Below are 102,927 nucleotides of genomic sequence, written 5' to 3'. Positions count from 1 at the left end.
ACTTTGCCGAACCCTCAGTCTTATCCAACTCTTTTTCAGAATCGAGGCTAATTTATTTAATGTCCCTTGACCTCCCAAAAAGGCCAAAACAAGAATTGACCCAGGAGGAGTGACCAGCTCCAGAGAGTCAGGGAAATGGGGAGAAGGAGCTGGAACAGCTGGAGGATGTGGAGGAGGAGCTGAATGGGTCATGGGATTATTAAGCAGGATTATGAATAGATAGGCCCATTCATTCAGGCCGTTCTCGCTCTGGCCACTCATTGTTTTTATGTTTCGGGAAACTTTTGCCAATTCCAAATGGAGAAACGGAAACGGAATATGTCCAGCCACCTGAACTAGTCCAGTTCAGTCGAGTCCAACTCGGTTTGGGTCATAAACAAATCCCTTAAACATTTTAAATGCCGGAGACCAGCTGCATGTGACCACGCCCCCTTCCGAGCCACCACAAACGCAACGGAAATGGAACAAAAAAAACACCAAATAGACAATAAAAAAAAAATCATTGGTTCTTTGGCCACTACTATGCAAAGTTTTTATACACTGCCTTCAAAATCAAAATTCAAAATTTTGTAAAATTATTTTAGAAATAATAAATGTTATTTTTGGATTACCTACACTGCCAAAGATGAAATAATATAAATAAATATGTGACTATTTAGTTTAAAATCTTCTATTTAATATTAAATATTAAATCATAGTATTATTGCAGGATTAAATGTTAAAATATTTTAATTAATGTGGAAAATATTATTATTTAAATGCCTTTTACTTAAGTAAAATATGGCTTAAATTTAAAAATAATAACTTGTAAAATGAAAAATTTGTTTAACTTTAAGAATGTAAACCTTTTGTAAACTTGCACTTAAATGAAGTAAATTATTGGAAAAATAATAAGCACCAAGTCGAAGGCCTTCACTTGAGAGGCAAACTCTGTCCGCAAGGAAGCGTATGTGAATGGGTAAAAGTGGACATTGGACGCACTTGGAGCATGTGTCCGCACCATTTCATGCTCGAAAATAGTTTTTGGCCAACGATTGGGCAAGGCGACGGCGCTGGCTGCCAAGAGGAGTCCGAGCTAATCGGACAGGATATGAGACAGAGCCGAGACCCCGGAACCAACCAAGCATCGCCCTCTGGTGCATCGTAAAAAATAAGCAGCAGCAAATTGTATTTTTATGAGCTGAAACTGTTTTGGGGCCACATTTCAATGTCGATAAAAACAACGACGGTCCTCCAGTCGGAGCTGCAAAGGGGTCAGAGGGCAGAGTGCAGGGGGTTCAAGAAAGGCCAAGGGGTCCAAGGAGTCTAAGGGGTCTAAGGAGTGTGGACAGCATGTGTGCCAACTGGCAAACCGACTACGACAATAACAGGACAGAACGGTTGAGTCCGATGTTCGGAATAGGAAATACCCGCTACTCACTGTTCTATTGGAAAAACACTGCAGCTTAGCTACCAATATGCACTGAGAGAAAAAATATGGAACATCTAAAAAAGTTGTATTTAGTTGTTGAATGTTCCTCATAAACAAAATCGTTTTCAAGTATAGCAGCAAAAAAAGTAAAATTTAATTTTTTTTTTTCTAATTTTATTTAGTAGCATGTTTTTTTTAAATCATTGATTAAATGTTCTTATAAAAACAAATATTTTCGATTTAGTCGGCCTGCTTACAGTTTAACTGCCTAATTTTCAAGAAACTTTCACTCGAGAATCACAATTAAACAACGAAATATTGTATTGCTTTGACTTGAATATTTTACAAAACCATATTAAATTCAGCTTAAACTTTCTTCAAAAGCAAAGCAATAGCGTATATCAAGTTTTTAAACACTGATCTATTGCAAATTAAATAATAATTTTAAAATTTTACATTTAATAAATATCAATACAGATTTATAGATTAACCATGTACTTATTTTAAATTGTTTTAAATATTAATTCATGTGAATTTCACTATGTGTTTTACAAATATCAGGCGGAGGATATAATGCATGTTAACGAAATTATTTATTTATTTTTTAGAAAAATACCATATTTATTATCGATCTTAATGGTTCATTACATTATTTAAGGTACAGCCCGACATCTCGGGATAGTGACAGATTATACTGGTATAGGTACATGGTATATTTTCCCCATTACATAGCTTTGCACGGATACAACATGCCCTCTCACTCCCCGGGTAGCGAGTATAAAAACTGAAACAAAAACTTACAACAAATTACAAATAACGAGCCAAAACCCCAGTCTAGCGCCGGACAGGCGGCAAACCGGAATACTCTAGATTGTGGGGCACTGGGGTGTCGGGCGGTTTGTACTAATAGAAAATCGTGTGGGAAATTCCACCGCCAGCCGGCCGTCGAAAAACTAACTCAGGAAACGGGAGACGTGCCCTGTCAGCCGGCCATTCATTAGAGCTAATTAAACGTGATCAGAACCCAAACCCAAGCCCAAGCTTAAGCCCGAACCCGAACCAGAACCAGAACCAGAACCAGAACCGGACCGTCGGGCATTATCCATATCCGTGTATGGTCAGTTACAGCAAAACGAAATCGGTGCTCACATAATGAATAGAAAAGTATCAGCTTATATTGATGAAAACAAAGCCAATAGATAGATACGCCCTTAAGCTTGGGACTGGCCATTATAGTAATGTTCTTTTTTACTCGAGGTGTTTTTGGCTTTTGATTGAGAATCAACAGTTTTTAATTAATGCCATTCGACTGTGGATTAACGTTTCCCCAACCATCATAAAAATATTAGCACTGCAACACAATGCAAGATAAAGTTATTCGCACACCTTAAAGTATTTTATTTTGCGCAAATTAAAGTTAAAATAGAAGGCTAGTTAGGTTAGTTATTTGTATAAAATCAGTTTTAAGTCTCATGTAACAATTAAATATTTGCAACTCTTTGTGACTATCGCATTAACTTATAAGTTCCAAACTTGTAGCGTTAGGATGACATTTTATAATAAAACACACCTTAATTTGTAAGCCAACTATTTTCTACTTAGCACCAGGAAAATCTTAGGGTTTTTTTCCCTTTTTTTAAATTATATGTTTATATCTACCCTGCAAAATTATTACGAAAACGTGTGACGATCAATTATAAATAATAATAAGAATATAAGCTACAATGCCAATATTATTAATATCAAACTGACATTTTTTAATGTATTTATAACAGCTACTCGTGTATATATTTTATTTATAATTAAATAAAAAATAAAACTAAGCAATTGGTTTTGATTTCCTGCATTTAGAGACATATTCTACAAGTTAAAGCCCGCTCGTTCTCTATTATTCTCTGTAATATGACAATTTTATTTGAATGAGTTTTGGAGTTCATCTTCATTGTTGCCAATATCATATCAAATATGTTCATCATGCGCCTCCGTTTGATTGCTACTAGAATTCAGATAATAATTAAAGCCCCCTTTTCTCTCCACCACTCCTTATCTGGCACGCCTAGTAAATAAATATAATTAGCTGGGGACTGGGTGACTGGGAGACTCCATTCGCATGTGTTCTGTGCGGCACGCAAAATGAGATGACACTAAATCAAAGTTATTCAACTCACGTCGTTAAGTCATTAATCGAACAATGCACGGTAGGAACATGTCGGGCCACATACGCACACTGCTGCCGAACACACTCGTAACATATGCTGATATCGTCGCCTTAATTTAACTCGACCTCTCGGCCTCTCGGCCTTTGTCTTGGCCAGCGACATCATATTGACGACCATCTTGGCACATAATAACGGGCTGGGCCCCAAAGACCATGATGATGATGGTGATGTGGCCTTTGAGGTGAGCAATGTCAACGCGGGAGCCATCACAGAGCACGGCTCCCAGAAACTCCTACTCCGAATCCTGCTTCCTGCCTTCGACTGTACAATGCATTATTAAACGCATAAATTTCGAGTTAAGTGGCAGGGTAGCCCCCAAAACAGACGGTCCTTGGCCTTTCGGTGACAGAACAAAGGGGGGAATTCCCTTTCGAATGACGACGATGGTCGGTGAGTGGTCGCGCATTTCAAGTGCATTTGACAAGACGCCCGATGGATGTAGATGGCGGTGGATGGCGTTGGATGGCGGTGGATGGTCCGGAGGTGGACAGGACAGACAACCGCAGATCTCTTTAGAATGCCCCCTGCCCAACTATCATGCCCCATTGGCCACGAGAGTACTTGTAACTTAAAGCGATTTGCGCTTTTTGAGACATAAGTAAGCGGAAGCATCTCAGTTCAATTGAAACGAATTGACGAAAAACTAGCTATTTACAACAAGTGGCTACTTGCCTCGTCATAGCATCATCGGATAAACAATGATTTTCTTGAAAAAAAAAAACAATATTTAGTAGCCACAAAAAATTAACGCAAATTTTTCAGCAAGAAAACGTATTGTGTATAATAATTTCTTTGACATCTGGTTAAGAGACCGACAGAGAACGCGTGTTCTTGTTCAATAAATGAGTTCTCACTTTCATGTTAAGTGTCACATATTTATAAACAACGTTTTATAACCATTAACTTGGTCGATCAACGTTAAATAAAATATACTTATTTATTCTCAAAATAAAACTCTTTAGCCAAAAATTAATGTAAATATATTTGTTAAAAACTGTACTGCTGTTTCAATAGTTTAAATTTAACAATCATTTTAAGCATTGTCAAAATAAATTTTGTTTTTCGAGCTGTTCATTTGCTTACCATTGTCAACCATCGTTAAATCAAATTCAGTAATTAAATGCTATCAGCTAAATTTCGCATACATTATTATAAACGTTTTGGACAGTGACAGTATTTGGTTTCTTTTATATCACCCCTGAAAGTATCGACTTAAATCACTAATTGTAACTTATAATTTTTTCAAGGTAAACTAAAAGCTAAGCGATAAATCAAATATTAATTCAGAATATAAACACACCATCAAATCACAGCAGGCTGATAACTAAAAGTTTTTATATTTTTGTGACGGACTAACAGTTTCACCTTAAGCGTTGGACTAAATCAAAATACAAACCCATCGCACGCCCATAACATCGGCAATTATGGAAATGAGTACAAGCCTCGTTAATTTTCGCAAAATCGTAGCCAACTTTAACAAAGTTTAACTAAATTGGGCATCAAATTATTGAGAGCCCGCCTAAGCTTACCCGAGGCGGAGCCCGTCCAGCTGCTTTGGCTTTGCCATATTTATGCACAAAAGTAAGCCACCATCGACCATTCACCATCGACCATTCACCATTTACCAGCCATTGACCATATAGCAGTCACCGCATTCAGGAGTTACATCCATGGCAGATGGGGTTCCTCCCACTGGGGGGAAGTGAGAAATGAGACTGAAAATGAAAATGGAAATGGAAATGGAAATGGGAGTCGTCATCAGGCCACGGCCACTGTCGAATGGAGAAGTGGCAACTGGCGAATCGCCCGGTAATAGGATTATGCCTGGGCTCCATCAAAGCCAAAACAACCGCAACCACGCATAATTGTTAAATTTATTTATTTAAGCACGAAATGCGTGGCCATAGACCGACGCAATGCTCGCACTGAAAAACGCGGGGCGGTGCCATCCATCCTTTTGGCCATCCATCCAGCCATCCATCCAGCCATCCATTCAGCCATCCATCCAGCCATCCATTCAGCCATCCAGCCATCCCGTTGAAAAAGCCCCGAAAAGCCCGCTATTGCTGTCGGCAGTACGGCAAACGTTTTTCGGTTTTTGTGGTCAATGAAAAATCGCTTTAAATAATGCATTTTATTTAAATAAATATTTAAAAGGCTGTCAGCGAACTTTTATGGGCTCCGAATGGGCTCGCTTGGGTGGAGTAACCATTGCATTGGGTGACTATATCAGGATCAGCACCTGGCTGCGATTGATTGGTGTCGGTTAACGGCCCTTTGTGTTCGACAATGGCCAAGTGTTGAGTGAAAGAAATCTTCTGTTCGATTGTTGTGCATTTTTAATATTTTTATATATAACATTAAGACAATAATACAACCATATATGGAATTTATACACATTTCTCAAACACTTCTCACTTTATTCACCCGAGGTTAGGAAAAATATATTGTAATATATTTAAATAAATGCACAACTTTGTATGCCCTTAGCTAAATAATGCCATAAACTTATTAAATCATAAAGTCAAAAAGCTTTTATCATAGTTTGGACGGGGCAATCATTATTTAATTACACCTATAATCTTAAACAAAACTTCAATGTGTAGTGCTCCAGAAATGTGGTTCCTAATGAGTCCAAAGCAGCCAGGTAATTTTTGCCAACGCAGTGACTTCTTCATTTGGTTTCAATCCGCTTCCACTGCCTCGAATCATATTTCATTTTCATTTTCATTCCCGTTTTATTGCCAAACAATCAATGAGGAGGCAATGTCCAGGGGACTGGGCAATCGGCAGACACGAGAAATTATAATTACAATTTGGCACCGTATACCCGCCACGACCAGCACTAATTAGTCTCCTGAGCGTGTTCTCCGATTCCCGATCTCTGATTATTGTAAATCTCTGGTCACGCACAAACGAAACAATTCATAAATTTAATTTTTCTGCGAGAGTTGTGGTGCAAATGGGGCAAATGGGGCAGGACGGATGGATGGATGGATGGGGATGGGTTTGGTGATGGGTTTGCAGATGGGGATGGACGCGGTTTGGAACTGGGACTTGGACGGGAGCAGCCGATGCTAGAATCGCCACTTGACACGTCGCAGCCAGCGAATTCCCACAATAAACATTTGCACCGGCGTGGATGATGATGATAATGTTGATGACGATGTATTTGCTGCCACCCCACCAACTGCTCATTATGATGATGATGATGATTACGATGATGATAATGATGATGACAACAACGATGTGGGTAATGACGCTGATGACGACACACCGCTGGGAATTATTTGTATATGCAGTCATGTAGCATCGATTAATCATTTTATTATTATTGCCATTCGTTGGCGTTCCCATAGCTCGTGATCCTCATACATACGAGTTTTGAAAAGTCCGGAATCCGGACTCCGGTATCCGAATGGCTAGGTACGAGTGGCATCAGGAAAGCTGCGCTCAATTGATGGTTTCACAAATCAAGCCAGCAAGATTCGTTGGTTCGAGGATGTTCATTAATTCGACAGACGTTCTTTCCATGGTTTTCCAAAATGAGTGCGCCAAATTGACGTACAATGGTCCATTCATAAAGTGGCAACCACTGGTTCGATGATTGATATTTATAAGCTGATTGATATACAAAACAGAAGACATTACAGTCATAATCAATTTGTATTTTCAAATTCAAATGTGGCTTTGATTCTTAATATAAAAACCAGATATAAATGTTTTTCTGTGATTTTGTACAAAAATCAGGAATAACAGTTGTTCAAGTTTGTTTTTTTTATAAAAACCAAAATAAAAATAATAATTAATTATCTGTCAAACTACGCAGAGTATTAAAAAAAAGAACTGAAGGAACAGATATTTAATTAACACATTACCTTATAAAACATTGCAATTTAAGTTTAAGCTTTAACGCGTTCTTTTAATATTAATGTGTGTGTATTAAATGATGTTTTAGATGATTCATCGATGTAAAGGTGATGAACGGTACTGCAGCGTACGTGTACAACGAAACTAATGGTTATTATGTATTGAAAAGTATAACGGCCTTGGCAATTTCTCAATCGAAGGCCTGGCAACCCTGAGTCATGACGTACAGTGAGAACATAGCTGTCACACAAAAGTCCGGACAGCTAACAAAAATCGCAGCAAAGCCAGCTAGCGCTTCACGTAGACGAACCGAACCAAATTGAATACTCTGGGACTGAGCGATGTACGCAGCCGTGAAGCCCCTGTCCAGCTACTTGCGCCTTAAGACGGTGCGCATATACGACCCGATCTTCACGCTGCACTCGAAGTGCACCATCGTTATCCTGCTGACGTGCACTTTCCTGCTGTCCGCGAAGCAGTACTTCGGGGAGCCGATCCTGTGCATCAGCTCCGAGAAGAACACGGAGTACGTGCAGTCCTACTGCTGGACCATGGGCACCTACATCCTGGCCGCCGAGGGCGGCACGAAGAGCACCAGCAGCTGGAACTTCGCCTTCCACTCGTCCTCCGCCGTCGAGCCCTTCAACCAGAGCAGCCTGCGCGCCCTGGTGGCCCACAACGAGCAGTACGCCCGGCTCATCTCGATTGCCGAGGGCGTCGGACCGGAGACGCGCGGCGTCACCAAGCGTCTGTATCTGCGCTACTACCAGTGGGTCTTCATGATCCTGCTCTTCCAGTCCCTGCTCTTCTACTTCCCCTCGTTCCTGTGGAAGGTGTGGGAGGGGCAGCGCATGGAGCAGCTGTGCTGCGAGGTCGGCGACGCCCTCATCCTGGAGGCCACCTACCGCACCCGCCTCCAGATGCTCACCAAGTACTTTCGCGCCCACTTCGCCCCCATACACTGCTGCTACTCGATCAAGTACGCCTTCTGCGAGCTGCTCAATCTTCTCATCAGCGTAAGTTACACCATTTTTAAATCCAATTCACACAAGAATCGCCAGAACACCAGGGACCAAGTATAGCTAACATTATTTTGTTTTTGTCAAAGAAAAACATCATTGATTGAATTTTATAGCGTTATTAGGCATTTTAAAATATTTATATTATCTTATTTATGGTATATGAATGTATAAGGTTATCATAATTCTGTTGTGGTCAAAACTTATTCTCAGTGTTATATTTTTACTTCAATATTAAGAGTTATTCTTCGGGCTTTATTTAAAAATCAAAAGGTTAAATTAAAAGATAACCATCACAATACCATAAACAGGTCGCTAAGAATTTTAAAATAAAACTTATTCCTTGAGTTTTGTTATTTCTCTTAAAAGCAAGAAAGACAACCTATGTATATACCCTTACCTTACAGACTTTAAACTGAAATTGTAATACCTGCTGCTGGGGCATAATAAAACATAAGCTCAAATTACTTGCAAACCATTACAATTCATTTTCAATTCAATTTTGGTTCAAGCTAACATTTAAGACAATATACAATGCACATGATGGAATTTTAATAACGTTACTTGCTAAATAGAAAGGCAGAAAAGTTTCCAATTTTAATTTTTACATATTTCGCCCCTGTGCAGCTTCTGAACTACTGGCTGATGGACGTGGTGTTCAATGGGTTCTGGCACAAGTACATTCACGCCCTGGCCGCCATACCGGTTTACGACTGGAACCTGTGGAACCTGATGACGTCGCGCGTGTTTCCCAAGGTGGCCAAGTGTGAGATGTTTGTTTACGGGCCGAGCGGTACTCCGAATGTCCTGGATATCCTGTGCGTGTTGCCGCTGAACATTCTGAACGAGAAGATCTTCGCGGTGCTGTACGTGTGGTTCCTCTTCATCGCAATGCTGGCGGCCATCAATATCTGCTACCGCCTGGTGCTCTTCTGCTGCGCGGAATTGCGCCTCCAGCTGTTGCGCACGCATCTGCGCGGCATGCCAAAGGCGCATGTGCGCGATGTCCTTGCCAATGCTGGATACGGCGACTGGTTCGTGCTCATGGGCGTGAGCATCAACGTGAATCCCTCGCTCTTCCGGGAACTGCTCGAGCAGCTCTACGTCAAGCAGATGCAGGCGCGCTCCATGGACGCGTCCTTGGAGGTCAAGCATTCTTCGCAGCAACTGTCGCAAAATCAATCGCACCACCAGGCCAAGCCTGAAAAAAGTTGCAGCCGTAATTGCAGCATTGGCCTCGATCCAATGGCCGACCGTCACTCGATTGCCACGGTGAGCACGGTGGAGGCGATGCCCACGGCTCCGACTCTAAATTTAATGGCGCCCAACGAAGAGATCATCAGCATGGATCGCTTCTACCACGAGAGCCAGGCCTAGGATATGGACCTATTCCATTTCCTTGACACCAATCCAGGACATTCCGATTCCTTTATATGATTGTCATGTTCTATAAAGGCAAAATAAATCAAATGAGGATAACTAAAAGTCGAGATCATCAGAATGGATCGTATTTACCTTAAAAAACTATCAAAACAGTCCGACTACCGTCTGCGATATATGTATGTATTCCCAATTAAAATACATACATACATATATGAGAATCGGGGTGGAACAGACATTCTAAACTAAACTAAAACTATTTTTTAGTCTTGCATTTAATTCAAACGGAATATAAGTAAATAAATATAGGACTTGTAAAGCCATAAAGCAAGGTGTTAACATCATTCTTACCAGTAATCCCCCACCTCCATTTGCCATGTTTTCCCGTTTCTTAAGCTTTATCAGTTTTGCAAATAAGTGAATTACATCAGAATGCAAATAAAATGCACTAATCAAAATGACAGCGGGGTGGCCAGCGGGGTAAATACCAAATACCAGCAGGCATAACAAAAACTTTAACAAACTTACAAAAGTTAAACAAGCCGAGAAAGATAAAGATAGGGGAGAGGGGGAAAAGTGTACCGTTCGCTCTCGCTGAGAGATGATGACGATGATTGCAAAACTCTTCTCTTCCGCTGGTTAAGCTTTTGTCTGTCTGCCAACAGGTAAAACTAACAACAACAAATTGCGAAAGGGGAGAGAGCACAAGTCGGCGCTGCTAACTGTCGCTTGTAAAATGCAGCTCAAGCCTAAGGCACCTGTATAAAAAATAGCTAAAAAAAATAAATTGAAAAAAAAACTGATTAAAGCGATTTTATTCCTATTTAATCTATAAAATAATACAAAATTCTTAGAATTTGAATTTTAATCTTGGCCAAATACCCCCACCATTTCATTAAATAAATAGTACACGAACAAGTGTCCTTACTCTAAGTCTCCCAAAATGTAGGTGATGTAAATTATTCTATATCTGGAAATCTCCAGTAAAAGCTCGACTTGTAGATAAATCAGCCCAAAAAAAGCCAAAAGTCGAATGGCAGCACTGGCGAGAGCAGGAAGAGGAGCATTGGGAGAGGATGAAGAGGCGACGACAACGCAAATGGCGGCAATTACATGGAGCTCCAGCATCAACAATAACACAACAACAGCAAAGAGAGAGACAGAGAGAGCAAAAGAAAGACGCGGGCAAAGTCAACATCACTTTGTCTGAGGAGGCCAAAAAGAGAGAGCGAGCGAAGGAGAGAGGTGGCGTGGGTAAAAGCGAAAAATAAACAAAGTTAATTTTAATTAAAAACCGCAGGAAACCGAAAAAACAACAAAATGCTAAATAAAATGGGCATGAACGAAGTGACTCAGCGAAGCCGATGACGATAACGATGACGATGACGCCAAAGGAGTGAGCAGGCAGTCTTACATATGCAACTGCGATAAAGAGGAGGGAAAGAGAACGAGAAAGATTGGGATCAGTGATGACAGCAGGCAATTTAAAAAGCAGGACAAATCTAAAAAAAAAGGCTGAATTTAAAGACGAATATCAAGAAAGATATAGCACTTTTATGAAAAAAATATTGACAATAATCCTTATACATACGTATACGTAATTATATACATGCCTCATAAATGTATCACTCATACGTACTGTTGTCATGATTTCTTGATCACGTTTATCAAAATAGCCAATTTTATGAGATACAAACGAATTTATGAAGTAATGACAGAACAACAATGATATAAAACAAGTACAATTGAAAAAAAACCTTACGTTTACAGAAGTAACAAGTGCGCATCAGTTTGTGATGTCGTTGAGTGTAGGCATACCCTTTTGGTGGTTTTGTTGAAGACAAATGGAATTTTTAGTTCAATAAAATATACTTTTCTTATAGATTTCGATGTTCAAATTCCTCGTCTGGGCACGAAAATTTTCACATTTTAAGGAAAGCGGAAAAATTTAGAATTGTTTCGTTTTTAAAGCCTAATAACAAGCAAACGGATCTTTACATTTCAACTATTTAACTTCTGAAAATTTCTTTCCAAACAATTGAAATATATTTTAAAGATGTTGTTAGATAAATAACTGGTTGTGGCTCAGTTACTTTTCGATATTGTGCAACTTTTCTTTAAAAAGAATAATTGTTCTGAAAAAGGACAAAATGGCAGCACTAACGGGGATAGGCAGAATGGCAGAGAAAGCATGCCTCAAGCTGAAACCGAACAGCTGAATTGTAGGCTGAAACACAACATATTCCCTTGTTCCTCACACCTCCTCAAAGCGCCACTCACTAACCACCGCCCACCGCCCATGCACTCCACAGCCACCAATGGATAACCGTAACTGTAACAAAGACACATGTAAACAATTCCGTTTGTCTTCGGCGCTGTTTCTGCCTAGTTTTAATTATACCAAGCAAAAACTTTGCCCGCACTTTGCCTACACCACCATCGCGCCACCACCCACCACCCCCTTCGCTCGTCGGCCTGAAAGTTTAAAGTGAGCAACGGTAAACGATTTTTAGCTAACCACAATCCCCAATCCACATGGAAATTACTCAGCCACCGAAATCCTTTTGCGTTTCAAAAGAAACACCTCGGCAATATTCTGGAGGAGTAGCTTAATAAAACAGCGATTGAGATGACAACGATATTAAAGTCGATAAGTACACCGTACAAAATATTGGTTAGAAACGTTTTGACAAATTTACGTATTAATTTAGTATTATTTGGGGCGGATCACGTTAATATGATCGAAAATGTAAAAACTATGTTTCGAGAATGTTTTCTTTATAAAATCGGAAAAATTAATTGGACAAACAAGAGAAAAGTTTAAAAACAAGGATGTTTTAATTATTTTTTCATTTAGTTTTCCGATTCCTCCTACGGCAGCTATACGATATAGTAGTCCAATCCGGCCCTTTCCGAACAATCTGCCTGCTTTTTACACTTCTGCATAAATCTAAACTTCCTTTTCCTTTAAAAGTTTTGACAAATTGTGCAATAACAATTTCGAATGGATTAAATTATACTTAAAGTAAGTGCTGAAAATGAATATAAATGTGTTCAATTAGATGACACACAGAAAACTTTGAAAATAAATTTTTCTATTAAGCAAAAAATCCCGAACAAGAAAATTATTCGCTGGGCGCAGCTCAAGAAGCTAATAGATACAAAGAACATGAACTTGGTTACTAATTTAGAATTAAGGTTTTAATTTTATAAAAATCAGATGCCATAGGAAAATAATCGGAAAATTGGCATAGCTTCATTGTTTTAAACATATACGAATAAAAATCTGAAAATATATGTATTTCACAATTTCACGTACTACATTAAAAGCTGCCATCGAAATAATTAATTAACGAGTATTTTTTTTTTGTAATAGTAGCATGGGTGTTTAAACTTTGGCTTGCCGAAGATTGCAATATATCTTGTTCGATATGAGCCAAACCAGAAATCACTCAAAGCTTCAACTTTGGTTTCATAAATTTCGCAATACATCACTACAATTTGCTGTGCTTCTCCATGTCTAGTACCTCCACCAATCTTTCGTCAAAATAGATTATAAAGTTAACGGGGGCTGAACAGCTAACCGCCGACATCCATCCGAACCGTCACCTTGGTAACCCCAGAGTGGTTTTCAATGGCGAAGGACGAACAAAGAAAATTTCAAATAAATTAACAAGTTAATTGAGTTTCGTGTTTAGGCAGCGAACGAAAGCGATCCCAACCAGACGCGGCCCGAAACCTCAGAGCAAACCTTATGGCCAATAATCGAGGCAAGTTGGCAGGTGGGTGTCACGCCTCTCAAATTTGCGGTCAATATATGGTAATAACACTGCAAACAAAAAGTATACATTATTATTTTCATAAATGTTAAAAAATCATAAATAATGTAATTTAATCGGGAAACAAATTATCACACTTAAGTAATTGTAAAGCAACATTTTATGTTTGGGGTATCCTTATATTGTTAAATATATACTTATATGTATTAAATATATATGCTTTACCTTTTTTTAGTAAATGCAGGCAAACAAAAAAAAAATAGATTCCTTAAATAGAATAGATTCCTTGAATGTTAAATATATAATGTAATTTAATCGGGAAACAACTTTAATAAACAAAACCAATAATTATCATACTTAAAGAACAGCAGAGCAACATTGTGAGTTTGGGGCTTGCAAATAAAAAAATATGTAATGTAAAAAAATATAAACGACTTACCTAATTTCGATTTGGAAAGTTTTCCATGGTGATGGTGTACAGTGCATACCTTTTTTATTCCATTCAGCCATCAAAAAGATTCAATATAACACTTGTATTCGAGTGCAGATATTGGGCACCGCAATCGATGAACAAGTTAGTAAATTGAGTGATTTTAGTAGTTTATGTTCCCAGCTCTGGATGCCTTCCATCCCAGCGCCAGCTGTGTCCTTTTTAGCCCTTTCCCTGCCGCCGGCGGTGAATGTCCTTGTTGATGGTGTCGACTGCGTTGCGGTTTGTCAGGTGCGTTAAACTGTGCGGTCCCCGCTGCGGTCGCCTGCCGGTTATTAACAATTAACAATTAAAGCTAAATCAATAAGCAAACACAACATATTTGAGAGGACGCCCCAGCCTGGAGCTCCGCGCAGATCGACAATGTCATTTATATGCTAATTAGGTCCAGCTCAAGGAGGTCCTGTTCCGCTGCAACATTTCCAAGTTGATTCCGGCCGCCCGACGAATTAATTAAACTTTTTCGCCCGGCCAAAAGGACGAAAGCCGAGCGCAGAAAATGCAATCCCAATTCGAGTGGCCTGGTTTGGTCCTGGCCTATGTGGGACATGTGCAACAAAATCATTTTTCAATTACATTTTCGAGTTTTTGCGTTTTCGCGTTTTCGGTTGTGGTCCGGCATGGTTGGTCCTTTAAAAAGCGACCATGACCACATGCGCCAGGACTATGGGCGGTGGCAGAAGGACAAGTGCTAAGTGCCGAGTGGGCACTGGCCTCCATGCCACTCGATTGTTGCATATTGAAATGTATTTGCTGCAAAATTGATTCCACGGCATTTTTGCGGATGCGGACACAGGGCATTTTCAATGGCCATTGATCAGAAAACAGAGGTGAGTGCAAATATCTATACATATATCGAAACAAAAAAAAATCAGCAGAATTTGTCAAGCCGAACTTTATACACCCTTGCAGCTATATCAAAAATCTATTGATTTTTAAATCAACAATATTACGACAAACGAATGCATGTGTCGATTCGTTCGTTTGAACTCCTAATATATAACTTTAGGCCGAACAATATTTGTATGTGTTGAAAAACAACGAAGATATGTTAATTTTATATTTTTTTTTATATTTTTTAATTGGGTCTTAAAGGACGTCAATGGTTTCGCAAAAAAAGCAATTTGTTTGTTTTATAAAAAAAAGTTTATATCTCCTTAAGTTTCAATCCGATTGTATCCCTTTTTTAAAAATATAGGCTTGGAAAGTAACTATTCTATAAATCCCTTCTAGGCATATTAAACTAATTAAAAAACAATTAAACAAAGGCACATATGTGACATTTCCTGTAACTATTTTTTAGATATGTGAAACTGAAATTAAATTGCAATATAGTAAAGACATTAAATTTATTGTTAGGGCTCAATATAACATATATGGTTTATGGTAAAATTATTGGCATTACACAAGTTTTATAGGCATTACATATTTGGAATCCTACTCAAACTAGACTTTTGTGATAGGTGTATTGATTGTGGTTTTAATACTGAAAATAATTAAATTTTGCAGCTGTGCAAGGCTGTTAATCTTTGATAAAAATTTAAAAAAAATGTCTATGTCGACTTCAAACACATTTTTCCGTTGTATGCGAAAAACGAGTAAAAATTACAAACCACCGGACCGCATCAAATAGGGCCCCCAAAAGCTGGAAATGCGATCGGATTGCTCCGCTCCGTCCGTTGGCTAAACGCTCGACCAGAAACAGCAGCAACAATAACAACAACCGTAAACAGAGCTGATGCAATTGCATTTTCGCAATCCACTCCGGAGGCTTCGTCGCCATCACCGGATTTGCCAGCCCACCACACCCATCATCGTGGTCATCATCCGTGCCGTTTTAATCAATTATAATTGCTAGCATTTTTGATTAGTTGGCACCTGCCTCAATCATCAGCAACGTCCGAATGGTCGGAATCGTTTTGGTCAACCGTACACAGCACAGGATGTAGGCAGTGGGCAGTAGGCACTGGACTGGTTTGGTAAATCCAAAATCTGGGGGGGGGTCGTTGCAGATATTCCAAAAGTACTCGAAATGGGCGAACGGAGGGATTGGCAAACATTTTACGTAATTGCGCACATATTTAAATTACGTTCCATATTGCACAATACATCAAATTATGGCCCAGAGTAAAGTAAATCTGGCTGACGGACAGGGACAGACGGGGCGGAGACCTAAGGCCAGTTAATAAGTAAGCCGGACCATTTATCCGGCCGTCCATGACCATGTCCATGTCCATGTCCATGTCCGGGGATGGACTTTGGGCTTGGGCTTGTCCTTGGGCTTTGTCTCTCGCAAATGCATTTTGCATGAGATTTTTCGGGGCGAAATATTCCGCACAGACTGCACTGTAATTTATTTAGATTGTCTTGGCAAATATTTATGCACGTCGTTTCATTGGTTTATAAATCAATTGCAGCCATTGGGGAATCCCCAGACCCGGCGTCGACCGTAATTAATAAAGACAAATTACCTGAAAGCGATTTCGGATCCGAAATGTCGAAAACTTTGTGGCCCTGCTGACCCCAGATGGGATGGATCATAGGGCGGGACACTTTCGGAGTTCAAAGCTAATCCCCAGCCTTGGCTGCCGATCTGGATTAGTTTTGAATTGCCGCTCCTCGCATTACGGCCAATTGTCCTTGAGCTGGGCTATAGCCCCCATCACCCGTCACCCATCGCCCTATATCCTTGGCCATGGCTGGTTAAGTTTGCAACTGATTTGATTTCATCTCGGACCATTTTCTTGCTGGGCGTCCTGCCACGCCCACAGCTAAGCGCTCCATAACAAAGAGAACGACTTAAAAACGCTCCTTCTATCAAGCACATCCCGCAAAATGGACTTATCGGCACAAATGAGGTCACAAAAATAGCAATGAAAATAATCAGCATTGAGTAGTGCAACTTGTCTTCGAAATAGTTTTCCATATTTGGCAGTGGACTTAAGTAGGATTATGCATTTTGCGTTTAATAAAACAATGTACCATTAATGATAGTCATCACTTCAACTTAAGTCTAATCTAACACTGAAAAAAATTGGAAAAGTAACAAAATAATATCATCCACATTTTTATTTTCATAATATTAAATACAATTAAATTGCATTATTTAATATTTAAACATTTAAATTGCTTGCAAAATATTAGATTTTAAATAAGTCCTATTTGATTTAAATTTCGGTTTAAATTTTATATTAAACACATTTCCAGAAAAAGTCAAATCAAATAATTTAAACATAATTTGAATACCTTAAAATACAATTATTACAAAATATTTGAATTTACTACGGTTTTTCTTAACGTTTTTTTCATATGCTTCTTAAACCGGATTGTACACTTTTTTTTGTCCAGTCCACTAATCCAATTTCCGCAGTTGTGGATGACAGTACTGCCCCGATGTGTGTGTATACAAGAAATATTTCACAGGCAATTTCGCATCCCCACATTCCGCATCGGCCACGCGCGACGTCTTCGCCTTGGTCCTGGCATTGGTCTGGTCCTGTGGCTCCTGGCCGGGGACATCCACTATTGTGCATACACAAACTCTAATAAAAAATTCAGTTCACGTCTCGAGCACTTATTGATACGTGAGCATAGATGACACACGCCCACACGTCCATACGCCCACACACATCGGATAAGTAGCGCATACATATGCATAAGGTCCTTATAAGGACGGCACACTGGGGCACTGGGAAACTGGGAAACTGGGCAACTGGGGGACAAGGATATCGACAAGGGACAATAACTGGCCATGAAAAATGGCCAGGAGTCAAGACACCGATTGAGAAAAGGACTCGACCAAAGTCAAGGAGACGAATCAATTTTGGCGTTAAGTCACAATCACAGCGGGTCCAATTAAGAACCAAAACCCGATAAGGGTATTATAGAAATATCACAATCATGTCAATTTTCCGCCAAAATGATATGCTTCATCTTATCACCAGTAGAATTATCTCTCATATATTGTTTTTTCGGCGGCTCTATTGATTTTTCAGCCTTCCAACTATCATTATACATATCTTAAATCGGCAATACCATAATGTACGGAATTCAAGGTTTTCTTGTTTTTCAATATCACATCCAGTTACATTGTAATATAAAGTTTGAATATTGTTGCCATATAGTATAAGTGTCACCATACTCAAGTGCAGGGAAATATATTTAGGGAGAATAAGGATCGTCAGTTAGTAATGGTCTAATATTATTTAAGTTTGAATGTGCATCATTTATACCTTTACTCGTATAAACATCTTGATATGGAGTAAACATATTTTGAAGACAGTAAGACTTCTGAGACAGCTTTCGACTTATAAATGCCAGTAGATGGTATTATTCCAGCTCTTTTTTACGGTTTTAAGATTATCACAACCCTCAATTTAATAAGGCAAAGAAATAAAATCTTAAGGAACGCAATCCGCCTATGGAATAAATAACCTCATGCTGCTTTTAATTTGTTCATAAATTTAAAAAGAAATTGCCTTAGTTTTTGGCAGGCTAAATAAGGTGGTTAATTTGTAAAAATTCGCTCGCTTTGTGTTTTTAGCAAACTTGAAAACCTTTGTCTTCGGCAAACCGAAGTTTATATACCCCTGCAGCTAAAAACATCTAAATTTCGAATTATATGAGTCTCGATCGCTCCTATGGCAGCTTTATGAAATCGTTTTCCGATTTGAATAAAATTAAAAGCGTAATTCTTATTTAATAAACCATGTATATGTTTAATAGAATTACAAAAAAAAAACGCAAAATAAGAGAAGTTAAAATTTTTTGTTCATTTTTTTTTTTTAAATAATAAATAATAATAATAATAAATAATAATAAACCATCACAAAATATCGAAGAATTATACAAACAAAAAAATAAAAAACAGCAAGGTTAAAATTTGCAGCTTGATATACCCGAGGCTATAACTTTTAGCCCATGGAATATTATGCCTTAAAAATGTTATTAATTTTCTTTAAAAACAAGTGTATTAATATTTTGCGACCACTTCACAGTTATTTTTTTAACTTGGCAGGCAAAACCAATTCACAACCATATCCACAAAATCTAAAAATTTGCTAATTTTCTAAGGTTAGGCAAAATATCTTTGTTATTATCATCAAATAAGATTTAAGACACAAAATCAACTTAATTCTGTTGGTGCTATTAGATTTATATGAATTTTATTTACTAAAAATAAATTGAGTGGAAACATGTTAAACAATTTGTTTTTAAATATTTGTTTTCTGTTTATTTTAAGCCAAAAATGTATTTAATTTGTTAGCAAACAGCAATGAAGTGGACTTATTAATTGGTGATTTTCAGCAATTCAGGTACACATACAGATTTGTGCTAAGGAAAATTTAACGACATAAATATGGTAGATAGCATATGATTATGTATATACAAATACACATGAAAAGTACATATGTATATATACTGTCATTTGCGACACAAATCAATTAACATTATTCATCCAAAAACAATAAATTGTCATAATTAAGCTTATATGCTGTTACCTCTTTGACGTGACACAAAAACAATAAAGGCAAACACAATGGTTTTGCTGCAGATATTAAAGGATAAAGTACAAGAGTTGACCAATTTGAAATTTTGTGTGTCTTGTATTACCAATTTACGAAAAACTAGAAAGCAATTTGCTTAAATGGTTTCTTAGCCTTTTGCTTGTAGAAAACTTTATCTTTGCTAGTCACTGCTTAGAGTTTTTTTTGTTTGTGTTTTTCTGTCGTTTTAGCAACTTATCTGAATTAACTCTATAATTCTCTTTATATTCTTCAAAAACAATATAGAGCACTGTCATCTAGATGGAGAGTATTTTTGTACTCTTTGTTTCCTTTTCCGTTTACACACTTATTTACTGACTTTGCTTTAACAATATACCCTTCTATCTCATCGAGTAAGGGGTATAAAATCTTATAAATTTGATATCAATTAAAATGTTGTGAAAAAGCGTACAATTTTATTCCGCAAATGCCATGTAAAATGTGATATTTGTACATTGAAAGTCGAAGTAGAATGTTTAAAGCATACTTTTGTACACATTTTCAAGTGATTTCAAATCACTAGAGATGTCTTTGGCCATAAAAGGGAAACATGGGGCGAGCACACAAAGAGTGCAACATTTTGGTAAGGCCACTTTGCGACATTTTAATTTAAATGCTAATCAGTTGCCAATGGACAAAAAAGAACGAACCCATCCCACCTCGAGTGCAGTTCATGTTCCTGGGTGTACGTACGTGTGTGCCTGGGTGTGTGTGCAGAAATTGCAGCTCATTTGGAGGTGGGAAGCTGTTCTGGGTGGGCTGAATAGACTGAATGGACTGAATGGACTATGGACTATGGACTGGATGGGCGCAACAGCAACAGCGCTGCAATTTGTATTTAAAATGTCGGCCATTGTGGATTAGCTGAGACAGAGGAGCAGCCAGGAGCATGTCAAAAACACGACACTGGAAAAAAAAGCCCACTGATGCTCAAGGAAACCACACTCAGAACAATGTTGTTCCCTTTAGTATTGTAAGGTCATCGTAAATCACATATCTATTCTAAAATGAATCTGCCAAAATCTACCCAGCATATCTAAACTCGACAAATATTATTTTTTTTTAATAAAATTGTCCTTAACTTATGAACAAATTTTTTAATATATTAGACAATTTTTCTAAACGAATTTCAATGCATTAAGGGGATTCCTTTTCAACTTACGAACAATTTTCTAAGTTTGAGCGAATTCACACTGAAATTTCCAAAGGTTTTTCCTTGGTTTCTGGTCAATTTACCTAACGAAAAAAGGAAAACCGCAACTTATTAGAAAGTTTGTCATACTAGCTTGCCTTAAGAAACATTTGGAGTGCAATTTTTTTGAGTGCACATAAAACGCCCCAAACACCTTCAAAAATAAATTATAGTTCAATGCAGTCCCAGCCCCATTGTTCTTTTGCTCCTGTATTTATGTAATTGCTATCGATTCGCGATTGAAAACATGATTGTGCATCTAACTTTCAAACAACCTGAAGCTGTTTTGCAAAAATGAACAATATTTTGTGTAAAGTAAATTCCACACAACAGAAGTACTACTTCTACACATGGGATTGAGTTTTCTATTAGTTTCGCTGTGGTTTCTAGTAGCTTTAATTCTAAACTTTGCAAATTATTTTTAAACAAAATTACTTATTAAGAATTTATTGCTGCTATTCAGAAACTTCTTGTAGAAATGTAGCAAGTTATTAAACAAAAGTCTATCATTATTATTATATACTTATAAATACTAAGCAAACAGATAACGAGAAAATTAACGTAACGTAAGATATAACTTTAAAAAAATTATTAGTTCCAACAATTTTAAAAAGTACACATAAAGAACATATTTAATATCAACTTTTAAAAATGTTTTAAAAAATGTAATATACATTTTTCATGGGAAACTTTTAAAATAGTATGCCAACCGTCGTATTCATTACCTACATAAAAAAAAAAGAATTGTTTCGTAATATATATTTGAAGTCTTTTATATTTTGAACCAACCTATTTTCTAAGAGATTATAAAAATGAAATTAAACAAAATCTGCATAATTCAGGCAAATAAAATATTCAAAATTATTAGTGACTTTTATTTCACGAATAACTTATTGAAATAAAACGTATATTTTTTGCTAGTGAACGTTGTCACCTAAAGCTTTTTGTGTTGCTATTTGGGTGCCGTGTCGTCATTATCATTTGCATTTGCATTTTCGGCCTGCTCACTGTCGGCTTGTTGGGTAAATATTGCCATTTTATGCAGCGTCCACGAGATGCCATCGAAGCTGGTGACAAGGTGTGTAGAAAGTGGCGTAACGAGGGGGCAAGTGTCCCCCGTGCACACATTGGCTATAAAAACAAATTGGCTGGGGTCGTGGACACAAGGCCGCGACATATTGTTAACCAAGGTCTTGTTTTTGCACCTACTATTCTGTTAATTCCGTTTATATAAATTTGAATCTAATCGATAACGATTGCCGGCAATCGAATGCATCCGTATTGAAGCTGCCTGCTGCGACACAGTGTTTCCACTTCGCTTCGGAAAAAAAAGCCACCAAAAATGTGTATTGTATTCTCAGCATATATTCTTCGACCTATTTTGCGAATGTATGTGGATCTAATTAATTAATTAAATTACTTTCCGATTCAATCTATTACAGAATTCTGAATTTTTAAGACTTGTATAACTCAAAATTATAAAAACCCGGTGAACTAGGAAAACCTTATTTTCAAATAAAGGCACTAATTTTTGAAAATTTCTACTTTTTTTTGCGAATGTATGTATGTGAAGTAACCTTTTTAATTTCTTAACGATTTCTTTCCGAATCAATCTATTATCGGGTACTGAATTTTAAAGACCTGTATAACTAAAATGAATATTATTTAGAGCATATAAATTATGAAAACTATTTTTTTCATAGTTGTCCTTATAGTGGGCCTTTAGTTTGGAAGCTTTATTTTAATCCAATTTATCAAGCTAAATTTACAGCTTTAAGAACATAACTTGGGTATTCATCAAACGACAGAATCTCTGAAATGTTGAAGAAACGACCCAACATAATTCCTGCTGAAATTTTCAAATAGCTGTTCCAGCCGTTTTGTCCTAGCATTGTTTGCCTTAACTTTTGCCTCATTATTGGATCTTTATTTGCATATATGTATTTGGTAATAATTTTCATGTTGGGACCAGTCGTGCCTTCTCAATTTGAATAGAAAAGAGCAACTACCCTGGTTTTGCAGCAATTCAACAAACATTTTCAGAGATTCTGTCAATTTTCTTCATTCATTGCTCATTGGAATCGTTTGTCCTGCTCGCACTTACATACAATTGTTTAATTAAAAAAATAAATGAGCATTGAATGAGATCAACAATGCAGTGTCATAAGCCCATTAGCAAATACCCACAAAGCTAAAAATGGCCAGATGTAGCCAAGTAAATTACAAATAGCCAAATCTGGCCGAAAAATAGCTGAATTGTCACACACTACAGCTGATCAGGTTCGTTTTTGTTTTTGCGGTTTTCATTTAGTTTACATTTTACTTGTTCATTTGCGGGCTATCGCTCATTCCGCCCAGATCGCCAGCCCCGCCCCCTGCCTACCGCCTACCGCCTCCCACCCGCAATGGACGCCCGGATGACGTGCAGCTGCCAGGAGAGCAGCCAGGAGAAGAGTCACCGCCTGCTGCAGTTCACCAACTGCCGGCTGGTTCGTGGCCACCGGCTCATCCACGACGACTTGTGGGTGCGCGACGGGCGGATTGTGAATCCGGAGCCCGTCTTCTTTGACGAGCAGGCCAAGGCCCACTGCCGGATGGACTGCGGAGGCGCAATCATCGCCCCCGGCTACATCGACCTCCAGATCAACGGTGAGCTCAGTGCCGACTTCGTCATCACCGCTACACTGAAAAAAAAAACCAATCAGGGGAATCCAAATTTAAGGTCTTTCATTATTGCTAGTCATGTATTTAAAACCAGCAAAAGAATAGGGTTTTGTTAAATTTGTTCAGATGAATGGTGAATTCAGCTCCCATCACTTCCCCGTTACACTGAAAAAAATATATAATCAGGGCTTAAAATCTATGGAAATTAACTCCTTAGGCACACTAAAAACACTAAACGGAGAAAAAAATTATAAGAAATAATACTCGGTATAATGAAATTGCAATTCAATTTGGTCTTGACTTTTTTGTGTTCGAATAGAAAGAGAAAGCGAAAAATTACCTTTATTTCATAACAATTTTACATTAATGGTTAATCAATGGTTTGGATTTTCGGTTGGATTTAAAATAATGAATACCATTGAAATTTTTGTGTGTGATAGGAGTATGGTGATTAATTTAAAGACTATCCAAATTAAAATATCTAATTGATATTTAAAGAAGTCAAATCTACATTTTTTTAAAATTAAACTTTAATATTAAAATATCACAAAGCTATAAAGATATAGATATCAAGATAGACAAATAAAGGCAAATAAAGGCAATTACTTCTCTAGCAATAGAAGTAAAATGTTTTTTCTCCGCCTGCGATCCCAATAATTGACTCTTTCGCCGCAGTTCAATTAGTCGCCAAGGTCGTAGGCACCGCAGATCTGTTTACCCGTTGGCGAACCGCAATATGGAGCACTCGTAATCGGAGCGAGTTAATCTTATCGTGACTTCACAGGCCCCAAGCGACGGCTTAACCGCAAGTGGACTACAGTGGGCATTTTAAGTAGGACCACTGGGACTGAGCTAAGCTGTGGCTTTCAGGTCGCGATAAGCTGGTTCTTTGTCTTGAAGAGACAATGGAGACTCTTTCGGTACAGATTATCCGTTGATTTCCGTTATCATTATATTTCAAATTTATAGTTCATCAGACATTTTTTGTTCAACAAATATTATTTCTTTAAATGCTTAACAAAATATTGCATTTAAAATTAATCTGAAGATCGTTATCTCTATTTTAGAGATTTTATCTAGAAAATTATTCTCTTTGAATTTTATAAACCATATTATGAACTTAAGATAACGTTACTCAACTCACCAGCTTCAATATAAATATGACTCTAGAAAATAATCGGGTGCAGTGACGTCATAATTAAAACCTTCCTAATAACTTCTAAAATAATGGTTCGATTTATAAAATTTTTGGTGTGTCATCCGTTATATTTCGAATAAATTCGTAAACTGGTTAAAAACAATCTTTGTAAACCCAAGTATTTTGAGCTCAATTTAAATGTTTTTAGCTTTCATTTTCATCCATTGCGATTTTGAATTATTTTAAATATATTTAAATGTCTTCAAAATTGATTTCAATGCATTCAAATCAAATAGAAGAATTTTAATCTAATGTTTTCCAAATTATTAATTTAATAAAAATATTAAATATAACATTTTGAATTCAAAAGTCTGATATTTAGTTTTACTATTTCATTTCCTTCAGTAATGTGAAACTTGTGATATAGTGATAAATAGGATATAGTCCCTCTACAAAATAGTTAGCCAGTGACAAACTATGCTTAACTTTGGTTAGGTTTTATTTTGATTCAATTGAATATGAAATATGTGATTAAGTTCTTAAAATTGATTTGCCCTTTCTACAGGTGGCTATGGCGTGGACTTCTCCTACGACACCGACACCATCGAGGAGGGTGTGACCACGGTGGCTCGCGGTCTGGTCAAAAACGGGGTCACCTCCTTCTGTCCCACGCTGGTGACCTCGCCCAGCGACAGCTACCATACAATACTGCCACGCATTCCCGCACAGGTTCCAAAAGGTGCTGGAATCCTGGGCATCCATGCGGAGGGTCCCTTCATCAATCCCCAGAAGAAGGGTGCCCATCCGGAGAACTGCATACAGACAATTGATAAGGTAGGAAATTATTCTGGATTTAAGGTCCGAATCTATCAACCTATTTTCATTTTCGAATTGATCTTTAAACGATTGGAAAACATCAGTTTTTTTAGTAAAGCAATTACCGATCTATAAAAAGAAAGGAAGGACCTTAATTAATAATTATTAATTTGATTGAATAAAAATAATCACAATTTCATGACAATTTTTTGAGTATTATTTAATCGCTTACAAAATAATTATTATTCTTTATGTTTATTTTTTGAGCAATATATTTTTTGATCAAAAACTTCGTTCCAAGTCGGATAACTTTTGTTGTTTAGCATTCTGAAAAGGAGATTTTTGTGTAAGCTTATTAAGCAAATTAAGTTGAATTAAACAAATTTTATTTTGAATTTAATTTTCTTATATATTTTTTTTAATAATTAAAAAGAAATGTATTTTGAAATTGGGTTTGTTTCGTTATTCTTGATTTACTCAACAACCTAAGCTAAATGTATTTCAAGAATTAAATTAAAAATTTTTAATCGAATTTTTTAATTTAAATTTTTTGATCGAAAATAGGTCGCTAAATAATCAGTATTTTTGGAGCAATTGTTTTTCGCTAAAAAAAAATAATTATTATATTGTAATGTGTATTGTATTACTTATAATACTTGAATATAAAGCATGAAAAAAATTGTTTTCTTTTTAAAATACAAGTTAAGAGTCCAATGCAAGTGCTTGAGAACTTTCACTTTATTCCATGAATCGAACTACTTTTCCCTTGTCCCGCCGTAGGGCCTTAGCACGCTGGAGGGCACGTACGGCTCGCTGGATCGCATCAAGATCATCACGCTGGCGCCGGAGAAGGTCACTGACCCGGAGGTGATTGGCCAGCTGGTGGACCGGGGGATCACCGTGGCACTGGGCCACTCGATGGCCTCGCTGAGCGATGGTGAGCGGGCCGTGCAGCAGGGTGCCACGCTGATCACGCACCTGTTCAACGCCATGCTGCCGTTCCACCATCGCGATCCCGGCCTGGTGGGCCTGCTCGCCTCGGATGCAGTGCCGCACGGCCGGACCGTGTACTTCGGTCTCATCTCGGACGGTGTGCACACGCATCCGGCTGCATTGAGGATCGCCTACCGGACGCATCCACGGGGCCTCATCCTGGTCACGGACGCCATCTCGGCCTTGGGCCTCGAAGAGGGTGTGCACCACATCGGGCAGCTGCCGCTGCAGGTCAAGCAGGGCAAGGCATTTATCGCCGGCACGGAGACCCTGTGCGGCAGCATCGCACCCATGGACGAGTGTGTCCGGATCTTCCAGAAGGCCACGGGTAAGTGATCATTGCTGGCGTTCTTATTTAGTGCCGCACAACTCACATCCTGTCTTGATTTTCGCATCAGAATGCTCCATAGTTTATGCCATTGAAGCGGCCACTTTGCATCCCGCCCAGTGCCTGAAGATCGAAAGGCAAAAGGGGACACTGGACTTCGGTTCCGATGCGGACTTCATTCTCCTGGACGACCAACTCCGAGTGCTATCCACCTGGATAGCGGGGACATGTGTACATCGGACTGCCAATTAGTGCATCAAATGTACATTTTATAATTTACCTGATGTCGGATATATTTTATACCCAAGATTCTCCAAATAAATTGTTAAATTTTGTACATGGATTTTGTAAGAAAGGATTTGCATATTTCAGCTTATTTAACAACGAATAATTTTGACTCAAAGACTTTTGATTCCAAGTCTTAAAATAGTATATTTGGTGGCAAATTGATTTCAATTTACTTTACTTTACAGCCAATTTAATCGATTTAAAAATAGATGGAGCAATAACAATAACATTTATTTGCCACAATTGTTATTTCAGTCAAAAGTGTGGAATGCACTTGAACTTCGGACATATTCATTGTTAACGATTAGATAAATAGCGTTTTGAGTTTAATGACGCTACAAAATTGCATCCGAAAATCCAAATAGTTTGATAGTTTCTAACATTTACGCCTATAACTCGACTATAACTATATTAGGGACTATATTATAATCATAATATAGTCGTTTTAAAGTTTAATAAACATTTGTCAAAGTTAGCTTTCATGATAATGATACAATATTTTTTACATACAAGATTTATGATTTTTTAATCGACATTGATCTTAGATCAAAGAATTATGATTTGACAGTTGTAAGATTACCGGGTCAATAAGTTTTTGCCATATGCAGGGCTTAGCAATTAAACACCGACAAAAACCCCAATTACCCAAGAAATAGCCTTTGGATTATATGACATGGTTTAGGTTGTTCTTTATATTTTTTAATCGGTAAATCATTTGGTGTGGACAACTAAACTAGATCCATATACAGTTACAAATAATAGGTTTACACGAACAAAAAAAATTGTTGAATAAAATTACAAGGAGACAGGAGGCGAGCGAGTGAGCGAGCGAGCGCACGATGGTGCGTTGGGTCTGGGCGCTCCTCCCTTGTGGATCCGGATGCGGATGCGAATGCTACATGGCGTGGCGTGCAACGTCCTTACATACATACATACATGGAGGTATACACGCGCGCACATCCACGCCCCCTTAAGTGTACACATATACATATATATATATACTGGGTGTGCGGGCGCGAATGCACATAAAAACGATGCAATATTATAGTTTATAATATATATATATATATATATATAGGCAATAATGAGAAAACAATTTCGAAACAGCTCAAACTGTGACTCTGGCTTGATGAGTGGAGTGGCGGCTGGCTTAGTATCGATAAACAAAGCGAAAGCAAGCTAGGTATATGCTATATACTATCCGATGTATAATATGTATAGGTGTTATTTATATCTAGGCTGAAACGCAAAACAAAACAAAACAAAACATAAAACAAAATACTAAATGGGGCGGCAGGGGAGTGCGAGCGATGGCGAACGGACGAACGAGTACAGGAATCGTAAGACTATTATATATATATCAAAAGTTACGTTACAAAAGTTGCTTATGTCTGCGTCTTTGTTATCTATATCTTTATCTTTATCGTTATCTTTACCCTTATCGTGTCATGTGGCTGGGAGAGTCCCTGGAACCGATCTTCTAGCTCCTGTCCACGTTAGCTAGCTGAACAAGTCGGCCCGAAATGCATGTGTGTGTGCCCATCCAAATGGAGCTGTGTCCAGGTGCCGAGTGTGCGTTAACTAACGTGACCCACTTTTAATCCACTCTTAATGACCACACCATCGTTCGGGGTGTTTTTGTAAAGTTGCTTCCAAATGTTCGTATTACAATATCTGTTGTTAAACTTTAGGTAGGTTGTTTCTGTTGCTTGTTCCATCTGCGTATCCTCGTAATAAGTATGTGTCCTCCGTGCGATTGACCCCGGTTTTATTGCTTTGTTTCCCTTCGTTCGTGCGGAGCAGTTTCAGAAACCGATCCCCACCGCATTCCAATCCAATCCAATCCGTTTCCACTCCAATCCGTTTCCATTTCCATTCCATTAAAATTTAATTCAATCCGAAATCCAATCCAATTCCATCCTTCGCCTTCCCCACGCACAGCTAAGCACAAACAAACCGGGTCAAAAAACCACGCCCCGTTCGCCCTTTTGCGCCGTTTTACGCGCAGCACTTGCTGTAGCCCGGCGCCTTCTCGTTGTTCCGGCGATCGATGATCACGCGCTCCGGATTCTCCGCCGACTCGCGTCCCGATGTCTTGTCCAGAATGGCCTCGGCCAGCTCGCAGAATGCCCGCTCGATGTTTATGTTCGACTTGGCGGATGTTTCCATAAACCGAATGCCGTGTTCACGGGCAATCTAAAAGTTGGCGCGAAATCCAAAATGAGAGTGAGAGAGAGAGAGAGAGAGAGAGAGAGGGGTTATAGACTTTGTAAACAAATTGATCAGCAAAGCATCGTATCGGGCGTATCTGGTCATTGACAAGCAATCATAATAAATAACCTCATGCGATTTACCCTACACTGTGTTTTTGTCGTTCGGGGGAATTTTTTGGGTTTGTTAACTACGAAATTTGAGGAAGTATATAGTAAACATAGTGTCTATAAAGCCAACATCAGGAATGGCAAGTATGTCGTGAATCACTAACGAATTGTTTTTTGTCAATTAAAATTGCCAAAATAATAATAACGATGTGTACAACGGAATTCAGATCCTCTCGACAATAATCCTCTAGTTAAACAGTTTGTTAATGGTCTGGATGAATATCAACATTAGATCAAAATCAACTTTATTCTTTGATACATAAATATAAAATCTATTTAATGTTAAAAGTTTTATAAAGAGGAAACATGGAACATTACAAGAAAATGTAAGAAATGTAGTGGTTTTCACAAATTTCAAAAGCTTTCCTACTTCTTTCTTCTTCAAACTACAGAATCTGTGGTTATTCGACAAATACCGATCCCTGATTTCTGGTTTGTTTGTGTTTACAGTGGGCAAAATAAGTTTGTATACAATTTTCACTTAAATTTCATATTAAATGTTCGTAAACTTGTTTTGCCCACTGTGTGTATACATTTTTAATTATCTGGTCAATTTGGGTTTGCAACAAAATTTCTTTGAAAGATTAATAGCCTAGTCGTATCATTGTCGAATAAACAATAAAAGCAAGCATTTCAATTACAGACATATCTTAAAATACGTTGTTAGGCTGGGGAGTATAAATAAATTAAAGATAAATGTGCTGAAAAGCATTAAAAGATATTTGTATTTGGAGCCATGCATTTTTCTGGAAAAGAGATTGGCCATTGTTCTTGTAAGCTGGATAATCCTCAAAATATAGTCTTTCTATAAATGTGACGTTAAAATGCATATTTCCGCATACAATTTTTGTAAAAATACTAGTTTTTTATGAAGAAGTCATAAAATCAAAACTTTTGTCGAGTATTCGAAAATTGCAATGCTTCTTTTATCCACAGGTTCTTAATGGGGAAATATTTTGAAGATTCTACTAATAAAGCGGCCTTGGGTAAACAGGCTAAAAGGCAGAATATGGAGTCCGGTAAAGGACATAAAACTGTGCCCCAAACACTGATCCTCAATTTGCGCGGGTTGGAGGTTATTCCCCCGAAGGAACTAATGCTCACCGCTTCGCCCCGCTCCTTGTTCACCACCCGCTTGTCCGTCATGTCGCACTTGTTGCCCAGGATCATCTTCTCGACGTCCTCGTTGGCGTGCTGGAAATGGATTAGGACAGGGATATAAATAGGTTTTTAACATGGGTCAGGGTTCACTCACCTCGTCGATATTTCGTAACCATTTGACTATATTCTCGAAACTCTTCTCGTTCGTTATGTCATAGACCAACATTATGCCCATGGCCCCCCGATAATATGAGGTGGTTATCGTGTGGAACCGCTCCTGGCCGGCGGTGTCCCATATTTGCAGTTTGATCTTCTTGCCGCGCAGCTCTACTGTTTTGATTTTGAAGTCGATGCCTGCGAATACGGATCCAAATACAACACATTTTCAGTGCGGAAAAACAAACGCAAAAGAGGGCCAATGACGTCACATTGGTGTTATCGATTACATTGGCTTGGAGTTCGGAATTTAGGAAATTAAAGCAGTTGCCCAGTGATATCACGATGATTCATCTACACATAGGACAGAAATTCCGCCAAATGTTTGCACGCTTGTATTACGTGAATTAATTTTGATTTAGTACTATAGTTTGGGGAGTTATATATTCTCGGTTTTTGTGTTTTTGGTTTTTTTTTTTAGCAGACAAAGTTATTGGGCGATCGAAGCAAGCAGTGCGTCCGCCAGTCGATAAGGCAGTGCCACGCCCAGTCCCTCGCACACTCACACTCGCACACGCACTTATCCTGGCTGTACAGCTGATATATGTATGGAAGGTCCCGTTACTCACCTATGGTCGATATAAACGTGGACGTGAAGGCATCATCCGAAAATCGGAACAATATGCATGTTTTTCCCACTCCCGAATCGCCGATCAGCAACAGTTTGAAGAGCAAATCGTAGGTTTTCTTTGCCATTTCGAAAAACGAAACGAAACGCTCGCAGAACAAAGCAGAAACACACGCGCACACTCACACTCGCACACACACACGCACACACGCACGGACGCAGGTGACAAGCGATATTATCTGAACTTCAGTTTTTCTTGCACTTGTCCTACTTTTTGGCCAATTAGGTGATGAATCTGAAACTTTTTTGCCCCCGGTTTTTAATGCGCCGAATTAATTTTTATTTTCGCTGGCAATTGTTGCTATTAGATAGCGCTGGAACAAAAATCGATGTTTATTCGATAGTTGTGATGTTGCCAGAATTGGGAAATATCGATGTTTTTCTCCGTCCATCGATTATTAAATTCTATTCTATTTCTTTCCGGGTATTTTCGATTGCTTCCTTTCTTGGTTTTTTGTAAAATTAAACAAAATTTGAAATAGAAAGAATGGCGAGTTTTTCATATGATTTTTAAATGTCAGTGCTTAGCTTCAATAGGTTAAAAGTAATTTAGAATGTTCCTAAATATTTAAAATACCTGCGGGCGATGTGGCATCCCGCATCGGCCAACATTGCTCAACACTGACGAGTGAAAACCTCAAACAAAGTGGGCCGTGTGCAACACTGGCGGCAAAACAATATTCGCAAATCCACAACTCACTCAACTTGCAAAAAGGAGGAGTTTCGCACAAAACAGGTAAGCCAAGGCCGGGATTTAAGTGATCCAGATCCCTGCTAACCCGGCTAAACCGGCACACCCGCAGGCAATGGATCTCGACTGGCAGAACAGCCTCACCGAGCTGAAGGATCGCGGCCAGTACTTGCTGCACTCGGAGAAATGGGCCGACTGCCGATTCTTGGTGGGATCGGGCTCCTCGCCAAACCAGCGGCTCATCGCGGGCCACAAGCTGCTCCTGGCCATGGCCTCGCCCGTGTTCGAGCGGATGTTCTACGGCAATCTGCCGGACAAGACGGACCCGATCGTCATACCGGACGTGCAGCCGGAGGCCTTCGAGGCGATGCTGGAGTACATCTACACGGACCGCATCACCATCGGATCGTTTGACAAGGCCTGCGAGCTGTGCTACGTGGCCAAGAAGTACATGCTGCCGCACGTGGTCACCCGCTGCACCCACTTCCTGTGGGCGGACCTCAGCCCGAAGAACGCCTGTCGGGCGTACGAGTTCGCCAAGCTCTTCGACGAGCCCCGGCTCATGCAGAGCAGCATGGACCTGATCGCGGCCAACACGCGCGAGGTGCTGTCCGATCCCAGCTTCCTGGACATCGAGGTCTCCACCCTGATGGCCATTCTCGACCAGAATCGGCTGAACATCGACTCCGAACTGGATCTGTTCAATTGCCTGCTGAAGTTCGCCAGCGAGCGGGGCATCCTCAACGAATCCGGCCAGGATGAGGGCGCCGGTGGGGGTCAGGTCCTGACCAAGGAGTCACCCGACAACACCGGCGGTCATGTGCTGGTGGAGGAGATCAAAATGGAGCCCGATGTGGCGGCCATGGTGCAGCACATGCACCAGGACGACGAGGGTGATAGCTTCGAAACGGATGCCGGCATGTCCTCCACTTCCTCCTCGGCGGCTGCAGCTGCTGCTGCCGCTGTAGCTGCTGCTGCTGCTGCCGCTGCTGCTGCTGCTGCTGCTGCTGCTTCCACTTCTACCGCCGGTTCGCCACCGCTGGATGTGGCCTCCGGCTCCGATGATCTGGTGATCATCGACAGCGACGCCTCCGCCGATGCCGCCGCCGCCGCCAACATGATCAACATCATGGACGCCCAGCGCACCATTCTCGACGGCGCCATGCTCCGGCAGGCGGTCAAGAAGATCCGCTTCCTCACCATGACGCCGCAGCAGTTCGCCGAGGGTCCGGCCCGTTCCAAGCTGCTGCAGCAGCACGAGGCCCTGTCCATTCTCATCAAGATCTCCAGTCCCACGCTCAACGACTGCCACATGCCCGAGGGCTTCTGTGTGTCGCGCAGCACGCGCAACTTCTACGAGTCGGGCCATCGTCATGGCCAGCGGGAGCAGTCCACCTCGTACCGCACCGGGGCAGCTCCCTCGGGCGGCCTGTGCTTCCCGGGACCTGGTCCGGCCGTGCGCCCCGGCTGCGGCGGTCTGATGATGGGCAATGCACCGCGTTTCGGATCGATCAGCGCGGGATTCGGCTTCGCCGGCGAGGAGCTGGTCATGCGCGCCCCAGAGCCAGTGGGCGTGCCGTCCGATGCCGCCCCAGCGCCGGCCACACTGCGCTGTTTTGGCGAGGGCTACGAGGGCGGTGGCGGCGTGGCGGCGCCCGCCAACGAGGACGACGGCGGTGGCGAACGGGCAGGACCGGGACCAGCGCCTGCTGGCGGAGCGGCAAGCGGTGGGGCTGGATCCGGATCCGGATCCGGATCTTCATCCGCTGCTGGCAACTCGCACAACGACATGGTGCGCGCCTACTGCATGCGCTCGCTGACCCGCCAGTTCGATTTCCGCAACACCAGTGTCACGGATGCAGGCGTTACCTTTCAGGTGGACACCAACATCTGGATACTGGGCGTGCAGGTGCCAACGCGCGTGCTGTGCGGCGAACTGATGACCTCCGCAGGGTTTACGGAGCGGTACACCGAGGTGCTGTACGCCCACATCCAGGACATGCACGGCTCACGGATCACGTACACGCACTGCACGGCGCGAGTGTGCTACGATTCGCTGCTGGACATCACGTTCGATCGACCCGTGTACATCTATCGCAACCAGATCTACAAGATCTATGTGGTGTTCAACAAGACCGGCTGGTATCCCATGTACTCCTGTGTGCCCGACGCCAACTGCCATCGCGTCAAGTTCATGTTCAACGTGGGCAATCCCACGGAATCCGTTCGCGATGGCCTCATCTACGCCATCATCTTCTCCACGCCGCAGGACCATGGCCGCCACCTGGTCGACTGAATCCGGCGCAACACAATAATAAGTTTAGCTAATTTTTGTATTTTCGATGTGATAGGCCTGGCATCTTTGGCATCTTTGGCCATCGAAATGAATTGATCTGAACGCCGAATTAATTTCCATTTGATATTTACAAACTGGGAACTTATTCTGCATTGTTTTATGCATCGCATGGCTTTGTCTCTATGGATTGCTTGTGTTCCTTAACTGAATTGGCATAATACATTGTATCATTTCAAAATACATACGTTTAGATATTTTTTTGTACGAGTTTATTGCCAAAATCACTTAGTTTCGATAAGCTGTAGCCAAATTTGCATTTATTTTTCCGCATGCTTCATTTCAGCTGCCGAATGATAATGATTTTGTAAAGAGTAATTTTGACAAACTTCACTTGAATTATTTCTTCCAAGCATATATATTTTTACAACTTAGGGCTTTGTAGATCAACAAGCCGCCAATAGTTTAAGATTTACACAAAACGAAATTGGTAGTTTCCAAATAATTAAAACATATTTAAAAGGTTTATTAACACCATAAAGTCTTTTGTGTTTTGGAAAATGTGTTAGATGAATAAGTAAAGGTATAATTTTAATAGTTGTGGTTTAAATGATAAAAACAATTTTTTACGATATTCCAAGGATCATTCCCCACGCCCAATAATGGTTTTTAATCGAATTATTTTTTCACGCCTTGAAGAAATGTACAATAAATAAAATTAACTTTATTGCGATTCATATACAAAAGAGACCAAACAACAAACAAGTTAATAATACAGAAAAGTGGGCTATAAAAAGGAGTCGGTTAACAAGCAAGAAGGTTAACAAGCGGTTGGGCTGGGAAGTTTTTTACAGTGCACGCGATATACAGAGGGGCAAAAGTGGTTACTGGGAGCATCGATCCTTACACACACACACACACGCACACAGTGCATACTCGAAAAATAGAAAACATTAGTGTGTAGCGAAGAGCTCGTAGGTTGAAGTTTTTTTTTTTTCTTTTTAATTTACACATTCACATAATCGAGTTTTCACTGTAGCATGTCCGTGTGCACAGGGATGTATATACAGAGCGGTCGATCGGCGATCCCTATTTGCCGTAGTTGGCGCAGCTTCCGCTGGCGTACTCCGGCTCCTCGCAGGTGAGCGTGTGCTCGTCGAAGACCTTGTCCTCGCCGCAGCTGATCAGGCGGGGATGTCCCTCGACGCAGGTAATCAGGCGGTGGCAGTCGCCGGAGACCGGGAAGCGGGGGAAGGGCCAGAAGCGGGCGGCCACCGAGTTCGGGTCCACCTTCGTGGGGCACTTGAAGCCGACGACAGCTGCAAAAACAGGTAGGTTTTATAAATGGCAAAAAGCAAACGTATTAAGTCCAAGTCAGTTTCATGCTCAATTTCAATATTTTTCGCTTTGATTTATGGTTTTTTTTTTTCAATAGGAAACTAGAATTTTTTTTTCATTTTATCATTTTTAAAATTGTCACAAATACGTAAACACATAATTTAATTTTTAGCCCTATGAAACTTAATTTCAATGCACTTAAAACAAATGAAATTTTTGTTCATAAATTTAAATATTTTAATATTAAATAATGTATTTAATATAATGGTTGTTTATTTAGTTTAGTTTAATTTGAAATATAAAATATTGAATTTAACAGCCTTGTATTTATATAAACTATTTCATTTTTGGATCACTGTAAAGTTCGTAAGGCAATGGATCCTCAGTAAAGATATCGTCTTCTTTAAAAATCTTACAAAAAAAATACTTAAAACCAGTTCTAGCCGTAACAGTTTCAACATGATATATATCAAATACAATCTGAAAAATTAAGTTGGTGCAAAGCCGACTCACAAAAATTGAATTAATTCATACATTTGAATTTATTTGAAGTATGAGTGCTACATATATAAATTTTTTTTAGAAAACCTACCAAACATGATTGTTTTGGGTTTGATTTTAACTGTTTATAGCGGGTTTTAGTTTAAATTAAAATAGAGTGATCAAAAAAATTTCTAGACGTAAGAATATGTTACCATTTTTTTTTTAAACAGATGATTTATGTATTAGTGGTGAAAAAAAAATTCCATATTGTTTAGCAGGCTAAAAACTTGAGCTGTTGAGATGTTCTCATTTCGAGTTAAAAAAAAAGTGAACTAAAAAAATTTTAAACAAAAGAATATGTTACTATATATTTAGTAAACAGAAGGTTGATGGATTAGTGGTGAAAAAAAATCGTATTATTGTTTAGCGGGCTTAAAACCTGGGCTGTCCTCAGTTTTAGTTATAAAAAGGTGGACCAGAATGTCACTAAATTTAAATTCTGTTACTATGTTATATAGTTTGTAAACAAAAGATTGATGAATTAGTGGTGTAATAAAGCTTTATATTGCTCAACCCCCTGGAGTCTAGAATATCTTTAATGGCAAGCCCAACAGTTCTCACCCTCGGGATTGCAGTGGTCCAGCAGCTGATCCGGCCAGTTGCAGCCGTGGATCCGCTCATCGTAGGCCAGTCCGGCGTCGCAGTCCTGCTCATGGGGCTCGCCGTGGGCGCACTTGATGTACGTGGTGGAGCAGTCCTTGGAGACGGCGTACAGGCCGAACTGGTACTCGCAGGCCGGCGTCGAGATGGGCGTGGCTGAGGGGAGGGGAAGGAAAGGAAAGGAAACGGACAAAGGATGCCTGGTTAGTAAGCGAATCGGCGGCAGCAGTGCGGCACGATCTACTCACGATCCCACTGGCGGCCCTTGCAGTCCACGGCCCAGTTGTAGTTGCAGTGGTTGTGCACGGCGCCCTTGCCGTCGAACAACAGTCCGTTCTCGCAGGTCTCCAGCGTCAGGGTGCCGTTGGTGCAGAGGAAGAACTGGTCGCAGTTCTCCGTGTGGGCGTACGCCTGCACGCCGTACTTTTCCGGGCACTCCGGCGAGCCCACGGCCAGGGCATGTCCTGAAAATCGAACAGAACAGAATGGAACGAAACGACGATAAGTCAGAGCACATGGTATTTTAACACTATTTTATAGGTTTATCTTTTCCTGTTTTTTACACTTTTGTTTGAGGTGTGTAATTGATAAACATTACCAAATATGAAAATTTAAACTATACAAAGAATTAGTCAGATTGCTGTTTCAACCAGTAATTATTTTTAAACTTAAAATACAAAACTTTCTCAATTTAACTTTATCTAGAAAACAATGGTTTGCACCAAAATCTTAATCTTTGCTCATTCAGTCCATTCCCCTTATTGAAAAACCTTAAATTGTTGTTTTAAACTTTCTCAGAAAAAATTATAAAGATACAGTAAAAAAAACATATTTTTTTTAAACTTAAATTAATATTATTTTTAAAGCTTATAAAGCGAAAGGAATTGATTTGTACTTATTTTTAAGTAGGAGTCCCATACATGCAAACTTATTTTTAATCACTCGTAGTTATATTGGACTTTATTTTCAAAAGGATCCAACTTTATTTAAAGTTGTTTAGTAAGTAAAGAAAAAAGTTTACTTTTCATATTTATTTTTAGGTTCTGTTGGTTTTTTCTATTAATTTGAAAAACAACAAAAATTTGTCAAATTCGCGCCTTCAGAATAATCAGAAATCGTTGAACTAATTAATTTTTATTATAATCGGGCAACGAGATCATATAGCTTCATTTCAAAATCGGCATAGTTTTATTGTGTTTAAATATACACGAATAAAAACGAAATAGAGTCGTAGGATTTTTAAACAGCTGCGAGGGTTTGCCGTAAATAAAGACATAAATTGACTTTTAAAATTATTAATATTCTATATTTGAGTAAAGTATCAAAAAAAAAAAAAAACAATAGGTTTTTATGGTATACATATGAACAAAATATTTTTAAGTTAAAAATGTTTGATAAATGTTTAATAGCTAGTATTTCTGATTTTTTTTTTATATTAACCAAATTTAATTTACTTATTGGCGAAAAACAAATTGTAAATAAATAGAGAAAAAAAAACATATATTTTTTTTTTCAAATGTTGAGAAAAGTTTTTTTTTGAGAGCAATTTTCAGACTGTAAGGGTGGTAAGCGAAGCGATTGAACAGATGTATCATATCGGTTATGTGAGGCGGTGCCCACTGTTCCCACTATTGTCAAACCCGAACAGCAGTCAACTTCCTTCCTGTCCGCCAGGCCGTCTATTTGTTAGCCCCTGCCTTCCACCTGCCTTCCACCTGCCGTCCACCTGAGCAACTGGTTTTGGATTCGGATTCGGATTCGGTTGGATTTTGATGCAAGTGCAAGTGACGCCACGACCACGAGACCGCGAGACCACAACACTTTCGCGCATCTTCGCACCGCGTCTAGCGGCAATGCGATCCGAATGGCTTTTGGAGTGGAGTCTTGTGTGATGTAAGCTCGAAGCGCCGATTGTTGACTGTTGTCTGTTGATTGTTGATTGTTGATTGTCCACTGTCTGCTGACAATTTTCTCGAAGTCCGAAGCTCGAAACAGCCGAAAATCGGAGACCAGACATGCATATACTTAAGTCTCTAAAGATTTCCGGTAATTTGTCACGGTCTCGCACTTTCTGTCTAAGTTTTCAGGGGGGAAAATGTCATCGATCCCTTATCGCATGAGGATTTCATCATCACTTTAAGCGTGTGTGTTTTAACATCGAATTATGGCCAACAACTTTAATAGAAATCATCTGTTTAACCCTGTTAATTTATTGCCATTATATAATCGTTAATGATCGGTAATTAAATGAAATTGTTCGTTTGCAACGTAACGATCGTTGGTAACGTATTTCATCAATTCAATGTTGACTTTAATGGATATATCATAGGTTGTTTTATGTTTACATATCCTTAGGTCTATACCATATTAACTGGGTTATGCTGGATTTGCTTTTTTCGGAAAACGTTTATATGAAACTTGTAGCGATCGCAAAGTTAGGAACCCAAAAGAGTGTGCTTGTGACGTAAGATAGATCGATCGCTTATCGATCCAAAGCGATCGCGGATAGGATTGCGATTTGATCTGATCTATCAACCTTTCTGCTGGTCGAAACTGGTTGCCTTGGCTAACCCAGAACTAGATCGTATAATGTGAGCGCCTTCGTACTTAATTGTCAACTGGTTTGACGGGCCCAAGTTCTACTTTGGCCTGGGTTTGGCATTTGTTTTATTTAGTTCATTAACTTGCCGGATCAGATCGTATCGTATCGGATCGGATGCCTGATATATATATATATAAATATATAGATATATGGGGTATTATCCGGCCAAGTGAGTCAGTGGTGGGAACGAAAAGCAAAAGTGATCGAAACGCGATCTGCATGCCAAATCAGCTATAACTGCATATAGCACATATATGTAGATATTGGCTGAGATCGGGGTGGTTTTTTTTTTTGGGGGAAGGATGGGGGGGGGTTAAGTGGAGCAGGCGGGTTTGCTTGGTAGCTAATCTGCGGCCTAGCCTTCGACTGGGAAAACCAGTAATTAAAATCTATTTCGATTCGAACTCGATATTCGAGGTGAGAACAAAAGAGTTAACGGTCACCGATTCGAAGGGGCTGTGCACATACTATACTATACCATACTATACTATATACATATACGCCCGATCACCATCTATCGCACATTTGGTCACTCCACGCGATTGCAATGGAATTTTTGAAAGTAAAAGCTTCCATTTTCGAGCCACACACACGCAAGTAATTGAAAGGTTGCGCTAATTGTAAGCGGGAGTGGTAGACCAAGGCCCTAATAAATATGTATGAGACTTATCATAGGCAAATGGGCTACTTACCACAGGAAATCCAGGCCAGGATTAGGATACTGCACACTTCGAATCGCTGCATGTTCGTTCCTAATGTGCGGATATTATAATATTATTGAGATAATTATTGAGATGGGCAATGTATAATAGCGGAAATGTAAAATGAGCAACCACAAGGCAAAAGCACATACACGCACCGCAAAAAAAAACAATATATGTATATATTCAAATATTCAATGCGCGCTAAATGTATTCAATATGGCCCAGAAATACTTGAAACTTCCGCTCCAAGAGGTCTGTACGTTTTAACGGTTACGCGTTCCAAACTCAACTGAAAAGATTTGTACCGCGCTCCAAGAAGAAGAAGAAGAAGCGGCGGAGCAGCGACTGCGCAGCGTTGGCAGCAAAAACAAAAAAAAATACAAAAAATACAAAAAAAAAAAACAGAAGAAACGTGGTCAAAACCGACTTAGCCAAACCAAAAACCAAACCAAACCGAGCCGAACCACACAAAAACAAAACCCCACAAACGACAAGCAAAGTTTTGCAAAACTTAAATATTGTATTTTTTTGCGGGTTTCTTGTTTTTTATGTTTGGGGGCGTGGATGGGGGCGGTGGGCGGTGGGTGGTGGATGATGTTGTGTTGTCACAGCTCCCATTGTTGTTGTGTGAATGCAAAAAAAAAAAAAAAAAACGGGATTTGGGTAGGGAAGTGTTGCCAATTTAGCCATTTTTCAGAACAGAGAGTTTTACATCTGCTTATGAAAACCAAAAATCCTGTCACGTCTCTCAAGGAATTTCCGCCCTAAAGTCAAACCTCTTGTTTTGCTCATTCCCAGTCACATACCAAAATTCATATCGATCGGATCATTCGTAATCCTGTTTTTGAATAATGAAAACCAAAAATTCTGCGGCACACACTTTTCTAATGAAAGGGATTTCTGCCCTTTTTCTCATTCTCAGTCCCATACCAAATTTCATATCTATTAGACAAATATGTCAATCGTAAATCCTTGAACTCTTAAGTACTTGACTTATATTGACTTTCGCCAACGATTTAAATAAAAATATTTCTCAAGTAAGGTGTTTAATGGATTGTAATCGGAGAAGTTAAACCATTATCCATGGATATCTGAAAATAGCTGTAATATATTTACAAATGTTAGTCACATGGATCTTGATCACCATTTAAGTTGATATAGCCATGGCCATATAATCGCATGAAGACGAAAATCTCGGGAAAGTAATTTTGAAAAAAATCCAGACGCCTTTTATACTTAGAAAATGAACTGTTTGGTACCCACATTACAATTTTATTCGACTTAAGTTTGAATGATTTCATGGCGTATCCATTCGATATTTAACAGATGTAATTGAAAAGCAATTTTCATTTTTTAGCGCCCAAATGATCGCAACCATTTGTGCGGTCTGTTTTGCCCCATCTGGCCATTTTCAGATGCACAAAAATAGCTACTTTAATCCCGAAAAACCGCCAACGCTGGATTTTGGAGAAGGAAATCGAGCCTCTCTGACAACATGTGTGATTGAAAGTAAAAGGTAAAGCTCGCGCAAACTATAAGCTTCATTCATGATTGGGTCCCGTTTTCCGTTTGCCGATTGCCGATTGCCGTTACATTGTTAACTATTGCAAAACTTTTGCTTTTGCTTTTGCTTTTGCTTTGCTTTGCTGCTGCTGTCGATTGCATAACACCTCTTGGGCTGCTTTTTTGTTTAATTTACATGTGCGGTTGCTGCTCTTTTGCTTTTGGTTTTATTTATTTTTTTTTCTTTTTTTGGTAATTAACTACTCTTTGTGTTCGCTGGCTTGACAAAGGGCTATAATGGATAATGGACAACCCACCGCCATTATCCGATATTATATTTCCCAGAGTTGCGTGTGGAGTGAAAGGCTTGATTGATTGATTAGAGTCGATCACTCTCTTCATAATTATTTCCAAACGAGATGCACACTAATTTTGTAAAGAGAAAATTATTGGGATGGTTTTGTCTTACGAATTAGAGAATTACAATGTGTGATGACTTAAATAAATCTGGCGAAAGGTTTTAGATGTAATAAAAAAAAGCATCTGGGCAAGTTAAGAAATCATACAATAAATGTCTAAATGAACGTTAATTATAAAGTTTAAAATTTAAAAAAGAATTGAAAAAATAATATGACGAGGAAAAGAAGAGTCCATAAATTGGTAGATAAGGAAAAGTGATAGATAAAGAAAAGTTGTGTTAGATATTGAAAGTATAGTTTTGAGGAACGAAAAATGGCAAGAAAACCAAAGTAAAGAATTTTAGGCATAGATACAGTGGGCAAAAATAGTTTATTTTATAAGAAATTTCAGTGCAAAGTGTACTTAAACTTCTTTTGTCCTCTGCATATATGATAAAGTGACATATATAACCACAAGAAGTCCGAATTTGGACTATAACATTTTGAAACTTAATCATAGATAGATCATAAAAGAAAGTAGAAGGAAGATTACGAAGAAATAGAAGAAAAACCAATTTTAGTCTGATCAAGATAATGTATATGATTGAAAATTCAAAAAAAGAACAAGGAAAATGTTAAGAATAGAGAAGTATTTGAAATTATCAGCTATTTCGAGAATGGAGGGAATTACATAATAGTCAAATTAACAAATTCAATCTGATCAAGATAATGTATGTGATGGAAAATTCAAAAATAGAGCAAAGGAAAAGTCAAAAAAATAAGTATTTGAAAATATCAGCTACTTCGGGTATGGAGAGCATTAAAGTATAGTCAAATTAAAAATTTTTTTTTGTTTTAAAAAAAAAAGAACAGAGGACAGCTAAAAGAAAATACAGATAGAAGGAAGATCATAGTCGGAGGATTGGGAAAGATAGATAATTTTAGTAGGTATAGTTTTATAAAAAATTCAGTTTATTTTTTTGTATAATAATTAGGTGAAAGTCTGAAAATGGGAAATATATACACAACAGTTTGGTAGAATTCGGTTGGGCACAGAGATAGGCAGATACAGAGAGTGAGGAAGGTGGTGATTTTTTGATTTTGAAATGGATTAAAAGAAAGGAAAGTACAGGTATAGAAAGTCAGATAGCCAGAGAGTAAACAGAGGAAGATTGAAGTTTAACTGCTACGCATACGTTCTATAGGAAATGGGCTAGAACTACTAACTTTAAGTGACTAAGACGCGAATCCGTGTGTTTGTTTGTGTTTTGTTTTTTTTTTTTTTGTTGTTGTTGTTTTGTTATTTGTGTGAGTGTGGATGTGAGATGAGACAGGTCGACCGGAAGTGTGGTCCTTGGTCCTCAGTGCTTAGTCCTTCTTGTCGTCCACCTCCTTGTACCAGTCCTCGCAGCCGGGCACATTTTCGGGGGCGTCGCACATCTCGGTGGCATCGTTGTAGACCTCGCCCAGCTGGCAGCCCAAATCACGCGGATCCTCGCCGTTCAGGCACACGTAGAACTTCTGGCAGTCGGTGGGATGCGGGTACTTGGGATGGGTCACCACCTGACCGCGATCGTCGGTCTTGGGCTGATCCTTGGGGCACACGAAGCCGGTCTCGGATGTCCCTGCAAATACATAAGATGGCTGTTATGTCCGGAACTCAATTTTCGGACTGCTGCTTTTTTTGGGGACGTACTCTGCTCCGGGTTGCATCCCTCACGCTTGGCGGTATCGGGCCACACACAGGTGCCCGAGTACTCATCGAAGTGCAGGCCCACGGTGCACTTGGTCTCCAAAGCGTCGCCCTCGATGCAGTTGTAGAAAATGTTGCACACGGCGGGATCGGGATGCGCGAAGAAGCCGTTCTTGCGCGGACAGTACTTGCTGGACTTGGGCTCCTCTGTGAATGGAAACCAAATCGAGTTAGGCACATACTGCATCGTCTACATCCAGCTTAATAGAAGTCCCGAAAAGTAGGCCCTAATATACTATCGGAGACAGCTTGTGATGTTGATAATAACTCTAGATTTGGTCAGATCCAAATAAATTTCTTCTGATTGAATGGTTTTGAGATCTAACTAAATTAGTGAGAGTAAGGGATATAACGTAGCTGGCTCATCGTCTACAAACAGCTTAATAGAAGTACCGAAAATTATCTCACAAAAGATATATTTTTTAATATTAATATTAATTAATATTAATTAATATTAATATTAATCTCTTATCAGTCTAAAAACAATAAACCGAATTAAAAGTAATTAACAAATTTAACCTGGAAGCGGTCATTATACGGACAAACAAGCCAGGCTTAATTTGTTTGTTTGCGAGAGACCAAAACTTAACCATAAAAACTAAGTTATTATTTTATAGTTTATTTAATAGACTTAAACCTTATAAATGTGTCAATCGTTTTAAACAATAAGTGTTTGTATTTTTAAAAAAATTCAAATTTAAGAAAATGAAAAAAAATAAAAGGAGCCGCAATTCAAAAGACACAAATACATAAAATGTAGTAAAAATTAAATAAAAGCAAAAGCCAATCGAGAAAAAATGCAGACTGTTTTATATGCATATTAAATGTGATCTTCCATTCATATTACCAAGTTGCCTTCGCCTTGACATAGTTTTTTCGTTTCGTAAGATGTGGCATAAACTTGTTTCCTCCCGAAGGCTCAGGATGGTTAATGGTAACTATACACAGTTAAAAATAGCTTTTCATGGCAAAATACATATTATTTTGTTTAATTTACTGGTTTGAAGTGATACAAAAATGATCATATTCCATTTGGAATTTGTACAGAAATCTATTAAAAGGTTTATGTTATGATATATTGGCGATGATTTCAGAAAGATTGTTGGTTAAAAAGCTCTTTTGCACAGCATAGTCTAATAGAAACCTCGTCAAGCGTTTTCAAACCTCTAGCGATTACTTAGATGTAGTTTTTTTCTGTGTATTCAACAGTTTACTTACGCAGCTCCGTGCGGTCCTCGCAGTCTACATTGAAGGGCTGGTCGCACTTGTTGAACTTGCGGTTGAGGGGGTCGAAGACCAGGCCGTCGGGACAGAGCTTCGCCTTGGCCACTCCGTCGTCGCAGACGTAGAACTTGTCGCACTGCACCTCATCGGCGAACTGGCCATTGGCCTTCGGGCACTCGAAGTTGGCTGCGTTGACGGCTAAAAGGGAGGAAACAGAAACAGTAACAGAAACGCTTGAGTCAACCAGTTTTTCACACTTTCACTTTTCTGAAGCCCCTGGTGCCCCTCAGTCACACACGAAAGTGTAACGAGATCGAACACTCGATTTTTCGATGGCAATTCCGCATTTGCGGTTTCCTGCTCGCATAAGAAATGAGCAATGGTATTTCAAGAAACAGGCTACTACAGTGAAATTAATATAAGGGAATAATGGTTTAGTCAAATCAGCAAATGATTGACTTGGAAAACGATCATTATAATGCTGTAATTTAAATGCAACTGAAAACGTAGATTATCGAGGGTGTCGCAGAAATAACTATGATTTTGGTATCATTAGTTTTAAAAATGTCTAACTGTATGTCTCTTTAAGGATTGAATTCGAAAACTCAATGAATTTATTCCAAAAGATAATATTCTTTTTATCTGCATACTTTTAGGCGCCTCTATAAATGATTTCAAAACAAGAGGGATTTCTGTGGCCCTCCATTTAATTTCTTAGCAAACACTTTATTAATTAGGATTGAATTTTGAAATTATTTTAGTTTTTCATACTAAATCGTAATAAGGTCGTTACGAATTTTACTTATGTATTTTTTATCTCTTTTTTCTTTATGATTGTTTCTTGCAACTAAAACTTTAGATAGTTTTCTCTGTGTAAAGGAAATCTTTAGAGTTTTCAATTCAATTACAAACGCTTATAAAAGTATGCTGCGATTTTCTAAAGTAGCATGGAGACGTTCTTTCTTAACCAACATACTTTTAGAAACCTTTTAAGGTATAGATGGGATCTATTTCGCTGATATTTTGAACAGCTAAAGATGCATGTTCAATTTGACATTTGGGTTGAGATGTCCAGTTCGAGTTCAATGCACTCCCCAAAAGAGATGAGCATCAGAAGAGCAACTTCTAACAGTCACGACTTTGCGCAGCTCTTGGCCAACATATTTGTATGCAAGAGTTGCATAACCAGCGACACTTGGGCTTGGCCAGCCATCCAGTTTTTCCAGACGGAAAGCCAGCCGGTTCTCCATCGAGTACAAACCCATGGATCCGCATTCGCGACTCGATTTTAAGGCTGCTGGGAGGCAATCTAAATGTCATTTGACTTAGCTGCCCAAAAAAAAAAAAAAAAAAAAAACTCTTGATATGCAAAATACACAGCAGACCGAAATAATCTTGATTTTGGTGTCAGTGTCAAAGCAATTAGCAACTAGTAGCGAATTCTACGGGTAAACAGACGGATCGGATCGGATTGGATGGGATGGGATGGGATCGTATTGAGCAGAAATCACTTCCACTGGGGGCACTACATTCATATCCATTTGGTATTCCGATATAACACTCACTTGTCGCCGCCACACACAGCGTCACAGCAATGGCACATAAAAATAACTTCATTTTCGACTTGGTGTTGAGTGGTCAAACAAAAAAAAAGAAACAAGTCGGAGACGATCCTGGGAACTGGGAACTGGGTACTTGGCCTGATCAACTGATCGCGACTCAAGCGCTGCGATGGTTAAACTAAACTAACAACGGAACGCCAAAGAGGCGCACTTTTCAAGACTTTTTACCGGCGACGTCGACGTCGACGACGAAGCCGACGTCGGCCGCGGCAGAGCGATGCCAATGGGCGGGGCCACTAGCGCCCCCGCCACTGCCACTGCCACTTCCACCAAGCCCAACCAAACCAAAACCAAAACCAAAACCGAACAAGCTGGAGCTAAAGCTGGAGCTGGAGCTCCAAAGGCGGTAAAGAAAGGCGAGCCGGAGATGTAATGGTACAAAAACAAGAAAGTTGCAGGGGCGATATTCGGAAAACCGCTGGCGAAATGCCCTCGCTTCAACCAAAAATCCAAATAATGCAGCCGCGAATTCTTAAGCACAAGCATCGCTAGCGCAAAACACTGATGCGCCACCTACCGGCCAGATACGTTTGCGATTTACATTTAATACCTAAAATTCTTAGCTAGATACAGCTTATTTTCGACATCAAAACAGAAGTCATAATTTTTATATAGTACATGAATTTACATAGATTAAATTAAATCTTAAATTTAAAATTAAATTGTACCCAATCAAAACGTTTAGCAGGTTTTAAGCTGCAAAATTCCACACACCTACTTTAAGCGGAAAAATAGGTCGCGAATTCTTTAGCACATGCTAAATAAATCTGTGCCAAAACCGTTTATCTTGTTCAATACAAATTCGATTGAAACTTGGTTGAAAGAGATTTTGTTCCCCATAGAGAGTACTAATAAGATCAATTATATCTATTTTTTGGAGGCAGAAGGTGGATTGAGTTATAAAAATTTGACTGTATGTATTTTAATTTGTAAAATAGGGCTTTAAAATATCTACTAAAGTTCGTAAGCTAACCTTAATTTAAGTTGGATCGAGTGGCTAATGGATCCCGGTTGTGAAGGGTATTCTTAATCGAGTGCCAGTGCCGGTTCCCTGCGATCATTGTGTCGATGTGGCCGAAAAAGCGACTCGAAAATGAACATAAACAAATTCATATGCGGCAACGGTCCCCGGGGCCGATTGTCAGTTGAATTGAGTTGATTTGAGTGCTCGCCCGAGTTGATGGGGCGCATGCAAATGGCATTACACCGATAAAAGGCCAGCGCACAAGAGACCCAAACAAATTAAGCCGAAAATGGTACAACAATAACGGCGATGTGATGAAGTTGATTCCTTTGGATCAAAACTCCGGCCAAAAGAGCCCAAAGTTGGTAGAACTAGGCTTCAAGGACTCGCCAAGGGCGTAGCATTATTCAATTTTTTTGGTGCTCTTAAACTCCCCATTTAAATCAACTACCAACTTTTGTGTGCCATTGCAGATCTTAACGTTCTTGTGAAACTTTTTCCATTCAGCATTGTAGGACTAATAACGTCTTTAATGAGCCTATTTCTAGGGCTCTTCGGTTACTGCCTCCTGATTTTAGTCAAAAATAGTGCATAATTCTTTAAAAGAATATTTTTTGTCTTTCAATGTTTAGTAACATAATATAACATTTATTGAAGTATCAAGTAAACTTTGTTTTGACAAATGAATAAATAATTGAATGCACTTACCTAAAAAGTATATACAGTCTTCAATCTTTTTTAACACATATTTCTGTACATACCACTTCCTCAATTCGATGCAACAAGTTTTTATTTTCATAACTATATTTGGTTATTTCGCATTTTGATTTTGTAAACAAGCTACAAGCTAGGATTTGGCAGACAAATCAATTTTTGCCTTTCTTAACCTCTTACTTGAATATACAAAACATACTGAATACAAAAAATATAAACTTAAGAGAGCAAATAAATACAAAAAAAAATAGTCAGAAACTAAACAATTGTGACATGAATTATGAAAAATGTATCAATAAGATGTAATACCCATCCAATAATACTCATAATTAAAAATAAAACCTTAGACTAAAGTTTACGACTCTTCGGTATATAAATAAAACTAAAAGGTATTGTGGTTATATTATATAGTGTTGAATTAATACCTTATTGTCTGTAGTTTGTATTCAGGAAATACTTACATATTTAAACTAAACTCTTAGTTTATTTTTTGGGTGTAGTTTTATAAACATACAATCTAACAAAGTTATTTATGCGTTTTTTGCTGAAGCTGAAAACCTAATTATTTCTCAAAGATCAGACCAAAACAGTTTTTTTATTTTAACAATAAATACATTTAAAAATAAAAAAAATTCAAATTGTCATTGGAACATTATAAATCTAAGTTCAAATTAATTTGAATCCGATTTGAAGGGGGGTTCCAGTTTTACAGATATTATTATTATATTGTTCCTGGTTCGGGATAAATATTTGTTTACGCATAGCATTACTTAGCCCGAGAAATAATTATTTTTTATGCCTACGCCCATGGGACACCGGTTTTATCCTATTCGGGATGGAAAACTGTGTCACATCCCCAGGTGGAATGGATTGGAAGACGAAAGAGCGGTCCAATGCCGGTAATATATGTACATAATATATGCATAAATATGCTAAACACACCACGCAATGACCCAAAAGCCGCTGTCCTTGGGAGATGCGATCCAATCCGATCGGAGATGCGGCAAAATCAAAATCAAAACCAGACGACACGAGACGAGACGGGCTGGAAAACTAGTTTAGGTCGTGGCATGGCGTGGCTAATTAAAAATACACTTTTACTCTCGTCTGTGGAGAGGTGGTTCTTGGAAGCACACAAATCCGAATCTAAAATTCAATTGGCAAATTAATTTGTAAACTAAACACGATTAAATCCCCGCCAGAGTGTGCTGTGCGACTGGTTTTGGCCTGCAATTATACATATTATATGTATTATGTATGCGAATGCGAATGCGAATGCCGCTCAGCGGTGTGCCAACTCCATATGCAAGATCTTGGCCCAGCCTCAGTGCCAATTTGTCAGCCTGGAGCAAAAAGCAGTTAAAGATTTGGCAATTCAAGGTTTTTACTGCAACATGGGATCGGATCGGATCGGATCGTTGATTCCAGTCCGGTTTATCGATGATGCGGTTACGAAATGAGCCACCAAAACACTCAAAACCCCGTATTCATATGCATTGTTTTATTACAGTTTTTGGGTTTGGGTCATCAAATGATGGTTTTTAATTGGAGATGCGCCAAAGCCGATCCAGAAATAAAACCCGAAAATCAATATACAGGTAATTGCCAATGGAAACAAAGGAAAATGGGACTTACAGTTAAGTCACATGCAAAAGTTGTTGTAAAGTTGGTGTAAAGTGCAACAGCCAAGCAACACCTGGCATTGGTGGCATAAATTATGGAAAAGACAAATCATTTAATTACGCTTTCTATTTTCATGGCAGGTTCTGGTGATTTCACTAGCCGCTAAACGCGCATTGAATGTAATTAGCCCTGCCGGCGGAAAATCTATGGATATTATCTACCAACACTCAAAAAAAAAATTATTAAAAAAATACATCTAATAAAATGTTTTAAACCATTAAAAAAAAGGTAATTTTGTGAAAATCGTATTCAGTACCTATAAAATATTTAAGCACACAGAAAATTGTAATTGTCCGAAAAAAATTGTTCTTCAACTATTTAAAAACTGGTTTCTGTTATTTGCACAATATATTTTCCTACTTATCTCTTGTAATTTTTGTTATTATTTTTTATATTAAGTTATATGGAAGATGTTTACATTTAAATTTTATAATTAGTTCAACTTACTATTACCTTTTCTTTCTCTACTGGAAATCGAATCGACTGGTAATAAATGAAAATTTAAATACAATTTTAGTTGTCATAATACCATTCAGAGGCCCAAATTATGAAACAACAAAATTATATAATCTAAATTAATAGGTTTTCTTCTATTTAAAATGTTATAATACTCTTTAGTGGCTCAAAATATAAAACAAGATACGTGAAATTGTTGTGATAGTAAAGTATTTTTTTTTGTTGATTTTACATGTTTTGTTTCCGTGTATTGCACTAATGAGTACATTTACAAGAAACAAATAAAAGCCAATCCTGCAAATGAGTTTAAATATCAAAAAACACGTATTACTCAAAAAAAAGATTATATTTTTTACTTACTCGTCCTTTAAGCTATATTCAAAGGAAAAGCGAAAACTATACCTTACCTCACTCATAAAAAAAATTATCTCAATTTTTTTAAATGCCGCTTTTAATTAGGCCATCAAAAATATAAATTGCATCAATAAAATAAATTTTAAGAAATGTTATAACTTTTCCGAAACAATATTATTATTTTTTTTATGTTTTAAAGATATTTTTAACAAACATTCGTGAGTAAAGACATTTTATTTCATGATTAAGAAATTCATTGTTGTAAAGATAGTATTTATATTTAAAAAGTCATCTTCTATTTAATGAGTAAATTCAAATAAATATTCTCCCGCCTTCTTACCTTTTTAGCCAGTGGCCAGTGGTTTTGACCGCCAAAACCGAAAAAAGGACATGCGTTCTGGAAAGACGATAATGTTTGCCATCACTGTGCTTTATATATGCAATGGCAATTAATAATAATCAAGCAACAAATCAAGCTGATTTGTGGATTTATTTAATACAAGTGTTTAACTTCAATTAACATAAGATGTATCGCAATGTCACTTTAACTTACAGTGTGCTGTTAAGCGCTACAGTGCTGCCAGATCGTTAAACTATCGCTGTCACGACAGCTGTTGGCTGTTATCGCCATTAGGTGAAAACAATGCAATTTTTATGGTAAATACAAAATTGTAAGTTAAACTATTCAATATCATAGTTAATTTTACCGGGTTAAGTATACCTAAAGCCTGATCTCTCGCCGATTTGTGGCAGCTGTGACAATAGTGGTCACGAGTAACGGGTAGTTGGCGATGTGCCATCCCTAGTTCTCTGCCATAGTTAGTCAAAACATTAAAAGTAAAGTCGCATTTTTACTGGTTGAAAAATGTTGATTTGAGTACTTAAGCAGCTGCAGTGCAACGTGTTAGGAACGTAAAGAGGTGGGTGACAAGGTATTTGATGGAAAGAAATACCTTTCCGGGAAGTGGCTAAGCTACGGAGTGAAAGAAAGTCCAGGAAGAAACGACGTCACTAGATTATTGATTTTTTTTTTTTTGCCAAAGAAAGTAAGGTGCATTGCGAATAAGTGGGCGAGTAAGTGAGTGACTTCCAATTGGAATTACGTTTGCCAGATATTTGGTTGGCCTGGCAAAGAAAACATGCACTAAACGCAGTTACTTTCTTCGCTTGTGGCCTGGCCAGTTGGTGACATCATCAGGGGAGCTACCAATATTGACTACCCACAATTAATCATGCATTCCCTTTTGCAGAGTACTCCGCCCGTGAGAAGAGACCCCCCGCTCACACCCACGACCAGTTGCTCTGAAACCAAGTCCCAGCAGGTAACCAGGTAACCCAAAGCCCCGGAAAATGGATCGCAAGGCTGAGCTGGAACGCAAGAAGGCCAAGTTGGCCGCTCTGCGCGAGGAAAAGGACCGTCGGCGGCGCGAGAAGGAGATCAAGGACATGGAGGAGGCGGCCGGACGCATTGGCGGCGGCGCAGGAATCGATAAGGATCAGCGCAAGTGCGTACTCCGGAATTCTAATCCATCGCCGGTGACGGTGACTCATCTCATCCATCCATCCATCCATTTATCCGTGTTTCAGGGATCTCGACGAAATGCTGTCATCGCTGGGCGTGGCCCCCGTCTCGGAGGTCCTGTCCTCGCTCTCCTCCGTCAACTCGATGACCTCGGACAACTCCAACACACAGACCCCCGATGCCAGCCTCCAAGCCACCGTCAATGGCCAAAGGTAAGGCCACTGCCCACCACTCACCAGCCACCAAAACCTTGCAGGGAGCATTGTAATCATAGCCAGGAGTTTGCAGGATCTTCCGCAGATAGCGTTTAGATGAGCTGTCACAACAGCAGTCCGTAGGAAGATAAGTCTAAGTTATTGAAGAGCTCTAAAGAGCTGTTTTCATGAGCCATTTGTTTCATCTGCTTTCCTTTCTAGTATAGAAAAGTTTTATGCCGGCACTGAACTAAACTAATATATAATTTAAAGTTGTAATGAGAATTTGGAAGGTCTAAATATATAAACTGCCCCAGTAGGATATAAGAAGGTATTTCCTAGTTTTCAATTAGACCTATAAATTATTTGATTTGATTTGCTTTGATTTATTTATATTATAATATTTTATTTAACAACAGAGCTTGCAAAGTCGAACAAATACTTTAAAGACGTAAGGACATTTTTCTTTTAGCATTCGATATATACACTTTCGGTTTTCCGCTTAATTTAACTATTAGCGACAACACCAAATTGTAATTATATTAATATGAGTAGAAGTTCCCTTTGTTTTCGAAAGCATTTCAATATATCTGTGAGCCGTGCTAATGCTTTTATTCATTTAAAGGCCGAGAAAAATATGTTTTACAAATCCATCATAGTTTGCTTAGTTAATATAAATCAGAAGAAGAATAGTTTTAAAAGGTTGTTTAGTTGCTCGTGGCTCTGCAAGGGCATTCCGGCTTCGGTTTCCGAGGCTAGTCTTAATTTTCAGCTGACACTGATTTATTTTGTGCACCTGCAGCGGCGGAAAGAAACAGCCCTTGAACCTGAGCGTCTACAATGTGCAGGCAACAAACATTCCACCAAAGGAGACGCTGGTCTACACAAAACAGACCCAGACGACCAGTACCGGCGGCGGAAACGGTGATGGTGCGTATTGCCCCCCGGGGAGAGGAGCTGGGCTCTACTGTAGTTGAGTCCCCTATCCATAGTTTGACTCCATCTTTCGCTACTGTTGCCGTTCTTATTCTTGGTCTCGTTGTTTACTGTGTTTGGCTTCCCTGCGTCCACGTCCATGTCCATGTCCATGTCCACGTCCTTGTCCCCGTCCGTTGGAGGAACTTACTCTGTCCATCTCTGTACATCTCAGTACCTCCCATCTGTCCCTTTCTGTCTGGCGTTAGTTCACAATGCTGCATGCTGCCCCCGAATGCGCGCTTTTCTCCCCCATCAAGAGTTTCCCATCCCGTCCCAACCGGCAGAGAAAACAAAGATACAAACAGAAAACCATAACCCATAGTGAAATAAAATAACAAATACAGTTCTTTCTTGCCACTCCTCGCCTCTGTCAGGATATATGGAGGACTGGTGGCGTCCACGTAAAGGTACTAATCTTAATTATAAGCAAACTCCACACGTAATCATATTAGCACACGATTTTTGTTATGATACAAAATTAAATGGAAAAAATGTACATATATGAAGAGAGCCATGTGAAACGCTCATACGATTTCATGTGATATTGCATTATAAGGCAGAAGAAGGATATCAGCATCGTATAAGCGCAAACAATATGGTGGATTATTCAACCGATTGCTTAAATTATGACAGCTTCCTTTGCTTTGCTTCAACTCGATTTGGTTACAATCCCCAAGAACGATGTTTTGTAACAGTAGTCATTGGTCAATTAATCATCTACTGAAAAACCCTTTATATTTGTTTTGCCCCTATCGCATTATTTTTTTGCCCTGTTGTGCTGCCAATTCAGCCTTCCCCATAAAAGTCAAGATTTAAGTATATTTTTTTTTGTCTTGAAAATATTCATCAATTATTTAAGAACTCAATAAGTTCAATTAATGCTATTGTGGAATAAAAAAATACCATACTTTCTATTCAAGTTATATGAAAATTCAAATTCGTCATGTTATTTACAAACTAGATAGGTTAACCTTTTAAATTTATCAATATTCACCATATTAAAATTTAAATTTAATTTGCTTAAAACTTGTAATTTTCTGTAGTCCTGTATTTCTATTGTTTAGTAATTCTAAAGGTGTATTGTAAAGCAATGTGTCATGTGTCACCTTTGACCCTCTATTTTTTTGGTCAACATGTCCCTTTTCTGTAAAAGGTTGTTGGTAGCAACACGCCCCCTTAAATCATAGCCACCTTTACACTGTTTGGTTCTGTTTTGGTCCATTTACGCTGCATTCTCGACTCATTTTACGCATATCCTCCCCTGTCCAGCATTCATCCGGTTTGCCCATACATCCAACCATCCATAGCCATATCCATATCCATATCCATAGATCATTAGCGTTTACACCGTTCGAGCGCATTTAATAATTTGTCTATTTACTTTCTCTCTCTCTCCCCCTTATCTGTTTTTGGCACGCACGCAAAAAAAACTGCAGCTCATGCTACGGATTATTATGGTGAGTAGTCCTCGTTGTATGCGTAATTTTGTACTTAGAACTTTTCAGCCTCCGTAGCGGTCTGTGTACCACCCGTAAAGCGTATCGTATGCCTTTAACCTGTAATCGTATATCTTATATCCAAACCTTTCTCTTATTACTCGCATTATGTATTTGTGTAGTTTGCTATATCTATACCCAACACAATCTATGCTCTTCCCAAGACTTCTTCTGACTTGCCTAGATTATGCCTGATATCGTTATCCTATATATAGATACATCTATGTTTATGTCCTAGTTTCTCCTAGTTGTTTCTTCAAACCTTGCTTCTTATTCGGTCGTTTGATTTGATTTCCCAACCGGTTCTTTATATATATATATATATATATATATATACTTATGTATACATTTCATATGATTTATATCTTGTTTGTTTCAATTAGCTCTAAAACCACATCGCAAGAGATTCAGTTTGTATCAGAGCAAATAGATTTTGTGTGTAAAGCGATTATATCGAAATGAAAATCAACAAAAATTTGTAATCTCCACCCAATTTATAAGTTTTTAATTCGTTTAAGTAGTTTTCATAACCTATAAGTTGAGTTTATCAATTTTTCTATGATTTTTTTGTTTTAGTTTATGTATAGCAATCGTAAGTATTGCGGGTTTCCATACTGTTAGCCGTACAAATGTTTTTTTCTGTTATAATTTTCTTTTTTATTCGTTTTTAGCATAGTGATCTATAAAAAATATTCTTATTCGATTATTTTTTCCAACAGTTATTTTAAGACTATGATAACCTGTAAGACACAAAAACACAAACCTAAAACACACACGTGTACAACAAAACTCCATCTTAAGCACGAATTGAAAAGCATATGTATATTTATATCGTTTGTATGATTAACTATCAGATATATTAGTTGAACATCCTAAGCTGTATTATAAACTTTTTCTCCTCCCCTCGCTACCTTTTGTGTTCCATCATATAAGCCAGGCTTGTGTGCTAATAGTACTTATACATAAACCCTATATAATCATATATATATACATATTCGTGTGATAATTTCGCCAAGCAACAAAGTTAAGCACACTAAAATCCAACATTTTTCACTTTTTTATCGTATGCATTTTGTTTAAACATTGACTATCGATCGATGTATCAATTTTGATGGGCGGTATGCTAGAGCCAAACTCATTTTTTTTTCGTTTTGATTTCAAAAGTCACAAAAAATGAAACTACCAGCAATGTATGTACAATATATTTATTTCTTTATATTTCTTCAAGATGAATACAATCTTAATCCGGGTTTAGAGTGGGAGGATGAATTCACAGGTAGGTACAGGCCAGCCGCCCGAACCAAAATATTGAACAGTGACGGAATCGACATGAAGCAAAATAGGAACTTTCCAATTCTCACTTTGCAAACGAAACGAAACGAAATCAGAACAAAAGCACAGAAAGCGCGTCAAAAATCGATCCTTTGAGGTGTCAGTGTTGAAAAGTGAATTGAAACGCAGCACACACTCGCGCTCACAACACTAAAAATAACGGACCCTACCCGTGTCTCTGCCTGCCTCTCTCTCTCCCTCTCTTTTTCGCTCACGCCCTTCATTTCTGCTTGTGTAAAGTCTACATTTGCATGACTGCTAATACTCCTGCCCCGCCCCTTTCCTTCCCTCCTTTGTGTGTCGTGTTGCTAATCCTTATCACTCATCCTAAAACTTCGTGATAAGTCATGATAACGATAACTCTGCCCTAACCACTAACCTCTCTCATAAAAGAAAACAGCAGCAGCGACAGGATGCTAGGCTTGCTTCATCTCACTTACTCTCACACGAGCGATGTTCGGCTTCGGCTCCCTCTGTCTGTCCCTGTCTCTTAGCTTTCGATCCCGATCCCAAAATCTTTTTCAATTACAGCACTGTAACAGAAACAAAATCGATCAATCGGCCGTTAACTTTACCATGTTTAATATATGTGTAATATATTTCTAGCATAAAACTAAATAATTTTAAGTGCAAACAATTATAAAATGGGTGGAGAAAAATGCAAAAACGATGTACAATAGCGATAACGTTGATAGAGTTAATCGAAACAGAAACATAGCTAAACTAAAGCAGGGAAATTGTAAATCTTTTGATTTCAGTAATTGGCTTTGTATATTAAATAGGTGAAAAACCCGAAAAAAAATCGAAAACCACAAGCGCACACATTCGCATACTCACCTGTCCGTGACCTAACACTGTATATATCGATAACAAATTACCGTCAGATATATGCACCTGTGTGAGTGCCTTTAACAGTGTTTAACAGTTTATTAACAGCCATGCACCTGCCGCCACATCTCCCATCTCTCTCACTCTCTCTCTCTCTCTCCTACTCCCGATTATACGCACGCACGCACACACCCACACTCTCAGGAAGAAAATGAAGAAGGCAAGCAGGAAGAATCAAATGTGGTGCAACTCTCCCCCTCTCTATGTCTATTGCTTTCCCTCTCACACACTAAGTTTCATATACCCCCACCCAATCCAAAATCCTGCCTCAAAAAACCTATAAAAAAAAAATGTAAATGAACAAAGCCAAAAGAAAGTCTCAGAGAATTGCAGTTTCTAGCCATGCAAATCGAAGACGAAGAAGAACGCAAAATGAAAACAAGAAAAAGAATCAACTCAAACTCAAACTCAAAGAGCCGAAAGTAGAATTGTTCCTGTTCTGTCGATTGTCATGTTCCTCTAGCTGTGTTAGTTTTATACCTTAAACAGTGCTTGCATTTGATGCCCAAGGAGACGACGAAGAGAGCTCGCTGCAGAACCTGGACAACGGATTCACCTCCAAGCTGCCCCCGGGCTATCTCACCCACGGCCTGCCCACCGTCAAGGATGTCGCCCCGGCCATCACACCCCTCGAGATCAAGAAGGAGACCGAGGTGAAGAAGGAGGGTGAGTGATTATATACCAAATAAACCTACTTAACTGATTTGTAAATAGGACCATGCTCAGAGTATTTTAGATATAAAATGTGCACACAAATTGTGCTAAAGAATTCGCGATGATGAATTTTTTCCTTTTTTTCGAATAACAAAAGTCTATAATGTATTCCTTTAAATATATATAACAGGTAAAGTATACATATTTGTATATTTATTATCAGGATCAGTATCCGAGTCCATCTGGCCATGTCCGTCCGTTCATAACTATTATAATTATAATTATTAAAGCCAAATATTAGGGATTTAAAATGCACATTCAAGGTTTGCTTACGCGAGCAAGTTTATTTCAAAATGAGGCCACGCCCACAAATCGCGAAAGACTCTCATGTCACTTTGACATATGGTAGAGGCCAGTTACTAGGCTGTATGTGTTCATTCGTTCAACATCTATCGACTTACTCAAAAATTTCCAAATCGAACCATATTATATAAGAAGTTATTAGAATAAAAGTAAATGTTTGGATATTTGAAAATTAGAGGTGCTGCACTTGTAGAAGTTCGCCAGATGGCGCCACCTAAAATCCATTTATCTTGTGGGGCATATTTATTTCGAAATTGATAAGCTGAGTAATGCGTATTTATTTTTATTCTATAAGTTGTATTTTTTCTATTTATTAGTAAAAAAGGCTTACAAATTCAGGAGTAATTTAGATTTTCTTATTAAGGCAGAAGTCCCTTAAATCAAAACATGTTTCTGTTAAATTTGTATGCCGTTTGTAATGACTTATCAAGTTAATCAATAAATTTTTACTTAATACTTACATTAATTATAATAAGATTAAATAAAAATAATTTGGAATTTTATTTAACTAAAAAATGTTGCTCTTTGTAAAACCAATAAAAACCAGGTTTCGAGTTCACAATTGAATGAGTTAGACAAAATTAGTTATAATTAGTTATAGACTTCGTATGCAGCACATATTGATTTTGGATTCCATCCATATATCTCATTTTATTTCAGTCAACGAGCTGTCCGAGGAGCAAAAGCAGATGATCATCCTGTCGGAGGACTTCCAGCGGTTCGTGGTGCGCGCCGGCCGCGTCATCGAGCGTGCTTTGTCGGAGAACGTGGACATCTACACGGACTACATTGGCGGCGGCGACAGCGAGGAGGCGAACGACGAGCGGTCCCATGCCCGGCTGTCGCTGAATCGCGTCTTCTATGACGAGCGCTGGTCGAAGAACCGCTGCATCACCAGCATGGACTGGTCCACCCACTTCCCGGAGCTGGTGGTGGCCTCCTATCACAACAACGAGGAGAGCCCCAACGAGCCGGACGGCGTGGTGATGGTGTGGAACACCAAGTTTAAGAAGACCACGCCCGAGGACGTCTTCCACTGCCAGAGCGCGGTGATGTCCACCTGCTTTGCCAAGTTCAATCCCAACCTGATCCTCGGCGGCACCTATTCGGGCCAAATTGTGCTGTGGGACAATCGCGTGCAGAAGCGCACACCCATTCAGCGCACACCGCTCAGCGCTGCGGCGCACACGCATCCCGTGTACTGCCTCCAGATGGTGGGCACCCAGAATGCGCACAATGTCATCTCCATTTCGTCGGACGGCAAGCTGTGCTCCTGGTCGCTGGACATGCTCTCGCAGCCGCAGGACACTCTGGAGCTGCAGCAGCGCCAGTCGAAGGCGATCGCCATCACATCGATGGCCTTCCCGGCCAACGAGATCAACAGCCTGGTGATGGGCAGCGAGGACGGCTACGTCTACTCCGCCTCGCGTCACGGCCTCCGTTCCGGCGTCAATGAGGTCTTCGAACGCCATCTGGGCCCCATCACCGGCATATCCACGCACTACAACCAGCTGTCGCCGGACTTTGGCCACCTCTTCCTCACCTCGTCAATTGACTGGACCGTCAAACTGTGGTCGCTCAAGGTACGAAAGTTGTCCATTGTCACGTTAACACTGTTTTGAGTGCATTCCCGCCAGTCTTCGCGTTTATATACCTTGTAGAATGGGGTGCTCATCGGTGCATTTACCAGCACAATTAACACATTTGAATGAGTTGTTAGTGTAAAGATCCATGGGTCGAGCAAGCTTTTCTTATATCGTGTGCAATTGCAAACTAAAGGGTCAAATCAGATTCCTTTTACTTTTAAAAGTCATGGAAATATACAAGAATAATTTGATATATGCCCGATTTAAAAATGACACTTTCCTTCACTGCGCTACATACTTTTCAAATGAATCTAAACATATCAATGCACACGAATCTTTGAGTCATTTCGTATTCAGATAAGGAAATTAGTTTTATAGTTTTTTACTGGAATTCAAATTGGTTTTCATCGATATTATGTTATTAGGTATTTAGTTACTTAAATTGATCTATATTTCTATAAAAGATGGTGAACTTTTGATTAAACTAAACAAAACGCTTGAATAATAATTGCAAATTAAAAGATTAAATCAGATTCATTTTACTTGGAAAAGTCTTGGAAATCTACAAGAATGTTTTCCTTTTGTCCTATTTTAAATTGGTACCGTTCTTCAGGGCGTTAAATACTTTTTAATTGCGATAAACTAATAGTGTTGAGTTTAATATTATGATAATCAAATTAGTTTTATAGTTTTTTACATCATTTTAAATTGATTTCTATCTTTAAAAGTGTGTTTTTAAATATAAAGTTACTCTCTTTCGATTTATCCTTTGAGGTTACTGAGACATTGCTTAATATTGCTTAAACTAAACAAAACGCCTGACTAATAATCTACCCTTCTTGCAGGACACAAAGCCGCTGTACTCCTTCGAGGACAACTCGGACTACGTGATGGACGTCGCCTGGTCGCCGGTGCATCCCGCACTCTTCGCCGCCGTCGATGGAAGCGGCCGCCTGGACCTGTGGAACCTCAACCAGGACACGGAGGTGCCGACAGCCTCGATCGTTGTGGCCGGAGCACCGGCCCTCAATCGCGTCTCCTGGACGCCATCTGGCCTGCACGTCTGCATCGGCGACGAGGCCGGCAAGCTGTACGTGTACGATGTGGCCGAGAACTTGGCGCAGCCATCGCGCGACGAGTGGTCGCGCTTCAATACCCATCTTAGCGAGATCAAGCTGAACCAGAGCGACGAGGTCTAGGACGATAGTTGTTAGCTGGTAGCTGGTAGTTTGTAGTAACCTGCGATGCTTAGAGGTGTCCCAGAAGGAGAGTCCTTGAATGAAATTTAATTTGTATTTTTGTATCTTTTGTGATCCCCCCGCTGCTTAGTTGTGTGTATAGCCCAGAACCCCAGAACCCCAGAACCCGAAACTCGAAACTCATTCGCAGCCCAAAATGCTCAGAATTGGCTTGACCACACCACATCTTTCTCAATCCCCGAAGAAATCAAGGGAAACTGCAACATTCTGTAGGTAACCACAGTAACTGTATTAGAAAGTTTATTCAATGAAACTCGACAGAATATAGACATATAGAGCATTGCTATTTACCCAGATCTGTTCCCACTGCCAATCGTTAATCGTTTGGTGAATATCAGTAACTTGATCATTTTGGATCCCGCCAAATTTGATTGGTAATGGAAACGGATCTGCCAATGGCATGATAAACGGCAAACGGTGGTATATGGTAAATATTAATTTGTGGAACTAAAAATAATGAAGAATGATTGTTTAACCGACTGTCGGGCAGGCTGAGAGCAACACAAAAATAAATTAAACTACATATTATATACAACAACGTATTAGCTTAAACCTGAGAAGATGAAAGACAGAGACAAAGCAAGTCAGACAGGAAAAGGGGCTCAGAAGTGATCGTACGAAAACTGAAGATAATGCTACATCCACTCAACTGAACGAGCCCAAATGTAAATGTATTAGAGCGAAGCCTATTTAACGAGATTAAATAAACATAATATCTATATACACATTTAAAATGATAGCGTCTTTAATTGGCACTCAAACACTGGTAAAAGAAACGTGGTAAATCCAAATATTTTGCACTTCTTTTACGTATTTTTCGTATTTATTTATTTCATATTATGCATACAAATATTAAACAAATTTAATTTGATTTTAATGTACATCTAAAACTTTAAAATACAATTAAAAAAAATAGAAACAATTTTAAGTCTAATATTTCAATATTAAATCAATCATTTTAATATGCATTGTATTTAATTTTTTATTTAATATTTAATTTAAATATTAAATATAACATTTTGAACATAATAGTCGAATATTTACTTTTACTATTCCATTTTTTATCAGTGTATGAAGATAAAATGGAGGCAAGATTTCATGGGACTATGAAATTTGCTATCTTTGCAACTCCTTATACATTTCGATATCTCCACTTTTTTACGATCCTGATAAAACTACATAAATATAAAATATAATATATTAAATAAATTCCATTGAAACTCATTTTTAATTTCATTGCAATTGAAATGTTTGCACAAAAGACTCATAGTAGTGTGGCGCGAGTTTTCGCAGTGGAATGGCGATCTCGTCAGCAGGTTTAATTAATTAATTCAAGAAATGTGCCGAATGATTCAGTTGCTTCGGAATTCAAGTGCAGCCCCATTAGAAGCGGAATCAAAAGCTCAACCGTGAAAGTCGCGCTCTCAAAAGCTTCTACACAGAAAAAAAATCAGCTCGATATCAAAGTAAAACTAGCAGGTTAATAAGTTTCTTAAGTTTTTCGTACAATTTTGAGTCAAGTCAAATCGGGATTTACATTTATTTAGGTTTTCTAAATAATAAGTATAATATTTGACAGTAGTCGACATAAATAAATTCGAAATGATGTCACTGAATCAAGTTGTCGTTTACGTGTAAAATTATAAAATAGGTACGTACACCCGCCAAAATCCGCGTTCGAATTCCAACGCTAAATAACATTTTTTTTAATATTGTTTTAGTTTAGTAAGCTCAGTTTTCATATTACCAACGAAATACCGTTTATACAAAATTAAAATGCTTCTAAACTCATATAACGCAAGGTGTTTTTTTTATTTTAAGAAAATCCCGTTTTTTATTCTTAGTTTGTCAAATATAAAGTCTTATGGGTCTTTTACAAGGTTGTCTTTGAAATTTAAGATAATATTTGCGCATTTTTATTTCAAAAGTCTCGGCAAAATTAAATATATCAACTTGTGCACGGTGTTAAAAAATCAAATAAAATTATATTTTTCCATTAATTTTGTCAAACATAAGAAGACGTTGTGTTTTAATTATTTGAGACCTTTATTATGGTTATATTGAATTTTTTAAAATGTATTTTGGAGCAATGGTTGGCTTTGCCTAATTGGAAGTAATCTATAGGCCAATGGAGGGAAAGTTCAAAGTGCATTAAAGCCAAACCCTGTGAAATGCTAACTTTCCCTTAAAAGCTTAAATAAAACCTAGTAGTCTTGAGCATCTATTATTTAAAGTACCCTCAGTAAACAACTATGTATATATATCATAGCGGTTGGGCCTGCACAAAACTTCTGTTGCCCTATGTAAATATTTGCCATCCCATTAAACAGCGTTTTTTTTTTCTGTGTAAGACTTGTGCTCTGTAGAGAGAGCAAAAAGCGGTGAGCACAGAGGCGAAACCCCAGTGCAGTGCCTCCCATTTCCAAATTCAACTACCTATTATTCACCAAGAGCAGGCGGAGACAACAAGACGTCGCCAGAAGAAAAATATAAAATCTATTAAATCCCAGAGAGAAATCGTCGACTTGCCAGTTTACCAACTGAACATCGAGGAAACCCGCAGACAGCCAAGAATTTTTCAAGAAGCGCAATGGATTACCAGGTCAGTTAATACCAGGTGAAGTGGGATGGCATTGTTGCATTATTGCACTTATTGATTTGCCACCGCGATGCGTCATTCGATACACAGGAAGAAAAAATTGATAGACGTGCCTAGGGCAACAAAATGTATAACTTTTAAATCGGATAGGATGTACATCTGCGGTGCAATTAATAGCAGTGACAGAATGCAAAGTGCTCAAAAAACATTTCTTTAAGGCATGGGAAAATTTTATTGTAAAAAAGTTTCAAAAAACCTTTGATATTGTTTTAATTTTTCAAGGTTAATGCACCTGTTAACAGTTCCTTAAAATACACTTTTTAATTTACAGTGGCAGATGATTTACGAAAACACTTATAAAACCTTGTTTTTTATCTTTGTATAGAAACAAAAATGTTGTTAAAAACATAATTGTTTTTTTTAATATTTCCTAAAATATTATTTTGTGTATTTGTTTCATTTGTCCCATTTAGTCTATAGTAGAAGCTTCACGAAAATATAAAATTCAAAAATGGTTTCCAAACTATTTTGAATTGCTATCATAAGCTAACTACTACTGTTTGAAGTCATCCGTTTAGCGGGTTTTTCAAATAGCCTAACGAAAGTTGTGTTTTTCTAGACTTAATCGACTTTATTGGTGTCATTAAATAACTTAAAATTAATATTACAAAACGGTAATTTATGCATTCTCTTAAATCGAAAAAGAGGAAAAAATTCAAGATTAAATTCCATTTTGGATTGGCAATCGAACATGTCAAAGTGATAAGTCAAGAAACAAGACCAAATTGATACGGGATATCACCAAATTTAATATTTATTTTTTTTCTGTGTGATGTGCAACTATATTTTGAACTTATTTTTCGCCGTGTAGCCCGTGCCCACGGTGAAGGACGCCAGCCCCTTCGACGCTGCCCAGGATGCCCAGGTGCTGCGGTCGGCGATGAAGGGATTCGGCACCAACGAGGAGGAGATCATCGAGGTGCTGGCCGGCAGGAGCAACCAGCAGAGGCAGACGATTCGGGCCATCTACGAGGCGGAGTTCGAGCGGGACCTGGTCGAGGACCTCAAGGACGAGCTGGGCGGCAAGTTCGAGGACGTGATCGTGGGCCTGATGATGCCGCCGGTGGAGTACCTGTGCAAGCAGCTGCACGCCGCCATGGCCGGCATCGGCACCGAGGAGGCCACACTCGTCGAGATCCTGTGCACCAAGAGCAACGAGGAGATGGCCCAGATCGTGGCCGCCTACGAGGAGCGCTACCAGCGCCCACTGGCCGAGCAGATGTGCAGCGAGACGTCCGGCTTCTTTCGCCGCCTGCTCACGCTGATCGTGACCGGCGTGCGCGACGGACTGAGCACCCCCGTCGACGCCGGCGAGGCCAAGGAGCAGGCCGCCCAGCTCTACTCCGCCGGCGAGGCCAAGCTGGGCACCGACGAGGAGGTCTTCAATCGGATCATGTCGCACGCCAGCTTCCCTCAGTTGCGGCTCGTCTTCGAGGAGTACAAGGAGCTCTCCGGCCAGACCATCGAGCAGGCCATCAAGCACGAGATGTCCGACGAGCTGCACGAGGCCATGATGGCCATAGGTCAGTACTCCCCCAAAAGCTTCGCTGATTTTAACTTTAAAGCACAAACTAAAACAAGTTAGATCGACTTTAATCAGCTAAAAGATTTTAAAATAAATATGCCCCCAGGTGGCGCCATCTGCCGAACTCCAGGGACACTACAGTGAATTTATATTTCCAATATCTTCTAAAATAATGGTTCGATTTGGAACATTTAAAAAAAAAAAATTAAAAACAAACTAAACTAGAACTTGAAAATTAAACCCTAAACCTCATACCCTATAGTTTGGTTATACCAAAATAAATAATACTTTGTAACCCTGTGCAACAGGTAGAAAATTACATAAATTTTTTACTCTATGAGTAACTAGTAGAAAAGTTTTGATTATTTGCTTTGGTGATAGTTTGGTTTTCACATTGTATATATTTTAAAGAACCATAAATAATGAATGATTTTTTTTTATTTTTAAGTTACAATGCAGCTTTGAACAATTTCACCATATTTTTTTAATTTTATATATTTTTGTTGTAATAGTACATTTTATTAATGTTTGACCAACACTTTACAATTTGATTCCTTAATTTATTCATGTGAAACAAAAAAATGAGTTTGACTGAATTAGTTGCGTAAATTCAATCTTCCAAAAGTTCTTTAAATTATATAAATCCAGCATGAACATAAAAGTTATAAATACCTTTCAATAATAATAAAATAATAAATAATAATTTAATACTTAATGATATTTTCACTGCACTTATAAATGGCTTTGAGGTACTCCCTTATTGTTATTATATTTATTTTATTTTAATACTTTTGATTGGTTAATGCTACTACACTTTGTTTTCAAAAGTTATCTCTTGTTTATAAATATATCTGCATCTATCATCATCTATCTTCTAGTTGAGTGCGTCCAATCGCCGGCGGCGTTCTTCGCTAACCGACTGTACAAGGCGATGAATGGGGCGGGAACCGATGACGCCACCCTCATCCGCATCATCGTCAGTCGCTCGGAGATCGACCTGGAGACCATCAAGCAGGAGTTCGAGCGGATCTACAACCGCACGCTGCACAGCGCCGTGGTGGTAAGTGGATCTCGCGACGATCGCGAGTGCTTAGCACCTGGTTAACGCATCCCTTTACCCTTTTTTTTACTTGTATTCGGTATTTGTTGCGGTGATTGTGTTGTCCTAGGACGTAAGTATTGGCCACGGCATTGGTGCTACCCGTTGGAATCCCCGATTTCAGTTACTCTCCGAACTGAGATGCTCTTTTTGCACTACAGTTGCTAAGCGTTCGCTTCCTAACAATTTTCAAAAACTAACCCAATTTGGCATTTAGATTTGTCTGTAGATTGGTATCCATATTGCATTAAAAAATGGGCATGCTTTTACGTAGGGTTGCACTTAAGATGACACTCACCTGTTTATTTTCTGTCCAAATCGACTATTGTTTATCAAAATTTCATTAATGGCTTACTGTTAAAAAGTATGCACAAACAATATACATGCAAATGAGTAATTGTAGTGTAAATAGGGCATGAAATAAGCCCAACTCCGAACTTGTTTCATCCCGTATGTATGTTCTTTTTGCAGGCGGAGACTTCTGGTGACTACAAACGGGCCCTGACAGCCCTACTTGGCACCGCCTAGGCGTGTGGATGCTGGCAGCTGGTCCGCCCATTGTTATTCTCGTATTAATAGCCGTATTCTTAGTGTGCCTTTTAGGAAATCGCTTTTAATGTCTGCGCATGCGCCCACGGATGGCAATAAATAAACGCACATAGCAGCAGTTCAAATCAATATGAGAATATGAGACGGGGCATCTGGGGAATCACTTGAAGAAGAGCTTGTGCAACTGCTTGGTCTTCACGGGCAGAAAGTTCTGCATTTCATCTGGGTTGGTCCAAAACGCCACAGAGTTCTGAAGGTCTATGCAGGGCGCCTCCCGGTGGATGTATTCCTTCAAAATGAAGTCGTTCTCAATCTCGTGGTGAAAGCGCGTGTCGTGCATCCGGATGAGCACATCGTCCACGCGCAGGAAATGGCGCAGCAGTATGAAGAAACCAGAGGGCATCACGCGCTGTCAAAGTGCCAGTGATGGTGTCTTACAAAAACGGTCATATTGGCTGTTAGCGGGTGGTACTTACGATACGAACGCTCATCACCGAAATACCATGGTCGTGCAGCTCGTCCTCGAACAGGGTTAGATCATGATAGAAAATGATGTTCTCGCGCTGCATCAGCTTGAACTTGTTGAGGGTCTGATCCGTGCTCTCCGAGCGCACCTTCTCGTTCATGGTGCCCTGGTAGGTGGATGTGAATGTCCAGTCGAAGGGCTTGAACTTCTCCTCCATGGTCTGCTCGGGGCTGGAAAATTGAAACCAACTATTTAATTCTAAGCCAATTTACTAAGGATTAAATAATGATTTATGTTTATATTTAGACAGTAATAGATATTTTTGACGATTTTTGGAATGTTTAGTTTGAAAAACAAATCGAAATTGGTCGGGATCACATAAGTTGTGTTAGCCATTACTTATAGTGTCTTTTACAAGATTCACACACATAGAAAAGCACATAAATCAGTTGTTATATTGCTATAAAGTTGTCAAGATGTCTTACAATTCTTTTATAAATAAAGTTTGAGCCAATTGATGGAAAGGAATATTTGTGGTGGTTTGGCTTATCCAATCCAATATTTACTTAAGATTTCGACAACATTTTTTGAGTTAAAAAATGTCCGGATCAAACTGGAACTAACTAAAACATTACCCAATTGAGGGCCTAGAGTTTGATATTTTGAATGAGTACCCACCGCGTTTCCCGCCACTCTTGGGCGCAGGCGACCTCCAGCGGTTGCTTGCCGTTGTCCACCAGGGCCAAGGCCTCCATGGGCTTAAACTCGAGGACGGCGCCGTCCTTGTGCTGGAGCACCAGCCGGTTCTTGTGGAACACCATGTCGGGCAGGTGGGGCAGCTCCAGGGAGTACTGGTAGTGGCAGAGGTCGCAGCGGTCGGCGGAGTCCTTGGGGCAGCACTCGTTGGTGCCCAGCTTGCAGCTGCTCTTCAGGATGTGCGACTTCTCGTAGCTGATGGCCCAGTCGTGGAACTGGATCGCCTCGCTGTCCACCGGCAGCCGGGGCACAAAGCACTGGGGATTGGCTTAAGTTTAAGTTTCGCTTGGCCTTTTCGGATGGCAATCACCAGCACCTACCTCGTTCGACATTGTCCGCAAATATCACGAAATATTGGAACTAACTAATTCGCAAATCGGTTGAAAAGCTTTTGTTTAATTCCGTAAATTCCGCTGCAGATTGCACTTTGTTTTCCTATTAGAGATGGACCTGTCAATGCTCCTATCGATGACTTCCGAAGCTTAGTGGCGTTGCCAAATATTCAAAAATTAGGGATGGGAAAATGATATTGTAGATTGTAGTTGTTAAATTGGTTTTGAATATACATTGTTATACTCTTTCCTATTTAATTAAAAAAAATAGTTTTTTTATAGTATATAAATTTATATTATTGACTTAAATTCTACCATTTTTGTTATTTTTTGGCTCTTTATATATTTTAAGCTCAATATAGATCGTTAACAGCGCCTGCCAATTGTAACTATTAAATTGGTTTTAAATAATCTTTTAACTTGTACCAAGGTTAATTGTTAGTTTCCTTCCTTTTAAATTATAAATATAACTTCTTTAGCCAGAAAATGGTATTATTAGCTTATGTTTTACCATTTTCATTATTTTTTGACTCTTACTATATTTTATGTTCAATATCGATCGTTAACTGGTCCAGCCAATTGTAGCTATTAAGTTGGACTTAAATTATTTTTTAACTTGTACCCCAGTTAACTGTTATATTCCTTCTTCTTCAATAAGAAAAGCTTCCTAATTAGCCTGAAATTTCTTGATTGGGTGGGTTGGTTGATTTTGACTCCTTATTTGAAAGCTCAATAACTATCGATAACAGCGCCTGCCAATCGGCGGGACACTTGCTCGCCGCCATCTGGCAACCCTGGACGTTTCGCTTTTGTTTTTATTCCGGATTGTTATTGTTTTTGTCAGTTTTTCCGGCTCTTATGTGTGAAGCGTGTTGATTCTGAGCGGCAACTCAACGATGAATGTCCTGCGGCGCCTGGACCGCCTAATCGCACCGCATGCGCACCGCAGTCCCGCCATCACCACGTGCCTGTGGCCACAGCGATGTAGGAATCAATCCTCGACCAGCTCCTCCGGCGGTCCGAACTCCACGGTCACGCTAGATGCGTCCGAGGTGCGCGGCGTGGCCCAGATCCTGCGCCAGCAGCGGGGAAACCTGGGCCAACCCACCAGCGTCTCGCATCCGCACCTAATCCGGCCGGACGAGCTGGTGCCGGGCGTGGAGATGGCCGAGTTCAAGGAGCGGCGCAACCAACTGATGCAGAACATCCGCGCCTATGCGCGCAGCTTTGGCGGCCAGTTCAACGGTCACTCGAGCGCCAGCCACATGGTGAGCCCCCCTCTTCTCTGCTCCCCGAAACCACATGCCACTATTAACCACATGCCACACACAGTTGGTGCTGGGCGCTGCCTCCAAAAAATACATGAGCGGCAAGATCCCCTATGTGTTCAGGCAGAACTCGGACTTCTACTATCTCACCGGCTGCCTGGAACCGGACGCCGTGCTCCTGCTGACCATTGACGAGGCCCAGAGCGTGCAGTCCGAGCTGTTCATGCGGCCCAAAGATCCGCATGCCGAGCTCTGGGACGGACCGCGCACCGGTCCCGAGCTGGCCGTGCCGCTCTTCGGCGTCACCGAGGCCCATCCGCTGGCCCAGCTGGCGACGGTGCTGGCCAAGCGGGCCGGCGACCTCAAGCCGCACATTTGGTTCGACCAGAAGAACTGCGATCTGCCGTCGCTGGCGGAGAATATGGTGCGGCTGAGCGGACAGGAGCAGCGTCCGTTGCTGCCCGCCTACACGTTCGTGGAGGCCATGCGGCTGCTCAAGTCGCGGGCCGAGATGCAGCTAATGCGGCGCACCTGCGACATAGCCGCCCGCTCCTTCAACGAGGTGATGGCCGAGTCGCGGCCGGGCCAGTCGGAGCACCACCTGTTCGCGGCCATTGACTACAAGTGCCGCATGCGCAACGCCAGCCATTTGGCCTATCCGCCCGTGGTGGCCGCCGGCCAGAACGCCACCGTGATCCACTACGTGAGCAATAGCCAGCTGCTGGGGCCGCACGACCTGGTGCTGATGGACGCCGGTTGCGAGTACGGCGGCTACACCAGTGACATTACACGCACTTGGCCCGCTGGCGGCCGTTTCACGGAGCCGCAGCGCACGCTGTACGAGATGCTGCACCAGCTGCAGGCGGAGATCATTGGTGCCGTGATGAAGCCGGGCGGCGAGACGCTCGACCAGCTGTTCGAGACCACCTGCTACAAGCTGGGCAAGTATCTGCAGGAGATCGGACTGGTGGCCAAGTCGGTGAGCGAGTACAAGGAGCTGGCCGGGCAGGGCTATCGCTTCTGCCCGCACCACGTCTCCCACTATCTGGGCATGGATGTGCACGACACGCCGCATGTGCCGCGCAACACGCGCCTTGTGCCGGGCATGGTGTTCACCGTGGAGCCGGGCATCTACATTGGCCACGACTGCGGCGATGTGCCGCCCGAGTTCCGGGGCATCGGCATCCGGATCGAGGACGACCTGCTGATCAACGAGCATGGCCAGGTGGAGGTGCTCACCGACGCCTGTGTCAAGGATCCGCGCGCTCTGCAGGAGCTCTGCCAACAGCGGCAACGCGACGACTCTGGCGCCACCGCCTTGTAGTTGTGAGCCCATTCGGCGCGGGCGGGATCCACAAAATTCCTAGTCATATGTCGCGGTACATCCTTCACTGCTCCACTGCATCCATCCCAAGACACAATAATTGCTCTAAGCGACAGTCCGAGTTCTAAAGTAAAGGCAGCTGGTGTATTTGTAAATGCATACATGGCGAATACATTTTAAATTCGATCCTCCCGCCATTTGTTTTCTCTGGGGCACAAAGATCGCAGATCGAAGATCACATATCACAACTTGGCAAACACTGGCTTCTCGTCCTTGGTCAACTGGGCGGCCACTGCCTGGGCAAAGTCCTCCGACTGCAGGTTGAGCTTATTCAGCAGGCGCTGCAAAGGATAAAAGGTTTTGAGATTGAGATCATTGACCCTAAAAAGTTAATTTCTATTAGGCTGTTATTGCTACAGATATTGTTTCGAAGTCCTCAACTACATTGATTGTAAAAATATTTGCATTCACAGCCTATTATGTGTTTTATATACAATTTTGAGTTGAAAATTGCAGAATTTCGTTTTAAGGTTGTATATACTTAAGCATTTTTTAAATACCTGCTTATAAAAAGGATTTCCTTTTTAGCTTTATCAAATAAATACCACTATCCTACAACTTTCAATTGAATGGCAAAAGCTAAACTCAGCACTATGCTTATTACAGATATATACTTTAATATATATATAACATCAGCAATAGAGTACGTTATTTCATGTTTTTTTTTTTGTTAAAAAAAGGATTATTGTTTTGACTATATCAAATTCATAACGTTAGCCTACAGCTCTCTTTTAAATAATCTCAGTTAATTTGAAATGGCAAAAGTTAAAGTTCAATCCATCCAGTTATCTATATCGCTAACTTAAGTTTTCTATAGTGATATCTACTTTTCAAATGAATATTTTGTAGACTAAATCAAACTATCATTGTTAAAAAGGAAAGAGATAAAGTTCAATTCAGTCAGTTATTAATATTGCTAGCTATAGTACTCTGTTCAGTCTAATAGTGAAGAAATAATCTAAGGGATCTGATCTATAAGTTGTAAAACTAAAAGCAAAGTACACCTGCAATAGTAGGTAATGTATAAGCCAGTCATCTATACCTCCAACTTAGTACTAGCTTCTCTTAAAGATCTATACTACACCCACAATGTGGTCCAATCCCTGCTGGTTGGTGTGCTCCAGCGAGTAAATCATGTTCTCCTTGGTGGTCCTCACGGCGATGGGGCTCTTGCTGGCGATGATCTCGGCCAGGGAGAGGGCTCCGCTCAGTAGGGACTCCTTGTCCGGAAAGAGGCGACTCACCATGCCCGAGGAGTGGGCCTCGGCGGCCTCGAAACGGCGACCCGTGTAGCACAGTTCGCGGGCCAGCGACTGGCTGCCCACGACCTTCGGCAGACGCTGCAGGGTGCCCACGTCGGCGGCCATGCCGATGTCCACCTCCTTCACCTGGAAGAAGGCGTCCTCGGTGCAGTAGCGGATGTCAGAGGCGGTGATCAGGTCCACGCCGGCCCCAATGCACGCCCTGTGCACCGCCGTGATCACCGGCTTGGGGCATTGCTCCAAACTGCTGATCGAGTCCTGGTACAGCTTGATCGTGCGCTCCAAGATGATGCCCTTGCGGGCGTAGTCGTCGGTCTCGGCCAGCGCCTGGCCCAGGTTCATCATATCATTCAGATCGATGCCGGCGGTGAAGTGCTTCCCGGCGGCGGACAGCACGATGGCCCGGCAATCGGGATTGATGGCCAGTCCCTCCATGCACTCCTTGATCTCCCTGCAAACGGGTGGAGGGTGGGTAGGTTAATGCCATGGAATCTCCGTAGTTGTCACCAAACCCACATCCACATCTGCTTGTTAATGGCATTCAACTTGCTGGGCCGATGGAGCTCCACATGGTAGACGAACGGCTTGGGCGAACTGATGGCCAGGGTCTTGAAGTGGCCGCCGGATTCCGGACTCAAGGCGGACAGGTTCCTCTGCGGCTGCATCTGTATGGCTCGGATGGCTGGCGGAGATGCGGAAATGCGAAAATTTCAGACGGATACGCTTCTCACAAAGTTCACCGGCAAACGGACTTTGAACCGAACTCAGATTGCAGACCCGGAGGCCGGAATCTTGTGCTATCGGATCGGAGTACCTACCTGTGGGCTGGGTGGCCAGTTTCATTAGAGTGTTTAGCCGGGACAGCGACATTATTGCTTTAATAAACAAAAACAACTTTAGTTCAAATCCACTTGTTGCGGCAGCGACATTTGTTTTCCTTTCTTTATTTATCGATAAATGGCGGTGTTGCCACCTGGCTGGCGGATTCAAACTAATTAACCCCTTATGTGGCCGTTGTACCGTTTTAATTTTATTATTTCGTCATGTTGATAAACAAAGTAACAACTGCTCAACTGCTTTGATGCATATTAGTTTTATTTAATTATTGATGCATATGCATGCATATTAGTTTTATCTAATTAATTGTAAATAAATCCACAAGTGCAGCATAATTGTATGAAATTAATGGGCGAAAGAAAGGCCGAACAATATTTTTTCGTTTGCCGAAAAGTTGTAGGAAATGGCTACAAAATATTGAAAAGTTTATGAAAAACAGACTTTTTGAGCGAATACCGTGGGAAAAAAGGGTAGGTAACTTTGGATAAGTTAAGTTTAAATAAAATCTTACTATAACAACTTTCTTATTGGTTTTACAATTTACTTCTAAACCTTTTACGACATTACAATCGTAAAAATATTTTTTTGTATATATTTTGATTTAAAATTTTTTTCAAACATGCTCCAAACGGCTTATTGTTTTAGAATTATGGTAAATTTTATAAAGATCAGCCACAAATCATTGAAAGAGGTCAGTAAGTGAGATTGTATAATACAATGTTGTTTTTATTGAATAACTTATATGGTCCATGCCTATAGATGCCTATAATGCAGTCAGATCTGATTTTAAAAGTAAATTGAATGGTTTTCTAGGGTCAGTCGTAGGATTAAAACTAAAAGCGCAGCTGTGGATCAAACGCACGCATTTGGATCCGCAGCCTGGTCAGTGTTCCGTACCATGGAATGTAAGCTATCTCTCAAACCGATCCGCAATTATTTGCGGCTGGCCAGGTGGGCAGGGAGCCGCTGGCGGGTTCTATTGGCCACGCAGGACATGTCCAGGTTGCCCTGTTGGCGGTGACTGGGATCGGGAGTGGGAACGGGAGCGGCCACAGTCCTGCGACGCAGTGTCCGCCCGTTGGAGCGACTGGCGGTGGCCTCTGGCGTCAATGGGCGCAGGGGACGCCTGCCTCTTGGCTGTGCAGCTGGCAAAGAAGGAGACACGCGGCGCTTCTTGGGCTCGCGCTCTTTGCTTGTATCGGATTCCTTTTGCCCTGACCCAGGCATCCTGGCTGGCAGCGTGCGGCGCGAGCGAAGGGAACGCCGAGTGGGAGCAGCAGCAGCAGCAGCAGCGGCGGCGGCGTTGGAGGAGGAGGAGGAGGAGGAGGAGGAGCAGCCAGCCGGTGAGGCCTCCTTTTCTGGCTTAACGTTCTCCTGGTTTTCCAGTGCCTGCAGTCTGGCGCTGCTGCGACGCGGTAAAGCTGCCGATGTTCCTCTTGCTCTGGCTGCTGATCTGCGTCCTGCACGTGGACGTGGACGTGGTGGTGACACCTTTTCAGAGCCAGACGATGTTGTTGCCAAAGTAGAACTGGATCTGCGTCCAAGTGCAGTGGCTGCAGAGGTTCCCGGCGGGCTTGGGACGGATCTTGCTGGATCAGCAAGTGGCTGGACAGGCTTTCCACTGGCCCCAGAGGTGGAGGGCTCCTCCTCCTTCTTCTCCTTCTCCTCCTCCGCCTTCCCGGTCACGCGACTCTGCTCCTCGATCTCGACCACGCGGCGGAACACGTCATCGTCATCCTCGGTGTCGGAATCATCCCACACGGAGGCGCTCAGCTTGGAGTGAACGGGATCGCGTGTGTTGTTCATCGTGCTGTCGTCGTTGACCCCGCTCGGCTGGCTCCTGGACGCAATGGAGCGGAGCTGGGGGAACTGGGCAATCAAATCGAAGTCATCGCTGTCGGTTTGATCCTCGTCAACCGTTACCACCGCCGGCGTGGGCGGCCGGGCGGCGGGCGAGACGACGGGCGAGACCACCGAGCAGACGCCGCAGACATAGTCGCCGTCGAAGGGATTGGCGCAGTAGCAGTGCACGGGATTGGAGCCGCACAGGTTGCAATACAGCAGCGACCCAACGTCGCCAAGTCGACCGGTAGCTTGTCGGCAGAAAACGGCCGTGCAGGCCTGATCCCGAAGCAGTTGCTCTGCAAAGGCATTCGGTTCGGTCTCCCAGCTGGCGTCCCTTTGAGGACATAGAGGAGATGGTGGTTAGAAGAGGGTAACTACTATGGAACTGTGGAATGGCATGAAACTCACTGGTTCGAGACCGAGATGCCCATCAGGGCCACGTCGTGGAACTCCTTCGAGTTGTTGCACAGCGGGCACTTGAAGAAGTAGCCGGCCGTGTTGGCGTATTCCTGCAGGCAATTGCGGTGGTACCAGCCATTGCGGCAGCACGGCGAGATGAGGCAGGTCACCACGCTGAAGCGAACGCCTTCGGCGACCAGCAGCTCCTGGCAGATGATGCAGTTCTCCGCCTCCGACGGCGGACGCTGGCGATTGCGGCGCACATGCTGATGGCAGTAGGACTTGAAGGTGTCACGGAACTGGTTCTGCGCCAGATTGTTGATGCCGCACTTGGTGTGAAAGGTGCGCCGGCATCCGTTCTTGCAGCACCCGATGTTGGCCCCACCGCGATGGCAGTAGCAGCAGGTGAGCGGCCGGCAGCGCTTCGCCTCCGCCAGGATGTCCTCCTCGAGGAAGCGCAGGATGCCGTGGCGCTGGTTGCCGCGCTGGACGAGATTGGAGCTCAGGTACTGGGAGGAGCAAGGGAAATTATGTATGTAGCTGGAGTTCTCTGAAACTCGGAATTCGTAACTTGGTTCACCTACCAGACAGTTGCGGTGCACCGTTATCCTTCCCTCCGAAAGGACGGGGCCGAGGGTCAACTCCTCCTTTTCGCTGCTGCGACACAACACGCACATCGTCATGGTCGATGCGTTGCGGTCCTCGAAACTCCGTTTAAAAACACAACAGATTCCGAAATTTGCAAGATTTCCGAAATTTTCCGATTTCGGAGCGCTGAGGCGCGTCGCGCGCTAATGGCAAACCAAACAATCGAAGGCAAATCTGGGCGGGACAGTGTTGCCAGATGCTCAACGCACAGTCTTGCAATCGCGATTTGAATTGAAATAATCAAGATCAAGTCAAGAACAAAGTTTTCACTCTTAAAATTTACGTTCGTAATGTTCGCTTTCTGATTGCATACTGAGCTAAATGTTTTCTTTGAAGTTTAAACTGAAGAACACGTGACATTTTTCAGTTCAATTTCTTGCTTTAATGTCTAAGCCTCTAAGATCGAAAATTTCTTTCTAAAGATACACTTATTGGCCTTTTTTTTTTTAAATGATGAGAAAGAAAATAAAGTGCGGCAATTCGAAGTTTATAAACTTTTATATTCAACGAACGACATCGTTGTCCAATCGTAATTCGAAAACAGTAATTAATCACAATAGTTCCGAGTACAAATATATTCCGTGAGTAATTTACGATATGCATTCTAATGCATACAAAAGAATTTGAATTTAACCTTTAAAAAGCCAGTGTGAGCGTGGACTTATTACAGAAAAAATTGTCAGCAATCTCCATATATCTCCATTCTGAGCTTCAATAAATCTGTCAATGAATGAGCCCAACAACGCAGTGTCATAACCCCATAATAAACAGAAAGAAAATTGTCAGCAATCTCCATATATCTCCATTCTGAGCTTCAATAAATCTGTCAATGAATGAGCCCAACAACGTAGTGTCATAACCCCATAATAAACAGTCAAGAACCGGAGTGGTACTTTTTGGGCTGACCATTTTCGCAGTTCGAGTGACCATACCGGTAGAGATGGAAAAATCGATGAAAAATCGGGCTTACCGATATTTAAAAAACATCAATGACATCGACATGGTCATCGATGTTTCACCACCTCTAGGGTTGTATGTGTGTGGGTGCGTTAGTAATAGTTTATCCAGAATATGAATTAAGGAGAAATTAAGCCGAAACGCCGACGCCCACAAATCCGTTTTCCCCGTCCGCCCAGCGTTGCAAAAAAAGTCGAAAACTCGGAAAAATCGCGACCGCCAAGAAATTCGGAAAGCATCTACACAAAATTCAACAGTCAGCTCCTGTGTGTGTGTGCTTTGTGAGTGCGAGTTGTGTGACTGTGTGCGAGTGTGCAAGCGAGGCAGACGATTGCGAGGGAGTCGAGCTTTGCCAATTTTCCAGCCAACTTTCGGCATTTAATCGCTGTTTATCTACCAGAAGCCAATCATTCGGAATGCATTGAGTATGCTACTCGTTTTCTCTCTGAAAATCTGCTGATAAACGGCAAAAGACGAAAAAACAGCAGCAAGAACAACAATAGCAGCTGAGAGGCCGAAAAAAAATTAATCAAAGGAAATTAAATAACAAGGCGGCGGCGGCAACAACACTTACATAAATTAACTCGCAAACGCAACAACACTAATAACAATAGCTTATCACACAGCAAAAACAACAACTGCAGAAATAACAACAAATCCGCAGCCAGAAAGAACAACAGTTTATCTCAAATATTCAGCCGGCTGCACGAGTGCGAGCAAGAGGTCCATAGTAAGAGAGCGGGGGAGAGAGAGAAAGATAGAGAGAGAGAGAGTGTGTGTGAGTGGGAGCAGGCAGCAAAAAAACAAAAATTCATATTTTGCATTGTTCGACTCGACTAACTGTAAATACAAAGCACTTGAAAAAAAACAAGGAAAATGGCACGCGGCTTCGATCATCTGTTCAAGTTGCTAATAATCGGCGATAGCGGTAAGTTTCCCAGGCTTTCCCAGACTTTCCCAGACCAGGTGCTTAAAAATAGCACCGTTGGCAGGTGTAAATTTTATTTTGTCCCCAATTCCTGCTTTTCCCTTTTTTTTTGCCGTAAAAATTACACTAATAATCATATAGAGTTATAACTTTAGCATGTACAAGTTTATATGTAAATATATGTATGTATGTAGGTACATATGCGCAAATATCTTTAAAACAATTACGCCAACATGGTGAATGAGTAATATTGTTTTTAAAATTTTGTTTTAAATTATTAACTTTTGTCAGAGTTTTTGTTTTTATATTCGTATCAATGATACATTAGTTTATCTATTTATTTGAAATATTTGTTTACCCTCCACAGCGTTTTGTTTAATTTTAATTACTAATAAAAATAATTTTTTCGAAAACAGCTTAAAAAAGTCGGAAATCAATCTTAACCTCAACAAATAATTGAAAAGCTGAACTTAAATATAGAAAATAATTACAATTCTGAAGTAAACATTTACATTATTACATCTTAAAAATTAAGCTCGGCAGAATTTATGTTTTGTGTTTTTTTTTCAACATTTTTTTTTGTTATTTAAAGTATGAAAGCATTCCCCATCTTTTTTTTTCTTAATTGAATTATACAATTTTTTTTAAATATTTTTAATTTACTGCAAAAGTAGTATTTATATTAAAAAAATCAATTTTTACTGAAAATGATAGTATTAATGCCAGAAAAAGACAATCTGGCCCAGTGTGCTGTCGTTTCTAATTGAAGCTGACATGACAAATGCTGACGCATCGCCAGGATATACACGATGATACCCGAGAAGACTGGCTGCGGCGGTAACCGGATCAACAGAATATCCCTACCCAGATATACATATCGAAATGACCACTCATAGACCTATCATACGCCCAATAATATGCATGTTTAGTAATCCAATCCTCTGTTTCAATCCGATCCCTCGCAGGCGTGGGCAAGTCGTCACTTCTCATTCGGTTCTCGGACGACACATTCTCGGGCAGTTACATCACCACCATCGGCGTGGACTTCAAGATCCGCACTGTGGACATAGAGGGCATGCGGGTGAAGCTGCAGATCTGGGACACGGCTGGCCAGGAGCGCTTCCGGACGATCACCAGCACGTACTACCGCGGCACCCACGGCGTCATCGTCGTCTACGACGTCACGAACGGCGAGTCCTTTGCGAACGTACGCCGCTGGCTGGAGGAGATCCAGAACAACTGCGACGTAGTCAAGAAAGTATTAGGTGAGCCAAAACGATCAGCGGCGATCGGCAATCATATTAATCCCATGCTCGCAATCCCTAACAGTGGGCAACAAGAACGATGATCCGGATAGGAAGGTGGTCATCACGGAGGACGCGCAGCGGTTCGCAAAACAAATGGATATCGAGCTGTTCGAGACATCTGCCAAAGACAACATCAATGTGGAGAACATGTTCTTGTCGATCACGCGGCAGGTGCTCGACCACAAGCTGCGCACCTCCCCCAACGAGCAGCAGAAGGATACGCTCCACCTGAAGCCCAATCCCAAGGGCACCAAGGGTGGGAAGTGCTGCAGGTGAAAGCGGCTCCGGCACGGGAGCTGGCATAGCAACTGGACCGACGGCGACGGCGACGGCGGCGGCGGCGGCGGCGGCGGCGGCGGGACGGGGATTGGAACCGAAATCAGGACCAGGACCTGGATCAAGTCTGGGGGCGGATGGAATCGTTGTGGGGCGCTTAGTTTGTAGGGTTCTTGGCGTACGACACGGCACACACCACTCACTCACATAGACATAGCTTAACACCAACAAACAACACTCACACACCCACACACCCACACACCCACTAGAGACAACAATTTTTTTGTTTTGTTTATTTTCCTCCTGTGTTTTTATTCGGAATAATGCCAGATAGCCGTAAATTAAAGTGTAAAAGTGTAAAGCGCAATTAAATGTATTTAGCAATTTATATACATATTAATATATACATAAACAAAATTTAAACAAATCGCATATTTATGTACAAGAATATATTTATATTTTAAACGGAAAATTGTATTTACAATAACAAAAACGACAACAAGAAATCCAATCTATAAGGTCTAAAATCTACTCGAAAGCAAAACGTTCGACCAAAATTTATATATATATATATATATATACACATATGTAGGTGAGATAAAACACAAATGTATTGGCTTCCGATCGCTATTCTTAACTCCACATACTATAGTTTTAAAAATTAAAAAGGAAAAAGGAAAGGCGAAAGCTAAGAAAAGCTAAACATATATTTTGGCCTATTAGGTGTTTTTGTTTTCATTTCCCTTTGTTGAACTTTATATACAGTTTCATATGTGCTTAGCTTACATAAGTCAGTTTAAATTACGCTAAATCCGAAAAAAAATAATTAATTAATTTATATCAAACTTAAATCCCGAATCTCAGAAAACTTTTCTTTTGTTGCTTTCGAAAGCCGCATTACGCTGTTAAGAATTAATTTGATCTTGTTACTGCCATTCCATGATTGGATTAACTATACAACCTTTTTGGCTACGTATTTTTTTAAGTGACTGCCTAAAACTAGCTTTCAATTTATTTTGGCTGCTCGATAAAAACACCTCTTATTACTAACTAATTTTGGGACGCTGAGTATGGAACTGTCATTTACTATCAGTGTGGATAACTTTGTGTGTTAACTTCCAGATAGCAAGAGGATCAGAAATCCAACACCCAAAAACATAGATTGGCCTTCCCAAAAACATATTTTGTTGTAAAATAAATTCCGCATAACTAAAAAAAATAAAAAATGTTCAGTTTTCATATGCGTTACTTTTAGAGTAAGACAAGGTATATTGATTTCGTGCAACAGTATATAACAGGCAGTTAAATGAACTTCGAACCCTATAATTAATGTATACACAACATATATCTCTCAGTTTAATCAAAAGTAACTCAGAAACTCTAAAACCTGTAGGGAGAAATATCGAGATATGACATCATTATGACCTTTAAATTCAAAAACAAAATTTTAACAAGCAACTATACTTTTAATAATATGCAGTCTCCTAAATTAGAGTACAATACAAACTATGTCTTTGTATTTGAAGGATCTTTTAAATTGCTGTCTTTGTTGTATGTAAAAAACACAAATATGCTGGAGCGATCTTCAACGAAATATTATCTGTGTAGTTCAGTGTTCCTCAGATTCTAAAGTTAATTGCATACTTTTTGGATGCTGACTGTCAAATGTCAAAATTACATTTTCAAGTTTAGAAAAAATATGCTTTATTTATATTTAAGGCAACTTTTCTTTTTGTCTTTAAACAGGTTTTATACACTATACTTCTTGAAAACACTGTAGGCATTTGATTTTTAGTATATCCAAGTATATTTACATAAATATTTTAGACTTTACCCACAAATCAAATGAATATGTACTGAGTTTAAATACCACAAACAATTACCTAGTTACTGGCGTTGCTGCAGAAAGTGCAACAAACTCATGGGAAAAGACTGCATGAATAAAAAAACATATATTTTGTACCAAATATGCTGTTGTCGAGTACCTCGACCATCAGATATCAGTTACGTATTTTTGCTGTTTAATTCGGATTATTTTCGGTGTATATATATGTACATATATATATATATATATATATACAGAATAAATACATTCTGCTCACTTTCCTTTTTTCTAACATCAAAAATGTGGGTGCTACAGAATTTTTGGATTTGTGGATGGAAAAGTATGTGGGCGTTTTAAATAAAATTGGACTGCGTGATCATCAATATAATTTTCTAGCTTTTATAATTCTCAAAATCTCACTGATAAAAAAAATGCATAAGTAATAACAAATATTTGACAATTGAATTCAAAATTATTTTGTGTTTATTTCTTTCAAAATCAATGATTTAACGATTTCCCTAAGAATTTTTAGATCGTTACTATGACAGCTATATGATGCACTAGTTTGAGTACAATTAAAAATGTATTTCTAATAATCTAAAAACTTTCTTTTTTTCATTAGATTACTTTTAATTTAGAAACTTTAGATCGTAACGCCGACGCCACGAATGCATCCGCCCAGTGAAATACTATAACTTTAATTATTATTTAATTGTGTTATTTATGGTTGTCAACACATTTTTGTTCGCTTCAATTAGAGAGAGTACGAGGTTAATGCAACGACTAGTATGGGAAATCGGGAAATAAGGTAGGCAGGGACGAAAGGTGACAGGACTGGCAGGCAGTGCGGCTGCAGGGACGACTCCTCCGGGCTGCTCCTCCTCCTCCTCAGTGGTATTTGGCCACCGGGAAGGTGCGCGTCTGGCGACAAGACACCAGGGCGTCGCCGGATTGTCCCTGCGGACAGCGGCAGACCGCCAGGTGGGCCTTGGGCTCGCAGCTGGCGCCGGTGGCGCACTTGCCGATGCAGGGATCGATGCACTGGTAGTTGATGCAGGCGCGGTGGTCGGGACACTCGTTGTTGCTCAGGCACTCACCCTGCAATGGGAAAGGCAAATATTTGTACAAAAGCCTACTGAGGAGCCGGAAAAAGTCATGGTCAAATGGTACACTGGTTACAAAAAACGTGGTAAGTCCAACTATTTTGTATTTAATTTAAGTATTGCGGTTTATGTTATTCTAAATAGAAAATATTTTAATTTTTACAAAATTCGCATTTGACTATTTTTGAAATTGAAAAAAAAAACCTTTAAATCAAAGAGAAACTTTATGAATTTAACAGTTTCCAAATTAAATATAATTTTAAAATATTCATTTATGCAATTCGATATGCCTTTCTTTTTAATATTATGATTGAATATTTAATTTAATTAATTAATTCTAAATTCAATAGTCAGATATTTATTTTTACTATTTCATTTTCTTTTTAGTGTAATGATTTCTTTTTTAACGAAGTATAACATATTTGCTTTGATTTAAAAATTATAAATATACGGAAAATAGAGTTGATGGTATGCATAATGTAAGTGGCAACAGACAATATTTATTGTACAACTGCGGTCAAAATAATAGCAGTGGGAAAAGAAAACTGTAGTAAATGATTTTTTTATAAATTTAAGGAAATAACCATTAATCGTCGTTACACCTGAACTTTGAATTGAAAAGAAAATGTTTTAAATACCTGACTTGAGTTTCAAATTAAAAAATAAAAAAAAAAAATTTTTTAAAGGTGTCTTAAAGTATTTTTACCTATGATAATTGTAGAGTTTTATATTTGCTCCATATAGTTTATAGTATAAGCTTCACGAAAATATAAAAATAATTTTCAAAATTAGATTTTACACTATTTTTGATTCTTATGTCCATGAGCAATAAAAAACTACTATTATTTTTCAATGTCTTTGCTAGCAATCCCAGTACTATTATCTTTTAGTTTTTAAGGTACCGCTACCGCTACCGGTATCCTTGACTCACCCGGGAGCAATGGCTCAACGGATTGCCGGTGTGGCCGGGCAGGCAGTTGCAGACGGGCCGCTCCCGGCCGGTGTTGTCGTGGCCGGGCACACAGATGGCATTGGTGCCGCACGGGTTGGGGTCGCAGAGGTCCTCCTTGGTGAAGGGGCGGCAGCGGACGAAGGGGTCGCCGGTCATGTCGCGGGGGCAGCTGCAGACGGGCGTCAGGCCGCGCAGGTTGCAGTCGGCGCCAACGCCGCAGGCGCCCTCGCAGGTGTTCTTGCAGATGCCGTAGAAGCAGGCGGGCCGTCCGGCCGGACAGTCCGCGTCGCCGTAGCACTCCGGCCGGCACTCCGTGTATGGGCTGCCGATGTAGCCCTTGGGGCACTCGCAGACCGCCCGGTGTCCGCTGACCGTCCGGCAGGTGGCGCCCGTGCCGCACTGGCCGCACGCCGGCACGCACTTGAAGTTGCTGCACATGTCCCTGCTCGAGCAGTCGCCGTCGTGGTCGCACTCGTGGCGACACCCGCTCAGCGGATTCCCCACGTAGCCGTGCACACAGGAGCAGGTGGGCACGCCGTTGATGATCTCGCACTTGGTGTTCACGCCGCACGGACTCGGATGGCACTGCTCCTCTGTGAAGGCATGGGTTTGCATAAGTCTTTGGTAAGCTTTCATTTGTCGTTTTTATTTAAAAACATATTACGTATCATGTGTTTTGGCTATCATTATAAAACGGTTTCGATTGTGAAATAAACAGGACAAGAAAAATAGTTTAAAACAAGAAAAAAGGCTAATGAAAATTTCAAACTAAATACTCCTCCACGAAACAATCGCGGCTTAGGTGGCGCCATCTGTCGACCTGCATTGCCAACACCAGAAGCCTAAAGCGTGCAGCACCATCAACATCCCCCCGCCAATAGTTATTTCTCTCTGTCTTCTAAAATAATAGCCCGATTTTAAACATTTTTGTGTCTACAAAAAATATGACCGACACACATGTATACAGCCCAATAACTAATATCTACCATGTCACAGACTGAAACAAAAAACGAAGCAAGCTTTTGGTAAGCCGACGTCAATATGCCCTATGGCAAAAATTAAATATTCTTTAAAACATCGTAATTTCGTTTTATATGCGTATATGTTTAAAAACATTAAAGATATGATTATTTTCAACGCAAGCCATATATATGATTTTAACTCTAAATTATTAAACATTTGCTATGTCCGAAAAACAAATAGCAGATAAATACAATTTTTTTCATTTATTTGTTTTAATTTTCCGATTATTTTCCAAGTTTCCAAGATATATGATATTTTCGGCTGATTTGACTAAAAATTATTGTACCCTCTGCAAGGGTGTAAACAAAAAAATAAATAAAATATTTGTTTTTGTGCCCACGTTTTGGCAGATTTTGTGAAACGTACGTTGCAATTTTGTAGTAGTTAAAATTCAAACATTAGGTAACAACACCTTGTTGAGTGAAAAAGCAAAATAAAATTTGAAGTCATCCCATAGCATGAAAATCTTTATTTGTTATGTTCGGAATTTTAAAACAAATATTGGTGTGCCACCAAAAACCAATTTGAGTGGCTGTAATAAATTAAATTTCTTTGTTGATTGCTCATTTGGGATTCGTGTTCTTTCTGCACCTTTACTGACCCCCGATATTTATTTTCTTGATTTCACTTGCATCCTTTCCTGTGCTGCTTTAACAGTGTCCCTAGCCTGCGTGCAATTCCCAATGAAATACAATATTTATTTGCATTTCCAATTAGCAACTGACTTGAAAACAATAATTGTGAACGAACACTCTACAGGGGAGTGGGAGGTGCTTGAGTTTCCTTTTTCCGCCCTCAGAATTCCTTTCCGTTCACGTTTTCTGAGGAGCGGAAGTATAAAATAACGTGAGCTAAGGGCTGAGAATGTGCTGGAACTTCCAAAAGCATTCACTTCTACTACTACATGTGGTGATTTAATTTTGAGTTTTTTTTTTTTTTTTACATATATAAGAAATAATTTGATGGTAAGCATTTTTCAATGGAATTTTTATGTCCGTTATTAAAATGAAACTATCTTATGCAGTCCAAACTTAAAGCTGTTGAAAAGGGGGATTGGATTCAAAGGGAAATTGCTTCACTTGGTTCTTAAGACATTGTGAAATCGATTTTCAAAATAAACTCGAGATTTCATTACAATACATTTTCTTTGCGCTGGAAAATTGGTACTTCTCACAAATTATGTCGAAAGGAAATGCGAGAGAAAAGGCCTGATAATGGCGAAACTTTTGCCATCGGAACGGAAAACAACGGAAAATAATTCCTCGGCTTGCTTACCGCACCATCGACATCATCATCATCTTCATCATCATTATCATGAACAACGACTGAAGAACAACAATTGGAGTGAAAATAAAAGCAAAAAAATATAAGTAAGGACCAAAAATATGCGCATAAATGAGCGCTGGCTATTTGAATATGATTTTCTATTTTCCCGTTTCGAGTGCCTGTCCCCCAATTATTTGCCCGACTGACGGCTTTTTTTTTTTTTTTTTTTTGGGCACCGAACTTCGCCCCGGAACCTAAGTCATATGACCCCGGCATAAATCAAAAATTGGGCAGCAACAGCAACTGCGACAGCGGATGCTGACAGCGGGTTGACTGAGGTGATGGGGGGCGCCCAGAATTGAACCCTCGTTGGGTGCACTTTCAATGGGGGAGCGATTGACTGCCTTTGGGCAAACCGTCACAGTCATACGGTCGTACTAAATCAAGAATAACACCTTGTTATAAACATTGCTGCCGGAGCCTTGACACGAAATTGATGACCTTTTAAGATCCCCTTCTACTGCACACGTTGTGTGTACAACTCGTAATATATGTTCATTAGCCCTGATGTGATAAAATGATAACTAACAAATCGTTTATACATAAAGCTAAAGGAGTTAACTTAAAATATTCTTTCTAGTGTCAAGTATGGATATTTTGATCGCGTATTCAGTATCAATAGCCGAGTCAATCTTATATGAACGACAAAATCTCGGAAACGATAAAAGCCAGAGAAAAAAAGTTATGCCTACGCTAGTGTATCCCAAAATTTGGCCAAGCCCTGGCCATTAAAAAACAAGAAAGGAAGCAAACATCGGCAATCCGAAGTTCATATACCCTTGCAGCTGTTGCAAAAATTAAATATTCTTGAAAATTTTACTTGCATTTATGTTTAAAAACATTGAAGCTATGTTTTTCAGCTCAATTATTCAATAGTTCATATGGCAGCTTTATGATATCGTTTTCCGATTTTAATAAAATTAAAAGTGTAGTTCTGAACTGTAAAATTAATGAATAGGTCAAAAGAATTAGGAAAAAAATTTAAAAAATTTAAAAATTTAAAAAGTTAAGTTTGAAAACAATTTATTTTCTAATATTTTTATTGTTTTCATGGGAGCTCTATGTTATAGTCGTCTGATGTTAACAAAATTTAAACCGTAATTTTGAAATATTTAAAATGGTTAAATAATTTATAATTTATAATTATAATTATAGTTTTTTATAATTTTTTTCATTTATTTTTTCGATTTTTCCTATGGGAGCTATATGCTCGAACTTATGTACTACCTGCAATAGAAAGACAACTTTTGGGAAAGTTTCATGCAGATAGTTTTAAAACTGGGAGACCAGCTGAATACCAGCAGAATATATAACTTTCGAGGGTTGCAAGGTTTTACAAATATAACTAATTTTCGAGAACAACTGCAATGGTTTTCGGTGTAGCTTCCATTCGGCTGGCACACATTAATTGATGACTGCTACCTGAATTCGGTGGCGGATCTGCACTGTAGAGAGCCATAATCGGATGTTGACTTGGTTGCCCGGGGCTACTTTTCCGTCGGTGGCTGGTCGTTGGTAGTCAGTCGTCAGTCGTCAGTAGTCAGTAGTCGGTGCTCAGCTCACGGAAAGCCGTTGGCCTTGGGGCCCGGCACTTGCCCACTCGTCCAGTCGCCCACACGGCTGCGTCCTTGATATTGACAATTATGAAACGAAATGCCGCGCTAATTACCATAAAATTACAAAGGCCCCAAGTGCGATTCTGGGCGAGTGTTGGGCGGACATATAGTCGTTGGCTGTGTGTCATGGATTATTATTATTATTGTTATTATCATTGTGCGCTAAATAATAATATGCACGCCAATCCCACACGCTTCGGGGCCCAGCCCCCTGTTTTTGCTGATATATTTGGCTCGATTTGGGCAACACCAGTTGGATTCGCGACGTCAGAGCAATTGTTTTCAACACTTACTAACAGCCCGCTTAATATATTCGCTTAACAACGATGGCTAATTATCTGATGTACTGTCAATCATATCTGTGGGCTTCCGGAACAAACGTAATCCCACATTATGTTTGTTCTATGTTGTTCACAAATAGTTCACTAATTTGTTGATTAATCTGTTTGTCCAATAACATGTTTTCATCAATTTGTTTTTGCTTATTGTTAGTTTATTGTTTAGTTCCCTTAAAAAGTATTTTCCTTATTGTACAAAAATATTTATGGTTTCTTAAATCTTTAATTGGGTTTTTTATTCTCTGCCAAAAAAACGATGTAAACAAACTTGTCCCAGTGGACTTAAACCTGTTTTGTTTAACCTTTGAGTCAAGTTGCCAAGGCTTTGTTTTCAGTCATTGTTAAGACTTATAAGACCCTTTTGATCAAAAAATTGTATTTCATTTACATGGCATTAACAATGCGAATCGGATTGTTGTACTTTTTTTATAGAAAAATTTTAAATTAATGCGTCAAGCATTGTAAACATTTTATATGATTTTACAGTATTGGCCAAAAGTTTTTAAATGGCTAAAGAAAACTGGTCGAAACGAAAATCAAGAAAATGAAAAATGTGCTTTTCGCATTATCTAAAAATATAATTGTGAATAAGAGATAATACCTTAATATGGATATATGCAGGTTTAGAGGTGAGTAAATAATAATAAAATAAAAGATGAAATACAAATTTTAGTTAAAAAAGATTATGAAAATAGTTGAAGAAGAAATTCAAATAAATGTTCTACAAAATAAATAGTGTATTAAAATTTTAACGTTTCCGATTCATTTTGATACCATTCTTGTTGAATGAGTACCAGGGTATAGCCTTAATTGTTTATAAAGATTGCAACTCTTTGCTTTAAGTTATTAAATAATAATTAATTATTTTAGATAATAGTGGCAATAGAATAGCTGGCGGGATAAATTTGTATTGATTTCTGTTTGACAACAAGTCCAGCTAATTGCCAGTATGACCGTAGCACACCCAGTTGCAAAGTTCGGTCACACTAAACATACTTTTTTCGCTGGCAAAAACTGTTTTTTAATCTGAGTGTTAGGATTCATGCCTCAAGTGGGATCATGTTTGTAATTCAAAAACTACCCGATTGAAGACCAGTTTGCCCATTTGGGGCATATGATACATACATATGCATGGCAAAGGCCATGCCAAAGGCGGCACTCACCCGGATCGTTGAGGTGGCAGGCGTGATAGGGGTCACCATTGTAGCCCGCCGGGCAACTGCACACGGCCACGTGGTTGCGGGCCTGAAATGAAGGGAAGGGAAGGGAGGAATGGGGTAGGGTATAAAATCAGCGAATCAGCGAATCCGGAGGGCAACTCACTTCACAATTGGAGCCAATGCCACAGGCACCCACGCAGGGATTAACGCAGCGATTGTCCTTGCACTGCAGGTCGCCGCGGCATTCGACATTGTCTAGGCACTCGCCGCGATTGCAGTGGGTGAGCGGATTACCGCTGAATCCTGGCGGGCAGGAGCAGACCGGACGTCCTCCGGCTGCCTCCTGGCACACGGCATTCACGCCGCACGGACTGCCGCTGCATCCATAGGACTGGGCTGTTCGGGGGAAAAACGGAGCATTGGAATAATGGTGAGGTGGTGCGCAGGTGGACGAGTGTTCTGTGTTCTAGCCTAAACTATATTCTTATGTTAGGGGTTAGCTACTACGAATACGGTGTACGCGGTGCTCTCTTATGTACTGATGCTGTGCTGGTGCCGAAATACGACTACGAAGCTGGGATACGGATACGGAAATTGTGTAAGTACCACGTGTGTAGACCGGATTTTGGTAGACAACCCGCTGCAGGGATCGCCCGTCGCCGTACGTGTAGTAGGTACGGTACGAACAGTTCACACAACGCTTCTCGATCTTTTTACCTAGGGACAGTTGGGGCAAGGACGCGATGGCCACCGCCACAAGAGCCACGACCAGGAGCTGCTGCTGCAAGAGAAATAAGTGGGCTATTATTAGAGGCACTTTTCTATATAATATACAATATGTTTGTATATTATAATAATATAATATCATCAATAGACTGGTAAAAAGTGGTGACGAACGCACCTTTAAATTGAATAAGTTACTGGTATAAAATTTTGTGACGAAGTTATTTAATTTCAAAATTTTATATGCTCAAAAATAAGCAATCTCAAGTTTTCAAAGATTAAATCAAAGATTAAAGTTTAAATACTTATTTTAGCTATAATTTTGAAACAATTTGGAGAATACCTGGATAGGTTCAAAGCTTAAACATTTACTGCAGGAGGTGGAATGATTAATTATTATTATTATTTTTCTTCAAACAATTTGATAAATGTTTTGGATGTTGAAGATGCGATCGTCCCTATTTGTTTAGCTCGTTAGAATGTGTTTTTTATATATCAAGTGTATAGAAGTGGCCCTCGCACACTACGTGTACTGTCCTCACAGTAATAACACTGCCAGAATATGTATTATAATTAATACCACAAATGAATTACAAGTTTAAAACGCAGTAAAAAATAAATTTCCGCCACAATAATTTACACGAGGTTCGCTATTTATTTTTCTGAATAAACTCTTTCTTGATATGGTTAAATTCTTTGTAAACTAGTGATATTATTGAGAGCAATCAAGCCAAACTTTATTCTTTAGTGGACCCTAGTACTTCCTTTCAATAACAATGACTTCATGCATGGGTCACATACATATCAATGCAATACAGTGCGTATGAGTAATAAACTGGAATTTTTCTACCGAATATCAAGTTTATTTTTAACAAATGGCTTTTCAAGCAAATATGAATAAAGTGTTTTTTTTTTTTTAAATAAATAAAATATAGCTGCATACACCTTGAGTTCGCCAAAAATCTATGTTTTTAAAAAAGTTAGTCGTCTAACATCATTTATTTAAATTTTAAGCCATATTTATAAAGTCGACGCAGGAATTTCCTTGTAGAAGAAAACTTTGCAAATCAAATTCCATCGTCAAAAGAAAGCAATTAAAACACAAAAATATTACAAATAAACCAACTTCTCGATCGGCGAAAAGCAAGCCTCATTGCCGGCTTATATATAAACATATATGTGTCATCGTGTCCAAGTGACAACAAATAATCTGAAAAACCCCAATAACAATTGGCTTGGCGATCGGTGGCAAACATTAGTTTGGCCGGCTTAATGGGATGCTGCTGCCTGAAAGTAACTTGACACCATATTTGGTTTAACCGGGGAACGAGATGAGATGACGATCGATGATGATTTGACTTCACGTTCAAGGCGGTGATGATCATGGTTTGCGGATGACACATTTGAGATAAACTTGTTGTCCGCTTCTTTGGAAGTTCAATTCGAGCAAAAAGTGAATCGAATCGGAATACAATGAGAATATGCAAATGGAATTGCTCTGACCGACCAATATGGTAGGCCAGATTCGCATTAACTAAGTTGTCGATCACCACGTATAAGGTTTGGGCATGTTCCACTGAGGGAGGAAATTAGATTTCTTAATTTGTATATCCAGTTGGGGAATTTGTAATCCGACTACATTGTTCAAAGGAAGTCGTTCAAGTGGCTATTCCTAAATTGTTTATAATAAGTTTATTTAAGCAAAATATTTAAAAAAAAACATTTTTTAAGCAAGAAGTAACACAATAGTCGGCTACACGTTAAGATATGACCAAATAAGATATTGACGTTTCCTCTTTTAAAATCCAAACTGCATACCTTAGAAATGTGGGTACAAAAAAAAACCACTTCGAGTGCCTAATGTTTATTGGTTTCTAGCTTTTTAAAATGCCAAATGAATAATGGGTTTGTTATTTACCTGCCCAGCTTAAAAAAAGTTTGAGTGATTGATCTTCCATAATAAAGAATGAAAAGACAAAAAGCAAATAAAAATCACTTTTAAAAATTAGTTGCTTAGCTAACTTTATGTGGGAGTGAAGATCTTTTCTTAGCTTGTATAAAGTTTATGAAATACAAAAATATATTTCAAAAAGTAAGTTTGCAACCACTTGTTTACATTTATTTACACTTATCTTCTTTTGGTTTTCTGTGTCATGGTTTATATCTGCACATTTCGCTTACTAAACTCAAGTTCCTGGCTGAATAAAGATTCGCCTAGGGTATCCAGCGTTTAACATCGAACACTAATTGAAATAAGACATTGTGTCTGGCTAGCCGGAAGTAAACATTACGACCAAAACTCAAGTTCTCAATTAACAGAGGGGCAATCCTTTAGTTGCCAGGGCTATTTTGTATCATGTTTGCATTGGTTTAACGTGCTGTTACCCACTTTAATATTCCATTCACGTAGCAGTACCTGATTGCATTTTTTATTTACCTTTGTGCGTAATTTCTTTGAGCATTAAAGAAACAGATATAAAACAATAAACAAAGTTAACTTGGGGCGGTTCAAATTTATATACTCTTTAATTCACAAAAATATTGTGTTTAATTGTGAATGTTCGCCGGCATTTTTACTAAACTAAAATAATATATAATATTTATTAAAAAATAACTAATCTTTGACAACAACGATTTTTAAGAACATTTGACACAGTTTCTCCTAAGCTGCGTATTTATATGGATTTTCCCACAGCAACTCACCATTTTGGGATTGAAGTTCTTAGAACACACTTGCACTACTGACGAAATTCGTCGAGCAAACAAACAACGTAAAATAAAAAACAAAAACAAAAAATGTGTAAGTTCGATAATGGTTCCGTTTTCCACTTGGTACTGTTCGATTTCAACTGAGTCGGCTTCTAGACGAGCTTGGGCTATTTATAAGTCCGCTGCTCTTGACTCAGGTGAGAATCAGCTGAGCGACGTTGGCGTCATCTCTCAGCTGCTCACCTTCCTTCCCCCGCATCCCCTATACCCTATTCTTTATCCCCCTCCCCCCGACCACAATCCCTTTCATTCACACTGAAAACAAATTATAGTTTTATGTTTAACAAGTACCTGACATCTACAACAAATCATTTTATTTTGGTGATTTATTTTACAATTTTCCGATAATATTTCTCCGCTTATTTCAAAGTTTGAAATAGGTCGCTTTGGGCCAAAACTGATTGATGGTAGAATTAATTTACATGAGCAAAGCTCATGATAAATGGAAATAATTAAATATTCTTATAGATATTAAAAAAAATGTTATTAAAAAAATAGCCCTAATATTGGGGTTTATTTGTGCATGACCACTTTATTCATATGAATGTTATAGCAACTTTATAGCAACTTTAAAACACACCTCGAGGGATACCCTGTATTCAACCGAAATTTACCTACTAATTTAGTTTGTTTATTTGAGGATCGGTAGATAACAGGTTTAATTTCAAAGGATAAAGAATTCAAAAGATTCAAACAGACTATTTGAGTAATTATTTTACAGAGAAACGGATGAGAAATCATCAAACATTGGAAATTAGTCTGAGAATTTAAGACTCCGAATAAGTTTAGTACCTTTTTGAAAAAGCTTACAGGTTCTTAATTTAATATTTAAAATATTTATTTAAATTTCCATAATTTCTTTAAATTTGGTTCCCATGTTTTGTTTGGCCTGTTTGTCAGTCTAAAAAGTGTTTCTATTGACAAGCTTGTTGTTGACTTTTCGCTCTTTTTAAGAATTGCGCTTGACTTGCTCGATTTCAGTTAAAATCGTTTTAGTGATTGAGTCAGCCGCTCGCTGACTGGCTCATTCATATATTTGTTTGGGCATCGGGCTATTTATAAGCGCGTACTTGACGGCTTTGCTACGGTTTGGCCATGCCGGCTTTGATAGCTCAATTTTTGCGTGGGCCGCTGCATCCGAGTGTTGTGGGATGAACTTGGCAGAGTTTCCTACTATAAACAGCTCTGAATGGAAGGGAACTTGATTGAGATCGGAGAATTCCCCACTTAAATCTGGGCAGCTCTTTTAAAAGCCCAGGATTTAAACATAATCCTGTACCAGTAGCAAATCAAATAAAAAAAATAAATCCAGTGATTTTTGTTTTATGTAATATTAATGTAAGTTCAAATTATATGAACTTCCAAAATTGTTGAAAATGAGGGCCACAAAGAGTATGTCGTTTTTTATGGTTTTAATATACCTTTTTTACAAGCCTCATCCGCACGAAATATTCTTTATTAATTACTGAGGGAAATATTTATATGGTCATTTTGAATCAAGTTAGAACAAAACTATTTTGTCATTATATTTAATTCCCTTTTGTTAATGCGTTGCAAATAAAAGTTAACTAGCTGAAGGTATTTGCATATGTTTTAATCTAAATGCTGTCGGAAATGAGTATCAAATCGCTCATTTCCGTTGGCCCAGCACACCTTAAAAAATACAAAAAAAAAATTTAACTATGCCTAAATGTGAAAAGAAAAAACGTGAATTGTCAATTCGTTTAAAAAAATTAAATAAACCGAACGCTTTAAAAGAAATTATTTTTTCTAGGATTAAGTTATTTCAATTAAAGCCGTACAAAAACTAAATAAGCCTTCGGTTCGATTTTATTTAAAAAAAAAACCGGATTCGCGGCAAAACTGCACTGGAATCGAATCAATTAAAACGAATCTTGACATTTGGCTGCGTGGGCTGCGACCAGAATAAATAATAGAGATGGTTTGACCTATAGCTATTGGCCAGCAATTTGCAATAGACTTCCATTTTCAAATGAAATGCGTTAAATTGAATCGCATTAGCCCGGCAACGAATCGATATGCGAATATTGTGAACCGAAATGCTGACAATGGCGAGGCTTCTCGGCCCGAAAATGGCGCTTGACGGGCTGGATTTGACGTATGCCAATTGGCCATAATTGAATGAGAATCGAAAGCCTGAAGACCCCTGCTCGGCTGATGGCACCTGGTCGGAAGCCAGCCAATTTAATTATGCCGTCTTGGCGAACAAATCTTTTGGCTTAGGCAGCACTTTTTCTTTTTCTCTTGCTTTATTTTTTTCGAGCGGCCAAGGTCGCGACAGGTTGCCCTGATGGATCAGGTTGGCCTGGACGCCGAGGTCCAACTAACTCCTCTTCGGCTGTCGTTGTTGTTCATAATTTATACCGCCCAATATCAATCATATTCCATCATGATGCCTGCCTGCCTGCCTGCCTGCCTGCCTGCCTGCCTGCCTGCCTGCCTATGAGTTCTATTCCGCCGTAGATCCCACCGCCCACACTCGACATTCCCGGGCGGGTCATTCCCCAACAGATTGCCATTGACAAATGTTTTATAATCAATTTGGCATTATTAATTTGAATACACGCCACCTGCGAGCAATCAACCCCTCTCTGCCCCGAACTACTCGATACCTTTCCATGGCGGTAGCTCAAAGTGAAACAATATAGGCAAAACCGAAATGGGCTTACTTGCGGTGGGGCGAACAGGTTTCGCAGAAGTGTTATGGTTCGAAATTAACTAAAGGTGGGGTGGTTCAGTAGGGATTCTCTTTATGAAGGATTTGGGTTTCAAAAACATACGATTTTGTATATAGGATATATTGGTTACATATTTGTTATGCACACTGATAAAAAAATGGAATCGTAAAATTAAATAAATGACTACGGAATTGTATATTTTAAATTTAATATTAAATCAATATATCAAATACGTTGCATATTAAATTGCATGATCTTAAAGTATTTTAATAAATGTGAAAAATATTAGATTTAAAATAGTGCATAGTGATTTTCAAGTAGTTTATATTAAAAATTCATTGTGCTTATGTAATATTTGTTATATTTGATATTTTAAAACAGTCGAGAGTAGTTTCTTCTAAATTGCTTATATTTTCAAGATATTTGTAAACAACTTCACTTTCTTGTCATGCCTTTTTAAACGTTTTTTACTCAGAACGTTTGAAATTAATGATCAGGTTTATAATACGTTCTATGGTTGCTTAAAATTAAAAAAGTGTTATTTTTAATAATTATGCATAACGTTTTACATGGCCGTGATGCATATCTGAAACATCAAAAAATTTAGAAAAATAATCATTTATTGTAAAGCCATGTATCCTAAATAAAAATGTAAAAAAAAAATTTTAAAAGGGAAAAATAGAAAAATTGTATTCCTTAATTTTAGGTTTCCATCTAAAAAAACCCGCACCAAAGTCGGTGTTCAAGCCATAATTTTGTCACAGTCAGAAGACCATTTTATGTACCAGTGTTTTTATAAAATTATATAATACATAGTTTAATACAAATAAAATGTTTTGAAGAATAGCTTGTGTATTTGATGGCTTCCAAACAGTTTCTTAAACAATTTAGCAAGCCGAAACGGCTGTCCAGATGCGCCTGCCCACAATAGACCATTCGGTGTGAAACTATTGCCCTTGTAATTTACGGAATGGACTGTGCTGGAGCCGCGTGAAGTGGTGTCCTCTGGCCCAAACTTTTTCGGTCTAATTTGCAGCAATTTGCATAATTTGCGGCTGACTGCGTGAATAGATGCATATTGGGCTGAGTGGATAAATGGGCAGATGGATTGGGTATAAAAGGGTCTGAGCAATGGCTCGAGCACAAGAGTTTCCCCAGCAGCGAGACAACATGGAAGTTAACTCAACGAGGGCCCTGGTGTATCACTGGCGCATCTTTCGGATTATCGGACTGCATCCGCCGCCCAGGAACACCATGTGGGGGCGGCACTACAGTGCCTACTCGGTGGTGTGGCACACGGTGTTCCATTTCTGCCTCTGGGTGTCCTTCTCGGTGAACTTCCTGCTGTCCAACTCGCTGGAGACCTTCTGCGAGAGCCTGTGCGTGACCATGCCGCACACGCTCTACATGCTGAAGATATGCAACGTGTACCGGGTGCACGACGAGCTGCTCCACAGCCACCGGGTGTTCCGGCACCTGGACAGCCGGCTGAGCTGCTCCATGGAGGTCCAGATCGTGGAGGAGGGCGTCGCCCGGGCCGAGTTCATATTTAAGTTCATTGTCCGCGGCATTTTGGCCGTCCTCGTCGTCGGCATCCTCTACATCGGGCTGGCCAGCGAGCCCACGCTGATGTACCCCTCCTGGATTCCCTGGAACTGGACGGGCAGCTTCTCCGCCTACCTGCCCACCGTCACCCTCCACACGAGCGCCATCATCGAGACCTCGGTGGTGGTTCTCACCACGAGCACCTACCCGGGCACCTACCTCCTCCTGCTTAGCGCCCACACCAAGGCGCTGGCCTGGCGAGTTGCCAGTCTGGGTCACAACGACCCACTGCCGGCGCATCGGGTGCAGGCACTCCTCGCTGGTTACATCCAGGACCACCAGATCATTTTGCAGTAAGTGCGGGGAAATTACCCTTTCAAGGTGCTTCCAGAAATAAACACCTACGTAGGATAAATTGGCAAAAAGTGTCCCCAATTAACATGCTTTCACAAAAAGAAATTAAATCGGAAGAACTCTCAAAATGTATTGCTTAAAACACTGTGATTATATTTGTTTTCCCTATTTAGGAACCTGATAAGATTCAGATTCTGATAATATGTTTATATATATGTTTATGTTGAAAAATATGTTTAGTTTTCTGTGTTATTATATCAAGTTGCGCATAAAAATGATTCTTTTTATTAAATGCTAAAAATGAGTGTTTATAAAAAAAATTGTTTTTATATAATACAAATAATAATAATAATTAAATAATACAAATCGAGAATATTATGTGTTAGAACCGCCGTACCCTGAAAGCTATGTTCTTTTTAACTGCTCTTGGTTGCGTTTAATCAAAAGTGGGCCATCCCATTCTAAAGAATTCGCGTTTAACACTCCATGGTTGACGAATTATGGGAATACAAAATAAACACGAATTCTTCAGAAGGTATGGACGAACATTTAATGAAATTGGGTATTGATAGCACAAGATAACATGAACGCGAATTCTTCAGATGATATATTCTGTCGTTTTTTATCAAATTTTAACATTCAAAAATATTTCATAATTATGATAGAGAAGTCAAGGTTTCTGATAGAATTTTCCTTTTAACTGCAGCCTGTTCAAGTCGCTGGAGCGATCGCTGTCGATGACCTGTTTTCTGCAGTTCTTCTGCACGGCCTGCGCCCAGTGCACCATCAGTTACTTTCTGCTCTTCGAGGAAATCGGGGTCATGCGGTTTGCGAACATGCTGTTCCTGCTGGTGGCCTTCACCACCGAGACCCTGCTGCTGTGCTACACCGCCGAGATCCTCTGCCAGGAGGGCGAAAGCCTGCTGGATGCGGTCTACAGCTGCAATTGGCTGGACCAGTCGATCCAATTCCGGCGCCTGGTGCTCCTCATGCTGGTGCGCTGTCAAAAACCGATGATCCTGGTCTCTGGAGTCATAGTGCCCATCAGCATGAAGACCTTTCTGGTGGTATGTGCACAAGAATTGTCTATATTTACATTTAATTGGATTATATTACTTGCAATCCACTGCAGGTGGTGAAGGGAGCTTACTCCATGCTCACTCTGCTGAACGAAATGCGAAAGACGTCACTCGAATAAAACTGAAAAGCCGTCGAATTCACGACATATTAATTCATATTAAACTCGAGGATACCCTGCAAATGGAACAAATGGTTCCATAATAGAGCCTTAAAATGTCAATGATGAATATAATAAAGGTAGTACAAGAATGTTTTGTTTTTTTTTTGTCGATTTCACAAAGGGTCTAGGATTTATTTGAGAATTCTGGAATGTCGTAAGCAATATTTTTAATAATAATAACAAAAAAATAATATCAGTGTTTCTTCCCAGTTCAGTTGTTCCTGCCAGATATATATCCATAGCTTTTTTGTTTCTTCGTGGAAAGCCATCTTCATTTAGCTTTAAATATAAATAGCTTTAAAATATAAATGATGAATTTCTATTTTATTTAAAGTGAATTTATGAATGCTTATAAAATATGTAAACAAAATCGCAAAAAATCTTTATGTACACGTTTTTTATAAAATAAAATTTTTGTTTTAGCTGAAGCTTTGGGCAAATACACAAACGAAAAGGACGAGTTCTATTTTTCTTTAAGACACACTTGGCAGATGAAGTGGTTTGAATGGACCGCACCATGTCCCCTGAACTGGGCAAATAATACACCGAAGTTGTGCTGTTTCTAAACTCTTCCGTCATCCAGTGGAAATGGTTTATCTTTCGTCATTAACATTCACCCACTTTTAAAACCTTGCCTTCATAGTTATTGCATTCCGAACGGAGGGCTTTTCACTTGGACAGGGCTTTTAATTAATGCTGCATAATGCAGGGGCTTATTATTAAATAAATTGAACGGGTATTGTAGTTACACAAATTCGTCTGACAGCTGCACCACATGACCACCACTGTACATACTGGGTCTTAATAAACATTTTAATTGGAAGCAACCCACGACGGGCGATCAATCGTACCACTCAGGTTATCATATTTGCAAAAATACACTTTTCATTTAAGCGACCGCCAGAGCTTAAATTGTATTAATTTTTGGAGCACGAGGTATTTTTTCTGCCCGATGTTCAGTAGGTTTTCTCTTGGGAAACTAATAAAAGTTTGATAAGACAATGAGTAACAAGAAAGGAACCAATCTTCGTTTATATATCTTGGCAGCTTTTAAATATTGAGGTTTTCATGCGTATATGGTAAAAATCAAAGAAGCTATGTGAAATTTTCATTCATTTTTCGATCGATTCTATGGTATGTATTTCAAATTGTTTTCCGATTTTTATGAAATTAAAATTATAATTTTAAATAGTAAACAATGCTCAAATCTAGGTGGTTATTTATATAAATTTAACCAAAAATAACATTTTTTTTGTGATTGTTCCTATGGGAGTTCTATTTTAATAAAACTAAGTCCGTAACTCTGAAATAGTAAATCAGAACTACATCTTGATTATATTCGGTAAAATATATTAGTAAAAGCTAAAAAGGTATATAAACATTCCGAACCGCAGTTTGTATAAAAGGAAATTGTAAGAAATTTAAAAAATTTGTTCATTTGTTCATATATTAAAGTTTTTAAGCTTTAGTGTTTTTTATAAAGATTATATTAGATTTTGAACCAAAAATGCGCTCTGTGCATTGGAAAATGGCCACATAAGTCAATTAATGGATATGAGATTAATGAGTTAACCGATGTGCGATTCAAGTTACGCTTTCAATCTGATTCCTTTTCGTAGACATGGCACTGCATACGTATTTAAATATTAAATTGCGAACATAATTATGTAACCCTTCAGTGCCAATTTAAACGTTTCGACAATAAGCTGGTGTCAGACAGATCAAAGTATGTGAGATGAGTATATATCTTTATTAAGTGTACCAACAAAAAAAATGAAATCCATATATGTAAACGTAACATTAAAATACAAATACAAACGAGTTCTACGACTTAAACAGTGGAAACATATACATATGTAGGCTTAGGCAAATGTTTATTTGGCGAGTCTATTGGAAAATTTCTTAAATATTTACACAAAAACCGAATGAGCGCCGGAGTGCGGGCAAACTCATTAAAAGTTGGAAAAGCAAACTTGAAGGCAAGGCACCAGATTTGCATAACAACAAAAAGCAGGACCATAAAAGGGGTTCGAAATTGAGTAAAATACGTAATTAGCGTACCGAAAAAACAGGAGCAGCATCAGCGGATAGCAAATGGGAAATCCAAACAAAGATTTAAAGAAGTATGAATTTGGGTATGGTCTGGTGGCAAAATCGTGCTTAAAGCAAAGTCATCCTAGCTGTAGGTGATGATGTTGCTGCTGTGCTGCTGCTGTTGTTGCTGCTGCAGTTGCTGTCATTGTTGCCTTGAACGCTTAGGGATATTTCACAATATTGTTGCCGTCACCTGGCAGCTGCCCCCCACTTGTTGCGGTCGACTGTTGCTTTGGTCCTGCTGCTCGTGGTCCTGCTGCTGCTGCGCCTGCTCCTGTTGCCGTTGCTGTTGCTGTTGCTGGTGCACCCAGTGCTGTTGCTATTGCTGCTCCCGGGTGATACAAATGTGTGCCATAATGCACGGCACCCGGATGGCTGAAGTACGGTATAATGGCCGGCGAGGCCGCGGTCATCACAGATGGCGAAGCGGAGCCGGAACCGGAACCGGAGCCGGAAACTGAAGCCAACGACTTGGGCCCCTCCTCGTAGGGCGATACATACTGGTGCGGGGCGTGGCTGTAGAGCGGCTGCAGCACGGACGCCGGCTGGTAATGGTGGTAGTGATGGATCGGCGGTCCATTTGCCGGCGACAATCTGACCACGTGAAGGGGACCCGCTGCTTCGTGGGCCATGTTGTAGACGGCCTTCGGGTTGTTATTGCTGAAACGTGGCAATATGGCAAATTGATGTTGCTGCTGTTGATGCTGTTGCTGCTGCTGATGTTGCTGCTCGGCGGGTGCTTGCACGTATATGGGGTTGTAGTGCACCACGGGCAAGTGTTGCTGCCGTGTTGCTGTTGCCGCCGCCGTTGCTGTTGCTGTTGCTGCTGCTGCTGCCGCCTCTGATGTTGCTGCCGTGCTCGTTGTCGATGCTGTTGTCAATGCTGTCGGCGCCGTTGGCGTTGCTGGTGTGTACTTGTGTTGCTGCTGTTGCTGTTGTGACTGTTTCAGCGTCTGCTGCTGCTGCTGATGCGGTTTCGGGTATTGCTGCTGGAGTTGCTGCTGCAGCGGATAAGCTGAAAGAGACGAGCAAAACAAGACTTTAGACATCAGGTGCAATGGTTGCAATGGTTCAATCCAAGGCCCGAGGACTGCCACTAACTACCCATTCCAACGAATTTGGGGCCTAAACGAGACACACTTACGCTCAGTACTCAGAGTACTGTTTGCGGGTTTGCTGAGAAATTGTTAGCTGCCCCATTCGAATTGTAGGAGTACAACAAATTGCATTTTATATAGTTTTTATAGGGTGAATAAAATAGCATACTTTCACTGATCTAGTGGTCTGGAAAGGAGTCTATCTGAATGGCTCCAAAATTTCTTTAAATCGAATTCACACTTGAGTATCTTTTAAAGTTTGGTGGGATTTTGTTTTGTTTTGTAAAACTAACTTTGAAATTCCGTTTTATTGCCTACTCCCATACATAAAAAAAAAATAATAATAATAGATTTATACCATATTATTACTATTGTAGTTATATTTAGTACAGCGATAAAGAATTTTACGCATTGAAATGTTTTAAATTATGACGTTGACTTTTTTTTGTATAAATAAGATTTTAATGCTGGTATCACGGTCCAAAATTTTACACTAAGGTTATTTTTACTGAAATGAATGTAAATCATTGGAAGGCTTAAGAACTTATTTTACAATAAACAAGTGATTAATATAATACAGGAAACCTCAACTTAAAAAAAATATTTTTGTATGTTCCTTTCGACATATACTAGGAAAAATTCTCTAAAAAAAAGTAAATAGTGGGTATTTTTTAAGGTGAGTTTCTCATTACAGAGAAAGTGCCATTTATAAGTAAGTAAGTTGCGATATGAATAATTTGAAAAAAGTCAATTTACTATAAAGATGAAAGCTTGATTTTCGGTGCAGCAGGACTTCATGATTTACAAAACTACATCACCAATTTGTTATTAAAGTTCTTGGCCTGATTTTGATCGTTAGAGCTTGACCAACTATTAAAATGTTTTCAAAACTAAACAATGGCACCTTAAATGCATTACCCAAAATTAGTTTTAAAGGTTCTTTCTTTTTATTAATCATAATGATTAATTACCAAAAAAAGAGGCTTAGATGAGGTTAAAAAATCCTTTGATATTGTATTAGTTTCTTTAAGGAAACTCTCAATATTTCCTTAATATATACTGTATCTAAATATTTTACACCAAATTACCATAGATTCTCGCTTTCCTTCGCTTTTTTTTTTAATCGAATTGTTTTTCTAATAAATAAATAATATTAGGTACTTTTGCTATGATAAATGTGCTTTTTTATATTGCCTCATTTAGTTTATAGTATTAGCTTTATGAAAATATAAAAAGATTGTGTCAAAGGTTGCCTCCCAACTAATTTTGATTGCCATTGCCATAAGCTAAAAAACGACGGATATTTGACCGCAACTGTGAGTCCAGTTCTACGGAATATTGGTCAGCTTACCATAGAGTGGTCCTGGCTGTTCGGCGTAGATGGTGGACTGCT

At 39.7% G+C, this 102,927-nt stretch overlaps 16 protein-coding genes across 30 annotated transcripts in view; 8 read left to right on the top strand and 8 right to left on the bottom strand.

The window, feature by feature from the left end:
- The first annotated feature begins 7,717 nt into the window (after positions 1–7,717).
- Positions 7,718–9,980, top strand: LOC108147635 (innexin inx6). Its single transcript, XM_017274291.2, has 2 exons — positions 7,718–8,516; positions 9,147–9,980. Exons 1-2 carry the CDS (start codon positions 7,842–7,844, stop codon positions 9,894–9,896), a joined length of 1,425 nt encoding a protein of 474 aa, XP_017129780.1. The 5' UTR covers positions 7,718–7,841; the 3' UTR covers positions 9,897–9,980.
- Positions 9,981–23,211: 13,231 nt separating this feature from the next.
- On the top strand, positions 23,212–27,182 carry LOC108147693 (N-acetylglucosamine-6-phosphate deacetylase). The gene is made up of 4 exons (XM_017274407.2): positions 23,212–23,555; positions 25,274–25,542; positions 26,305–26,845; positions 26,916–27,182. The coding sequence occupies exons 1-4, from the start codon at positions 23,312–23,314 to the stop codon at positions 27,095–27,097; spliced, it is 1,236 nt and encodes a 411-aa protein (XP_017129896.1). The 5' UTR covers positions 23,212–23,311; the 3' UTR covers positions 27,098–27,182.
- A 615-nt stretch (positions 27,183–27,797) lies between these two features.
- Positions 27,798–31,798, bottom strand: LOC108147694 (ras-related protein Rab-10). The gene is made up of 4 exons (XM_017274408.2): positions 31,401–31,798; positions 30,770–30,969; positions 30,619–30,708; positions 27,798–29,329 (listed from the first exon to the last, which is right to left on the bottom strand). The coding sequence occupies exons 1-4, from the start codon at positions 31,525–31,527 to the stop codon at positions 29,132–29,134; spliced, it is 615 nt and encodes a 204-aa protein (XP_017129897.1). The 5' UTR covers positions 31,528–31,798; the 3' UTR covers positions 27,798–29,131.
- Positions 31,799–32,023: 225 nt separating this feature from the next.
- LOC108147700 lies at positions 32,024–34,984 on the top strand. The gene is made up of 2 exons (XM_017274421.2): positions 32,024–32,195; positions 32,263–34,984. The coding sequence occupies exon 2, from the start codon at positions 32,266–32,268 to the stop codon at positions 34,444–34,446; it is 2,181 nt and encodes a 726-aa protein (XP_017129910.1). The 5' UTR covers positions 32,024–32,195; positions 32,263–32,265; the 3' UTR covers positions 34,447–34,984.
- Positions 34,985–35,147: 163 nt separating this feature from the next.
- Positions 35,148–40,516, bottom strand: LOC108147701 (protein obstructor-E). 2 transcript variants are annotated; one of them, XM_017274422.2, is made up of 5 exons: positions 40,386–40,516; positions 40,219–40,278; positions 37,173–37,388; positions 36,886–37,080; positions 35,148–35,762 (listed from the first exon to the last, which is right to left on the bottom strand). In XM_017274422.2, exons 2-5 carry the CDS (start codon positions 40,268–40,270, stop codon positions 35,533–35,535), a joined length of 693 nt encoding a protein of 230 aa, XP_017129911.1. In that variant the 5' UTR covers positions 40,271–40,278; positions 40,386–40,516; the 3' UTR covers positions 35,148–35,532. The 2 variants fall into 2 exon arrangements, with proteins under 2 accessions (XP_017129911.1, XP_017129912.1); XM_017274423.2 differs by having other exon boundaries at positions 40,462–40,495.
- A 1,588-nt stretch (positions 40,517–42,104) lies between these two features.
- LOC108147737 (protein obstructor-E) lies at positions 42,105–46,863 on the bottom strand. Its single transcript, XM_017274468.2, has 4 exons — positions 46,674–46,863; positions 45,103–45,306; positions 43,828–44,031; positions 42,105–43,756 (listed from the first exon to the last, which is right to left on the bottom strand). Exons 1-4 carry the CDS (start codon positions 46,723–46,725, stop codon positions 43,500–43,502), a joined length of 717 nt encoding a protein of 238 aa, XP_017129957.1. The 5' UTR covers positions 46,726–46,863; the 3' UTR covers positions 42,105–43,499.
- Positions 46,864–51,700: 4,837 nt separating this feature from the next.
- LOC108147684 (cytoplasmic dynein 1 intermediate chain) lies at positions 51,701–61,907 on the top strand. Of its 12 annotated transcripts, none has more exons than XM_017274386.2 (10): positions 51,701–51,821; positions 52,152–52,406; positions 52,489–52,635; positions 53,420–53,547; positions 53,970–54,002; positions 55,032–55,052; positions 56,320–56,367; positions 57,825–57,977; positions 58,989–59,911; positions 60,760–61,907. In XM_017274386.2, the coding sequence occupies exons 2-10, from the start codon at positions 52,252–52,254 to the stop codon at positions 61,111–61,113; spliced, it is 1,962 nt and encodes a 653-aa protein (XP_017129875.1). In that variant the 5' UTR covers positions 51,701–51,821; positions 52,152–52,251; the 3' UTR covers positions 61,114–61,907. The 12 variants fall into 12 exon arrangements, with proteins under 12 accessions (XP_017129875.1, XP_017129874.1, XP_017129872.1 ...); XM_017274385.2 differs by having other exon boundaries at positions 57,822–57,977; XM_017274383.2 differs by having other exon boundaries at positions 53,940–54,002.
- A 1,700-nt stretch (positions 61,908–63,607) lies between these two features.
- Positions 63,608–67,130, top strand: LOC108147734 (annexin B10). 2 transcript variants are annotated; one of them, XM_017274463.2, is made up of 5 exons: positions 63,608–63,775; positions 64,644–65,355; positions 66,236–66,417; positions 66,527–66,529; positions 66,928–67,130. In XM_017274463.2, the coding sequence occupies exons 1-5, from the start codon at positions 63,764–63,766 to the stop codon at positions 66,982–66,984; spliced, it is 966 nt and encodes a 321-aa protein (XP_017129952.1). In that variant the 5' UTR covers positions 63,608–63,763; the 3' UTR covers positions 66,985–67,130. The 2 variants fall into 2 exon arrangements, with proteins under 2 accessions (XP_017129952.1, XP_017129953.1); XM_017274464.2 differs by lacking the exon at positions 66,527–66,529.
- On the bottom strand, positions 67,044–68,676 carry LOC108147735 (TIP41-like protein). Its single transcript, XM_017274465.1, has 4 exons — positions 68,548–68,676; positions 68,150–68,484; positions 67,482–67,701; positions 67,044–67,414 (listed from the first exon to the last, which is right to left on the bottom strand). Exons 1-4 carry the CDS (start codon positions 68,557–68,559, stop codon positions 67,166–67,168), a joined length of 816 nt encoding a protein of 271 aa, XP_017129954.1. The 5' UTR covers positions 68,560–68,676; the 3' UTR covers positions 67,044–67,165.
- Positions 68,677–69,344: 668 nt separating this feature from the next.
- Positions 69,345–71,337, top strand: LOC108147725 (xaa-Pro aminopeptidase 3). The gene is made up of 2 exons (XM_017274454.2): positions 69,345–69,827; positions 69,892–71,337. The coding sequence occupies exons 1-2, from the start codon at positions 69,456–69,458 to the stop codon at positions 71,149–71,151; spliced, it is 1,632 nt and encodes a 543-aa protein (XP_017129943.1). The 5' UTR covers positions 69,345–69,455; the 3' UTR covers positions 71,152–71,337.
- LOC108147726 (delta(3,5)-Delta(2,4)-dienoyl-CoA isomerase, mitochondrial) lies at positions 71,268–73,429 on the bottom strand. Its single transcript, XM_017274455.2, has 4 exons — positions 73,292–73,429; positions 72,990–73,155; positions 72,300–72,924; positions 71,268–71,492 (listed from the first exon to the last, which is right to left on the bottom strand). The coding sequence occupies exons 1-4, from the start codon at positions 73,341–73,343 to the stop codon at positions 71,394–71,396; spliced, it is 942 nt and encodes a 313-aa protein (XP_017129944.1). The 5' UTR covers positions 73,344–73,429; the 3' UTR covers positions 71,268–71,393.
- Positions 73,430–74,010: 581 nt separating this feature from the next.
- LOC108147743 (G2/M phase-specific E3 ubiquitin-protein ligase) lies at positions 74,011–76,515 on the bottom strand. Its single transcript, XM_017274474.2, has 3 exons — positions 76,139–76,515; positions 75,564–76,063; positions 74,011–75,489 (listed from the first exon to the last, which is right to left on the bottom strand). Exons 1-3 carry the CDS (start codon positions 76,235–76,237, stop codon positions 74,244–74,246), a joined length of 1,845 nt encoding a protein of 614 aa, XP_017129963.2. The 5' UTR covers positions 76,238–76,515; the 3' UTR covers positions 74,011–74,243.
- A 700-nt stretch (positions 76,516–77,215) lies between these two features.
- Positions 77,216–80,214, top strand: LOC108147689 (ras-related protein Rab-35). Its single transcript, XM_017274402.2, has 3 exons — positions 77,216–78,087; positions 79,053–79,352; positions 79,417–80,214. Exons 1-3 carry the CDS (start codon positions 78,036–78,038, stop codon positions 79,668–79,670), a joined length of 606 nt encoding a protein of 201 aa, XP_017129891.1. The 5' UTR covers positions 77,216–78,035; the 3' UTR covers positions 79,671–80,214.
- Positions 80,215–82,191: 1,977 nt separating this feature from the next.
- LOC108147608 (neurogenic locus notch homolog protein 1) lies at positions 82,192–92,576 on the bottom strand. Of its 2 annotated transcripts, none has more exons than XM_041708792.1 (6): positions 92,440–92,576; positions 89,620–89,794; positions 89,177–89,409; positions 89,017–89,098; positions 83,530–84,143; positions 82,192–82,593 (listed from the first exon to the last, which is right to left on the bottom strand). In XM_041708792.1, the coding sequence occupies exons 1-6, from the start codon at positions 92,440–92,442 to the stop codon at positions 82,384–82,386; spliced, it is 1,317 nt and encodes a 438-aa protein (XP_041564726.1). In that variant the 5' UTR covers positions 92,443–92,576; the 3' UTR covers positions 82,192–82,383. The 2 variants fall into 2 exon arrangements, with proteins under 2 accessions (XP_041564726.1, XP_041564732.1); XM_041708798.1 differs by having other exon boundaries at positions 89,731–89,794.
- Positions 92,577–96,335: 3,759 nt separating this feature from the next.
- Positions 96,336–98,301, top strand: LOC108147607 (putative odorant receptor 19b). The gene is made up of 3 exons (XM_017274246.1): positions 96,336–97,102; positions 97,810–98,170; positions 98,236–98,301. Exons 1-3 carry the CDS (start codon positions 96,336–96,338, stop codon positions 98,299–98,301), a joined length of 1,194 nt encoding a protein of 397 aa, XP_017129735.1.
- Positions 98,302–100,598: 2,297 nt separating this feature from the next.
- Positions 100,599–102,927, bottom strand: part of LOC108147643 (putative uncharacterized protein DDB_G0291608) — a 6,107-nt gene continuing 3,778 nt past the window's right edge. Inside the window, exons 4-5 of the mRNA XM_017274299.2 lie at positions 102,886–102,927; positions 100,599–101,452 (exon numbers count right to left, since the gene is read on the bottom strand). The exon at positions 102,886–102,927 is cut by the window's right edge and continues 884 nt beyond it. Of these exons, the coding sequence (XP_017129788.1) occupies positions 100,599–101,452; positions 102,886–102,927 (896 nt within the window). The remainder of the gene's footprint in view (positions 101,453–102,885) is intronic.

Source organism: Drosophila elegans, unplaced genomic scaffold (genome assembly GCF_018152505.1).
Source record: "Drosophila elegans isolate 14027-0461.03 unplaced genomic scaffold, ASM1815250v1 contig_149, whole genome shotgun sequence".
Taxonomy (NCBI): domain Eukaryota; kingdom Metazoa; phylum Arthropoda; class Insecta; order Diptera; family Drosophilidae; genus Drosophila; species Drosophila elegans.
This window is presented reverse-complemented; position numbering and strand designations above follow the sequence as displayed.

Excerpts from the sequence above, each read along its gene's own strand:
- LOC108147635 (XM_017274291.2), top strand. The coding sequence starts at position 7,842 with ATGTACGCAGCCGTGAAGCCCCTGTCCAGCTACTTGCGCCTTAAGACG. Across the intron at positions 8,517-9,146 it reads TGCTCAATCTTCTCATCAGC|CTTCTGAACTACTGGCTGAT; the intron begins GTAAGTTACACC and ends GCCCCTGTGCAG.
- LOC108147693 (XM_017274407.2), top strand. The coding sequence starts at position 23,312 with ATGGACGCCCGGATGACGTGCAGCTGCCAGGAGAGCAGCCAGGAGAAG. Across the intron at positions 23,556-25,273 it reads CATCGACCTCCAGATCAACG|GTGGCTATGGCGTGGACTTC; the intron begins GTGAGCTCAGTG and ends CCCTTTCTACAG. Across the intron at positions 25,543-26,304 it reads GCATACAGACAATTGATAAG|GGCCTTAGCACGCTGGAGGG; the intron begins GTAGGAAATTAT and ends GTCCCGCCGTAG.
- LOC108147694 (XM_017274408.2), bottom strand. The coding sequence starts at position 31,527 with ATGGCAAAGAAAACCTACGATTTGCTCTTCAAACTGTTGCTGATCGGC. Across the intron at positions 30,709-30,769 it reads GGTTACGAAATATCGACGAG|CACGCCAACGAGGACGTCGA; the intron begins GTGAGTGAACCC and ends ATCCATTTCCAG. Across the intron at positions 29,330-30,618 it reads ACAAGGAGCGGGGCGAAGCG|ATTGCCCGTGAACACGGCAT; the intron begins GTGAGCATTAGT and ends GCCAACTTTTAG.
- LOC108147700 (XM_017274421.2), top strand. The coding sequence starts at position 32,266 with ATGGATCTCGACTGGCAGAACAGCCTCACCGAGCTGAAGGATCGCGGC.
- LOC108147701 (XM_017274422.2), bottom strand. The coding sequence starts at position 40,270 with ATGCAGCGATTCGAAGTGTGCAGTATCCTAATCCTGGCCTGGATTTCC. Across the intron at positions 37,389-40,218 it reads CCTGGCCTGGATTTCCTGTG|GACATGCCCTGGCCGTGGGC; the intron begins GTAAGTAGCCCA and ends TTCGATTTTCAG. Across the intron at positions 37,081-37,172 it reads CAAGGGCCGCCAGTGGGATC|CCACGCCCATCTCGACGCCG; the intron begins GTGAGTAGATCG and ends CCCTCCCCTCAG.
- LOC108147737 (XM_017274468.2), bottom strand. The coding sequence starts at position 46,725 with ATGAAGTTATTTTTATGTGCCATTGCTGTGACGCTGTGTGTGGCGGCG. Across the intron at positions 44,032-45,102 it reads CGAGGACCGCACGGAGCTGC|AGGAGCCCAAGTCCAGCAAG; the intron begins GTAAGTAAACTG and ends TTCCATTCACAG. Across the intron at positions 43,757-43,827 it reads GGGATGCAACCCGGAGCAGA|GGACATCCGAGACCGGCTTC; the intron begins GTACGTCCCCAA and ends ATGTATTTGCAG.
- LOC108147684 (XM_017274382.2), top strand. The coding sequence starts at position 52,252 with ATGGATCGCAAGGCTGAGCTGGAACGCAAGAAGGCCAAGTTGGCCGCT. Across the intron at positions 52,407-52,488 it reads ATCGATAAGGATCAGCGCAA|GGATCTCGACGAAATGCTGT; the intron begins GTGCGTACTCCG and ends TCCGTGTTTCAG. Across the intron at positions 55,053-56,319 it reads TCATGCTACGGATTATTATG|ATGAATACAATCTTAATCCG; the intron begins GTGAGTAGTCCT and ends TATTTCTTCAAG.
- LOC108147734 (XM_017274463.2), top strand. Across the intron at positions 65,356-66,235 it reads CGAGGCCATGATGGCCATAG|TTGAGTGCGTCCAATCGCCG; the intron begins GTCAGTACTCCC and ends TCTATCTTCTAG.
- LOC108147735 (XM_017274465.1), bottom strand. Across the intron at positions 67,702-68,149 it reads CAAGAGTGGCGGGAAACGCG|CCCCGAGCAGACCATGGAGG; the intron begins GTGGGTACTCAT and ends TCAATTTTCCAG. Across the intron at positions 67,415-67,481 it reads CGGTGATGAGCGTTCGTATC|CGCGTGATGCCCTCTGGTTT; the intron begins GTAAGTACCACC and ends GCACTTTGACAG.
- LOC108147725 (XM_017274454.2), top strand. The coding sequence starts at position 69,456 with ATGAATGTCCTGCGGCGCCTGGACCGCCTAATCGCACCGCATGCGCAC. Across the intron at positions 69,828-69,891 it reads ACTCGAGCGCCAGCCACATG|TTGGTGCTGGGCGCTGCCTC; the intron begins GTGAGCCCCCCT and ends TGCCACACACAG.
- LOC108147726 (XM_017274455.2), bottom strand. The coding sequence starts at position 73,343 with ATGTCGCTGTCCCGGCTAAACACTCTAATGAAACTGGCCACCCAGCCC. Across the intron at positions 73,156-73,291 it reads ACTGGCCACCCAGCCCACAG|CCATCCGAGCCATACAGATG; the intron begins GTAGGTACTCCG and ends CATCTCCGCCAG. Across the intron at positions 72,925-72,989 it reads ATTAACAAGCAGATGTGGAT|GGAGATCAAGGAGTGCATGG; the intron begins GTGGGTTTGGTG and ends ACCCGTTTGCAG.
- LOC108147743 (XM_017274474.2), bottom strand. The coding sequence starts at position 76,237 with ATGACGATGTGCGTGTTGTGTCGCAGCAGCGAAAAGGAGGAGTTGACC. Across the intron at positions 76,064-76,138 it reads CGGTGCACCGCAACTGTCTG|TACCTGAGCTCCAATCTCGT; the intron begins GTAGGTGAACCA and ends TGCTCCTCCCAG. Across the intron at positions 75,490-75,563 it reads GGCATCTCGGTCTCGAACCA|GGACGCCAGCTGGGAGACCG; the intron begins GTGAGTTTCATG and ends ATGTCCTCAAAG.
- LOC108147689 (XM_017274402.2), top strand. The coding sequence starts at position 78,036 with ATGGCACGCGGCTTCGATCATCTGTTCAAGTTGCTAATAATCGGCGAT. Across the intron at positions 78,088-79,052 it reads GCTAATAATCGGCGATAGCG|GCGTGGGCAAGTCGTCACTT; the intron begins GTAAGTTTCCCA and ends GATCCCTCGCAG. Across the intron at positions 79,353-79,416 it reads CGTAGTCAAGAAAGTATTAG|TGGGCAACAAGAACGATGAT; the intron begins GTGAGCCAAAAC and ends AATCCCTAACAG.
- LOC108147608 (XM_041708792.1), bottom strand. Across the intron at positions 89,099-89,176 it reads GCATTGGCTCCAATTGTGAA|GCCCGCAACCACGTGGCCGT; the intron begins GTGAGTTGCCCT and ends CCTTCATTTCAG. Across the intron at positions 84,144-89,016 it reads CTGCCACCTCAACGATCCGG|AGGAGCAGTGCCATCCGAGT; the intron begins GTGAGTGCCGCC and ends ATGCCTTCACAG.
- LOC108147607 (XM_017274246.1), top strand. The coding sequence starts at position 96,336 with ATGGCTCGAGCACAAGAGTTTCCCCAGCAGCGAGACAACATGGAAGTT. Across the intron at positions 97,103-97,809 it reads GACCACCAGATCATTTTGCA|CCTGTTCAAGTCGCTGGAGC; the intron begins GTAAGTGCGGGG and ends TTTTAACTGCAG. Across the intron at positions 98,171-98,235 it reads GCATGAAGACCTTTCTGGTG|GTGGTGAAGGGAGCTTACTC; the intron begins GTATGTGCACAA and ends AATCCACTGCAG.